The following is a 140,178-nucleotide window of genomic DNA, read 5'->3' on the forward strand; positions in this document are numbered from 1 at the left end:
TGCAAATGCTGCGTATTTAAATAGTGTTAATACCGTGAATGCTAAAATACTATTATTACTATTATGATTGTTGTAGTTATGGGATATATTTAAATGTTGAAATGCCAACATTTGATTTTGTTGGCATTTCAATAAATAGAACAAATAAAATGTAGCACATACATACATATACGTATATTATGTGCTGCATATATATATATATATATATATATATATATATATATATATATATATATATATATATATATATATATATATATGTATATATATATGGATATGATATATATATATATATATATATATATATGTATATGTATGGATATATATGGATATGATATATATATATATATATATATATATATATATATATATATATATATATATATCATGTATTTTATTGTCAAATTTTTATGTGCAAACAGACAGAGGATTGAAAGTCCGTCTCTCTTCTGTCCAACATAAAGTTAATAATAATAAAGTGCAAAACAGTTTAAAAGTTTAAAAAAGAGAACAACATATAAACATATAAACAACATAAATTAGGAAACTATGAAAGACAATGAGTTTGTATTTATAAATATAGAGCGAGTATAAATTATATATATATATATATATATACATATCATGTATATTATGTTTAAGTATATATATAAATATGCATACTAGTCAGTTTATTTTCACCCTGGTGAAACAATGTAACCTGTTCTATTTGGTCATTCATTGATTTCTATATTTATCTGGTTGTACACATGTGGAAACACACACACACACACACACACACACACTCACACACACACTGTACACATATATTGTACTTCCAGCAGACTGAAATACATTGGCATTAATATTAATGGCCGCTGACGGGGCATTTTGCTGAGAGTCAAGTCGTCTATTGTTAGTGAGCCAGGAAGCCGGGACGCTGCTGAGGGTCACTGAGGGTCTCTGCTGAGGGTCTCCGTGGAACACGGACAAAGCCGAGGGTCTCATATCCAGGCAAAACTTTATTAAAGACAGGAAATACACACAAAACACTCACATCCAATCCGTGTGTTTGACGCGCTCCCTTTGGACAGTCAGCTGGTTCAGTCTCACAGAGTGAAGGTCTGGGCTCCGCTCCCTCGTGGTCTGGGATGACCCCTCCAGACCCCGGGCTGTCCTTGAGGAGAGGGTCCAGGTCATGTTCATTCAGCTCTAATGCCCCACCAAGACAATGCATCAGAATGCAGTCGATTCCTCAAATATAAAACACTTCTAGAAGTCATAATACATATTGGATAAATAATCTGATCATAGCTGTTTTGATATGTCAAAATGAAAGTTTACACACGCAAACCCTGATGCAGTGGAGCCGTAAATGATTCCTCCATTGGGAGATTGAGATAAGATACAGGAGCTCATTCATCAAACCCGACCTCCTCTATCTAATAAACCAGGGGAAGAATAAAATGTGTCATGTTGTTGTTATCCTTCAACTGAAGACATAATCAGGGCTTTGTTTCACTCATATCTGGCCACTTATCTGCTTGGCAATACAATAAAAGGGATAGAACGTCTGAAGTAAATAGTCAAAGAATTCAACTAAACAACTGATCTTTCCAAACGCTCCTGGATAATATTGAATCACAGGGAACTAAAGTATTAATACTGAAAACTAGGACTGAAAATGACTTTATTATACAGTAATGATGAAACACTTGCCCTAAAACATATTCTTGAATTGCAAATGTTCACCTTTTTGGGCAAAGATAAAGAAGAAGACTTGAAGCTGAATGATATTTCATGATAAAATAAGATAGAACCGTTTATCTGAAGGGAAACTGCTGTGCAGCTGTTGCAATACAAAGTTTCTTAATGAACAATAACAACAAAGGTGGGCGTGGCCCAATAAAACAGGGCGGGTCTAATGTCCCTGTGCTGTGACGTCTGCCTCAAGATAAGAGCAGATTGGACCATGTGAAGTCCATTTATGACTAAGTCAAGCGAAAATCAAAATGTCTGACTTTCTGTTTCCACATGTGACACTTTTACCATAATTCATACATGAATGTGAAAGTTAAGGTGGGGCCTCTTGTGTATCAAAGTGTAAGGGTGCACTCCTGAGACATTGTGTCATCGAGCTCGAGGCCCTAAAATATCCTTCTAGTGTGCAGAAGGCCCCTTTAAACTATTCATTCATTCTCATGAAATGATCACTTTATTCTACTTTCTTTCACAAAATAATACACCTTTTTTCCCTACATCTTGATATAATATGATTATGATATGATTTACGTGAGCAGACATCTTGCTGAAACACTCGTGTAAAGTAACTGGAATCTGCTTGATTGTGTTAGTTTATATTCTAAATGTAATATGTTTCTATTTCTTTCACCGTGTTGATTGTTGTTGATTGTAATGTTGTGCATCACTCGCCTTCACAAATTCCTTGTACGTGAAACATAAACGGTTCTGATTCTGATTCTCAACAGTTCCCCCTCATGGAGCCCAAATGCATCCTGGACATGAGCAGGTGTCAAGGGGTTCCTTCCCCAAACTAAGGACACGAAGGAGGATGGAGCAGCATGTCCTTCGGTGTTGCTTTATCAGACAGAACGCTAACGGAAAATAGTTGAACATCAGGAGAAGTAATGGCCGCTAATTTATTCCGTTCTAAGATGTATACCTCTTGCCCACCAGAGTTACCACCAGCTCTGCAGTTGTACCCTCAGAGAGTACATTTGAGCTGATATTATTTGTTTGATACAATCTATTTAAGCAAAAGATAAATGTACTAGAAGATGATAGTTTCCTGTCACGTATCAGTCATTGCTATACTTGTTTTAATCTTTTTGTTTTAGTAGTAAACGATAGTAGGAACATTTAAACCCGCTGTACGTAAAAGAAGGGAACCGTGTTAAAGTGGCCCTGCCTCTTTAAAAGCGTGCACACGCATGCCGTCACACTGCCGGCTCAGCAGAAGGAGCGCACAGGGAGATGGCTTCCATCTATCAATCTGTTTCACCCCTGACCTCAGAGTCCCTGCAAGGTCCTGGATTAGCCTATCTAGCCTATATCTGCTCATCTGACTATTAGGGAGCCCTGGCCAGAAAACAAGCCAGGGTGACTGGAGCAGGAGGCCCATGCTGATCCGGGCCCTCTGTCACTGGGGCCAAGAAATATGGCCTATCTGCTGTTTGTCTCTGGCGAGATTTTGTTTTGCAAGTGTGCTGTGGCTACAGGTCAGAGGAGCCCAGCATCAGACAAGCTCTGTCTCTGTCTCCCAGATATATTTGTAAAATAAATAAAGGGGACGGGCTGAGGCCCGCCTTGTGTTTTGACTTCATCATTTATATTTTGTTAATTTCGTACCCCCACACGGCAACCATTTTGTGCTGGAGTGGCAGGATCTTTGTGGATGAAAGAAGATAGCGCTGCAATCACTCTGGGTGAAAGATATACAGGAGGATGGTTTCTCTGCCGCGGAGGATGAGACCAGAATTAGTACGATTTGAGATGCTGGGCTTTTTGATCTGCTGCCCTCTTCTCTTCTTTAACAAGCCCTTAATGACGCCTTTTTTCCCCTTGACCTTTATTTATTAAGGAGGTTTTACTGAGAGGAAGCTTCTCTTTTGCATGAGCACACTGATCCCATTTGCACATACACACCTGGAAGCTGCTCAGTACAATTCAATTCAATTTCTATTTGTATCGCCCAAAATCACAAACTCCCTCAGAGGGCTTTACAGTCTGTACACATAGACATCATCTGTCCTGGGACCTCATAGTGGATCAGGAACAACTCCCAAAAACCTTTTAGGGGAGAAAACCCTTCATAGGAGCAACAGAGGAGGATCCTCTATCAGGATGGACAGAAGCAATAGATGTCATGTGACCAGAATGAACAACGTTACAGAGGTACAGCACTTCACATGAATATGACAGAAATGATTCATATAGTGAGTAGTAGGATGATAAAACAGTTACAACTACCAATACTAACATCAGCAGTGGATATAGTAAAACAATAATGGCAATATTAGCAGTGATGGTTTTGGCAGTACTAATAGCAATGGAACTAATAATAATGATGATAATAGCAGGAGGTGTCAAGCAGGTCTAGATCAAACCTCGATCCACGTGAACCTGTGAGGAGAGGAAGCTCAAAGACTAAAGAAGTAAAGTTAGTAATGTGCATTAATGAGACAGGAGTTCATCAAAAAGGAGAGAAAGAAGAGCTCAGTGTATCCTAAGATAGACCTGAGTCAACCCTAACTATAGACCTGAACCAGTCCTAACTATAGACCTGAACTAGCCCTAACTATAGACCTGAGTCAACCCTAACTATAGACCTGAACCAGTCCTAACTATAGACCTGAACCAGTCCTAACTATAGACCTGAACCAGTCCTAACTATAGACCTGAACCAGTCCTAACCATAGACCTGAACCAGTCCTAACTATAGACCTGAACCAGCCCTAACTATAGACCTGAACCAGTCCTAACTATAGACCTGAACCAGTCCTAACTATAGACCTGAACCAGTCCTAACTATAGACCTGAACCAGTCCTAACTATAGACCTGAACCAGTCCTAACTATAGACCTGAACCAGCCCTAACTATAGACCTGAACCAGTCCTAACTATAGACCTGAACCAGTCCTAACTATAGACCTGAACCAGTCCTAACTATAGACCTGAACCAGTCCTAACTATAGACCTGAACCAGTCCTAGGTTTGTTGGTAACACAAATAATCAACACACTTATTAAGAGATAGCATAATGATTTTTTTTACTCAGAAGCACAGCTTCCATAACAATGTTGAATGAGGGAAAACTGTTTCTTTCCTACTAACAGCTGAGGTACTCTGAAGGGAGAAATATGTCCAAAAATAAGTAAAAGCGTGTTGGACACAGCCATCCAGCATGTGCACTGTTATACCAAAGTCAACAAGAGCCCGGTGGTGAGGAGGAACATCTGGCAGTGAACAGACACAGCATTCCTCCAGGAGCTGGAGACGGACCAGAGCTAAAAGGAAATATTGGACTTGACACTCATCCGTTGACAAGAATGAATGCTGACCTTGACGCTGACCTTGATGCTGACCTTGATGCTGACTTTGACCGCGTCAACGCGTCAGGATGTCACAGCAGTACTTCTTTGGTGGAGATGCGTCAACTCCCCAGAAAAGCAGTCTTGTGGGCATCAGCATCCTGGCAACTGGTTCTGTGTGACGCGATCAGGTGAACGCCTGCGACCTCGCCGTGTTACAGGATGCACAGTAACGCCACACCCGTCTCTCACACAGCGAAGGGGGGGACATCCGGTCTGAGACAAAATTGTCATCTTTTCTAAACTCTGCATATTTGGCCATCGTTAGAACTAATGGTATTTGTCGCGTTGTCTTCCCCCTGCAAGGAGGCTTCATTCAAACATACTTTCATTTAATAATAAGATTTGTTAAATCATATCAGCACACAGCCTAGATTCAGCATAAAACACTTCAAAGACAGAATTTGTTAAAAGATAGTCTTAACAATCAAATTTACCCTGAAATAAAATTAATTCAAAACTGTCTAAAAGCAGTTCGTCTTAAGACTCAAACATCTATTCGGCCTTCCACAGATGTCAGAAAACTCAAAAATGAAAAGCGAGAACAAAATATTTCACATAAAAAGATTTCTGTGACATAATAAAAACACGGCGGTGTAGGTAGATTTGAGCGAGCAGTTTTGTTTCCACATTGTTCGCCTCTGAGATTATAATATAACCTATTTTGAAAAGTCAGGTTTGTGTGTTTTAACGATTGATTAATGTCATTTTGACATAATAATGTTCCCATCGCTGAGAACATTACCAAATACCAATCATCACATTATTGACTTCAGCATTGAAGAAGATATGTTCGTATCCTCAAGAAAGGCTTGTCCAACTACTGATACACAACCACAACCTTTATATTGAACTAATCGGTGAATGTATAGCACCGATGTGAGCTGTATGAGCGGGTGAGAGCGCCAGGGCATCAGGATCCACAATGAGAACACAATAGTGAGATTTAGGGCTAAAGCGCCTGCATTCAGTGTCCTCATGTTCGTCCTTGACCAAGCTGGGGCACAACCACAACAAACCACTTAGAAAAGGGAAATTAAATAGAACAAATACAATGGCATGGAGAGAAAGCAGACATGGCAGGGGTTTTCCTCCGTGTCATCCTGCAAGGTCAAAAAAAACAAAAAAAAAAACCTAATCCATCTCTCCGATCCTCTAACAGCTTGTTAAAATTTACTCAAGAAAATAAGTCCAGACTCCAAAAAAAAAAAAACGGCCTTACATTCACTGGATGCTGTTTGAAGAGGATAATAAATCCTAGCTGTTAACTCGTCTTATTGACTCACGCCCCCTGCTGGAGTAATGTAACCACTGACTGACAGTGGTGTCTTTTCCTGAATGATTGAACCACAGGGTGGTCGAATGCAGGCAGTGTACGTGCCTAAACACGCGCACGCCGTAAAGACAGAAGTCTGCATGCGACTCGTGAATAGTAAGACACACATGGGGACATGAAGCAAGGCTCAACTCCCGATGCTTTCACTTTAACACAAAGGAGAGGATACCAAGACAGTTGACTGACGACAGTATGACCTTATGACCTTCACTGCAGCGTCATCCAGTGGACCGTATCTTAAATAGCAATAATAACATTAATAATCACGGCATAAGCCTCTATTCTAGTCTCTTGGAATAGCATTTCAGCTTCACAATAATCTGACCTACATTGTTTAGCAGATAAAGTGGCTTTTAAACATTTAGGGAGATAAGTTCCTTTGTATGTAGACTAAATAGAGTTAGAGACAAGGAATATAGGCCAACCCATAGCTCTGTGTGTTAGTAGCAGATACATTTGGGCAAAATTACATTGGTGATATGGTAACACATTTTAAATTATTATTATTAGTTTTCTAAGTATAGATTCTCCTTTTTCAGCAATGCTTTACACTCAGACAAATAGATATAGGCCTTCATTGACATATAAAATAAGAATTAACAAGGGATCTTTTATATGGTCAATTCTTCGAGCCGCGTCTTTATAGAACAGCCAGTTACTGAGGAAGAAGGCTGTCTGCTCGGAAAGCCGTCCCTATTGAAACTTACACATGCCACACAATATGCAGTAATGCCGTACAATTGTATTAATTGTTGTACAGGTATGGAGAGGGAGTATCCTGAAAAAGAAAAGGAAAGCAGCAAAATAAGATTATGGGGCTTTCTGTGTTGCCTTCATTTTTAAATCCTGAAGGCTTTCTGCAGCTGTTCATGACATTTTGTGATCGGATGGAAAAGAATAACAAAAGTAATTTCCAGCTACAAAGCTGCATTCTCTCTCCTGACCACCATAGGGCGACTCTTCTGGTTGTATAGAAGTCTATGCTTCATGTGTTAAAGCTGCATTCGCTCTAATGACCACTAGAGGGCGACTCCTCTGGTTGTATAGAAGTCTATGCTTCATGTGTTAAAGCTGCATTGTCTCTCCTGACCACCAGGGTAAGACTCCTCTGGTTGTATAGAAGTCTATATAAATGACTCTACCCTAACCCTCTCTTGATGTATCTCAATCTCTAGTTTCAAGTCTTCTTCAATACAGCATGATGTTCATTTAGTAAATTATGATCATTTAGAGTCAAACAGACCATAAAGCAGGGAAAGCTTTAGGGCGGGGCTACAGGGTGATTGACAGGTGGTACATTCATCTTACGACTATAACCCTTTCAAAGTTTTTTTTATGTCACCAGACTAATCTGGTCGCCTGAAAATATGATTCAGCCTGCGGTTGTACTTAGCCTCGCCCCCTCATGGCCGTCCTGCTCTCACACCGACACACCAAACTGGTAGCTAACTTGTAATTGACAGTTCGCCACACGACTGCAGTCCAAATATGGTCACTTTGATTGAAAGACAGTACAGTGTTTTTCTAATGAACTGACTTTGTACTCAGTATCCAGGTGTAGTGTGTTATGACGTTACGCTACAGGTCCTTGAGGACTGCGACTGCACTGTTAGCACTGTTAGCACCGTTAGCTTGAACAAATCAACATATTCTGTGAGAAGCAATGGAAATGCTCCCAATCGCTGATCGTGCATCTTTAAATACTCGTATTTGTGGACGTAACTTCTTGATATGTACCTTGAACCTTTTCATTGTTTGCTGATTCAGGTGAAAGTTACTTACATCAAATATTCTGTGTACAAATACACACTTACATTCTGTGTGTAAATCAATCAGTGGTAAATCTTAAAGGCATCGCGAAAAACAGATCAAAATGCCTTCGCTGATAGCCAGACTGAAGGCACAGAAGGCTCTGTGATTGGACAGTGAAAATACATTTCTGATTGGATGGTCAAATGATTTGCATCCACATTGGATATTCCGAAAGAAGTGTCTAAAATTGTACACATACTGTACGTTCTGGCTGTGGCTCCAGGGGAGGGTGTTTCTGCCGGGGTCAGTGATGGAGCCCAGGGGCCACCACCCATTTTCTTCTCCTCTTTGGACCTCAGAGCAGTCGTCCTCGTCAGGAATCAAGTTTTTATACATCAAACTCATAATCCATAAGTTTATCCCGCATACATACTAGTTGTGTACAGCTGACTGCACCTGAACAGCGTGAGAGTGAATTAGTCAGCACGTAGAAGCTGAACTTGTCCGGCCTCCGCCACTCCAACTGCATCATGTGAACACTAAGTGGTCAGAAGACGAAAAAGTCCAGTTACCATTGTGTTTTCACAGGAAGTGATCTTTGATAAGCAGAGGGACATATATGAATACAAAAATAACCACACCAGCAAATAAATAAATGTATCATTAAAGGTTTATTATATGCAATGATTTAAGATCATTTCAAGGGTAACATTCGTAGGCAGAGATTTCACTCTAATTTGAATGTGATGTATTTATGTGGGAGGCATTCACAACCTAAAAATACATCGAGCCAGTTTTTGTTTTTTTTGTATTGATAACAAACCACCACTTCTTCTTGCCCTTGACAAGGTTCCTGGTTCTGAACGCTCTATTCTCGACAGTGCTCCTCTTTTGCCTTTTGTGTTGAACAGGAAAACGTTGTTCGTGGGGCGAAACTTAAGCATCTCTCTGTGAAGCATCAGAGGCCAGCAGCTCCCAAATGAAGCCCTTGCTTTGCACACATTCATATACTCATGCTTAAACACATGTTGATTATGAAAGAACTAATGAGTAAATAAATGTACTCTTATTGCCTCGGGCTCACACTTCAGACTGAACCCGTGGACTCTTGTCCAGCTGTTTATCACTAAAACCTCCAGCAGATCAACAGCATGCAGGTTTCAAAACATAAAACAGACTTACAATAAAACAGATCAAATATCTAAATAATGAACATTCACAAAGCACATACCGTAAGTAGGAGGAGCCGTATCGGACATTATTCAAAATGACCTTGCACATGGATATGAAATGCTTCCAACCTTCATAACAAAACTACTTACATACACATGGAACGGTCTGACATACTGCCGTACACTGCCGTACACACACACACACACACACACACACACACACACATACATACATACATACATACATACATACATACATACATACATACATACATACATACATACATATCTGTGAGGGTTTGCTAGAGAGTTGTGGATGTAGCTCTCCAAAGCCTCTCTTTCTGGGTGAGAAAGGTTAAAAAGACGGCTAAGGTAAGGGGGCGCCTGGGAGCAGGTTGATGGCGTAGTCATAGGGTCTATGTGGGGGCAGTGTTTGGGCACGCTGCTTACTGAACACCTCCCCTAGGTTATGGTAAGTGGTTGATGGTGGGAGTGCCAGCAGATTCAGAGGGAACTGGGCCGACTGAAGACAGTGAGAGGTGCTCCAAAAGGTGCTCCAACTAGCTACAGACCCTACAACATCGATTTCACACTTAAAGACATCTCTGTAACCGTCCGGGCTTGTAGGAGTCTAACATAGGTGCCATAATACCCCACTACAAAGCTCATAGTAGCATATTACCCCACTAGAGAGCTTATAGTGCCATATTACCCCACTAGAAAGCTCATAGTACCATATTACCCCACTAGAGAGCTCATAGTACCATTTTACCCCACTAGAGAGCTCATAGTACCATTTTACCCACTAGAGAGCTCATAGTACCATAGTACCCCACTAGAGAGCTCATAGTACCATATTACCCCACTAGAGCGCTCATAGTACCATATTACCCCACTAGAGAGCTCATAGTACCATTTTACCCACTAGAGAGATTATAGTACCATATTACCCCACTAGAGAGCTCATAGTACCATATTACCCCACTAGAGAGCTCATAGCACCATAGTACCCCACTAGAGAGCTCATAGTACCATATTACCCAACTAGAGAGCTCATAGTACCATATTACCCCACTAGAGAGCTCATAGCACCATATTACCCCACTAGAGAGCTCATAGTACCATATTGCCCCACTAGAGAGCTCATAGCACCATAGTACCCCACTAGAGAGCTCATAGTACCATTTTACCCACTAGAGAGATTATAGTACCATATTACCCCACTAGAGAGCTCATAGTACCATATTACCCCACTAGAGAGCTCATAGCACCATATTACTCCACTAGAGAGCTCATAGCACCATATTACCCCACTAGAGAGCTCATAGTACCATAATACCCCAATAGAGAGCTCATAGCACCATACTACCCTACCCTACCCCCCATATACTCGTTCATTATGTATAGCTCAGTATCAAAAGTCCAATATCACATATTTGGCAAATGCTGGATCTGCAATCTATTCAGTTGAATTCGGTTTACATACTACATCCATGCCTGTTCAAATTATGACCAATTCATTGTTGCATTAAAAAGGTTGACAGATTTTTTTCCCAAGTTACTCGGACAGAGTTCATTATATTTATATGTAAATAACAATTTAGTAAATGCAAGTTAATAAAGCAATGTTTAGGTCACGCCTGATGTTGCCTTAAATATAAAACAATGATCCCATCTCTTCCACACAGTGAGGCATACAGTTTATGAATCATAGTCTGATCGCTGAAGCCTGGCTCTCGGTATCGGGACTAAAAACGCCGGATCGATGCATCAACATTTAGAGATCCCGTGAGTACTTCAGGAGGGCAGGGTCCTGACGGGGGTCTGAGTCTGAATGAAGTAGTTCATGGTATTAAGGAACAAGTCCCCCAGTGGGACAGCACGGCTCATCAACGAGATATTCATCATCTTTGAAACTCAAAAGCACAGAGAGAGAGAAGATGTATCAGCCTTTGATACTCTCCCAATAATTGTGAGAATCACTGATGGTTTTGGTCTTTTTGTGAGATTTGTTGTCAAAAAGTAAATTACAGAATATCACGTCATTTTTAAAAAATTATCAATTGAAATAAGAGCAGATTCATTGAGAGTTGCACATCAGGAGACATTTCACAGTGCAAATATGGCCATAAACCATGCCAAGCAATCTATCTAAACCCCTTCAAATAATCCTTGACCCACACTCCCCTCGGAGAATTTGGAGAGAGATCTTAAACATGTTTGAATGCGTTTCATAACAACGGAAAAGGGGGAAATTAAACGAAACCTTTTTGGTTTCGTCAAATCTCTTTTCCTCACCAGATAATTGCCGGTCTTATCAATATTTATGTGGACAACATGAATTTATTGCATTATGAGCATGGTGCCGAGAGATGCTATTATCTGGACAGCAGATGTTGAAGTGCAGCTTCATGCCAGAGTCACATTCATGCTCAAGGCCAGCGGCTGGTTGCTAATTAGCTGTCACAAGAGAGGCTTAAGGAAGACGGAAGAACGAGGAGAGAGTTCTGAATGCATATTTATGTTGACACAACACACGAGAACTGAATCTTAATCAATGGAGTCTCTTTCCTTGCCATCAGGGGGCAGTTTATTCATTTAAAGGGAACCTTATTAGTTGATGTTTTATCATGTAGATAATCCTTTTTTGTCTGAAATCCAGTACATCATATCATCTACATTATGACATGACACGCCCATCTTACCTGGTTCACGCCCATCTTACCTGGTTCACGCCCATCTTACCTGGTCCACGCCCATCTTCCCTGGTTCACGCCCATCTTACCTGGTTCACGCCCATCTTACCTGGTCCACGCCCATCTTACCTGGTCCACGCCCATCTAACCTGGTTCACGCCCATCTTCCCTGGTCCACACTCATCTTACCTGGTCCACACCCATATTGCCTGGTCCACACCCATCTTCCCTGGTTCACGCCCATCTTACCTGGTTCACACCCATCTTACCTGGTCCACACCCATCTTACCTGGTCCACGCCCATATCACCTGGTCCATGCCCATCTTACCTGGTCCACGCCCTTCTTACCTGGTTCACGCCCATTTTACCTGGTTCACACCCATCCTACCTGGTTCACGCCCATTCTCCCTGTTTCACGCCCATCTTACCTGGTCCACGCCCATATTACCTGGTCCACACCCATCTTCCCTGGTTCACGCCCATCTTACCTGGTCCACGTCCATCTTGCCTGGTCCACACCCATCTTACCTGGTCCACGCCCATATTGCCTGGTCCACACCCATATTACCTGATCCACACCCATCTTCCCTGGTTCAGGTCCATCTTACCTGGTTCACGGCCATCCTCCCTGTTTCACGCCCATCTCATCTGGTCCATGCCCATCTTACCTGGTCCACGCCCATCTTACCTGGTCCACGCCCTTCTTACCTGGTTCACGCCCATCTTTCCTGGTTCACGCTCCATCTTATCTGGTTCACGCCCATCTTACCTGGTCCACGCCCATATTGCCTGGTCCACACCCATCTTCCCTGGTTCACGCCCATCTTACCTGGTCCACACCCATCTTACCTGGTCCACGCCCATCTCACCTGGTCCATGCCCATCTAACCTGGTTCACGCCCTTCTTACCTGGTTCACGCCCATCTTACCTGGTCCACACCCATCTTACCGGGTTCACGCCAATCTCACTTGGTCCATGCCCATCTTACCTGGTCCACGCCCATCTCACCTGGTCCATGCCCATCTTACCTGGTCCACGCCATCTTCCCTGGTTCACGCCTATCTTACCTGGTCCATGCCCATCTTATCTGGTCCACACCCATCTTACCGGGTTCACGCCAATCTCACTTGGTCCATGCCCATCTTACCTGATCCACGCCCATCTCACCTGGTCCACGCCATCTTCCCTGGTTCACGCCCATCTTACCTGGTCCACACCCATCTTACCTGGTCCACGCCCATCTTACCTGGTCCACACCCATCTTAGCTGGTTCATGCACATTTTATCTGGTTCACGCCCATCTCACCTGGTCCATGCCCATCTCACCTGGTCCACGCCCATCTTACCTGGTCCACGCCCTCTTACCTGGTTCACACCCATCTTTCCTGGGTCACACTCCATCTTCCCTGGTTCACGCCCATCTTTCCTGGTCCACACCCATCTTACCGGGTTCACGCCCATCTTCCCTGGTTCACGCCCATCTCACCTGGTCCATGCCCATCTCACCTGGTCCACGCCCATCTTACCTGGTCCACGCCCATCTTACCTGGTTCACGCCTGTCTTACCTGGTTCACGCCTGTCTTCCCTGGTCCACGCCCATCTTACCTGGTTCACGCCCATCTTCCCAGGTTCACGCCCATATTACCTGGTTCACGCCCATCTTACTTGGTCCACGCCCATCTTCCCTGGTTCACGCCCATCTTACCTGGTCCACGCCCATCTTCCCTGGTCCACGCCCATCTTACCTGGTTCACGCCCATCTTACCTGGTCCACGCCCATCTTACCTGGTTCACGCCCATCTTACCTGGTTCACGCCCATCTTACCTGGTCCACGCCCATCTTACCTGGTTCATGCCCATCTTACCTGGTTCACGCCCATCTTATCTGGTTCACGCCTATCTTCCCTTGTCCACGCCCATCTTACCTGGTCCACGCCCTTCTTACCTGGTCCACGGCCATCTTACCTGGTTCATTCCCATCTTACCTGGTCCACGTCCTTCCTGCCTGGTTGTTGGTGATAATAAATACACATGAGTATTTATTTAAAATTGATTGAAGGCTTTGATGTTGATATTATCAACAGCTGCTGTCACTACGGCAACCACGGACACCTGAGGCTCACCAGTTAACACTCAATAATCTGAAGCACCTTTTTAACGAACTGACGACTACTGGACTGATAAAATATGGATCTCCATTTCACCTTTTAAAGTCAAACCCCTGAGTTTACGTCGTGGCGTAAATTGAACACAGATCATTCATGTTGTTTCATACCTGATCCACACCCATCTTCCCTGGTTCAGGTCCATCTTACCTGGTTCACGGCCATCCTCCCTGTTTCACGCCCATCTCATCTGGTCCATGCCCATCTTACCTGGTCCACGCCCATCTTACCTGGTCCACGCCCTTCTTACCTGGTTCACGCCCATCTTTCCTGGTTCACGCTCCATCTTATCTGGTTCACGCCCATCTTACCTGGTCCACGCCCATATTGCCTGGTCCACACCCATCTTCCCTGGTTCACACCCATCTTACCTGGTCCACACCCATCTTACCTGGTCCACGCCCATCTCACCTGGTCCATGCCCATCTAACCTGGTTCACGCCCTTCTTACCTGGTTCACGCCCATCTTACCTGGTCCACACCCATCTTACCGGGTTCACGCCAATCTCACTTGGTCCATGCCCATCTTACCTGGTCCACGCCCATCTCACCTGGTCCATGCCCATCTTACCTGGTCCACGCCATCTTCCCTGGTTCACGCCTATCTTACCTGGTCCATGCCCATCTTATCTGGTCCACACCCATCTTACCGGGTTCACGCCAATCTCACTTGGTCCATGCCCATCTTACCTGATCCACGCCCATCTCACCTGGTCCACGCCATCTTCCCTGGTTCACGCCCATCTTACCTGGTCCACACCCATCTTACCTGGTCCACGCCCATCTTACCTGGTCCACACCCATCTTAGCTGGTTCATGCACATTTTATCTGGTTCACGCCCATCTCACCTGGTCCATGCCCATCTCACCTGGTCCACGCCCATCTTACCTGGTCCACGCCCTCTTACCTGGTTCACACCCATCTTTCCTGGGTCACACTCCATCTTCCCTGGTTCACGCCCATCTTTCCTGGTCCACACCCATCTTACCGGGTTCACGCCCATCTTCCCTGGTTCATGCCCATCTCACCTGGTCCATGCCCATCTCACCTGGTCCACGCCCATCTTACCTGGTCCACGCCCTCTTACCTGGTTCACACCCATCTTTCCTGGGTCACACTCCATCTTCCCTGGTTCACGCCCATCTTTCCTGGTCCACACCCATCTTACCGGGTTCACGCCCATCTTCCCTGGTTCACGCCCATTTTACTTGGTTCACGCCCATCTTACCTGGTCCACGCCCATCTTCCCTTGTTCACGCCCATCTTACCTGGTTCACGCCCATCTTACTTGGTCCACGCCCATCTTACCTGGTTCACGCCTGTCTTCCCTGGTTCACGCCCATCTTACCTGGTCCACGCCCATCTTCCCTGGTTCACGCCCATCTTACCTGGTCCACACCCATCTTACCGGGTTCACGCCATTCTCACCTGGTCCACGCCCATCTTACCTGCTCCACGCCCATCTTACCTGGTTCAAGCCCATCTTCCCTGGTTCACGCCCATTTTACTTGGTTCACGCCCATCTTACCTGGTTCACGCCCTCTTACCTAGTCCACGCCCATCTTCCCTTGTTCACGCCCATCTCACCTGGTTCACGCCCATCTCACTTGGTCCACGCCCATCTTACCTGGTTCGCGCCTGTCTTCCCTGGTCCACGCCCATCTTACCTGGTCCACGCCCATCTTCCCTGGTTCACGCCCATCTTCCCTGGTTCACGCCCATCTTCCCTGGTTCACGCCCATCTTCCCTGGTTCACGCCCATATTACCTGGTTCACGCCCATATTACCTGGTTCACGCCCATCTTACTTGGTTCACGCCCATATTACCTGGTTCACGCCCATCTTCCCTGGTTCACGCCCATCTTACCTGGTTCACGCCCATCTTACCTGGTTCACGCCCATCTTACCTGGTCCACTCCCATCTTACCTGGTCTACGCCCATCTTACCTGGTTCACGCCCATCTTACCTGGTTCACGCCCATCTTACCTGGTCCACTCCCATCTTACCTGGTCTACGCCCATCTTACCTGGTTCACGCCCATCTTACCTGGTTCACGCCCATCTTACCTGGTTCACGCCTATCTTGCCTTGTTCACGCCCATCTTACCTAGTCCACGCCCGTCTTACCTGGTCCACGCCCTTCTTACCTGGTCCACGGCCATCTTACCTGGTTCAAGCCCATCTTCCCTGGTTCACGCCCATTTTACTTGGTTCACGCCCATCTTACCTGGTTCACGCCCTCTTACCTGGTCCATGCCCATCTTCCCTTGTTCATGCCCATCTCACCTGGTTCACGCCCATCTTACTTGGTCCACGCCCATCTTACCTGGTTCACGCCTGTCTTCCCTGGTCCACGCCCATCTTACCTGGTCCACGCCTATCTTCCCTTGTTCACGCCCATCTCACCTGGTTCACGCCCATCTTACTTGGTCCACGCCCATCTTACCTGGTTCACGCCTGTCTTACCTGGTTCACGCCTGTCTTCCCTGGTCCACGCCCATCTTACCTGGTTCACGCCCATCTTCCCAGGTTCACGCCCATATTACCTGGTTCACGCCCATCTTACTTGGTCCACGCCCATCTTCCCTGGTTCACGCCCATCTTACCTGGTCCACGCCCATCTTCCCTGGTCCACGCCCATCTTACCTGGTTCACGCCCATCTTACCTGGTCCACGCCCATCTTACCTGGTTCACGCCCATCTTACCTGGTTCACGCCCATCTTACCTGGTCCACGCCCATCTTACCTGGTTCATGCCCATCTTACCTGGTTCACGCCCATCTTATCTGGTTCACGCCTATCTTCCCTTGTCCACGCCCATCTTACCTGGTCCACGCCCTTCTTACCTGGTCCACGGCCATCTTACCTGGTTCATTCCCATCTTACCTGGTCCACGTCCTTCCTGCCTGGTTGTTGGTGATAATAAATACACATGAGTATTTATTTAAAATTGATTGAAGGCTTTGATGTTGATATTATCAACAGCTGCTGTCACTACGGCAACCACGGACACCTGAGGCTCACCAGTTAACACTCAATAATCTGAAGCACCTTTTTAACGAACTGACGACTACTGGACTGATAAAATATGGATCTCCATTTCACCTTTTAAAGTCAAACCCCTGAGTTTACGTCGTGGCGTAAATTGAACACAGATCATTCATGTTGTTTCATACCTGGACAAAATACTTCCGTCCACTTTATTGTTTACAAACTATAAAAGTTTGTAACTCTGAATAATGCTGCTCATCTTAGACCGCATAGCTCATATACAAAGCACATAATAATTATATAATAATAACATCACAACTGTAGTGGCTGTTTGAGATGAAGAAGAGAAAGTATGAATTAAGAGGAATAGTTTAAGTAAAGACAAGATGTATAGTATATCTGAGGTAAAAGTATTGCGGTTATTGTTCTGTACATTTTTAACTGAGTAGAATGATCTGCTCGCTAGGATAAATAAAGTGAAAAGTAGGTCTCTGGCTGGAACACATGGTTGGTAGAGTTATGCTGCCAAACAAAAAAACCACCAGCAGCTTTTGTTCACTTCATTGCTGCTTCACAAAGTTAAAGATCGGTGCAGAAATATCACATTTGCTCTGCCGCTGTATGTTTCTCACCCAGATTGAATGCATGCTCTGCTAGTTCACTATGTAGAAACTACAGAAATAAAAGGTCCAAAAGGAGATTCTCAGTGTTTGAAAGATTAAAAGCTCATCACTATTGTATTTAAACCGCTGCGAATTGCAAAGTGGTCCTTTTATCGTCGTGAAATAGTCATTCAATTAGAGTAGAAGGAGACATAAAGACACCGGGAGAGAGCATCACAGCAATGTGAGGGAACAAGGTTATCCCCCTCTGGAAGTGTGTCAGTTGGCGAGGGGAGAGGAAGGAGGGGAGAGGGGAGGGGGAGGAGGGGGTTGTTCTCCCTTTATCAGCGTCTAGGTCGCCGTAGATCAGGGTCAAGGGGAGCGAGATGAGAGGGAGGAGGGGAGGAGAGCGGAGGGAGGAGGACCACACCTGGAGAAGGCACGCTTCAGGAGAGCGCTGGAGCGCGCGCCCCAGCAGCACCAAGCCAAAGTGGAAGAGTTGAGGCAGCGCTGCTCAGCCAGTCCCAGCCTTGACTTGTCCGGGCTGACGTAAAGACCGGCGGCCATGACGCTGCTTCCTCCTGCAGAGCAATGTGGAGGAATCAGATCTTTCTCTTCCTGCCTTGACACATCTTAACATATGGTATGTAACCAGATTCCAACCAAGGAGGACAAAATGGAAGATTGCACATGTTTGATGTCCGTTGGATAGGACTGTAAATCATCTGCCCCTTCATCTCTGTAAAAACACTAATTAAAAATGTAATATAGTGAAACCATTTGTTTGGAATCTAGGAAAGTTAAATAATTATAATGCCAGGAGAACATCATTATCACTATTTTATTCTCCTATTTTTCCTGGCAGATTTAGCGACAGCCTGATGGACTGGATCCTTGTTTTGCAGCCACAGTGTAAACTCTTCTGCAGAGCACGTAGAGGAAACACACACACTTCTGTTATATTCATGACACACAATATTTAATCAAGTCCACTTTGTACACAGACGTTCAGGAATCCTTCCCAGATATCTCACCTACGTACGAGCTACGTCGTTCTTTCATATCGTTAGTACTCTGCCCCAAACTACCTTTCTGGATAGATATATTCCTTACGTCTCAAACATACTTCATAACCAAAACTAACCCTTAGGACAGTGATCGCCAAAGCTTCCCGTCAGGCTCTAATGAGTTCAGAAAAATTCATTTTGGTCTTTAGGATGTCTGTCTTGCTCTTTCGAAATTGTAAGCAAAACAATTCAGATGGAAATAATTTTGACTGAAGGTCCGTTCACAGCGGGAGAACCAGTTTTAGATGTGGGCTGATGAGAATGACATTAATTTAGTAAGAAAAGTGAAAATATGAAACGCTGATGGACTCCCTGCAGACTCTGGTTTGCAGAATGCACCGACATGGCCGTTCTATCTGAGAGACGTGACTGTAACGCGGTCCCAGTGATGAAGTCTGTCCAGTCTGAATGCACGGCTCTAAAGGAGCAGACGGGTCCTTTGTAGGAACTCAAGGTTAAGGTTCACTCGTTGTCATTGTACGACAGGATTGTGCAACAAAACACAGTTTGTAGAACAATTTATGAAAAATATATAAAGAGAAACACACAGAATCTGTTCTATATGTTTTGTTTCAGGAGTGTTCCCTGGTTGTATTTGTCCTTCAGTATACAATATATGGAGAAGTTGTTTTGACGGCTATGCTTGTTCAGACTCATACGTATGTGTTGACATGCCTCCTTATTGATGCTATAATGATACAAAATATTGAAAAGAAAATGTAATTTAATACACATATGTACTACATGTACTTGTAAATGCAGTTTATTGACATCTTCAGTGCAACAGGTAGTCCTTCAACATCACAGAACTTGATACGCGTCATGCACGGCACGCTGTGCTATTGTCATCATGCGGGACAGAATATTCCCCAAACAACTCGCAGGGATAAACCAGCTCTCTGGCTTTTGGACACAGATCTGATGTCAGAAGAGTGAGGACCGAGTGACGCAGAACTGAACCGAGGTCGTTCACTGGAAGAAGCAGCAATGTGTTGACACAGAGCTGAAAGAACACAGAACATTACCGTCGGCACGTGGCCACGGTTTGCTTCTTGGACAACTCAGTGATGTCGTGTCAGACCAGACCGTCACCGCCTCGTGAAGCCGGATAAATCACACCCAAGACTTCAAATGCTATTGTCATGTCATTTATAGAACGAAAATAAATCAAAGATTAGCTTCCGCGGAAGGAAATGGTGTTCAGTTTACCAAACTAAAGGTAGGAGAGCAAATGTGGTGGAGTTTCAGCCCCAACACAGAGCATGAGGCTCTGCTGAGCTCATGGAGGAGGACCTGAGCGAATCCATCAAACTTTACAAAGACAACTAAATGTGTCTTTTTGTTCCACACCCATCAGTAATCCAAAACGCATCAATTACGTGGAATGCAGATTGGGATTACTACATCAGATAACATTCAACTAGGGCGACTGTGGCTAAGTGGTTAGCACTCCCGTCTCTCAATCAGATGATCGGTGGTTTAAGGCCCGGCTCCGCTAGTCCATGTCGATGTGTCCTTGAGCAAGACACTCAATCCCTAATTGCTTCCCGTTGCTGTGTCGACGGTGTTCAAAGCAAAGATGTAAGCCGCTTTGGATAAAAGCGTCAGATAAATGAAATGTAACCAGCAAATTGCTGTTTTGTGCTAAATCCTTTATTCTTATATTCAATAATCAGGTTGGCAACAGCCGGCAGCGCAGTAGTCTGACCTTTGACCTCTTCTTTCACAGCACTGCTGGTTAATGCGGTGAACATTTGCCTCCTGCTGGCCAAAGTTCAGTGGTTTGGTGACTGTGTACATTAATATTCATATGCTGGTTACACATATGAACTCTGCACCAGGTTTGGTTGCAGTCGTTCGGTCCGGGGATCGTTCTGGAAACTTCTCTGTGGTGGATGATCAGCTGCTGAAGTCCACATGGATGTTGGATAGAAGTCTCAAATATGATTCCACTTTTCATTCATTTGTTTTTATATTTTACTGATTTTGTTAACCGAACAATTGTTTTCTAATTTTAGGTTCAGTTTTATTCATTTATTTATTTATTAATACGTTGATATATCCACCATTTAGTAAACCTTTCCTTCACTGTGGAATTTAAATGCTTCCAAATTACATCAAACTCACCACATATAAATAAAATAAAATACAGGACATGAGCTTAGTATCACAAACGTTTACGTCATAGTTTGTGATTTAGCAAATACAATAAAAGGGCTCTAAGCAGCTGGAGGGTACAGGAAACTCTGACGTAATGTGTTAACAAATAATTATTTATTCATATTGTGAACAACTTCTGTCAGTATTCTGTAGTATTTGCTAGCCGTTACGCACACACACACACACTCACACACGCACACACACACACACCATGAGGTCTGAAGGGTCTGCATTGTGTACTGAGGAGATTTCTGAAAGGAAATAATGTGAACGCGTTATGTGTGCTCGTGAAAATGGAACACAAAGGTGTAACAGAGACACAGAGAACACTCGTTCATTGTAATGCATGCTGGTATGTCTTGTCTTATCATATTCATGGATTTATTATTATTAATAACAATATATTATTATTATTGTAATTATACCTCTTGTATTAACTGGGAACAAACGTGTTTTGATCTTAAATGGACCCTTGAGGTGTTTTGTTGTGTAAACTGGATTATGGAAAGGACTTTGCGGAATAGGTTCTGACGTAGAGAACATTTAACTCACATGAATGATCTTTCATCATGATGATTTATACTGTCTTCATCTCCTGAAGGTCTCTCTCCACTTCCACATGAGGCGACTTGTTCTGTTGGGTTCACACGCTTCTTCTCATTACATTTATATTTTGCAAAGTTTGATGAAAATTTGCCGCACAATTGAATGGAAACGACAAATATGATCCCATTGAAATCTCCAGAGTATAAGAGGACCTTGAGTTGAGACTATGAGCCTCTCTGCTCAGCTATTAAAGTGATATTTGTATTGTCTTGTACAGCAACATCTCTTTTCCTGTGGTGTCTTTTTTTCTTCATTTATTCATCACGAAAGACATCAGGTCATGTAATCGCATCGCGTATCTATAGAGAAAAGTTCAATGGATGGTTTTCAGGCTGCCACTAAATCTTAAAGGCCTTTAAGGAGTCTAGTTATGTTGGGTTATAGGTCATATCTATGCGCCGCGGCCGACTCCTGCAGTGGTCACTGGGGTTGGACTCGGACGGCGTTTTTGAACAGACGCTGCCAGCCTAACTTCCTGATATGGAACGGCATGACACCAACAGTGGAAATCTGCCTTTGAACTTATTTGCATACTTACAAAAACAAGATCCAGGTTGTAAAAAAAAACATCATGGGGGAAAAAAAGGAGAAACCATGAATGAAACCCTTCAATGGATGGTTTTCAGGCTGCCAGTAAATCTTAAAGGCCTTTAAGGATTTGGGTTATGTTGGGTTATGGGTTGTAGCTATGGCTATTATTGTTATGGGTTATGATGAGAGCATGGCTGTAAACCTAATAACAAATAAGTCAGGTTGACTACCTTCCACTGGTTTAGAAACGTCTGCACAACTAGAACACACACGAGAACCTTATTGAAGACTCACAGAGCGGGGAAATGTGGGCCCATGAGCATGCTCATGAATAGCATTGTCGCCAGCTCATGTTCTGTAAGCACAATGAATGCTGATGAACGTGTCAATCCTGCTCCACCCGCCCCCAGCTCTCACGATCCAATGGGAGCCTGGTTGACTGACCATGTTTAACTGTCTTCAAGACAAACTGAACTACTGCAACGCGAGAACGACTGCGACGTCTAAACGATGAACTCAAGTATCTGAGTGGAAAAGAGGGGACTACTGAAGGGTTGAAGGACCTCAAAACCAGAGCGATTCCTTGTTGTTAGCCCGCACAACTTAGCACAGCTAACGTTGCTGCTGTGGCTCCGCAGCTGGTGTGTGTGGACCAGTGAAAGGCCTCCATGCTTTCATATTCTTGATCTTGTGAGCACACTAGCGTCGCTATGTGCGCGATGTGTACGGAAAGCTGCCCGGCGGCTCAGAGGAAAAGAGAGCGGCAGAAGTGCAGTCCTGGTCCAAGTGTGAAGTCTGAGGTCCGGCTCTGGCCTCATCACTGGGTGGGACATCGATGTGTTTTATCAAAGAGAAAGAGGATGTTTGGCTTTAGGTACAGATAACACAATCGCAGCGCTTCGCATTCGTGAAGGGCAGCGTCTGATGCCGTGTGCCAAGGTGAGCCCAGAAACACCAACACATCAGGCAAATAAACACTTCACACTGATACTCATTGCAGGTCCTGCCCTCTTGTATAACCATGTACAAAATGCATCCTCCAAACCCCCCCCCCCCTCCCACTCGCACGGCGAGCCCGTCAGAGTGTTGTTGTGCCCAGGGGGATCCGTAGCCTTGACTGGCTCGAATCTGATCCGAGGCTCGTTACGGGGGTGGAGGGTTAGGACAGCCTGTCAAGATCCCCTCTGTCAGCCTTGAGGAGATGAAGTGATGCCTCCTGGACCTTTGGCCTGCTGCGCACTCATGATGCAATCAGCAGCCCGCCGACAACCATCACTCACTGACACGGTCCTGCGTGCCAGTGAGGGAGGAGAGGGGCATCGTATTAAAAGAACTGTCCGACACTTTAGGAAATATTTATCTGGAGAATGATGTGATGATCAGTGTGTAGCGGCAGACATATTGCCCCTCCTTCAAAATGATGATAACATTGTTTTAATATCTGTTGATCTTACAGCGTTCAATAGAGCTGAACAGATACTTTTGATGGTTGTGAACTGACTTGTGTTTCAGTTTTGTCTGCGATCCTCCGCTCAGGTGTTATAAAGACATGAGTGCTGAGGTGTAAACGGCTCTCCAGACACAGCGGGTCAGGCCGGTCTCATCAGCATCTGTAGCTTTACAGACACAAAATGATCCGGCGTCATTTGGCCCACAAAATATTTCATTTTTTACACAGACTCATAAACAGGAAAAAGGCGGCACAAGGGGGCGGGGTCCAGCGGTGTCATGTGACTTCAGTAGTTTATTAACACAAACAAACTTTTTCCCAAAGGGATTTGTTGAACTTAACTGAGACTGTCTGCATAACGAGCGTAGCTGGCTTTCATTTTTAACAGCCGTACATGCTATGAATGTAAAAAGAACCTTTAATAATCATCTTTTTAACTTCATTTACTGCATTAAAAAGTCTGTTTTGTGAAGAATTATATAGCTCTAATATCCTGTAGCCTCATACTAATTCCTACTAAATTGAGTCCTAATACTTTCATCATTCAATATTTCTATTGCATATTTAATTAAATGATAGCTAACTTGGTTCAGATATTTTAAACAAAGTAAAACTGAAGACAATATGCAGAACAGTGAGTTAAAGGAACAGTTTGTCATTTTATTCATATTCACTCAGCGTCCTAGAGTTAGACGAGGAGGTCGCCGCCCCCTTAAGTCTTTTCACTGAATATAAAGCTACAGCCAGGACGCTTAGCTTAGCATAAAAGGTCTTCGAACATGTGCAAAACGTCCACCAGCAGAGAGGCTGCATGGTGCGAACCAAGATGAATAACGCTCCACCAGTCCTCACTGCCCTAAAGGAAGCAGCAGGTTAGTCCGCTCCGGCCATCAAGCCACCGGATCCTTCTTCAGTCTCATATCGAAGAAAGTTGCGTTGGTTGCGTAATATTCGCAGCAGAGTATTTCACATGTGCGTCGCTCCCCGGGTTGTAAAATCCTTGAAGCTCATCGATTGAGTGAAGACATTGGACGTGGTTAGAGTGTAGAAATGTCCCGCTGCGCTTGTACAGGACAGGCACTTACTTATCGGACACTGAAAGTCTATGAAAGTATCATCCATATTGTCCTCTAACTCAGCAACAACCCAAATAAAGGTCTTTACCAAACTCCTTCTCCAGTAGGGGTCAACGTGGCCATGCGTCACAGCGTCTGTTAGTGTCATCATTAGTCACTTTAAAATAAATAATATTATCTGAAAGCAAAGTGATATTAATTGAATCCCGTGGCTCTGATAGTCCTGGCCTTGACCCAGGGCCGAGTGGAAACCCGACGCCCCTCTTTACTTTGTCCACAGGTTTGTGTGTCCATGCGAGTGCGAATATCTTTCACCAGTGTAGGTCGTTTAGTTTTTGGATGACAGTGGAGCTCTATGGCACGGGGGAAGAAGACGTATCGGGCTTTGAATACGCGTTCATACATTCAGCGTCTGTCTGAAGGACTTGTTGGCAAGAGGAATGAACTATTGACAGTGATTTCCTATCAGGAACACGGCAGCATATTGAAAGAATATGCTCCAGATTTCTTTCGCGAGGTCCTCCGACGTGTAATATGTATTTGTGCAATGTGTACATTGTGTTGAACACAGCAACTTCTTATTCTTGTCGCCAAGTACTCATTTGAATCCTCTCGAGTGGACCTTTCTGCCGCGTGGCCGAGCGGCGGGTCAGGGACGATGGCGTCCACGGTGAGCTCAGCATCGTCACATCACTTTCTATGAACAGCGACCGAGTGTAAAGAACGGAGGCCGGCCCGTGCACACTTGCATAACGTTCACATTTATTTGGTTTCAAGTCCTAACACATTCTAAACATGCTTTAAACACGTAATGATCACATTCTTCACAGGTAGTTAAAGTAACAAGAGCAGACAAGAGATTTGTGAAGAAAACACATTTCAGCATTCAAGCGTCCGTGTACGGCCGACCGCGTGAATCTATTTCTTTTCCTGAGATGAGTCGAGATGTTTCTACTCGTTTTTGCCTCCACCATCTGGTCTCGTGCCGCGGCTTCCCGTGGCGCCGGCTGTGGCGGGATGGCGCAGCACGCGGTTACGGTTAAGAGTGTTTGATCCGAAGCTCAACGACACGTCTGTTGCTGCGCTGCGTTTCAAACTCTCTCCGCGAGCGTGTGCTCCGGATCTCCTCTCTCCGGGGTCCGAGCAGTGACAGGGCTGGGGGCGGGACTCGGAGGCTGCTCGGCCTTTTACAGGCCAGGATGCTGCCGCTGCACGGCCTGCTTAACTCTGGTGTGAGTAATCCATCAGGATCAGGTTCTCGTGTGTGTAGTAGGTGTGTAGACTGTTCTAAACCAGTGGAAGGTAGTCAACCTCATGTATTTGTTCTTAGGTGTACAGCCATGCTCTCATCATAACACATAACAATAATAGCCATAGATATGACCCATAACCCAACATAACCAAATTCCCTAAAGGCCTTTAAGATTTAGTGGCGGCCTGAAAACCATCCACTTAACTTGGTTGAATGGTTTCTCCTTTTTTTTCCCCCCCCATGATGTTTTCTTTTTACAACCTGGATCTTGTTTTTGTAAGTATGCAAATAAGTTCAAAGGCAGATTTCCACTGTTGGTGTCATTGCCGTTCCATATCAGGAAGTAAGGCTGGCAGCGTCTGTTCAAAAACGCCGTCCGAGTCCAACCCCAGTGACCACCGCAGGAGTCGGCCGCGGCGTCACGTTGAACACAAGGAGAGGCCACGCTCACCGCAACGACATCCTCCGGCTGATAATCCATCACGAGGCTGATGTGACAGATGCGCTGTTACCTTCAACCGTCAGGGAGCACAATGGAGAGACGGCGTCATACAACAAAGTGGTGAATGTAGAGAACACGGAAACAGCCATTCACGAGATAACGAGACGGAGTCCCGAAAAGGTCAACAGGGGAAAACAAAGCACTGGTTAACTGCAGCGAGAACGCATCACGTGACTCTGTAATCGGTTCGCTGACTGTCATTGACATTCTTTCATCGTTGTATTGGACTCGTAACAGAGCAGAAGTGAAATAAAAGATAACTCTAGTTTAACTTGAAACAAAGCAACAACAAAAAGGAGGTAGAGGATCCCTGAAGGGAGAGGTACGTGTTCAGTGAGTCACATCCTGGACCACCAGGCGGGTGTGAGGTAGAGCATCATGAGGCACACGGTAAACAAAGAGGAACAAACAAGGTCAATCTGAGGTCACCGAGTCGTAACGGACACAAAATAACAGAACATTGGTGCAATGAAACCAATAAATTAAACAAGAAAAATCTTCTATTGAAAGAAAAGTAACAGGATGACAAATAAAAAGGTAGTTTCGGTACAGAAATTGCAAATGTAAAACATATCCCTTGTCTGCAAAAGGAAATACAAAACACAGAAAAATAAAAAGACTTTCTTCAGCACCTGTATCAAAATGTGACAGGAAGTCAGCGCAGTGGCAGTGAGGTAGCTGGTGGGATGTTGTGTTGCTGCTACATTAAAAAGAAACCCCTCAGATCCTCTTCCACTGTCAGATCTCAGCCGTCTGATGTGCGGTGCATTCCTGCAGTGACTTTGTTGTCGGCCACCCTGAACTCCTCTGCTTCACTTCACAGGAGCGCCGCACGCTTGCTGGACAAACAGGTGAGAAACGTAAACATTGGTCCAAAAATGGCCTTTGCTGAGAATTATTTTGAGAAGAATCCCTGAAACTCGTTTGTAGCCGTTCCTCTGCAGTGGTGGAGGAATTTAAGGGGGTTTCCTTTTAATGATGCATCACATCACTCAGACTTGTGTTGCATAATAGTACATATCCCTGAGATTATGTGGTTTTAAGGGTTTCGTTAAAATGTTAAAAACACACGTCTCACTTACCTGCAGCTCTACCTGGCTGTTCAACGTTTGTGGTTTTATCTGCTTAGATTTTGAGGTCCAAAGCAAAACTGACTAAATTCCTTTCCCCTCCCTGGTTTTGGGGCGGTGGCAGGAATTTTGAAACCTGGACAGATAAAACCAAAAGCTTCACTGCTCGGTAAGTGAGAACTATTGTAACTTAGCTGACGTTTCCCTTTAACCTCAGAAGCCTGTGTGATGAATGATGCATATTTTCAGAAATGAGAGAGACAATATTCTCTGCACACGCTGCTCTCAGAATCTGGTGGTAGAAAATGAGTCATTGCATTCAGCTTGAGAAGCACAAAAGGCTCCAAGGCGTCACATTTGCATTGTAAAATGATTCAAATGATAATACAGAAAGGCTCTGAATTGTCAGTGTTGTCCATATAAAACGTGGCTGACATCACCGGAATAACACAGTTTTCCATAAAACACGGTGGACGAGGGAATGAGTTAATAAAAATCAAGTCCAAAAAAAATATTAATTCAAAGCTTAGAAAAATGATCGGGGTCCTCTTCACCCCCCCACTCCCCAAAAAAAAAGACAATGGATATGTGAAAAAACAAAACATTCACATCATAACTACAAAGGTACATGAAAACGTATAAAAATTAAAAGATGAAAAGTGAAACATTTGAAAGAAGAGCACTGCGTTAAGGCTGCGCACGCAGAGCTGATGGAAACGCCCGCATCTCATCTTCAGACTACATTCCACTGAATGGTTGAGAGAAATAAAGTAGAAAAGAAAAACACTTCTACGGAGGACCTACGATGTCCTGGAACCTACGTCTACTAATACTACGAGTACGTCAGCATGGTCGCCGAGGAACTCCTGAATGCAATACATAACACTCACTTTACCCTGTTTAGATTCAGGTCGGCAGGGACCTGAGAGAGAGGAACACACTGGGTGGGCAGTGGCCGAGGTCAAAGGTCAAGGTCTCTGAACCTCACCGCTGTGTGCAAAAAAGAGAGTCGTTGCGAGGACTGCATTGTGTCTGCATTTCAAATTGTCCGTACGTCATGGAACGGCAAAAAGCCTCGAGGAGCCCAAGAAAGACACTTCGAGCGATCTCATACTTCATCAACAAAGTTTCTATGGCTTCTTCTAAACAATGTGCACATCTGTCACAGAGGGGGGGGGCACAAACCAAGTCTCCTACATCTAAACTCATTGAGACGTGGCCCTGGACGCATCCCTTTATGTGATCCGCACACTCTCCGTTAGCCGGTTCAGGAAAGAAATAATCGTTAGGTCAGTTAGGCCCAGAGCCCAGTGAGGACCAGAGCTGAACCCGGTCTCAGGTCCACACTTTCTAGAGTCCTTTGGATCTGGAACCGGTCCCACTTAAACTGCTACGGGTCTCGGGTCTGTGCAAAGTTTTGATTGGACCTGACAAGACCGGAAAACAGAGTAAGTTCCTCTAAAACTGTCCTGAACTGGCCCAGGAAACGTTTGAAGGGCAAGTTGGTTTTAATCTGGTTTCCCAAACTGCGTTGAAGCCGGACGAGCCAACAGAAGCTCCAATGAACCGGAGCGTGAGCACGGTTTGTGGACTCGGTCTGCAGGAACCGGTTCAGACTGGAATCCGGTGGTTGTCGGTTCCACTTTGGTTCTAGTCGGTCATCTATATCTTTTTGACCCATTAAAATTGTTCAAAAACACCAGGCAATGTCTTTCTGGTTTTCTTCTGAATAAATTGAACAACGCGAGGTGTCATGTCTCATCTTAAACTAAGCAAGGACGCGTGGCGGACCTTGCATGTAGGCGAGTGTGTTGAGAGCAGACTAACGCTGCATCGAGGTCCTGGCACTGAAGGCGGCAGAGCCCAAACAAACAGGAAGCAGAGGGAACATCCATCACCACATCTGCTCCGTGTGTATACGTGTGCACGAGCCTGTGTGCACGTTTAGCAGCATTTACAACGTACTGGTCTGTCCAGCAGGGGTTCCCCCCACCCCCCCGGACTCAGATTGATTCGTTTCTTATCCTGATCCTTCATTGATAAGAAACTTCTTTGGGGAGCTATCAGCCCCTCTTACCCATCAATGGGTGTTTGAAAAAAGCATTGCATAACACTTTGGTCAAAAAAGAAAAGCAATAAAAAGTAAAACACCAAACCTAGCTATCCTCCCTTTCCCCTGCAATTAAGCCTTACATCCCCCAGTCTATGATTGTAAAAAATACCCGTAAGCTCCTTTTTTTTCAATGAAGTTCCCACAAATCCAACAACTGTCGCCTTAACCCCTGGAATGTTTAACTGACAAGACCGCCTCCCGTTAGCAGGACGTCTGAGAGTCATGTACGTGAAGTAGCTGCATTTTGCAATTTCAGTGCAACGAAACACTGATTTTTACACTTTTTTTTTGATTTATGCAGCTTCTTTGAACATTCAGTCTGTGATTGAGGGCCAAGGCAGCCACTGGGATCTGGTTTTATACTGGGCAACTCTTCATTTAACAGAAAGAAAAAAGGTACCTGAAAATAGCAACAACATTTTCCTGAGGTAGTCTCAAAACACTCGTCACGTGTCTCTCCGCCCCCGTCTGAATAAAATAAACTCTTTTAAAGTCTAGCTCTAACAATAGCAACACTGACACATTGAGCAAACTGGATACACACTTGTAAACTCCAAAGACCAATGCATCTACGAGCATTTGTTTTGTACAGAAGCATGTGCACAGTGTAAATCAGCATACATTCAGCTCTGTCGTGTAATAAATATATAAAGAAAAAAGTTACAAAAACAAACTAGCTGCTTGTCACATTCACTAGAGGGGAGACCAGTCCCTCGACTCCGGAGGTCGGGGGGGGGTCTAGTTTCCGGAGGAGGCGGTCACGCAGGGCGACGGGCCGGTCCTGTAGGTGGTCACGCTGGATTTGCAGGAGTGCAAGACTGCTTTGAACAAGAGGGGGAGCTGCTCCAGAGGGACGTTCACCAGCTTCCCTGCAAGCAAGTTAGGGTTAGCTTAGCTTGGACTCCGGGGTTAGCTTTGCCTAGCCGAGCCTCTCTGACGGCCATTTACACATTTACTCCCTTAGTGGTGATGCAGCGATTCATATCATAACTTCACTCAGGTCCCAACTCGGATTACGGAGATGAGTTTTTAACGATGTAACAGCTCGGCTTCATTTCAAGTCAGGATTTATTCATTTGAAACCTAGTCTTGTTCAACTTTGATGAGAACTGAGATTAGTTGAGTCTTTGCTGGCTTCAACTCAGCCTAAGAACAAAGAACAATATCTTACATGCACAGCAGGAATACATGTCTCAAGCCTGCAGCATCACTACACACCACAAACTACACACCACGTAATACTACAAGTCAAACACTTCGCACTACACACAACACGCGCTACACATAACGTAATACACACCGAATACTGCTCCACACGACGTAATACTACATGTCACGCACCACGCACACCACACACTACACTACACACCACTTGGCGGTCTTACCTGCAATGCAGCGGATCTCCGGGAGACACATCATGATCTCAGGGAAGCGTTTGGGCTGGTGCGGGTACTTGTACTCCGTGTAGTCCTGGCACACGTACCAGTAGCGCTTGTTGAGCTGCTCCAGCTGGGAGGTGTTGGACAGTCCTCTGATATCTGCAGGGACACAAGGAGAGCAGGATGAGGGGTGCCACAGGCTTAAGGGTTAGCGTTAGCGTTAGCTCAGGCGGCAGGGCAGGACTCGTTACCTTGGTTGAGGAAGTTGATGGCCTTCATGCAGGCGTACTCCTCATTGCTGATCTTCAACTGGTGGAACTTGCGAAACAGATATATCAACCTCTCCATCACCTCCATACCATCTTCACTGAAGCTGAGGAATCAGACACAGGCAGGTCAAGAACACTGGGAAGATGAAGTGGTGAAAAACTTTGTACAATAATGTGTTCAGAGTGTTGAAGCAGAGTTGGAGTCTGCTGTCCTCATGTTCACATTAAAATCCACTGTCAAAAGATGAAACCCCCTGAAGCCCCATTATCTTAAGCTTCCCTGCTTCAATGAACAAGGCAAACATTCGGGAGGGAATACGTCACGTCTAAAAAGTGCTTAGCAAACGTCTCGCTAATCCCACCGCTTTCTGAAAGATTCACACATTTTAATTCCACTCATCAAAGAGTTCCCCGTCTCTCACGCTTACAATCTCCCTCGCCAACTTCATGCTGTCACTGTAAATCACACGCGCCTCCTAAACTACCGGCACATAGGCCGAAGCAGCAGAACGGCACCGTATATTAGGGGAATGTGTGTCATGAGGTCAGATAATGCCCTCCTGATTTACACTGAGCAGAAGCCCCACGCATCCTTTTCTGCATGCGTGTACTTCACATGGCAGACGGTGCTAGCCACAGCTCCGTCCAGAGGAGGCCTCCTGTTCACGGCCCACCGGCCTGGCCCGGCTCCAACAAGACCCGCTGTGGTGAGGAGAACCATCAAACCTACAGAGGGGAACGTCTCGCATTTCCAAAAGGAGTGTTGTTACAGTGAGGAACATGGAGGATGAGGTAGGATGGCTTCCACAAGAGGGGAGACATTACCAACATGCCTCCAAAATGCAGATGACAGGCATAACTGTGGCTGGCTAACACATTGTTGGTTTTCTGGATTATGTTAGTCCGCTCTTTGTTTTGTGATCCGACAGAAAATCATTTTCAATGAGCATTCAGTGCGCTGCTTTTGTGCGTTTCCTCTTCATCTGCTCGGCGTTCAAGAGCACAGAGCAACATGAGCGTTGCTTCTGGTTTAAGCTGTAACATCCGGTTAATACATTAATGTCAACACCATCATTTATATATCATTATCGTGACCACACTTTCAAACGTATTTGTATTTACGTCACAGTCTGAACATCCCTGTTCCTCTTGTGTAGTTTCCATCACTGTTGCATCTTGGGGCATGAAAGCAAACAAAGAGCTGATGATGCTAACACGCTCCATTGATCTGAGAGTAGCACACATTGCATCAGATAGTGATCCTGAAGGCCCTCCAGTACCGTCACACAGCCGGTCGCTCTGGGAGTCCTCCCACTCACCCCTGCAGCTCGTCGTCAGACGGCGTGTACTTGGCGGTGACGTCGGCCAGGTCTCCGAATATCTGGGCGCTGTAGATGGTGAGGCAGGAGAGCAGGATGAGCTCCTGCCAGGTGGAGCTCAGCAGGCAGGTGTAGTCCTCTATGGAGAGCTCGCAGAAGAACGGCAGCTTCTTGATCCAGGAGATCTGGCGGAAGAGCAGCTCGTCCGCCAGACGACACAGCAGGGCAAAGAGCTCCACCTGGGTCACTTTGTACCTGCAGCACGAGAGCTCCGGTGAGACGGGGTTGTGAGCACAATACCGCCGTGTAACACCACAGCCTGAGCTCAATGGTTGTTATGGTTATTAAGTCACACAGACCTCGCAGCTGCTTCCTCCCTCTGGCAGCGTGACTTCATCCTCCACCATAACAGTAACAATTGGCTACGGACTCACCCGTCTTCTATCAGCATGGGCGTGGCCAGAGGGGCCAGGTCCTCAGCGGCCACCAGCTGCAGCACCAGCGGGTGGGACTGCGGGTAGAGGCTGCGGGGCTGCGGGGCCAGCAGGCCGGACTGCGCGGCGTAGCTGAACAGGTGAGGCAGCAGCTGGTAGTGTGTGGACATGGAGGTGTTGATGTACTGGTCCCTGAGGGCCGCCGTGTAGCCGTTCATCTCCACAGAGCGACTGAGGAACACAAAGTGTCGCCATAGAGGGGACTTAAGTCCTTTACATTTTTTATATTAAGAGAATACTCTGACATCTTGGAAATACACTTACCTTTCATGTCTGTGCGTCCAGTGTCTGTGCTAAGCTAGGCTAAGCCCGTTAGTCCAACACGTCCCAAGCTTTAACCTTTTGGTGGAGCCCGAATGTTTGTTACTATTAACAATATTTGCGATATTTGAGTGTAGACTTTGTGCTTCGTAACCTGCATTGCAGAGCCCACACCGCTCAGGCATCCTGCTGCTGCTCTGATTGCTTTTGATAAAACAAGCATTCCTCTGAATAGCTATCAGGCTGTGTGGTGAGGTGATAATGAGACTAAAATAAATACAGTCTTGCGAGTAGCTAGACAATATTTGTCCTTGATGAGTGCAGATAGACAATGCGCTGGTCTCCATAGCAAGAACAGCAGATAGTGCAGCGCGTTCTTTGTGTTCGCCATCATCCCCGCGCCGGAGGAGCAGCACATTCAGGCATTCTTCTGCTGATGAATACCTTAACTAACGTCTCACTGAGATGGGAACGAGGTGTTAGACTGTCAGGGCCGGCTCATTATCTCAATGATGGCCCGAGTGCCGGCGCTGAGCGCTGAGTGGAGAGATGAACAACTCACTTGGATGACAGCGTGGAGGCGGGCGACGGCTGGTTGCCCTCCGAGGCTCCGTTGCTCGGGGAGCTGTGGTCGCTGTCGCCGTTGGTGCCCCAGGTGTGCTCTGGAGCGTCCTCCTTGAACTCCTGCCCCGACATGATGCGCTCGATCTCCTCCTCTGTGATCTAAACACACACACACACACACACACACAAAGGATGCGGGCTTGTTTTTGGAGCTTACGGCACCTCCTCGTGTGACCAGGAGCACTGTGCCTCTCAGTTCAGTTGATTAGCACCTCGCTGCTTTTCAATGGAACGTTGAGGAGCAAGGACGCAAACACGCAGTGATACAGGGAGTGATACAACGCGCGTGTGCGTGTGCGTGTGTCTCACACACCTAAAATAATAGAATCCGTGGCGGTCCGTGAAGTGAGAGAACACATAAAAGTCATTTTGAAAGGCATTAGCATGCCAGAAGATGTGGTGCCGTGGATCTCTTGTTGGGGTCAACTCACTTTCATTTCTATCAATTCACCACATACTGAAACCGCCATTCATTCCCCATTAATGACAAAGAGGTGCTCCTTTCATTAGGGTTTAGAAATAAAGCAGTCTTTTCATGGAAGCGGACGTTTTCTGAATGCATTCACGGTCAGCGAGCTAACTGTGGAACTGAGCCGCAGTAATATGTATAGAGGGACTCGGAGCTGGCGGAAGGTCAGCGAAGGTCGCCAAAACAACATTTCTGCTATTCTGATGTTCAACATGTCGCCGGTGATTTACCTGAACTGGCCCGATGCTTTTGTTCCTCCCTCCTGGCATGCCATCCTCCCTGATTGCTACATGGCAGAAAAGAAAGATCAGGAATCTCAATTTGCATGTTGTTCATGAGCGCGATTCAGGATTAGTATCAGAGCGCTACCTAGTGGCTGAAACGCGTCAGGTTTTTATGTGAGGATTTTGTTCAAACTGGTCCAGTTTCTGTCTGCAGGCAGATGTTGTTATACTCCCTGGTTGTCATTTGATTAAAGATCCTCACGTGTAAGAAGCAGCTTGCTGTGATGACAGCATGGAGAGCAAACATCTCAACGAGCTGCAGGAGCACTGAGGGGTCATTACATGTGTCGTCCACTGGGAGGCAGCATTGTACCAGTAAGACGAGTGGGACGTTAGGCTGCAGGGTCCTTACACCCTGACATGTATAGTACATGTTTCCATGTAAAAAGAAAAACAGCTGCTGATTTAGTTCAGATTGATGTCAATTAGCAAAAGTCTGACAGGTTAGTAATAGTTTTTCATAGACTTCAATGTGGTAAAATGGTCTATAAATTGTAAATGAGGTATAGCTAACAAATCTTTCTTTATTTAAATGTATATTATACTCAACAAAGACCGATTTAATCCCAATTGTTCCACTTTAGCAGAGCTCTCTGCAGTACGAGGAGACTGACTGCATCATATAAGACGTTGTTGTTGTCTGTGACTCTTTAGTTTAGTAAGTGTATAATATCTGGAAAGGAGTTGAGGACATTGCACATTTAGGTTTCACTAGCTTTTGCATCTGTAGATTTCTCCGAAATTTACCACAAGTTAGCATCAGAAAGGACTCAATTACATATGTAAACATTTAAAAAGACACAAAAAGGATTGTCTCAATGCAAGTAATTAACCGGAAAGGTTTTACGGTGATGTCGATAAACACATTTATTTGGGCCCTCTAGTCTCTGAATGCTCTTCATACAGATGGCCGAACGTGTACTTCAAGAGGTTACTTGTGTGTCAGTTACAGGGTTAAACTCCACGCGACGCGTCCACACTTCACCTTTGCGGTTCATCCCCATCTGCAGACACTTGAGCAGCCGGCAGTACTGGCAGCGGTTGCGCTGCTTGCGCGACATCTCGCAGTTCTTGTCGCGGCTGCAGCGGTACACGCGCTTGTTGCAGATGCTGCGCTTGAAGAAGCCCTTGCAGCCCTCGCAGGAGATGATGCCATAGTGCAGGCCGGTGGCGCGGTCTCCACAGATAAGGCAAGTACGCTGGTCAGCCGGATCATCTGCACAGGAAGGAGAGGGAGGCGTTTAGAAGCAGTTCCACCCACCGCGTCACGCTAACTCTTCTGCTGCGTGGAAACATATGAAGTGGGAGCAAAAAAAAAACCTCGCTGGAGGCAAACATTTTAATTGAGATCATGGGGGCGGCGGGGGCTTAAGCACAGGCGCTGGCTAATCCAAGAGGATTCCTAAGCCCCAACTCTCATTTTGTGAAAGTGGAGGTGTAACAGGCAGCGGACGTCTTCTTTTGTTCAGCAGCAGCAAGTAAAACCACAGCGGCGCTCGCTTCTCTCACAGGAAGAGACCGAGGGGACCGTTTACTCTCACGGAGCATATTCAGGGTGCTTGAAGACGGATGGATCGGCACCTATCAGGTGAACCAGCTACGATTGAAATGAGTCATCTGTAACTAGCAGGTGAAGGCCTACAGCAGCCTCTGCTCACACACACACCTTCTGCTTCCTTGAAGAGCACACACACTTTCTGTTGATCAGCCCAAACTGTGAAAGATTGGTAGGACAGGAATAAATGAGGAGGGCAGCGCTGTGTGGAACAACAATATTACAGTATTATTATTGTAATAAGTAGAAATGACACTGGATGGTTCATCATGCCGACCATGAAAGAACGAGTCATTAAAACAGCAGCAGAAGAAAAAGTCTGCAGTCTGAGAAGCTGATTCCTAAGACGTTTGGATCAGACATGTGACAGCGGAGAGGATCAGAGAGACGACCTCCTCTTGAACACACTTTACTCACCAGGAAGGTGCTCTCAAACCGTACCACACACAACTGAAGAAAAGCTTCTCTTAATCCACGTCTACCTCCAGGCTCCATAACACACATCACCAAACTCACTGAGGACTATCTCTCTCTCTCACACACACACTGTGGCCTGCTGCTAATCAGGGTCCAGGACTGATGGGCATGGAGGGTTCGTCATGTCTCTGAGGACGCAGCGTTTACGTGAAGTAGGAAGAGCTTCAGATCTGAGCTTTGCAAAGTATCTGTTGGCAACAGCCATCCCAGTGAAGCGAAGTCTTTTCTATCGATTACGTCAGCGCTTCTGTTGGTGGATGGAGAGCTGCATCTGGCTGTGACACTGTTAGGATCCATTCAATGATCCCTGCTCCACCATGAAACATGCCGAAGATAACAATCAATACACCAACAATGAGATGGACGATAGAAGAAAGTCAATGTAATCCTTCATTTTAGATATTACATACAGATTAGGATTCTTCAGTTTTTAAGTTTTTTCTTTGTATGAATTCATTCATCAGTTGCATTTCACACCCAGATCACTGGCACAGCTGTCAGCAGTCGGGTTGCATTGTGGGTTATGGAGGAGCCATGCAGGTTTTAACACAGACTAATATAAAAAGATGATATCTTTAGTTCTACTGCATCGATTTTGATTTTTGTTTCCCCTCAAATTGAGTTTGACAATCATGTTTTTTTGTTTCCTTCAACATTCTGACGGATTCAATGCCAGTGAGGACTCCCACAAGGCATTGCAGGATACATCTGAATGGTCATGAGATGATTGACGACATAGAAAAGAAAGAAAGAAATATTGTGATGACTGGACCACTTTGCCCCTTAAGGCCTTAAAAACATTTTCAAATCAAACAAGGAGAAAGTGTTTTGGTTCAGCTGGTCACCACAAGTGAACATATGGGACGACAAAGAGAGGCTCAAGGAGACATGGTGAGGGGTCAGAAGCCACCAATGCTCAGGGTGACAAGGGCCCTAAATGGCCCCATTCCCCTCTGAAGACGTCATTACGGTGGATTCCTCATCAACAGTCCATTTATAATGCAACATCAGCCCCATCGTAACACCACACATGTAGCTTTTAAACCGCCAGAAGTGTTGCTGTGTCGTTGTATACAAGGGATTATGTAAGAGTTGAGCCCAGCAACACCCTCCTGCAGACCAGCTGGGCGCTGGATGTAGAGCTGTAGGCGCGAGGAACACTTCATAGAGAGCATGGAGCCGACATCAGAGGTCTGAGGCTGCTGAGCTGGAGCTTAACCTGGACATCTGCTTCAGTAATGCACCAACCGGCTCACACGGGACCTTTGTCCTGCTGTGGGCTTCTGCGGTTAGGAGTCAATAGTGGAGGCAGACGAGCAGGTTTCCTTCTCAGTGAGTAGAGCGAGGCTGTAGGTGGAGGTACTAGCCGAGGTAGTGCATGGTGGGTAGATTGTGGTGCTGCTTTGATGATTATACTTACATTGAACATGTTATCAGCGGATTTCTCATTAATCCAAACAATGAAAAAACAGTGAAAAAAGGTTGGTACAGTGTTCTTTAATTCAAGACCGTCCAAGTCTTCAAGTCAGCTGTGGCCAGCGCCACGGATGCAACACCTAACACGTCTCCAACTGAGGAAAGAACGTGGGACGAGTGTGTCTGTTGAACTAGTTGAAGCGCCGATGGAGCAGCTGAGGTGGAACCGCTCACCTCACAGGAAGTGAGGGGACCTGATATCCTGCCTGTGCTCGATGGGTTGACCCGGGCACCCATCACTGATTAAGAAGGCTTAATGTTTTACAATAAACAGGCCAAAGTTACAACATGTTCAATATTCAAATGAGCAGGATTAGGGGTTTTGTGTGTGTATGATTTAAAGGGCCAGCTCATCAGCGGCACGTGACTGAGCTGAGAGCTAAGCCCCCCAGAGAGGGGGTTTCATACTGGCCTGCAGGTCTCATGTACTAAAGGTAATGAGAAGGAGGGGGGTTTCGTGGCAGAAAGCCTCTCCCAGATCATCAATGTGAATTGAAGACTTCTAAAGCCCAAAGACAGATTACCATTTAAATAGTGTGAGGTTTAAATGTGCCGCCTGCAGAACTGCAGGGCAGCACAGTGTACGGAGACAATGGGGCGTCCCACAGGGAGCCGTCCTGGGATTAAACTTTAACTATTCTGGTGATTAACTCCATACAGCACAGAGGTTACGGCACTGAGAGGAAGCCCCATCAGTCAGAGAGATCTTTGCTGCTGGGACCTAAACTAACCGCTTTGCAGAGATAAGCAACATTGTTCCAACGTTACAAGAGTAGCACATGCTAATTGTTTGCTAGTTGGGTCTAAAAGATGGTGGGAGATGGTCGTCATTGTTTTCCAAAACCTTGTGGTGGATTAATCGATCAATCTAGACTAGAGCATCTAAATCAAAATGGTTCATTCATGAAGGAGCACACGTTCATAAGTAATATGTGGATTCGTAGTCATCGAAAATAATTCATCTCCAAAGTGTTTTTCCATATACATTACAATTCAGGGTCCACTTCAAAAGCTACCTAAAATGATCCCAAACACGCATCCTCTTAAAAATGAAAACAAGGATGCTTTTCTTAAAAAGAAAGACTTTTCATAAGTGTGGCAGATCGTTGGCGCACGCTGGATCACTTTTTACTTCCACAGATCATTTCTAGCCTTTGAAGAGGGTTTTACTCCAAAAGATAAAACTAAAGGACCATTGTCAATGATTAATCTGGCTTCATCAATCTGTCCACTGAAGGTTGCCGTTGCTTCCACAGCTGTTCGAAAAACGACCAGATGATAAGAGTGGAAGCGGTATATTGTATATTACCGCATATTGCTGTAAAGTTTGACCCATGAGAGTTCACTTCAACCAATAACTTTAACACCACTTTTATTGGTGTCATTGTTTGTAGACCAAATAACTTATATAAATGACTACAGCCCATTCCTATACGTTACATTATTTTTGTAAATGTTCCATTTCCTTACAATGACAGTTTAATATGTGAACAGTCCGTCTTTGAGAAAGACGTATCGGTTAACTGAGAAACCATCATCATCAAAGAAAACAACCTTCGTTCTACGACACACCACCAAGTCCTGGTCTCAGATGGAACACTTTTTAACTGTCTTTCAATATTTATCAGTCACTTTTAAGAATCCACATGTACCGCTCTCTACATCGGAATAAATCAGAGCCCCGGCACAGCATGACGAGAGGCAGGGTGCCGATACTGAGAAACTATCAAGAGTATGGTACGTTTTTCAATGATCCAAATGAAAACCAGCAATCTAAGCAGCTCGCAGCCCTACGCTCCAAAAGTCACCAACTGGACCGACTGCGGTTCAGTGATAGACGATCGGCGGTTCGATCCCGGGCTCCGACAGTCCATGTCGATGTGTCCTTGGACAAGATACTTAACCCCAAATAGCTCTCTTTGCTGGTCCTGCGGTGTTTAAATGTTAGATAGTGGTGATGGTCGCTCCTCCCTTTGACGTGTGAATGTCAGTTAGTCCTGATGGACAGGTGGTACCTGCATGGTAGCTCCTCCCATCAGTGTATGAATGGGTGAATGATGACATGTAGTGTTAGAGAGCTTTGAGGGGTCGGATGACTAGAAAAGAGATGAACATGTACAAGTCCTTTTAGCTTGGAGGGAGTCGGCATCACTGACAGTCGGACCCATCAGGTCGTCTTCTGAAGCCCCTCCCCCTAAAGTATAATGATAAACACAAACAACCAGCATGGCTACTAATACAACTCACAGCTGTTAAGGTAGCAGCTTGTGGACGACTCTGGTGACGACCAATGAGAGCGCAGGTAGCTCAGCCAATCATTGAAAGGAAAGGATTACAGCACTGGGACCGCCACAGATTCCTGACTTCTTAGGGGGGGGTTGTCGCAGTATTTGATTCATGAATGGCCGTCCGGATGGATTGCGAATTTCAATGGAAATATTGAAAAAAGAAATGTTGAACAAAATCACCAACTATGACTTTTAAAAAAAAAAAAAAAAAAAAGGCAATAGAGCATTTAAGAGGAGATAGTTTTGAATACATAAAACGCTACATTCCAGAAGAATGAGGATCTAAACCGAATATTCTCCGGTCTATAAAAAAAAAAAAACTCAATACATTTCCATGTTAGCTGGTCCTTCACGGCTGTTTCAAAGTGTTCCGCTAACATTATCTTCTCTCCGCGTGTCTGTCCTCGCTGCTGCTGCGTTGAAGCACTCGGGGAAACACCAGATCACAGGATACTTGTCATTATGTGAAACGTTAGCAGTGGTGTGCAAACAGATCGCAGAGAATGTTCCCGGCAGGTGAAAGTAGATCTCGCTCCTCTTCTTCTAAGGCAAAAGTGCAATTAGCATAAAGCATCGAGCAGTTACAATACATTACCGTCTTCAGGAGTCGTCTACGCGTTAGCGCTGAATGACAAAGTCGCTTTCAGCTGCTAAGCGTCATGCAGCCTGAGAAGCTTCTCACTCTGCACATGGTACTGTAAGTAGAGCTTAGCATGAGGTCACGTAAAGGACCCTGGCATCATAAAACACGAGGAAGATCAAATAAATGACAGGCATTTCCTCAGCCAGCCATTTGTCAGCTAATTCAGGGAACACATTAAAACCATATATTCCAGTGGCCACCCTATGTGAAACGCCTGACTTCCTTCATTGTGGAAAAACACAATGGCTATTAGCTGCCAGCACTCGGGCTTATTTGCCAAATCTATCACCCTGTCTTTCAAGTGCATGGCCACCATATAAACCGGCCGATTCACACCTTCACACACTTGATCTCAGATCTTCACGTCCTATAACTCCTCCTCCTCCTGCCTGCAGATGACAGTTAAATATTCATGAGCTTTCCTGCAGCGTTTCACTGGGTGAAGCTTTCGTCTGCCGCGTGTTTGACCCGGAGTCTGAGGCAGTCTGCTAACAGCAGCGTGTGACCCGACCCCTTTAGAGACGCAACACGTGCTTACAGAAAACATTACAATAATTAATAACAGCACGCAATAAAAATAGTATTTAGGAGACAAAATGTCACCTCGCAGCAACATTTGTCTTAGAGGAAAGAAGTTTAAATCACTTGAAACGAGACATACGGTTGAGCCGAACCCCACAACAGTCAGCGCATATCTGAATATAATGAGATTGTATTCGAGAGGTTACATGCTGCTTCTGGTCAGACGCCAGCTGAGGATGACCAGGAAACCTGAGAGATGAAGATAGCAGAGCTTTAAAGAGACTCCAGCAGGTTATCAGTCCTGGGGGGTAGTCCGCCTGTGAACAGGAACCTGAAGTCCTCTGTGGCCCTGGACGGGCTTTGTGAAGTCGGAGAACAGAACGATGTCTTGCCCGACATCATCATCGTCGTCATCATCATCTCGTGCATGGACATTTTCAACGACAACCGCGTTACAAACTGGATTCATGGAGTTTGCAAGATGGGGGCAATTACCCCACAGCGAGGGTCTAATAAAGGATGCAGTGAGCTGCATTATGGGAAATCATTCTGTAATGTTGTTGCAATCTTTAAAGAGTTGTAATGAGATAAACCGTTATAAAAGCAGTGCTTCATCTTGAACACCCTCTGTTGCTCTCATTCAGCGTTGGTTCAGAAACCCCCGATGCTCTCTGACTGACACACACACACACACACACACACGCACACACACACAGCTGGGTTTCATTCCAAGCTTCAACACAAAGCAGGAAATGGAGATTGAGCATTTAAGCCCGTCAAAGACAGATGTTGGACCCCAGCGGATGAAGGTGAGATGTCCATCTCTTGTGGAACTGTAAAGGTCACAGAGGAAACGGGGATTGGTTTTTCTAAGGCAAGAAATGGGACGAGTGCCGTCCCGAGACTTGGTCGCGGTTCTCCTGTGGGAAGCAGGGCCCGGCATCCCTTTGGCCCTGTGTGAGCGGCAGCATGCTGAGAACAGAGATGTGTCGTGGCAAAATCTCCCTTTTGTCCGCACCCTGCTCACACAAAGGCCGGTGTAGTGTAAAGCAGCCTTTTGAGTGGCTGACAGGGCAACAAGGCCTGCTGGTGAAGGGCTTCTCTCTTCAGGTTTTGTCTCAGGCTTTCTATCACAATCAGGCCCAGCTGAGACAGGGAGCGGGGGTGGGAGGAATCTGCTGTACTTTTCCGCTCTCGGCAGCCTCCCCCCCCCTTCCTCCTTCCCTCTTTCCCTCCCTCCTCACTCAGCCATTCTTCTCCTCCTGTTACCCTCCTCATCTCTTCTTCTAACTTATCTCTTCTACCTGGGGGGAGGCGGGGAGCCCCCCTCCTCCTCGAAGTATGACTGGTATGTACATGGACGGCACACATCTAACACATTCACAAAGGGTCAGCGGCATCTGAAGACCCTCCATGACTCGGACCAGCATTCCTGCAGCCACACTGTGATGCTAATCTCTAAAGTGACGTGCATGGAGTTGCAGATTGGGCTCATCCACGAGACAATGGAGACCTGTAGACATTGCCGTCTTGATAATATACACCCAGGCTTGGAGGCTAAATCATTAGCATTGAGTAATACCACACCAGAGATAGGCTGCATGTTAATGTTATGCTAATATGAGCCACAGAGTAGTGTGGGAAGACTGTATGAGTCTGCCTCACTGTCTCAGCTGTGTTTGCATCAGAAAAGATTATTCACATATTTAATAACAAACATCATATTATTAAAAAGGGCTGAATATCTCTTACTTATCCTAACGCAGTAATCAGTCCTCATGACCAATACCTTGATTTCTACTCTGAGTAAGATGTGTTTTCCCCCTCAAATTGAATTGTAGAGCAAAAGAAGTTACATCTGAAAGGTTTTCCTCTCAGCATGTCGCCACATGAGCACTTCCTCATGTTGCCCATTAGCTTTAGCCAGCGGGCTATAGGCTTAGGGCCCTGTCTGTTAAGCACAATAAACAATAGCTTTTGAGCAAAATAACATTGTGCTTTTCTATCCAGGAAACTATCAAAAAAAAAGTAGAACGGCATGAAACTGTTTTATGACTAAAGTCAGTTTATTTCCATCTGTTATTTAATGAGGTAATGAATATTATCCAGTTATTTATTGTAAATTTGGTGCGTGGAACCAGATGAATATTCATGAGAACAAAGATTGTTCCCCTCTGTTAGTGGTCTACTTTAAGTTTCTTAGGTTCCTTGTGTTTAATGCTGTGCCGCAACATTTGTGATATTACTTTTGTGTTGCTCACACAGAAGGAGATGACCCTGTTGAAATGGTGCATGTCAGACATCATGGTTCTCGTTCCCTCTTTGCAGAACATGAAACAACGGTTTCAGAGGACAGCAGAAACCGCTTCAGGCCCGGAGCTGCTTTTTAAAGTTGGCTCAGCACAAGCTGATATGAACCATGTGGGGACTTTTACAGCCCAGGCTCTGTGATACAGTCCTATAAAAGTGCTGTTAATGAATGCTGAGTCTCCCCTTCAATTGTGCTGGGGGGCTTCACACAGACCGCAAGCAGCAGGGTCAACTCCCACGGATATTGCCCAACGTGCTGAAACTTTTCCACCATTTCAAACGCGACGCAGAGCGTTAGAGACAGACCTGTGCTCCCTTAAAATGACTCAGCAAGAAGAAAAACACATTTGCAATCATGAGTTCCCTCCTCTGTGTGTGTGTGTGTGTGTGTGTGTGTGTGTGTGTGTGTGTGTGTGTGTGTGTGTGTGTGTTGGGGGAGGGTGAAGGGCTAACACACCCTTAAAGACAAAGATCTGCAACATGATGGCTTCTGTGTGCTGTTGGTTGGACGAGGCTGTGCTGGCAGAAGAGACGTTTGAGTGAAACGAGGAAAGCGGAGCATGCGTGGCTGGAACCAGGAGCCTGTCATTGGCTATTTATAGCCAGCGTTAGAGTCACAGGAGTCCCTGACCTCCCCCACCGTTACTATTGATCTTCACACAGCTCCCCTGCACATACAGCCACATAAACAACCTCTTTTCTCTGGATTACGAAGCCCTTTTCAAAACGCACAGCCATTTTGAAAACAGAGGCATCCTGCTAAATGAAGGGATGTAGTGTTACAGGACAAGTGTGGAATGTACCTCCTTCAGCTGGAGCACGACCAACATGGCTGCTTGCTGAGGATTACATGAGGGGGAGGGGACCATACAGTAAGATGGTTCCTCCACATGCTCCACTAAAGTCCTTTGTGAAAAATATCAAATAGGAAGGACTACCAGAAATGATTGTATTGTCTTTAAACTCACAAAGTAGCAAAAAGGAATGAACTGTAAAATCAATAAACCAAGAGATAAGTAGCAGTGATGAGCAGTCCAGGACACCATGTGGACTATATCTTGTACATCTTAAGAGTGAAAAAGGATCACATTCCTGCAATACAAGGGATGTAGTGTACAAACTGGAAGGAAGGTTATTCTGTTCCAGCACTTAGGATGATTCCCGTTATCAGCAGAATGAAGGACGCCGAGCTGAAGGGGATTTGGGGAGAGCGTCATCAACAAAGATCACTGCAGTCACACACCAGGGACGGACCCGTGTTAAACTACACCGAGGCTCAAAAGAGCAAAACTAGCTAAATATGAAGGTCCTCTGAGTTTTGGGCTGCTGATCTCCCATCGCATCAAACACACACAGAGCAACACACATGCAGGCGCACTGACACACATAAACAAAGCTCTTGAAGGCAGCGCTGCTGTGGACAGCTACATCGTCTCAGCTCATTATCCCGGCCTGAGAATCATTAACTCCCCTCAGCATAAAGGACTAAACCCATCAAATGGAGCACATCTGAAAGCAAAGGCACAGCTGTCTGCTCAAACTGCACAGGATCCTGAAAGCAGCACAACGGGAACTGAATGGCCTGTTTCTTAAATAACTATTGTAGTCATTCATTGTAATTACAAGACTTAACCTGTGTTGTACTGTTGGCGACACAATCTAAAACATATGAAAAGAAAAGAAGCCTGCACTATCTAATCAAAAGGTGTTTGGATCTCGCCATAGCAGTAGCCCTCTTCCTCCATTCACACACAGCCTGATTAGGATGAATTAAGTATGGCCTCCCTTACCTTCCCATGTATCCATTTCATGCTTCTCCCAGTCTGCCTGGACCCCATTCAAGCACACACTTGGCATAAAAAAGCCACCGGTTGCCTCATGACTCCTCTGTTCTCTCGCAGCAACCTCTTTCTTCCTCGACAGCCTGTCCCTCTCTGACCACAGCCGGAGCCCAGCAACGCCACTGGTCACTTTACAGCCTGGTCACATGACCACAGAGTTCAAGCCCCGGGGTCACGGCTTGGCTTGAGGTCCAATGACAGCCAGGGGTTATCTGAGTGGAACTGATAGTCCTATTTTCGCTGCCGTTCAACAATACTGCTCCCCTCCCAGCCCTCATCCAAATTAGCCTCCCCCGCCTGGAGCAGGCCTCTGGCCCTCCTGAGGAGGACCAAAGTGCACCACAAACATAAACACGGGTTCAAGCTGACAAAACACACAGACATTAGCAAATTGAAGCACTTGGTGCAACCGAATGGTAACGCTGGAGTTTCACATGTCGATGTGTTACGGACTGAGCAGAGGGCCAATGAGGCCAGACCGGGATCCTCAGTACATTCCTCATGCGGAGGTCAGGTATTCCCAGCTGATCCTGCTTGTGCTCTCGTGGACGCTCACAATGGTTTCACTCCCAACATTAAGTACTGAAAGACTTGTAGACACCTCCTAACTATCTGTTAATATGTTAATGCGTCATAACACGTCTGGAACCGAAGACATTGACAGGAATATAAATACAAGCTAAACATGTAGGAGCCCTGTTTCATAATAGTACCATGGGCATTTTATGATCAGTCATTTCCTGATTATTTTAATTCATTTGGGAATCCTGGTGGCCGAGTACGCAACTGCATTGTCGCTGGTATCACGTCACCCCCATGTTGTGTGTCCATTGACCCGCAGAATAGTAAATGAATATAAATACTTCTCTCAAGTCTAAAAAGTCTAATAATAAATGTAAATAAACTCTTGTAAGTCATTTAAACGGGAAGCAGAAACATCAGGTGAATTTAAATAATATATATTGCTAGGTTATCCAATAATAAGAATAAATACTTCTACATGCTGATCACATTCAATCAAGACCTTGTAATCTAGACTGGCTGCTTCATTTGGCGCTTTCTTTTCTTACATAGTTTTATGTTTTGTTTACCTATATTGCCCGGATTAATATAACAAGCTACCATATTGCCAATAATTGGAAGATTTGGAGAAAAACAAACAAACATCCAAACAAAACCCAACCGTGACAAACAAAGTTGTAGACCCCTCCAGGCTCCTCCTGCACCGTGGACCCAATCACAAATCACCTGGTAGGAAAGCTGAATCCCCCGTTCTGGGCCTCGATTCCTCTCATATATGTTCTGTATCACAGCTAGAGGCGTCTTACCCTCCAGTGGGTTCTCTTCCTTCATCCTCTCCTGGTCAGGGGGCCATCGTTGCCTCACCCTAAACTCTGCTGCTGCTGCGTGAACCCAGCAGCCTCTCCTCCACCGGATCCTCTCCTGCAGTGGACAAGCCGGTCTTGATCTCCCCCCCACCCCCCCAGGCAGTCTCCCAACCCACCCTCTCCACAGCTCCACCCTGCTAATACCACTTGTTCACTCTCCCAGCAGCAGCACCCCACCCCGAGCTCCCGGGACCCAACCCCCCATGAGAATGCTAATGACCCCGGCTGCATTAAGTCACGTATAAGAAGCTTTCCACATTCAAAACGCACCAGAGAGAGATAGACCGTAGGAATGCATCCGGGCTGAGCCGAGGAGCTGTCATTCCAGCTAGGTCGCTGAGCAGGTAGAAACATGAGAACACGTGGAACCTGTTGGGGGTGATCAGAGGCCGTCCAACCGTCTCAGAGGTTACTTTACACTAATACCATACCACTTTACCACCATATGTCCCGGTGTCAAAGCAGGGCTTAAGGGACGGCCGCGCTGGTGCCGTTGGAAATGTGTTTCTATGCAGACTTGAGAATTAATACTCTTTACAGTTCACGGCTCACAAGTCCAGAAGAGTGAACTCAAAGGAAGCTACAACGCACAAGCTGACAGAGTTTACTCACATTGTGTTGACCATTACCTTCCTGGTTAACAAAGTGGGTTGTTTTAAGTCTTTGGGAGACACTAAAACCCAGAACCCAGGGGGAAATACAATTCATTGACACTTATTTAAATGCCATATGTCAACCCCTTGACCTCAGCACCTTTCCTCCCATGTGGCGAAGATGAACGGCATAATCAGCCATGTTGCCTTTAACCTTGAAGTCAATTGGAGCTGCGCCTCACTGGGCATCCAGTCGTGTGGCGAGAGGCGCCCCGCGAGGCCGGGGGCCCCCGACGCTGGGGGCCCCTGGTCAGGACGTGTAGCGCATAGTGCCGCCACACCCATCAGACACAGTGCTACAATACCTCCTCTTTGGCTGGAGTGACACGTGGTCATCCGTGTGTACGCGCAACCATTGAGTGCATGATATTTAATTGCATCACCCGACACTAAAATATATGTAATGTGGTGATTTGAAATCAGGAAAAACACAACTGTTGGAGAGTTATAAAAATCCGACATTGAGGATCACACGGTGATCAACATGAAATGTAAAGGTGACAGTCAACAACAACTACAATTCTGTTGCCGCTGACATGAAAAGAATGAAAGCATGTTGTTGTATCTCTGACATGAAACGTATGTAAAGTAAAAATGTGATATTAAATTAGCCTCCAGTACACGACGTGCTCGGCTTCGCTGCTCCCGACAGACATGGAGCCCTTTAAAAACGAGCGAGAATGCTAATTAGATTCAATGTCCGTTCGGATAAGCCATTTTTTTGTGGCTTGTTTTCTGCATTTCCCTAAACATTAGAGTAACAAAGGGCATTTCTTTTGTTTGTTTGAGCTCCCCTCCCCCTCCACACTGTCACAGAGGCCAAACCTCTCCACTCTCCAAACAAAGAGCTTCAAGAAAAACAGGAATCGGCCCAACAGTTTCTTCCCCTCCAATATGGACAGATGCAAACACACATTCTGATTTACAAGCAAGTTACTGCATCAACCCATTCCATCGAGTACCGACATATAACAAGCAGGGTTTCTTGTCAAACGCCTTCCCAAAACGCTTTCAGACCTTCAGCCGGCCGTCCTGAACCCTGTGAGTGACAGAGTCGCTTTAGAGTGAAGCTAGGAGTTACTGTAGCGGCCTCCTTCTGTTGGATCAGGGGCCTTTGGGTCTGGAGGCCAACCTGAAACCCTGTAGGCCAGCAGACCCTCGTCAAGAGGCTCTGGGATGGTCGTGCTCTTGGGTTTGTGCTGACCTCAGCGTTTGGGTCTTGTACACTCCTGCAGATTAGATTTGCAATGATCCACCTCACATTCCCCGGATGCATTTGCTTTTTCGGAGCTGATGACCAGCAGATCAATGCAGCTGTTCCCTGCCTGAACTTTCAAAGGGCATATAAAACTGAGGTGACCTGGCCACCATCTTGGAGTTAATGAGCACTAAAACAGGATCCATCCTCAACAGCCATTCATCATGCTTTCAACCGTCCCGACGGAGGAATCATCAATATATTCCCCTCTTCTGTTTCCAATCCTTTGAGTTGCTTGAATATAAGCATTGAGGAGGTGCCTCCATTTGTTCTCACACAAGAGGACGCTAACCTCTTCTCACTCTGGATGCTCCAAATTAAATTGTCGATTTCACCATGTATTAGAATGATATGAAATAGTCAGTGCGTTTACATGCTGGTATTAATTCGAATCTTGCTTTAGTCGGACTATGCTCTCTTTCGGGGCAACTGCTGTTATCCGAATATACATGGCAGTGAATAAATCGAATCATTGGCCGAATGCATGTCATATCCGATACGATAGGTGGCGCTGTTTTCATTACATGTAGTGGTGATACAGCCATCTCCGCTTGACCTCTTCACTCTTCATAATGGAGAGAACCCCGCTAGCTCCGCTGGTTGTCGGGGAGCTAGCGGAGAGCAAACGGGGAGCTACCAGTAGCGCTAGCAGGCTACACCAGGGAGCTAGTAGAGACACCCACCGAAGGTAGTATCGGCTCGTAACCCGACTTTTACGTTTGTTTGTTTCTGCCGGCCGTGACAACTTATCGTCTCTTTCGACTTCCGGGTCACGAGTTGGGAGGGAGGGAGGGAGGAGGCGGCGGGATCTTGAGCATGCGCACAAACGCATTGTCCAGTTCCGATCCGATTCAGCGTTTACATGCAGCGTTATTCGAATTATCAATCGAGTCGAATCGAGTTATCCAGGGGTGTTAATCGGATCGTAGTCGGACCGCAGTTATTCGAATAAAGGTGTTTACATGAACGGGATAATTCGATTTTAGTCGGACTAAGCCAGTTATTCGAATCCATGTAACCGCACTGAGTGTGCTCGCATACTGAATGTGAAGGTGAAACCTTGCTGTGGATCGCCTGCTGAGAAATATGATAATTCCTTTCCATGGCAAGAGTGCAAAGGTAAACAGATGAAATACTGTAATGTTGTGCTTTCCATAATGTGACCGCATTCAGTTCTGACAATGTGACCTTTACGAAAAAAAAACTGACTTCAAACCATCAACATTGCCGGCATATTTACATGATGCAGTGCGCTTTTAAAAGAGCTGAAGTTTACAAATGTTCTGCCGGCGGGAACATCACGAAGAGCCGCACGGCGCAAAGGAAGTGGACAGACCCTCAGCCTGCTGCGTCTGGCCTTCACATACTGGACGTCCTGCAACGCAGAAGGAAAAGGACACATCTTCTGGTACACTCACCAGACTTGTGTTTCCTGCAGCTCTAATGTGCTGTTTTAAATCTTGCCCCTGGGTTAAACTGACTCATTTTGAGACTTCAATTCAATCCATTCAAACTATTTAATTTGAGGGGAAAAACACATCGTACTCAAAGTGAGGTATACATTCTTTGTGCATTTTTTTTTGCATTAAAACAAATCATAGACATTGTGAAATTAACATTCCCAGAATTGATCTAATCTGAGTGACAGTGAACAGTGAGCCACACAGGCGAGGTCAAAGGTTAAACCACGCCTTTGTCACCAGGCTGAAGAAAGGAGGCGGGACTTCTCCTTCTTTACAGTTTTTGTGACAATGGGTTTCTGCATACTGACCTCATTGTTTTACAACTACAGCAACATGCGGTTTGACCACATAGTCCACCTTCAGACTGAACCAGCAGGGTCACCAGGTGGATTTAGGATTCTGCACCATGGAAGCACAGTACATACATACATACATACATACACAAAGAGTCCTTAAAGTTCTGGATCAGGTTAACAAGTCCTTTTATTATCTTTCTATTACCACACACTGCACCTGGAGCCTTCAGGGAGTTGAAAAATGGTACTAGCGCCACATTAAAACTGATTTTAGTCATTTAAAGACTTCAATGCAGTGAGAAAAACATAATTGCTGCCTAGTTGCATTCAAGTGCTGTTGGAAAGAAAGTACATATTTTCTGAATTCATGAAAAAACACAAAATGTATTGAAAACAATTGTTGAGTCTTCTAAGCGTTAAACGAGTTTGACTTTTAAGCCGCCATTCATTGATTCACTTGTGACAGGGCGTCATGAATCACATGATCCTCCCCACCAGAGGGCGCTACCGCACAGACATGGGAGCTTTCCGTCAGCAGACAAAGAGACAGACTCTGTCACTTTGATCAAAGAGCAGCACTGAGCGGCCTGAGAGGAGCGAGCAGCAGTTATGACGAGCAGGAGAGGCCAGCAGCTTTAATGGCGCCTCCTCATCGTCGCGACAGAAGGTCTTTCGGTGGCTGTTCGGGCTCAAACTAAGAATTCTGCTCCAGCTCTCTGGGTTCATGGCTATTGTCACAAAACATACTACGTGCATTTCGAAAACAGGAAATGATGGTCACGGCTCTTTATTTTGTAAGAGAGGTTGAGCTTCGTAAAGATTCGCTGTAGGCCTACAATTATTTAAGAACTCCTCAGAGGGATCAAACCAAAACCGGTACGATCAGGTTTTAACGTCACGTAGGGAACTTGCCTGAAGCCTCCACAGCGTCTGTCTCATGTGTCACATTAAAGCTAACAGTAATGATAACTGACTGTTATTAAGTTATTCATTCGTGAAAGTTACAATGCTGGAGCTTAAAATTCAGATTCTGGATGAGCCCGGTCGTGATAAAGAATCTATTGTTTCCTGCTCGAAATATTCCTCACAGCTGCTAAACTTTTGGCTTCGGACACTAAATTAAACACTATTGAGTAGCAGCTGTACTTTTACACTGCTTATAAAAGACCAGTGTTGAGCTTTGTGGGCTTCTATGAGCAGAAATGGAATATACTATTTTTACTTTGTGGATAATCACCTGAAACTAGGAATCATTGGGTTTTCGTTAGCTTAGAATTAGCACATACGTACATGGAGAGAGTGTTTCTACAGACAGGACAAACCAAACAGAGACTTTGAGCCAGTGAGGTGTTTGTATCATGAGGAACTGCAGAAACCCGAGCAGCCATCTTTTGACTTCTGTTGGTGGTTTTATGGTACGCATGACCTCTGAACGTTTCGCCCTCAGCGGCTCATGTTACCGCAGAAAGGGGTTTTCTGTCGGTTGTAATCTGCAGCCGCACCACATGATGGCATCAGACCCTACACACCGTCTTTAAGGAGGGGAAACTGCAGCATTGAACGACTTCAATCGGGCAATACATGTTAAACATAACATGAAAAAGCTTGATATAATATCTAAACCATAAGATTGTGCTCGATACAATTTCTAAAGCATTAAATTTGTGTATGTGTGTGTGTCTATATATATATATATATATATATATATATATATATATATATATATATATATATAAATAAATAATATTCATGCTCATCTTTACACATGACAGTGTTCCCTTCAAATGCCATGAAGCCGCAACCAGACATAAATCTCTGAATGTTCGATGTAAAGGAGGACGAGACCAAGAGAGCTTGTGGGTAATCACGGGTTGGGGAGGCAACTGTCTGCTGCGCATCCTTCAAGAGAACTGCTGCTGAAGCCTGGGTGGGACGAGAGCCCGTCAAATTACAGTGAGATCCCACCATACTTCCCACTCCCTCCATCCGTGTATCTCTTCACCGCCACTCCTCCTTCGCCATCTGAAGTCTGTTGGCGTTAAAGCAGCGCGACTCGTTTTCACGGCTGAGACGCACAAAAAGGAAATGTTCTTACATCAACATGTCCGGCCCTGCCCGAGCGCCCACAAACCTCAGAGACGTTGGACAGAAATGTGTGCGTGTGATGCTTTGAGAGAATTTCTGGAATTCCCTCAAGGCATATTTTCAAAATGGCGGGTGAGTGGATCCGTCGCACAGTGCCGACACACGGGGGAGTTTGAGAAGTATCTCATAGAACATCTCGGACTAAAAGACTGCCGGCCTTCAGCTGCTTCGGGAGGTGCAGACCTCATCTGCGGATTTCGAGAGAAAACGTTGGAATATTCAGACTTTTAATATGACACGCTGATAAAAAGCGATGGCTCTCAGAGGCCATTTTCTACAGCGGGTAACAATAGAGGTCCCCACAGTATCGCCTCTTTAGCCCTTCCCCTCCCATATCCCTCATCCCTGCTTTGTCCATATCTAGCTCATCCCCTATTTCTCTCTCATCCAACACCCCCCTCATATATTGCCTCCCTCTCTATCTCTTAACACCCCCCCCCCCCGCTCTCTTCTCTCTCTCTCCTCCTTTTCTGTCCAGCCCTCCTCTTCTTGCTCCAGAACTGTCAGATGGCATTAGCTCCTTTCACGCTCATGGCCTGTAGGAATAACAGCCGTGAACCTCGCCGAACAGCCATTCTCCTGCTCCAGTTAGCTCTCCACTCGGCACCGGCTGTTGCGCAAATACCAATGTTATTCACGTTGTGCCCCCTTCACTTACACAACATGCCCCACTAAAGGGCAAAGTGAGGCAGACGCAAATCTCAGCGGAGAAGGTCATGGCAGCGAGTAAAGATGCGCGGGTGTTGTATAACATGGTCACGCTCGCTCAGAATTATCAAGGATCGACCCACAGCTTTGCTGAGATCTGGCTCACGTGGATCAAAAACGGATCCACTTCTTATCTTCTTATGGAGCCACAGGCCTGAAAATGTGTTAAATATATCGTGCTCAGCTTATTTCCCATGAAGTTTCCGCCGCAGGGCAAGTTGTGGTTGGTATTAAAAGCCCACTGTGACCAATAAGCTGTGAAATGTGCAGAACTTTTTATTGTGCGGAGAAACAGGGTAAAATTATTCTGATATGGCATGCATACACGGCACAGATGCTTCATACAGGCTGCTGCTTTCCATGCCGAAGCCTGACCAGTAGCAACTATTCCACTCACTATACATGTACACTAAATATACACACTATATAAATATATATATACGTTTCAGATTCTATAGGTAAAGCAGCACAAAGCGGAGGAGCCGGAAGGAGCCGGGCCACGGCACTAATCTCACCCAGTGGGAGAGGGGACGTCTCCTTAGCCGTTATCACCGCGGCCAGACGGATTATCTGTGCATTGCATCTCATAGTCGTGTGGGTCGACACTGTGCAGCATGCATAATTACGTTTAGTTTGAAGATGAGCTGGTCGGGGTGGCAATCTTTCGGGATCTCGTGATTTAGATTCTTGGGGGTCACGATTCCTTTCAATACTGATTCTCAATTCAAACCCTCCAAGTGTTTTCCGTGGTGAAGGCAGCAGCAGGAGGAACGTGTGAGGAAACAAAAAGGAAATATTGATACGTGTTGCACAATCAACACTTTTTCAAAACATTGTATTTCTTATCTAAGTTATATTAAAAAATAAAATGCTGTCTGTTGCATGAATAAAATTTTTTTAAAAATTGTACATAACATTGTTGAAAAAAAGAGAAAAATACAGATTTGTTTCGACATATAACACATTAATGCTCGACCCAACGCCGACTTGGTCTGTAGGATTACTGCCATCAGAATCTACATCAAGGCTCATTTGTAGAAACAAATGTACATGTTTTGGAAGTATAGAATAAATTTAAAATCAGATTGTTACATGAATAAAATATAACGTGCTACCATGTGATATGAGACTATGAACGTCATCACAGAGACGAAATATCTCCAATAATTCATCATTACATTGTCACTAGTGTAAAGGAATGTTTGCGTGTGTGAGGTTAGAAAAACACTGCAGAAATGTTGTTGTGTGAGCGACGCAGTTATCAGCTTGACAAGTAAGCACAGATAGATTAATACAAATATGAAGAGTATAATTTCTCATCACTCTGTACTCGACAAGCCCAGCATGGAAGGAAGGCTTAGAGGCTAATAATCAAAGCAGATTAGCCCGAGCTCTGATAGATGCTACGCAAGCCTGCTAATCATGCGAGTGATAACCATGAATCATCCAATCGCAGTGAGAAATGAGCAGTGTGTTTCAAATTACAGTTTTGATGGAATGATCTCTGTATCGGAGACCCATCACAGGGCCTCTTTGGCTTCCACTCGCTTCCTCGAGCCCGCGTCGCAGTAATTCCTCCATGTTAATATAGTATGTGTAAGTCGGTGCATATTAAGTGAGGAAGGGTGGGTGGAGGCACTGCAGCTTCAGAGCACCGGTGTGACTGATCTCCGGCCTGCCAGCCCTATGATTTAGCCTTGAAATGACAGACCTGCCCCTCATTGGGCTCCGGGTGGAGCGCTAATGACATGCTGCGCGGGCTAACATGACTATTAGCCCACTCTGAGCAGCAGGAACTGACAGGAACACAATTCTGTCATTACGCCCCGAGGAGACCTCTAATCAGGGAGGCAGGAACGCCAGGACAGGCCGGTCGCACTGGTTTCAGTGTGGAGGCCAAGAGGTAACTCGCTCCGTCATACATCACCTGTGGGAGAGCCTGCGGGCTCAGGAATTCATTTCTAAAGATTTTAACAGTGTAGCCATTTTTTTTTCTTCTCCAAACAGCAACAATAAGATTCATGAAGATTTGACCTAGTTACTGCTCCTTGCACTGACTTGTTCTCTTTTCCAAGGCATTGTCACAGTTGTCTGACGATGGTGTCTTTCAATGTCTCGTCTCACCATTTCTATTTACGAGAACCCCAGTCGTTGAGTCCATTGCTGTGTGCACTGCCATTTGGACATGGAGATTTTGACAGTCGCCATCTTGGTTTTTGGTCGTCACCATTTAGTGTTTTTGAAACTGGAAGTGACACAAGTGGGTGGGGCTAAGTACAGCCGAACACTGAAGACTCATTTAAAAAAGGCGGCCAAAATGACAATTAATTAACTTTTCATGTATGAAGAACACACTGTGACTGTGAAGCCTCAGATTTAAGAACCTGAAGGCATGAAATTATTTGTTTTTTTCTAATAAAAAAATAAAATTAACAAATAATAATGAATAATGCACATTTTGTAGTAGATAAATGAAGTTAACCAACCACAACATTTTCTTTTTGTATTCTATACATAATTGGGCAATGTCCTGCTGCCTTCTTGAGCTAGTTATATGTTGGTCTATGATCAATATAAATGTTTGTAGCAATAGTACAGCAGTTTGACCTTAAAGCTTGCAAAATAGAGACACCATCACTTATAGAACAACATCTATAGAGCACATGACAGGAAAAAACCTACGTAAGCCACCTAAAAAACATTACTTTTTTTTACTTGATGTCTGTAAGTGTGGGACGCTACTATGACAAAAAATTAATAAAGATTAATAAAGATTAATAAGGATTAATAAAGTAAGTCTTCAGGAAGTAAGTCAACATATTCAAATTAGGGAAAATAAATGAAAATAGCAGTTTCAGAGAGGCAGACAGAAGGGTTTGAAGGATGTATGCAGGATGTCAAACTGATTCAGCAGATAACGACAGAAGCACATCACCTGGTGATCGAGACAGAAGACAATGAAATCAAGGAACGACACTGTTCCTCTTTGTTGTCCGTTACAATAAACCACATTTAGTTTACCTTCAGCAGCTAGCATAGCATAGAAGTGCTAACGCTAGTTAATTATGTGCCAACATAATCTGCGAATGGTAAATGGCTTGTCTATCTCTAGGCCTCCAACCACTCAAAGCCTTTTTAACACGACATGTCATCATTCACCCATTCATACAGTGATGGGAGGAGCTAAAGTGCCACCTGTCCATTAGGAGTGACAGTCACACGTAGTAGTTATGAGAGCAATTTCAGCTTAGGTGTCATGTAACATCTGAAACCGTTGAGTCCATGACCCCAGTCGGAGCTGGTCAATGCACGCTCTGATTGGCCAGTCTGTGTTTGAGGATGGTCCTTAGCAATCCATCAATCTTTATGACCACAATAAGTCTTCAGGAAGTAAAACAAAGACAGGAGTCCTGGTAGATTTCTTCCTGGTAGATTTCGGCCTGGAGAATGTTAATGAATGTCTTGAATCAGAGGTAAATGGCCACATCCACAGAGCTGGTGGTGAATGTCACCATGACCAACCCAGTCAACGGAGGGCAAGGAGCATGGTTAATGTGTCACTGGGCAGCTCACACGCCAAGGGCGAATTATTCAAGATATCCAGTTCATAATCATGTACGTTTTATAATTAGAATGGAAAGTAAGACCAAAAAGACTGAAAGTGACACGCTCGGTACACAAACTGTTTACCAACCACTGGCCTAGCCCACTAGTAGCAATAATAGCCGCAATAGCATTAAAGCTCTGGTCACGGCCGGCTGTGATCGTTCACTGACAACACACTAGTTCATGTCGAAGGGTGATTAGACAAAGTAGCCCAATTAGTTTTGAGATGCTTTAGAAACAGGAAGTCTTCAGATTCTTCTCATGAGTAAATGTTTTGCAGTCTACGGGTTACACTCGTTGCCTTCTTGACTCTTCACAGGTCATTTTGGTGTTTTGGAGAATACTGCAGCGCAGACGCCATGAACCCTAACCCTCCTTCATACTCGGAGCTTGCACGCCGTCTGTGGAGGCTCGCGCTACGGCGCCTAGCATAAGCAAAGCTCGACGCTGGAAGTAGTAGTAAAAAACATCACACTACAGCATTTCAATCCATTCACTATTTAGTGGATGTCTTAAAAGAACTTCCATCAAACAGAATGGCACTTATCAATATTACTTTCATTGATTGCATCTGTCAAAACCAAACCCTCATCAATACACATGATGCATGGGTGGAATGTCAGGACATACCTTCCCTGCTTATGTTATGTCTGTGTGCTGCGTCGAGGCATTCAGCCTGACTTGCTGAGGCTTGTCCTGCAGTAGTGATGCGAGAAAATCTGTCAGGCAAGTGCTTCCAGTATAACGATGTTCAGAGTTCATTTACAACATTCTGAAATTGTTTGACAAATATCAGGTGTTTGTAGAAAGCGAACATGTCCTAAACCACAAATAACCAGACTCAGTTAAGCATAATCTCTCGGAGTAGATCTGTGTGGATGGATGAGAAGCTTTCAACCGCACTCTAGTCTTCCTCAGTGATGGCCTTTGCTACAAAAAAATACTTTTCATTGGGTTTTGCTTTCCTTTTTTGTTCTTTTTTTGCGCTACCAATAACAAAGAAATAAATGGAAGGGTGTTCTGGTGCTTGAAGCATTGAAATGTACGTTCAATAAGTCAACAGTATCCTTTCCCACAGTTACTCAGGACAATCTACACGCAGTCAACAGCTGTCATACCTCATTAACCAGGCAAATAAAAACAGCCTCGCTCGATACCAGTGAGGTAAGTGAGAACATGCGTGTCTTTGTCTTTCGGGTTATAATAAACAGAGTGGAGCACAATGAGGGACAATGCTACCCCACCCCCAAAAGATCATCACACAACGCTCGTTAAAACATTAATTATGTCTGAAAAGTCATGTCAAATATAACAACAGGGCATGTGTGAATATTTAACACTGTTTAATAGATGTCTTGAAACTGCACATAACCGCCCCGGCTGACTTATCTGATTATTTTAAAGGCTACACAACCCCTGCCCTCCTCGTCAGCAGCTTAGCCAAATGCTCCTGACATCCTCACACCGAGTGCCGAGAGCGAGGCAGCCTTACGAGGCAGAAATGGTGACATCACCCGAACAACAGCTAAACAAAATAGGCCACAGCTGTTTGGTTCTTTAGGCTACAAATTAGACTCAATATGTCACACAGCATCACATCACACGGCCTGCTGTAGGAGGAAGCAGCGAGCCGTCTCCGTTGGACTGAGCTGCCGCTATCTCTTTCTGCTTGCTTACTTTCTCTGTTCTGTTTTCAGACACAGACACACAGCTCATGCTAATTTGCACTAGATGAGGAATGAGCAAAGGAGGGTGTATTGGTGGGGAATGGATGAATTATAGAAGGATTTAAATAATAAATAGACCCTCTTCAACCAGACGAGAGACTTGAAAGAGGGGGGTATTCTGGGAGGTGGTGGGACACTTTGTGGAAGCCATAGACTCTCGACAGAGATCTGGGGCATATGAATTATACCTTACCGGGTCCATTATTGCTTATCAAAGCATCAAATGAATTATTCTGTGCGGCCCTTGAGACCGCGCATACAGCGCCGCTATAGTTACACTTCAACAAGCAACTGGAAGGATGGAGCAATGCTTCCATGTGCACACAGAAACACCTGGGAGGAACCCGTGAGCTGTCAGCATGAAGACATTAAGCCGTCGTATATAAAAAGTTCATGAAGCCTTCAATGATGCAAACACCGTATTTAGGCCACATGACTGAGGAAACACAAGACATCATTCTTACATTTATCCTCGGAGATAAACGTTAAGCACTCCTTGAAGGGATGGGCCCGAGCCAACCTGGAGACAGATGAAGCACCAGGAGAGACATGGGAAGAAAGGGAAGGGAAAGGGTGGAGGACCAGGAGTAAAGAGGGAGCGTCCCCCACCAAGGGTTGTTTCTCAGACCTCCACTTTGAGACCGTAGTCTAAAAATACCCCAGCCAAGCTCGGAGGGAAGGCTTCCCCAAAAAAAACAACTCAATATTTCACCAGCAGTACGTATTCGACCGAAGAACCAATGAGCTGACAGCCCCCTGCTACACTAAGCAGGCCGACACACCGTCTCCCCCTGAAACACAATTATTTAGTTCAAGGCAGCTGCTGTCACAACATACAGTAGTGTTCAGATGACCAGTTAACCAGGGATCTGAACCCAGTTATCACCTGACTGCAAAGATGGCCTGGCCCTGTTCACTCTTCTGTTGGTTTGAGTTCTGAGAGACAAAAAAATATGCGCTTTTCATGCAGAGCAAGACTACTGCTGTCTTGTTGTGAGAGTTGTGGAGTTACTTTCTGGCTCTCAGTATAGTCTTTTACAGTGAAGCAGACTGTGCTACCGACCCTCACTGAGCAATAACAGCATTATAAGCCGTGACCATGGCTAATGGACGCCACCTCTTAGCAGGTGACGTTTCTGATACTGGCCTTTTATTTACGCTACATGTAGAGCCTGATGAAGTCTTGGTTGTTTTTTCCAAATTCTCACATTTACATTTATTTTCACGAAAAGCACCCGTCATCAGAAAGAGTCCAATCACGTGACGGACAAATACAACTGTAGGCAGTGTCCTTATAAAAAGGATGACAGTGACTTGACAGTGACAGTGCCTGCTGTAAGAAAGATATTCTCGCCTTAAGATGTAGATATTCTCCCCACAATGTAGATACTTAATGGCATGCTATAAGCAGAAAATATACTGAATTGTTTCTCAATGGAATGATGTTTTCCACCATTACAGGAATGGAAATTGATAAGATGAGTGCACAACATTTCTGCATCAGTGCAAAGCGATGCGCTCACCTACAGATGTAAAGCTCCCTTGTAATCACAAATCCACAAGACAAAACAACAGTTTCAGGAAAACTAATTTAACAATGAACCTTTTGACCCAGACAGCAATGCTCTTTGATGTCAAAGATGAATAAGACACCGTGGGCCAGCTGCAGGAGCAGCGCGTCCCCGCGGCGTGTCCAGACACCTCCAGCAGCTCCGCTGCTTGTGTTGGGTCTGACGCTGCAACAGGATCCGAGGCCCGGGCCCAGGATGTCACTCCTCAGCTGGTCCCCTGGGATGTCCTCCCACCATGCAGCTCGCCGAGGCCCGCCCACCCCCCCTCCCGAGGGGTCCCGAGACGGGGCTGGGCGTGGTGGGGTCACTTCAGTGACGCTCCCGCTCACCCTCGCACAACCCCCTTTTGGCCCCGTCCTGACACCCAACCCGAGGAGCCCCAGCACTCAAAGTGAAGGTCAAAGAGCCGAGGAGGACTCCAGATCAAAGACCAGCAGCACCTTTGTGTCTGCTCTGGAAATCTGAACCCGACGAACGTTTTCAACTCGTTGCTCTGTCAAAATAAATCCTGTGTCGTCCACTGCGAACTGAAGCGGTTACTGAATTCAATGGATGAGAATCTGAGGAAGAGAAAGGACCCATTGGAGTCAGAGCTGGATTAAACGCTGCAGATTGGGAGAACAAGTATGAAAATGTTGAGAAAATGGCTCCTGTAGTCAAAAAGGTCAATACCCCATCATTTACATCAAGTATAATCCATATCCATATATTTTGACATTTATCCAAGCCAGCCAATGCGCCTGGTTATTTTAGTACATGTGGCTTTTCCACAACACGTTTGTGAATGACAGAGCTGAAATGAGGAGAAATATTTTTCATTTAGCAGGAGTTTGCGAGTGTTTCATCTTATTGCTCAAATGACGGCTTTTAATGCCGCAGCATTCATAACCCTGTGCTTCTTATCACGGCTCCCTCCAACACTTGATGGAATTTGCCATCACACAATGGTTGGAAAATACACTTCAAAGGCAAGACGCATCTAATCTCCTCCACTCTGCACATTGCAAATTTGCTGTGATAATAAGATCCTGCCTTCCCAAGCGTTCTCAGGGATCTGAACCAAGGATGAGAATTTTCTCTCTCTCTCTCCCAGTGTGTGTGTGTTGCAGTTTCAGAGAATCTTCGCAACAGCAATGCTGCATATCTTTGGTAGCCATCCCGTCCTTATGTAAAAGCCCTATTTTACACTTTTATTCCGCACACACACAAGAAGAGAGACACGACTGACAGCACAGCACAGTGACCTAGATTTCATGTGGCCCAGAAAGATCAAGCATGACTCCCTCAGAACTGCTTTGGGCACAAAAACCTGGTTCAGTGCTTTCAGTTAGGCCAGTGCACATCGGCGAGCAGCCAGCCGGCCAATCACGCAACAACAGAGAGTTGCTGCTCCGACTCCAGCTGGGGACGAACCGGCGAGATCCCAAAACCACTCGGCATCGTGCCAAAGTCAGAAGACAAGTGGAAGTGCAAAAGGGAAGGCAGGAAGCCCTGCAGGTAGAGAGTGTTGTGTTTAGTCTGGCGGAGGGCAGGTTGAGGACAGGCTTGTCATCGCCGGCACAGCTGCAGGACTCGCTGCTGCAACAACACCCGACTGCCAGCGCCCCACATACACCCCCCCCCCCCCAGGTTATCGAGACACATGGAAAAGGTTATGGATGGAGATGCTATCACTGAGAGCACATTAGCACAACAAAGAGGTGTTTCAGAGAGAGGCCCGCCAGGAGAATGAGCTGATCTCGTACCGAGATGCCGTGTTCGATACGCAACAACATGCTAATGTGAAGACGGTGTTGAGTGTTGAGGGAGGAGATGCAATTTGAGCCATGGCCTTACAGAAAACAAGAAAATCACCGTGAAATTGTGGCTTTCTTCAACTAACTGATAACTTGGAAACTTTCATTCCTTAAAGCGGCAGTCGGACGTTCAAGGAACCCGTCAGTCCGTAAAGCAGAAGCAGGCGAGGAGATCAGAGTCCAGCACATAGACAGGTCCAGGATGGTTTTAGCCTAGCTTAGCACAGAGACTGGACTAAAAATAGCTTCAACAGCTGCAAAGCTACCTGAAAGCACCGGGAATGACGGGTGCATGTGGATGAAGAGAAAATCTAGTTTAATTATCATTTCATTTTATTCATCTTTAAAACTATAAGCAAACCTTCATGTATTTGATCAAAGACAAAACATTTGAAACATCCAGACATGCTTCCCACACACAAACACACACACACACACACACACAGACACACTATAATGTATGTTGAAAGATTGGCCATCTCTTTTTTTTTAAAAATGTTTACCAGCAATGCTCAAACATGTTTAAAAAAACTCTTGCACAAATATGAAAGTTAGCGCTACAGACATGAAGGATACGCTAATACACAGCACCTCATGTCATTAAGACCACCAATCAAAAACGGACACGACATTCCCGTGATATATGAATGCAGCTGAGGTCTGAATCCAACCGCTGTGAACCTCTTGTTCATCACATCCACAGACTCTACACTGCGTCACTCTTCTTCCTGTCTCAACGTCTCGAGCAGAGACACGAAGAGACGCCGTCATCAACGGCTCTTCGTGTCGCGATGGGCTGTAAACAACAGGTCAAGATGGAGTCACGAGTGTTTACATGTAGCGAGTGGTGACGCGCTTCACGGCGAGTGAACCACAAGTTGTTGGTGATGGAAGTGATTCGGTCCCGACGTGCTCCGGGGCCACGGCGCTCCGGGCCCACGGCGCTCCGGGCCCACGGCGCTCCGGGCCCACGGCGCTCCGGGCCCACGGCGCTCCGGGCCCACGGCGCTCCGGGGCCACGGTGGTCTGGGAGCCGCCAAACAAAAGGCTTGTGCGGCGGCGTGATGCTCAGCTGCGTGTATCCAGGTCACAGTGATCTAATCAGGTGTGAATGAAAGCACTTGGCAGCGCTCCAGGCCCCGCGATGCCGTCATCACTCAGGAGGAAGGAACACACACACACACACACACACACACACACACACACACACACACACACAGTTTGACTAGAGTTGTGAGGACACCTCAACAAAACAGTATTCCATAACTCTGAAGCAACTCGGGATGCTTTTGACGGACCCTTAAGAGAACCAGAGCGCTCGTGTCACGCTCACACTAATTCTGGGGTTCCACTTGTCTCGTCAAAGAGACTTCTGTCGTCCATCATTCCAGGACGCTTTAACTGTCAAGTCTGGACGGGATCTGATCAGGACCACGGCCCGAGGTGGCCCGGCTCACATTGAGTTCAGATCTCAGTGAGGTGTGGACAGCATGTGGACACAAGCCAGTTTCTCAGTAGGTCTCCACCGTCTCCCCACAGGAGGGAGGAGCCCTGCTGGCTGAGTCCTGGTACTGCTGATGGAACGCGACATTCGGGATTCAGCGGCTTCAAAATAAATGATTTTATTAACAGAATATCTGGGACTTCAAGTGAAGAAGTTATAGGAAGATGTGTTTTATCAGCAAGCTCGCAGAGCTTTGTTTAGCAGATATCCTGCAATAAACCAGTCGACTATGTATATATATATATATATATATATATATATATATATATATATATATATATATATATATATATATATATATATATATATATATATATATATATATATATATAAAAAGATTCTAAAAGGGAGGGTCTAATAAAATATCGTTGCGCAAACAGCATATGTCATTTTTATGTAGATTGTACTGCGGTTCTTGAATAACGGGTCCAGGCTAAACCTTGGTGTGGTTCACATTATCCAGCATACTTTTTCAGTACCAACAGTGTATTACATCGTATTTTCCTTCTCCGTCGTTGATACATCAAGAATCTATGAATATGCAAATATTGTTTGACATATGAAAGTTTGGAGGTGAACATTGAGGCACTTTAACCTTCAACAGCTGTGTGTGAACCGGCGGCCGACTGATGGCACCGAGGCGCTTTGGGACGAGGAAGCAGGAAAGAGTTTGTACACTTTCACCTTCGTATAAATGACAAGCGACAGCAGGGACGCTACCAACAATTCATTTCATCATCATCCGTCCACCTAGTATTGTTCTGGTCTGTAAAATGTCAGAAAACTAACTTAAATATTATGCTATAGAACAATAATAAAAAAAAAAAGGTAGAACCAATGAGAATAAAGCATTTTGCAAATATCAAAATTTCCTGTCAGTTGACTTCTTATCTATTCAGCATCATCCAAAATTCACATGAGAACTGATACAAATACAGAGATATATTTATCAGTTCGGACTAAGCCATAAATTGTTTCTGCATATCTAAACGTGAGACGTATACGTCTCCATATCGTCTCCATACTACTACATACTCAATAAAAAGGCGCAAAACTCTCAGCGTGATGGTTTTTCTGAGCAGCGTTACCAAACTGCAGAGCGGCAGCCATTCAATAGAGACGCCTTCTCCTTCAATGGTCTGATTCGACCAATCACAGCGGCTCTGTCAAACCCCCCCCCTTCTCAGCTCGCGGGTCTTCAGCCAATCACAGCAGCCCACCCCCCCCTCCCCTCCCTCTCCCCCTTCACACATGACTCTGTGCACTGCTGTCCATCAGCTGCCTCGTATAAAGTGCATGCATGGAAATGTGGAGCAGTTCAATATAACTTGAGTCGTAGCCAGGCGTGTGTGTTTGAGTGTGTGTGTGTGTGTGTGTGTTTTTGTGTGTGTGCGTGTGCACGCTTGTTTACCTATGTAGAAGCACAGAAGGAGAGGGAGGGAGATTTGTAAGGCACTTGTATTTGCAAACTCCTGGCTGAGTTCCCACTAGAGGCAGCGAGACCAGACAGACTGTGTCAGCAGAGAGGGAGAGAGAGAGAGAGAGAGAGAGAGAGAGGGGGAGCGAAAGAGAGAGAGAGAGACGGACAGAGAGGGACAGAGAGCGAGAGACACAGGCAGACAGACGAACCGTTTCAGCAGCAACTTTCCAGCCGTGTCCATGATCTTTCTCCCTGCATATGGAGGCTTTTTGCTCCCGCGTTTGATTTTTTTTTTCCCTACCATCCAGTCACCAGACTCACGCTGCCGAACTTTGAGGTAAGTATTTGAACTGCTCGTCCTTCTTTTTACAGCTTCACTGATTAAACACTTGCCGTTGCCACTTTTCCACTGGTTCTGGTTTGGTTTCATAATAATGCATAACAGAAAAAAAAAAGGAAGCCGGAACTACATTCAACAATATCACTGGAAACACTGCTACGTTTCCACAACGCTAAGGTCAAAAAAGTTTTCCTATTTTCACTCATAGCCGGCCACACAGATGTGTGTATTTGTTCCTGATGTGTGACTATTTGTCTGAAACAATGTGTGTGTGTGTGTGTCAAACCAGACAGGGGCTCTGTGTGTGGGAGAGTTTTAAAAAGGATAGATGTATATATAGATTTATATACATAAATAAATACGAGAGAGCGAGAGCGCGCCGGACAAAGTGTACCAAGCGTGTGTACGTGTGTGTGTGTGTGTGTGTGTGTGTGTGTGTGTGTAGCTTGCTCTGTGGGAATGCAGACTGAGGACTGCTAGCCAGTAGCGGTGTTTGACTGGAGGAACTGAGCCAGACAGCAGACAAAGCGAGTCGGGCTCCAGACAGGCAGGTCAGCCATTAGAGGCGGCGGGACAGGTCAGCCAGCTGCTGCCCCGCTCCGGAGGGGAGGGGACACCCCGCCCTCAGCGCGGGGCGAGGGTTAGGGTTGCAGTGGAGGTTAGGGGTGACCATGCTTCACTTCCCCAGCGCCTCTCAGAGTGCTCACCTTCACCTCGCCGGTCCAGAAGCCCGACTTAATGTGCCAAGTAGAATTATGAATTATGCAAATCGCAAAAATGTAAAAGGTACCGAATGAAAAATGTAAAAAAAAAAAAAAAGCTGCCGTCAATGACTTGCTACTTGAGTCAAATGCTCGGTGGAGGGGAAGTGCTGTAGGAGGAGGTTAAATATAGACGCGCTGAAAGAGGAAGACTGTCATTTTCACAGAGCTGCTTTTTTTTTCCCTCTTCCCTTTTTTCGTTGGTTTTCCCCGCCGGCTTGCGTGGGGGTCGCTGGGTTTGGAATGTATTTAGTGACAGGAAATACTCGCCCCCTATATATTTTTTTGCACCCGGTCTGCTTTTGTCCAAAGCTCTTAATCCACCTCAAAAGCTGTGTGTGTGTGTGTGTGAAGGAGTAGCAACAAGCAAGAAAAACATCACAGATGTACCGCACACACACACACTCACACGCACACACACACACACTCACTCACACGCACGCACACACACACACGCGCAGAGGAAGTGAAAAACAAGTGTCATCACTTAAGGTAACGCATTCAGATTAGAAGCAGTCCTGACGGCGGTCTGGAGGACGTGCGTCTCTCCGACCGAGAGTACGACTCATCCTCCGAGATGCCTGTACATGTAGAGTCTTGTTACCCAGATACACATCTCAGCCCTCAAGTCCTACGCTCCATGAGCCCAACCAGCAGCCTTTGTGTGAAGCTTCACTGAACCCTCGTGTCTCCACCCGGCAAACAGCCTTTAATTTGTGTCTCCAGATGAGGAACAAAACAACCTGTTATTACCGACCGGCATCTAGAGGGATGACAGGGCGCCAAAGTCCTTTTGTGGACAGAACCACGGCGCTCCAAGTGTGTGGAGGTGAACTTGAAGGCTCAGATTGTTGGTCCCTATAATGTTTACGCAACATGTTGGAAACCTTGACGGCTCGGCGAGGTCCAGTGTCACTTGTTGATCAGCCAGCAGGGTCCGGGTTCAGAGGAGGCCGCTGTTGTGTAAGTGGCTCCTGTGACCCCGCACAGACTTTGATCCCAGGCTCGGCGCTCTATAAGCCCCCCCTCCCACCCGCCTCCATCCCACCCCACCTCTGCACCCCTTGCTCCCTCCCAGGCCTGTGTGTACCTGGATTTGAATAGAAACCAGACAGCGATGCCCCCACCTCCCCTCCCCCACCTCCGTCACCACTCCCGCGCGGGACAATGAGGATTTGTTAGCGCTCAGCCGCAAGCCCGCTGACACAAAGCGTAGCGCCTCCCCGGCCCTGAGTGTAGCGCGCTGAAGCACAGGCGGGCAGGACACCAGCAGGGGGGCCGGAGTGGGGGGTTGGGGGAGCGGGGCAGTTTGCAGGGGTGGGATTAGCAGACAAGAGCTCTGGGTTGGGGGATGGGGCCCTGAAATGAACAGGAAATTACTGCCTTTGATGAGGCAGAGGCAGATTCGCACAGGCTGAACTCCTGCGGGCCTCTTCCCCCGGCCGTAAAAAAAAAACCTGTTTGAGCAGAAAATGTCAAACACTTCAAGACCCTCATGTGTCACTTCCCTCTGGCGGCGAAGCCGTTGTTAAGTCCGTACGCAGGTGCTGAGCAAACACTCGCAAAAGTTTGAGCTCTTTTTTCCCCCCCTCCCTGCCTCCTTCCCTCCCTCCTTCCCTCCCGACCCCTTCCTCCGCCCCGGACCATGTCATGGGAATCCTATTAAGCTCTGCCTCCATCACAGCCTCCTCTACATCTCACTGCTGCCAAGCCGCGCACACACACACACACACACACACACACACACACACATTCATATCTAGCCGTCTGTAGAAATATTTAAGAAACCATGAGGGCGTGGAAAACATTAGCTGGGCCTCACTTCAAAAAGGTAGAGGAGCAGAGATGGGAAGATACACGGGAAATATGGATTTCTTATGCTTCCAATGAAGTGTGATCTTCCTGGGTTAAGCAGGAAAATGAGGAAGGTAAATAATCTGCTGCGCGAGTCCAACGAGTCCTCTCTTTACGATTGGCTACCAAATAATGATTCGACGTCTTTTCACCGAAGAGAACGCCCTTCCTTGGTGTGTGTGCGTTCGTGCGCGCGTGTATAGAGATGGTAATGCGTGTTCAGTGAATATCGGGGTCGATTAGAGAGTCTCGTCTGGCCGGCCGCACAGATTAGACAGGCGGAGCGGATCCCGGCCGCGGGCCGGTCATCTGGCGCTGTGACCCACATTGCTGTGATGTGCACGTCACTTCCCATTACGCTGACATTCGGCCCTCCGCGTCAGCTGATCTGCATACCCTCCCCGCGGGCGAGGTCTCGCTCGCCGTACCCCTCGCGCTGTCAGACTCCATCGCCGGCCGGCCCGGTCGACGGGAAGTGTCGGGTGAGTCACAACGAGGCATCGCCGGCGCGGCTCTCGGCCCAAACCGCGTGGGTGGTGGATTTGGCACGCGGGCAGAACGCTGACCTTGATGCTAATATGCTAAAAATCCAAGCTTCGGGATGTCAGGTCAAATCACAGTAACTTGTGACAGCAGCTCTGCTGAGCTTGATTTTAGCCAAAAGCGGCACGCGTCTAAATTAATATCAGGTCTGCGCATTAAGGCCGGGACGAGTATTCCAGTCAACGGCTCACCGACTCAGCGGTTCACTTCTCGTGGTGTGAGGAGAGCCACCACACCGATGCAGAGAGCAGGGCACACTCAACACAATCAACTTATTTGATCTCCCAATCCGACATTTCAACAAGCACTCGGCCCAAAAATACATGTGCCCTGCCGCCCGTCACTGGAAGCACTCTCAGGCCGAGGAGGAGGAAGAGGAAGAGGCCTCGTGGCGCTCCTGCAGCTGGCTGACAGAGACAGGTCTGTTTCTGGCTGCCTGAGAGATAATTGGCAGCTCCGGAGTGAAAAGCAGGCTCAGCAACAGATAAGGGGCCGTGTGGAAAGCTCCATAATCATCACGGATTAGCAAATGATAAATCATGGGTTCACACAAGTATGCTGTCACTGCCGGAAGAGAGGGAGAGAGCGGATGTGGGGAGATACGGAAAGAGAGAAAGAGAGTGAATCGTAGCGAAGATGTGGATGTTTTTGCTGTAATTCAAAAGGGAAAAACACAATAATACCATCTAGCAGGTCAGCAGGAGAGGCAGGCTGAGAGGGGGAAATGAAAAGAGGAGAAATTAAAAGCTCTGCCAACACTCCAGCTAATACAATCTTCTGCCTGTCAGATTACCTTCTTTAATCCAGAAAGGTTTAACGCCTCTTAGAAATCTGAAAGGAGACATGAATTCAGCAGAGATTTTCCTCTGCTAGCGAGGAGGAAGGTGCCGAAGAGGAGGGTTAAGTCTCTGAGCAACTCTCCAAAAGCACTGGCCTCAACAACTCTGCTGCAGAGGATCAGGCAATGCAACCGCCGCAGTGCTCCACTTATACCGCAGCCCTACACTTATGCATCTCTAACAACATCATGCATGAGCTCCGTGTGTTTGATCCCCGGTGGACTGAACGAGAGCGGGGGCGGGGAGGAGGAGGGGGGGGGGGGGGGGCGCATACAGTCAGACAGAAAGATGAGCTTAACGTTGGCTTAGGCGGTGCTGATGAGGTCAACAGAGCACAAAGCACGAGGACGGAGCGTCCCTGCTGGCGGGGCGCCATGCTTTGTGATATTTGTCACGCAAAACCATGAACTGGTAATGTGGGAATAAAATGCCGGAGAGGACGAAGACCATGTTTGGTCTGGAAGGTGAAAGTAATAGAGGGAGGTGCTCCGGGTAATCACACCGGACAAATGGAAAAAATAAATAAATACATAAAGCAATCGGAGGAATTACATTTTGCACTTTCCGTATCTCCCATCGTCTCGCGCGCGTGTATGTGTGCCGCTGCATTGGCGGCTGTCGAGTTTGCCTGAATGCAAACTGAAATGAGATGTTTTGCCATCGACCTGCCGGTGAGGCTTCTCTTTCCGCTCACTTATTTGAGCTTTACCTCCAGCGGGCAGCACCCCGGCCCGTCGGTATCCAGGTCATCCCTGCTGGCTCCCACTGATAACACAAATGTGAAATCAGTATTGCCGCCTGTGATTTCCACTCCTCTGCTACCCAGCCAGCTCTGTGCCATTTCTAAATCTGGCAGTGTGAGGCTTCCCTGCTTTGCGGATGGGGGGGGTTTAAGAGGACAATGATCCCGGCGGCGGCCCGGTTCTCTGCTTACTGCTGCATTGCGGGAGCAGCGGGTTCGAGGAAAAACGTTGATCCACCACTGCACTGCGTCGACGCCACAGATTAAAAACATGGATTATGCGCCATAAGCGAGCGTTGTATAACCTTTCGCTCGGTTACGGCAACACATTTCTGCCGTGCTTTAATGACTCAATTAAGGCCCACAGACTCAAACAGACCGCGAGCACCCGAAGAACAAAGTCTGATAGTGAGAGCTTGGATTTCGGGTGCAGGCTTTGACAATGCCAGATTTCAAAGCGGGCCGCGAGTCTGACCTGGGGATAAAGTCTGTTGAAGATAAGAAAGTGGCAGCAGGCTCCAGAGAAATGTCACGGTTAAATCCAGAAGACAACCACAAAGGGCTCTCTCATCCCGCTTTGTTAGAGATCCTCAAAACTGCTGCGAAAAGAGCCCAGGATACATATTCATCAGCCTCCGCTCACGACTGAAATGAGCCGACAAAGCTTTGGAGAAGAGGAGCGTGACGCGCGGTGCACTTCTCCGCATGCTGCGGGAGTGGAGGAGTCAACGAGAGCCACGCCGGCTGATCGAGTGCATCAACGCCGGGTTGGAAAGGTGCAGCGGAGGGAACAGACAGACGGGCCTGTCAATCGGCGCAGGGTAGGGTGAGGACACTAGCTGCTGCTAGGCGGGGGTCAGGAACCAGTACGCTACCGTTAAGACAGAGTGCCGGGTTAATGCTGGCGGCAGAGACACGAGCTGCTCGGCCACGCTTAAAAGGACCCCCGCAGCCTTGGCAGGAGGCTCCATGGCACGTGGAGGCGGGGGTTTCTGGAAAGGCTTGGCGCTCCGCCTGATGGAGTCCCGACACCGGCCTGGACTCGGCTGCCTGTCTCCAGGTTCAGCCAGTCTGGCTCCATCACGAACGCCCCCCTCAAGACCAGAAGAAAAGCCCCAAGGCTCGCCACATCGGGCTGGACTGAAGGTTCTGTAAATGTTCCTTAGGGTTCATTTTACTTGGGGTTTGAAGCTGTCGGGGCTGCCATTTGGTGCCAGCTTTAGTCTTTAAAGACGGCGAGAGGTTCTAGCACTTTGACGTATCAATGACTGCTACAACGCCAGTTAGAGACCGGCGACACATGTCACTTACTTTTCCGAAGCATGACTTCTTACAGTGCCAAGGAATGGCTAACATAATATACATAATTTGAAAAACCTGATCATTTGCAAGAATTGGATTCATGGGACTCACCACTGAAACTCCCAGAATCATTTCCATCTGTGCAAAGACCAATATTAATGATGACATAATGCAACCTATTCATTTAAACCAGGGTCGCCGAGAACTAAGTGTTTCAGGTAGTCGATAAACAGTTATTGCATTTTAAATATGCATTTATAGATCATATGTGGTGAATATTACTGAAAGGCCATATGATCTCTCACCGCCATTTCATTTATTGACTCAGACCATTCCACTTTACAAATGTGTGAGTGTTCAATGTGATACTTCACAAACCAGCGCACCATTTAATCTCATTAGAAACTTCTTCAAACCAGCAGATATTAAAATGTCAATCCGACTTGAAGCCTATTTTGTGACTGACACCTCAATTAAGGCATATTTGTTGAAGTTGATTGAGTTTGCCCACGAGGAGGATTTACTCTCTACCCACTGGCACTTCGTAGTGGGTTGTAGAATAAGAGCTGCTGAGGCATGACGGGATGGGAAAGTGTTTAAGAGTCTTTTTGAAGAGACATCCGAGCCTCTCTTCCACTTCCCAGCATCTCCCAGGCGATGGTGAGATGGGCCCAGAGACCCTGGTCCTGCCAGCACAGAGGAGAGGTTCTGCTCCTGACCACAGGAGGCACCGTTTGCTTATGGAGTTCATTTAAAAAGGCGTCAGTATTACACTCAGACAGTTTCATAGGCAGTGAAAATAAAATCTCGCCTCAACAGGATGTCAGTTCCAACATTCAGGTCCTGTATCCTGTCCAAAAAAAACCACAGCGCCACGGTTACATGTGACGGTTTACTTTTTTTTGGGGCCGTGTCTAATCTTATCCTCGACCTCAAGTTCACCTTTGACACAAGACGCAGGTCAGATGCGCGTCAAATCCATGCAGTCCGAACATAACCCGCGTGTACGATACGAGACTTCGGCTGAATTTTACGCGAGCGCTGCGTCGGCCTCGTTTCAGGCGGCTGGAGTCCTGGCTGCGGACCAGCTGCGGACCGGCACCGCTATCCAGGCAGCGCCACAGAGAACACTGTGTGCTTCTCATTGTCCAGCCCAGGAATGTGCTGACGACGCAGGGTTCACACTGCTTCAGTCACACTGTTGCACTCCTCTGCCCGGCGCATGCCCGCCCAGCTATTTTTACATACTTCTGCAAGTTTGTCAGTTATGCAAAGCTTCTGGTGACCACACCAGCAGTACCATCAAGAACCCTCATAGAAAAGCAGAGCCACGCCTCAAGCCAACCAATACGTTCGGCTGAGAGCAGGGAGAGCGGAAGTCAAGTCGGATAGAAAAAGAGGGGGGGAAAGAGAGGGGGAGATATTTGAGAATGAAAAAGCCTCTGTGTGTCTCGGCACGCAGCCAGAGAGGGAAGCCATTGAAGCTCGAGCCAGAGGGACTGAAACAACATCGGTTCCCACCTCGCCCGTCAGCGGGAACAGAGACAAATTAGGAAACTGTGGAAGGATTTATTGAAAATAAAAGCAGACGAGTGGGCATTAAGCTAGTCAGAGCGATAAGACATATTGGGGATAAAAGACTCATTTCTGGCATACAAATATAATATATATTATATCAGTATAATACAGAAGCCATTGTCCAAAAAAAAAGCACTTACCAATTATGTACCCATTATGTTATTTATCAAAAAACCTTTGCATAACATTAGGTTGGTTATTACGATTCAAGTTGACAATGATTTTCAAGGCCTTTTGGGCTTTTGTCTGGGTGGAAGGGGCTAGGTGGGAACAATGAAAATAATTCATGTCGCACAGAAATTGAGAAATATTTAGTATCATATTGTCGTAAGAATGATGTCTCCACTAAAGGTCAGTGAACCGTGTCAAAGCTGCAGAAAGAAAATTGTGCCTTTCTTCCCAAAGTGATCATTCATTATGCAGAGAGAGAGTAACACACAACATCTGGAGATCTCTCCTTCTCCATCACATTCATCCGACCAGAACACAAATCATGCAGAGCTGCAACAAATCTCTCTACAATGAGTTGCGTCATATATCCACGACTTCCCCAGTATGTTTTAGTCGGTCTTCAAATCAAAAACGCACAACTTGCATGGAATGCCACAATGCGACGTAAAAAATACATGCAGAACGAACTGCAAATAAATACAGCGTTCCCAATCTTGTCTTCTGTGTCGAGGGAAGCAGGCGAAACAAGGGAGCGAGAGCGCAGACAGACAGACAGAGAGAGCATTAATAAAACATGACTGCATGATTTTCCAACCTCAAAGAGGCAAACACAAGAAGGCAGACTCCCCGAGCAGAAGCTGAGGTTCAGCGCAGGGTGAAGGGAACAGTAATCTCTAACTAGCTCAACACTGCAGTGCACTAGTTTAAACTGCAGCGTTCTCTGATCTCACCAGCCAGACTGACCTCCTCTTCTTTCCTTTTATTCTTGCAGGTCGCCCTTCTGATCGCCCGCCCCACACTGGTTTTGCTCTGCATCTCGCTGCAGGCGGAAGGTGAAAGAACTAAGGGCTCGACGGAGAAAGATGAGTCGTTAGTAGTTTGCAGAGGGCGAGGACGATGACAACGGCGGTGGAGTTCATCACGTCGGCGGGCTATTTAAGGAAACCCAACCCTTTGCATCACCGCCTCACCTCACTCAGTGTTATTTAAACCTCCACGCCGACATGGGGGCAACACACCTTGGCATGGTGCCGCTCCACGAGGGCCAAGAGAAACACACACACGGGCGTGCGATACTCAGCTATATCTAGTTTGTCTTTCTTGTTGACAGTTCCCATTTTCCATTGTTTCACCATCTGTAGAGAGCTGAGGTCTGACATCATAGAAGGCTCACAAAAAAACTAAATACATGTTGCGATTTGAATTGCAGACATTTTGAAATGCTGTGGTTTGAATGGGAACCAGCCAGTGAGGGACAGGAAACTGATTTTCCACTCCGTCTAAGTACAACTGCAGCGACAGAGAAAGATTAAGAATAAATTGGGTAGCGTGATTTACAGCATTCATACATTACATATGTTGATTTGCCAAATGGCTGCCATCAATCAAACCGACGGAGGCAGCGATCCTTCCTGGTGCCCACGGTGAACATTCAACGCTGTCGGTGAGTTTGAGCTCTGTCCAAAACCATCGACCGTTGACTGTACCCTGAGGGATGCCACAACATGCCCACACCCCTCTGGAAAGCAGATATTTCAGTTCAGTTCTCATGTAGCGCAAATTGAGAACTACGGGCTGGACTACGGGTCAAGCCGTCGACCTTCAGTTTGCAGGAATCTCCGGGACACGAGCCACCAGGCACCAGATCAGCTGTGACCCAGGAGGTGTCACTCTTAAGGCTGCAATAAACATTCATTGCTGTCGGTGGGTTTACATGAAAATAACTCACTGATCAATGAATGCAGACTGCGGTTCAAACACCTCAGTAACCAGTTGGCCACGGGCTTCAACGGGAGCAAACCTGACACAACATGGCAATGGTAAATTAGTCACAATGCTTATGGTCCTTCCAACATTTACACTTTTACAGTGTTGCTTTGGTCTTTAAGGGCCAGTTCCCCCAAATAAGATACACATTTTCTCTTCTTGCTATGTAGAAACACGCTTGTGGTTTATGTCCTCCAGGTTACGAGAGATTTGGTTCTGATAGTTTCAGTATAACCTAAGGGATTTCATTAGTCCCACTCCCACCATTGACAAACTTGATACTGGATATTTGATACCGTCTCCCTAAGAATCCAATGAGCAACTGTTTTTAGAGATACTCAAACTAGTAGTTGGAAATGGAAACGGTTCACAGTACATTTGTCTCTGGTAGAAAAGCTTTGTTAAATGTCATTCTTTGATGCTGAGAGGATGACAAACAAGATTCCCTTAACCTCCATTGTACAACTTAAAATCTGGATAAATGAAACCAGAACATTCTGCATGACTAGATACCACTAGTTGATCATTTTGTAATTTAAAAAAAAACATTTTTAACCTTACGTCACAGTAGGTTTTCGGTCAGGATTGTCCACGTGTCCAGGAAGACTTCAGACAAATGGCAGAAATTTCAGTCAAATATTATCTGAGTTCATTGAGCTTAAGAACGATTGAAAGCTAAGTTGCATAAGGAATGAGGCGGACTCACCAGGCCTGAGCATCTGATTTAGAATACCTTTTTTCTCCTTTTTTTCAAACTAATGTTATACAAATAGCAAACTCCTGTGAGGAATCACTAGGATGATTGTGTTGGTAATGTAAGCGAGTGTCTGGTCAAGAGACAGATCGTGTGTGTGTGTGAGGATGAGTATGAAACAGTAACGTTACAGCTGTGAACTTAGCAGTTCAGTGTTTGTACAGTTTCTGTCAGTGAATAAATGTTACAACTCAACACCAAAGCCAAATTCCCTGCGTCTTCTTGCCACCAGCAGATTTAAGTGAAGGCGGTTAGCTATGAAGTTAGCAACAACTATGGCCTTCTCATTTCTGGTTGATTTTCAAACCATTAAAATTTATATTGGAATTTAAATTAGTAAAACCTACAAAACAATGTTCTCATTTGAGTAAAGTCAATATTCTCTAATGTTAAATGTCTAAACATTTATATTGCCTGACCGGCTCCACACAGACAACGAATGTAACAGAGCTAACGATGTAAACGGCAGGAACAGTGCCGACAGTTAATGGTGTAAACAATGCTAACAGAGCTAACGGTGTAAACAGTGCTGACAGCTAACTGTGTAAACAGCGCTGACAGAGCTAACGGTGTAAACAGTGCTGACAGAGCTAATGGTGTAAATGATGCTGACAGAGCTAACGCTGTAAACAGTGCTGACAGAGCTAACGGTGTAAACAGTGCTGACAGAGCTAACGGTGTAAACAGTGCTGACAGAGCTAACGGTGTAAACAGTGCTGACAGAGCTAACGGTGTAAATGATGCTGACAGAGCTAACGGTGTAAATGATGCTGACAGAGCTAACGGTGTAAACAGTGCTGACAGAGCTAACGCTGTAAATGATGCTGACAGAGCTAACGCTGTAAACAGTGCTGACAGAGCTAACGCTGTAAACAGTGCTGACAGAGCTAACGCTGTAAACAGTGCTGACAGAGCTAACGGTGTAAACAGTGCTGACAGAGCTAACGGTGTAAACAGTGCTGTCAGAGCTAACGGTGTAAACAGTGCTGGCAGAGCTAACAGTGTAAATGATGCTGACAGAGCTAACGATGTAAACAGTGCTGACAGAGCTAACGGTGTAAACAGTGCTGACAGAGCTAACGGTGTAAACAGTGCTGACAGAGCTAACGGTGTAAACAGTGCTGACAGAGCTAACAGTGTAAACAGTGCTGACAGAGCTAACGGTGTAAACAGTGCTGACAGAGCTAACGGTGTAAATGATGCTGACAGAGCTAACGATGTAAACAGTGCTGACAGAGCTAACGGTGTAAATGATGCTGACAGAGCTAACAGTGTAAACAGTGCTGACAGAGCTAACGGTGTAAACAGTGCTGACAGAGCTAACGGTGTAAATGATGCTGACAGAGCTAAAAGGTGTAAACAGTGCTGACAGAGCTAACAGTGTAAACAGTGCTGACAGAGCTAACAGTGTAAACAGTGCTGACAGAGCTAACGGTGTAAATGGCAGTAACAGTACTGACTGAGCCAACTGTGCTTACCTGAGGTGCTATGCTTTCATGAAGCTTTGTGTATACTTGCACCAACCCTCTGCAAATGATGTGCACGCTCCGAGCATGCATGAAGGCGTTTGCTGTGCATTGCATCATTCCCCCGAAACGCTAGAGGGTATACAAACAAAATGTGGAGAAGCAACGAGACAGCGAGTGTAACTGGCAAAACGTCAGAAACCAATTTCACATAATTAAGGAATTCACTCACGCACCTCGTGTCGGCTTCACTACGGGTATGGAAGGCCATGATCAGCTGTAGCCACTGTAGAAGAGCCGCATAGAGCCGTGGCCTGGAGCTAACTAATGGGCGTGCACACGCACACCCACACCAACAATATCTTTACATAGATGATAGCCGTTTGCTGCTTTGATAACATATCAAATTTTAGGACCTTCAAAAATCAGCAAATATGTTTAAAAACAGACTAAAGATGCACAACATTCTTGAATTTGTATGATATTTGGTTTTTCTGTGTAACCAATGGGATTAAACCTACAAAACAGCTGCCCAAAGGAACGCATTGTTCTCATTGAACCGATATTGATTAGACACGTCATCATTTCTTAAGAATGAAACCTAGATATCTGGATCAATTCAACAAAAGTATTGACGATAAAATGTGGGTTTCTCACCACATAACTGTGTGGAATGTGGACTGGGTGCAGACATAATCAGCTGACAGGTAGGAGGTTCAGCATGTTGCCTCAAGCAGGCTCTCCACCATGACCCATGACTTCATTACCAAGTGGAAGCGCTTCCATAAACTTAAAATGGTATTCTGTTCTGTGCATTGACCTTTCTTAACTAAAATAAACAAACTTTTCCATGGACACTGTGGGGGTTTTATCTGAGACTTGTATAATTACTAAACTGAATGTAACAAAGACAAGGAACCGAGAAACAAACTAAATTCTGCTTTAGTTTGAATAAACCCAAGTATTATTTTAGAACATGCAACCAGCTGTGCCAGCGATTCTTGGAGAGTTCACCAGTCTTGCAACCTATTTCAGTAATCGGAGGTGGTATCAGCAGATGGAAATAATCTTGCAGTAATTGCCCTGTTAGGTTACACTAATATGCAGGGAAACTTTAAACACATTGACGTTTTCCAGCTAGAGCAGACGCCTGTTTTACAGTGGAAACGTGTCAGAGTGGACAATGAGAGCTTCTCGTCTTCAGCACTCAACTTGCAAAACAACCTTTTTTCTCCACACAGATAAAGAACAAAAAGCCAAGCGGTCTTTTTAAAAAATGTATAACAGTTAGTGCAATTACATAAAAGCCTCACTTTGATCTTCTCTAGTGTAATTCATTGGAAAAGTGCACGTTAGCACTAAACAATTAAAGCCAAATGTACACTTTCGCTTTCATTTCTTTTGAATCTTATTCAGTGCAGAATTGTAGTCTGCAGGATTTTAAAGCTATGTGAACGTGTGATACAGTACAGACTTTAAAAGACGGATTAATCTACTAAAAAATAAGTGAATGACTTCATAAAATGTGAGAGTGGCTGCAGCTTTGAGCAGAGCAGTACAGAGGCCTGTTGGTGCGGATGGATGTGTTTGCTACATGTATACTAGGGCCACACTGAAGTCTGCTTGTTTATCCCTGTGGAGTTGGGCTTTGTCATCACACACTGTGAAGTTATAGGCAGTGACACTGGGAACAGCGTGACCCACTTCTCCCTGACCTGGAAACACTCCGCAGGCTGACCCCGAGTCCAACGCCGTAGCCAGTTGCATCAAGCAAGAAAGAAAAAAGGGACGGTGAATCAAATCTAGGCTGATCGTGAATTATTAAAGGCTAAAATGATAAGAAGCACGGAGGTCAGCAGCTCCTGAACACTCTGCAGCACTCACGCAATGTTCCGAGTGCAAACAGGTCGCATACCCATGGGAGAAGAAAGGGAAAATCAAGTGAAAGAAAATGGCTGCTGGTAGCCCTCCATTCTTCACCCGCTTATCTATGCATTAAATTGAGGGAAACGCAGTGAAATCCACTTCAAAAAAGGAGAAAAACACCACAAAAAGGAACAAAGGGGATCTGAAGAGTTTGACTGCTCCGTGTTTGTGCGACGCATAGCAGAATGAAAACCTGCTGATCTGAATTGACTTTTGAACACAGGCGTATGAAGTTAGCCCGGTTATGCGGGGACAAAGGAAAAGCATGTGCTGGGCTCCAGCCAAGTAGTTCCATATGGGTGTTGAGTTCACTGGGTCCAGGTGGCACGTGGACGCATACGTAACACGGCGGTGCGGCATGGCTCTACTGCCCCCTGATGGCCGGGAACTAGCAGTGCTGCAGGAGGCCGGGCGGCTTGTGCAGATTTTCTGGGGGGTGTTCTACACATTTATCTGGAGGTTAACAATGTGTATTTAACCTATTATTCTAAGCCTACTGTGTACATATCCCAAGAGATGCTTGTTAAAAAGCTTACTGTAAAGAACTGATATTGCATGTATAGGTTTAATCAGTGCAACCACTACGGGGCAAAGTTGAGAGAAAGTTCCATCCCCAGCTGGTAATGATTAACCCGGGAACAGAGGCAGTCGCCAAACAACCTTGTAACCTCACCGGCGACCTGCTCGGCAGCCATTGGTCAGTAATGTTGCTGGATTTAAGGGAGGGTGAGAGAGGGGGGGGGGTGAGATGGTCAGCCCAGAGCTGAGCAGCCACAGAAGCAAAACATGTCCTGCTACAGGTCACAGGAAGTAATTCCTCAGGAAAAAAAAGCCAAACTGCAAGCCCAAACACTTATTCGGTGTAAGAAAGTGGTAATGGGAACAATCGCTCCAAATAGGTGTGTGAGAAGAAGTGTGCAGCTACCATCATCTCGCAACATTGTTGCCACAGACACGGCTCTCATAGGTTTATCACCCGATGAACCACAAGCCAATCCCCATGAAATGACCATTTGCGGGTCTATGGAGACCAAGATGGATGCTCCGAGTTGGAGGAGAAGGATTCAGATGAAAAAAAAAAAAACTTTCTCATTTGAGATATCAAAGTTGACGTTGGGACTTCCTCTGCAGGGCTTGTGTTGAAAACAGCTGTTGCCAACTCAGCTATTTGGCCCCTGACCTGGCTTGTTTTGGTCACTGAATGGGGGTCTCTCAATTCCCACCCCTGTCAGAGCATTTACAAGCCTGAGCCCTGCCTCAGCCCCCCTTGACCCCAGCATCACCCTTGCCCAGTGCGTGCACCGAGGCATCCTGGGAGGAGAACGGGGCCAACAGAGAGAGCGAGTGGCCGCGAGCCCACATCGTCAAGTTTACAACCCAATCAGGCTCGGCCTCATAAATCCACGCCTCCTCCTGCGGCATGCAACAATGCAGGCCATTCACTGTGTGTGCAGGTTTAATAGTTCCTCTCCGGCTTCCATCACTTCTTCGCCAGCAGCCCAGCCCCCGTTCTCCTCTCGCAAGTTTATAATGGGAGCGACGAGAAAGCCCCGGCCGGAGGAGAGCTGCACACAATCAGGTCAGCACAGTCATGGCGAGGTCAGCATTTTCTGAACTGTGTCTGACCTCTGACCCCCCCACGGTGCCACCTGGCACTGCAATGGCAGCCAAGGGAGTCCCGAGTGAACTTCCCCTGAACCTGGAACTTAACATTGGACCATTGCCTCACCCCTGGCCCTTTGCTTCCAGTTTCCTTTGGACCAAGAGTCACACATGTCTGATATGTGTCACATCTGCAGTTTAGGTTTGCATGTAAACCTCGATGCAGCGCTGCGTCCACTTGGAGGTTATGATCTCTGACCACTCACGTCTACAGAATGAGGCTACCCAAAGAGCAGATATAGGACACAGAAATCGTCCTGATATACATATGAAACTTGAGATTTTCCTTTTTACCATCTTGTTTTTAGTTCACACCGTTTCTCTGCTACAGCTGAGGAGCCAGCTGATCCATTCTTGTGGAAGCTTCTCCATCTTTACTGAGTTTATGCTCCCCTCTTGTGGATATGACGTGGAGTTAAAAGCCACTCCATTAAATGACAGCCCTCTACTTCACCACTAGATGGAGCTACTATCTCATGATGGTTTGTATTACCAGCAAGTTAAAGTGGCCCAGGCGGTGGTAAGAACAGGGACAGATGTCTGGCATGACTGTCATATAGTGAGAAGGGAATCCGTGCTAATTCTCAAGTGAAGTCAGTTGAAATGTGCGTCAACGATATCCCTCATTAGCCGGATCCTTCTTTACTTCCTGTCTGAGAATAAATGAGTTTGTGAACTCACCCATGCTGTCGTTCTGTTCAGACTCCAGTGGAAGGTCACTGAAGAAGCCTGGAAAAAAAAGACCGGTCAGCGGTTGGACCTTTTTTTTCCAGAGAAAGACCACTGCAGACAACACTTCAGAGGTCTAAGACGCACATTGTGTGCAACCACGTCTTTTTATTTCAATACAAGAATGCAGACATTTGTCTTTGTAACATTGGATCAGGAACATAAAGAAGCAATGCAGCTGTAAAATAAGTATAAAAGATCTTTTCAACCCAGTAGATGGGGAACCAAAAGAAGTCCTCTTGTTGATTCCAGTTTACATTTCCAGCACATCTGAAGCTACTGTGAAGATTAGGCAGGTTTGTCCGCTCCATGTTAGCGCTGCATTTCTCCGACGTGTCAGTGGGTGAAATGAACAAGAACAAAGGATCCTTACAGAGGCCTGAGACCCACTGGAACCGGGGTTTGGATGCATGTTGGGCTTTGACCAGACAAGAGAATGGAAAGAGGATTTTAGAAACTAGAATAGAGATTGAACTCATATTCTGGTTTGTACCTCACAGCACATGTGGCCTCGTCTCCTGCCGTGTGAGCAAAACATTCTGTCCAACACATGAACTGGACCTACAGCGCAGAATAAACGTGGACCCACATTATTCAGAAAGTAAGTGGACCGTGCTTGTATAGTGCCGTTCAGGTCTTCCGACCACAAAGCGCTTTAACACTGTCATCATTCACCCATTCATACATCAGGCCTTAACCTACCCTTTCATCCATTAATCCAACCATACACTGTAGGCCCGGGAGCAGTCTGGGGTTAAGTGTCCTGCTTAAGGACATTAACTAGTGGGACCCAGGGATCAAACCACCGGTCCTCTGATTGAAAGAGGACTCTGCTCTACCCCTGATCCACAGTGGCCCCTACGAAGCACTGAGTAATTAGTAACGGGACTCAGTTGGACAGGAGAGGAATGTGCCTTACTGCTTAGTGCTCACTAATTGAAGCACTAACTTGGACTACTTTGGACTAAAGTAAAAACTAAAATTCATGGTTAAGGGCGATATACACTCTTGCAACTACAACTCCAGGTGGCCGCGCAGTTGCATCAACGGACTCGTTTTGGTTTATAGTTCCCGCCTTTCCCATACGCCAGGAAAGTAGGCAGCGCAACGACCGTTCGGAGTCGACCTGCACACCGACGTTCACCAATATCTCCCTGCAGTGGAATATTTATCCACTGTGCAGTACAAACTGAATCAATCACAGCATCATACATAAGAGAGGAGGACCACACTGACGGAACCAAATTAGATCTTAAATACAAGGCCTGATATCACGTGACTACGCACGGGGTCCGAGCGTAGCCCCAGAACAATCTGTTGGCTTCATATTGGTTACTTTTCCCCCCCGTCTCGCCTCCATCAGCAGCCTGGCCATCTGTGCGGCCGGCGTCTGGAGACACGGCGTCTACTTCTCACTTACACGGCGCCCGGCCAGCTCCATCACTCATATCCAGACGGGCGCATCAGATCCCCCTATCTGTGTCAGAGTACCACCCTGCCATCAGCAGCTGTAGACCCCTGACCCGACACACGCCAGCTGCCCCCCCTCCCTCCTGCCCCGCAGTCAACAGCAGCATATGTTCTCCCTGGAGCATACACGACACACAGGCTCTGTTCAACACACACGTGCCTCAGTGGCCCTCCCTCCACAGACACACACTTACACCGACGTGTAACACACATCACGCATGCAGACAAGGACGAATGACTGAGACGTCAAAGCTTTTCAAAAGGCCCCAATGAACACATCACTTTTCTTTTACTGATGTAGAAGTAAAGAAGACTTTAAAGCAATGATATAGTCAGTCTTCATAGTGCTTTAATGCTACAGTATGTTCCCCAACTGTCCACTTAGAACAACTCATAGTCTGGCATTATTTGACCAATTTTAAGATGTACATCTCCTCAACAATGGAGGGGAGAGGAATTGAATTTGCATTTAGCGATGAACAAGACTAACGCTGCATTTCCACTCCACTCGGTCCTCTTGTGACGGCTCAGTCCAGCTTCTAAGAGAGCGGTTTTTAATTATCCACGCTAACATTTTGATTAAATCGTGTGAATAATATTCTTTCATCAGTAACCAATCAGAGCATCCCACTGAAGACAAAGTCCCAGCAGTGGGGCCCGAGCAGAGGAAGAGGACGTGGCGGTGTGTAGCGACACGAGCGACTCTATTTGTGCGCTACATGCTAACATGCTGCTGTTTAGCAACTTTGATACAAAAAAATACATTATTAAAAAGGTAAAGCTCTGTGTTTAAAGCCATGTTAGGTCTGTGCTGCAGGCTTACGTTTGTTACATTTCCATTTCCACATGTGTTCTCAGGTTTATACATTCACTTTCTTATATTCCACCTTCGGTGCACTTTTAAATCTCATTAAATCTCATGTGATCTAAGGGCACACATTCATAGATTACAGGTTGAAGTGTTCTTAAGTCATCTGACTTGGTTCCTAGAGGACATTATGAGTCCATCTCTTCTGTCTGACTCACTACAGCAGCTCAAAGTGATGCATTTAATGTCTCCCTCTTGTGAGTCCTTTTTTCCTATCCATGTAATAAACTGCAAGGTTAATGCACAAAATGACACATCCCATAATGTATAGGCAGAGACCTGAAAGTCAAGACTAAACATACACGTTTAAACATTCCCTTTACAGGTACAACACTTCCTGAATGAAACAGTATCCCATAATGTTTCCTGTGTTCATTATCTTGGTTTTTGCTTTTCCCCTCGCAGCTCATTCATGTACTTCATGGTCCCCGTGGTGGAGCCGACGTACGACTGCCACAATCAGATGGAAGAAGAGACGAGGACTAAGTGCCACTTGTTACACGCACACAGCCAAACAAAAGACTTCCATCGGTTTACTTTGCTTTTTAGGTTTAGGCAAGAACAACTTGCATCAGGAGTAGATTGTGGTTTGGCTTCGTACCGGCCCTTTAAATGTTAGTGCCCTCCAGTCTTCCAAGTGTGTGAACTATTTGTAAAGACTTTAAACAAGCGTGACATAATTCATCGCGGTGAACGTTAGGTTTGCTTCTACTTTTATCAAAGCGATGTCTGGGCTGTGTGCTGATGCTCCAACAAGACAAGTTTATAGTGATTGGAACGGCTTTGGAAAGTGCTCAGCTTCCTATTTAAAATGACGCTTCAACAGAAAGCCACGCGGAAGTTAGCGGTCATTCACTCCTCCCGCATATCATTTTCCAATTTTCTCTCCGCTGCTTTCTTGGTCAGCTGGTAATAGTGGCCTTCTGGGATCAGGATTAGGCCTTGTTTTGGTCCCGCTGATAATGGAGCAGCACGAAGAGAAGAATGGAGCTCTCCAGTGTGTGGTCTCTGCTGCTAATCCTCATGACGGTTTATTGACCATTACAGCCCGAGGCCGGGAGGCTCCGGCAGCAGCCCATGCAGCCGGAGCCTGCTCCGTGCGGCCCATTGTGTGCCGACAAAGAAAGGCTGCATCTTTAACCTTTCACCTCAAAAAACCTCCAACGCAATCAGCTCACCATCAGAACAACATCCCAGCTCGTGTCCCCTCTGCCTCCCTCCCTGTGGATGGAAGCGTTGAGCTCCAGCGTTGAGCTCCAGCGTTGAGCTCCAGCGTTGAGCTCCAGCGTTGAGCTCCAGCGTTGAGCTCCAGCGGCTCGCTGCGTCCGAGCCTTGAGCTGCAGTTCCTCTGCTGCTGCTGCTGCCTCAAGGCCGCAGCCAGCCAGGCTGGAGTAGGTAGGCTCTGGAGTCAATGAGGCCGTAAGAAAATATCCACACCAGAGTATCCCAAGCTTTTGTGATAGTGTATTGATTCGCAAAAACACCATTGATTTTTTTATTTATAATCTGCACCGTTTGCAAAGATTGGCGGCAGACAGAGATTGCACAAAACATTACTGGATGAAGTTACAGGGACAATCACAGCAGACACGCAACTAGCTTATTTTGCTTCATTGATTCATTTTATGCTAATTATATATTTTTATTTTCAAATCACAATACATTGAAATGTAATCTTTGTAATTTTTGATAATCACTTCATTTCAGTTTTAAAGCAAATTCCAATAACGAGGATCTGATGCTTTACTTTGTCAGACCGATAGTAAAATAAATATCTTAATTACTTTTGATTGACAGTCGCCTCAGGCCATCGCAGTGAGCTCCGCCCGGCCGCTCGGCTCCAGTGAGAAGACAGACAAGTCAAATAAAGTGTCTGCAACTATTGATTATCAATCAGCAATTTAGCCATTGATTAGGTTTTTGTTTTCAGTTATTGATGTAGTGCAAAGTCACAATTTTGTGCGAAGGCTCGACAGCATGCAGCGCATTCTATTTATAGATCATCAACTTGGATTTGGAATAAATAACCCGGGGAAAAAAAAATCTAAAATATTAACAGTGGCTAAATCTGAAATGATTAGTTGATAATATTGTAAGTTACAGTGTGTGTGTGTGTGTGTGTGTGTGTGTGTGTGTGTGTGTGTGTGTGTGTAGTTCACAGAGTTTGTCATATTTTATTCTGGTTGAGTTAAAACAAGTAAATTAAATCGGAAAATTGTATAAGACTTTTTTTTTTTTACTCCAAGATTTGAAACTAACAGCTGATGTCCCTAAGATGACAGACTGTAAATGTCTCCATATCTCTTACAACACCTTCTCCGTGCTCCCAGTCTCTCCACAAGGCTGTGAGCCACATTCCTACTAGCGGTCCATATGGCCGCACCACCAAGTATTGAAGCGGCTTCATCGCTCATGTACATGCAACAGATACTGAAGTCCCCCAGCCCCTGAAAGCCTCCGACCTGAAGCCATTAGCGCTGCAGGAATGCCGCCCCAAAAACGCAAGCAGCCCTCCATCATCGTCCACCCACGGTCCTGCTCGCCGGTCCCAGATGGCCGGGGTTCTGCACGGCCGACGGAGGCCAACGCCGGCCTGTTATCCGAGTAGCTTGGCCTCTACCTGCAGCCGGCCGGCCCTCATCTCTACAAACCACATCCATCACGTGTCCCTGCTGCGAACAGCGAGGGGACACAGTGACGGAGCCAGAGTCAGTGAACGAGCGCTGGCCAGAGGAAGAACCTGGTTCTTTGAACCTCTGATGCCCCACCGAGTCCCTCACCGAGTCTTCCACCGAGTCCTCCACCGACTCCCCCACCGAGTCCCCCACCGTGTCCTCCACCGTGTCCTCCACCGAGTCCCCCACCGTGTCCCCCACCGTGTCCCCCACCGTGTCCCCCACCGTGTCCCCCACCGTGTCCCCCACCGTGTCCTTCACCGAGTCCCCCACCGAGTCCCGGTTTCTGTGACTAAACCCGTTAACGGCATATTTTATCCCACTTTGACTGAGCTGTCGGAGCTTCAAAATGAGTTTATGAGTTAAGAATTCAATATTAAATTAAATTGTTTAATGTGTTCAAAACTTGGCAGCCTGACTTCAACCTTCTGAACACACTTTATAACTCTTTGACTCCCAGACTGCTTCATGGCAGAGCCGCACATCATTATGAAACTCCTGCTTCATCATCTAGTGCCTCTTTTTCCTGGTTTTTATTTTGGTCTAGTCGTTTGTCAAGTTTTGTGTTGATTATATATTTTTATAATCTTTTTTTTTTAAATGTAGTTTGTCTGTATGTCTAAATATGTTTGCCTAGTATTTTTTTTGTAATGCTGTTTTTGACCTGTGTGATTTCTTCCTCCACCCAAATGGAGGCGAGTGGAATTATGATTGCGTTTCGATTTGCAGAGACAAATGGGAGGAGCTACCATGCAGGTACCACCTGACCATCAGGACTAACTAACATTAGTACACTGATGGGAGGAGCTACATATCAACAATGAGCCTGAACGGTTTGTCTTACAGAAAGCTCTGTGTCGGTGACTCTCATGAACAGTGAAGAAAATGAAAATCAGGGTTCAACATCAATCTTCTCTCCCTACACGTCCCGTCTGTGAAAGCAGACTGGCTGATGCAGTGAGTGACAGCCCAGACGGGAAATGTTCTGTAAGATTACAGTTGTGTGCTACGTGACGTCAGCTTTGCACTCACTCGGCCCTCCCGACTGTAAGATGGATGAGAGGAAGCAGCAGCCACAAGATACATCATTGTGTCCGCTCTCTCTCTCTCTCTCTCTCTCTCTCTCTCTCTCTCTCTGGGAGGTCAGAGCAGAGTTACACCCACCCACTTCCCTCCCGCCTCCCCCATCCAGCAGAGACACCCAAGCATGACAGTAAGGAGTTTCAGTTTGCCTCCGACAGCCTTAAAGGAGCAGATGGGGATATAACCAAGTGGAGTGGGGACCACCTGGCTTTGGGCGGCTGCTGGATAGCCATCTAATGGCTGCTATCGAAGCCTTACTGCTGCTTTATGGGTCAATGTTGCTTCCAGTCGTGGTGTGAATGGCCCGCTGAATGGGAGAGGGGTGCTCCCTCACACTGGCTCTCCAGGTGAACCTTAAAAAAAAAATCAACCACTTGCATGAGCCTCCTCTTCAACAAGTCTGGGTCCTGGTTGGCAGTCTGTCTTGGGCTCCCCGTGGCGGACCGACCTTAAGACGACGCCACCAAAAGCGTTTACATTTGTTCTCATCTCTTTTTCCATCGCTGTAAAGCCAGCGGTCGGATTGCTCTCTAGCAATAGTCCCATCAGCTGGACGCCGTCTTGCGTTCTGACCCTCGCATGTGGGAGCACAGCTGGAGCAACAGCTGCTTTGCTTCGAGCGGGCACAACATGTGGAAACCCTCAGACTGAGCTCCACCAAAGCTAGAGGAGCTCCTCAGGGAGAGTACCCTCTGCTGCCCCTCACGGCCGAACAGATACACAATCTATAGCTATTAAATTACATGCATGTTGACGCCATCACGCTGCATGTTATGCTACAGGCCTACACATGCCAACGAGCCAACAAGCAGGTCTCACACTAACAAAAACCTACTCGACAGCTAACGAGAGTTATTAGGGAACAATCAGTGAGGTTATGGAGGCGCTATACACCTTCATTCAGAAATAGTTCAACAAATTACCCTGGACATTAATGTCTACTTCCCGTCATTTTCCAGAAGATGTGAACCGGTGTTGTGTTAGAAGACTCTCTAAATGCTGGATATTGCGTCTGAAAGCTTGTGAAGGAACTCGAGTGTCTCCCTCTGACCTCTACACCTGACCCTTGACCTCGGTGTGTAACACAGCTCAGCGCCCCGTCTGCTCCGTCCTCCCCGAGGTGCCGCTGAGCAGCGCCGCTCAAGTTCACGGATCTCCGGCAGCTTCACACGGATCACCAGGAAGTGATGGAGACTGGAGCACGTGGTAGAGAGAAGGGTTTTAGACTCGCCAGCACTAAAGTCAACACAATCACATTCAATATATTTATACTGAGATTCAGGTATGTTAAAGCTTTTCTAAGACGCCCTGTGTATGTCTGTGCGTGTCTTTTTGGAGGAATAGAACTCAAAATAAACCCCCAAAGTGTTTGCACATGCAGAACAGACGAAACCAGCCCCACAGCAGGAATAAGATGGACCAATAAACCTAATTTAACCCTTTGAGCTCTGATAGATCCACCTTCAGCAACACATGTTGCTCAGATGTTTTTCAATCCACAGACTGCATCTCTAAAGGAAAAGAGTTCTTCTAGATTTAGGGCAACATAAGATGAGAGGGTCGTATCTCATGCCTGTGGGACGCAGACGTCTCCGACTCAGGATGAAAGAAGGTGTTCATTAGAGCGCTAGAGGGGCTGACACGCAGACACTTCACCGTTTGAGTTTGGAGTATTTCTAGAGGAACAACCAGTCTTCTGGCCACCAAAACGATCAACTGCACACTCTCCACTGAAGGCTACCCACTGGAGTCTGCCAGCAGTACACTGCCCACAGCACACTGCCCACTGAAGGCTGCCTACTGCCGGCTATCCACTGCCCACTGGAGTCTGCCCACAGCACACTGCCCACTGAAGGCTGCCTACTGCCGGCTATCCACCGCACACTGGAGGCTGCACACTGCCCACTGGAGGCTGCACACTGCCCACTGGAGGCTGCACACCGCACACTGGAGGCTGCACACTGCCCACTGAAGGCTGCCTACTGCCAGCTATCCACTGCCCACTGAAGGCTGCCTACTGCCGGCTATCCACTGCCCACTGTAGGCTGCACACCGCACACTGGAGGCTGCACACCGCACACTGGAGGCTACACACCGGACACTGGAGGCTGCACACCGCACACTGGAGGCTGCACACCGCACACTGGAGGCTGCACACCGCACACTGGACACTAGAGGCTGCACACCGCACACTGCCGGCTGTACACTGCCCACTGCCAGCTGCCTACTGCCCACTGGAGGTTGCACACTGCCCACTACCGACTTCCCACTGCCCACTAGAGGTTGCCCACCGCACACTGAAGGCTGCCCACTGCACGCTGCCCAGTGGAGGCTGCTCACTGGACGCAGCAGGCTGCAGCGTGCAGGCAAAGGCTCAGCAGATGGAGGAGCTCCCCCTGGACCTACAAATAGTTCTTTTGAGATTTCTGTCAATAAACAGATTTAACAGCGTGTTAGGAGGATTGTTCCCGTTGGATAGAACCAGACGGACATGAGATTCATTACAGATCACTCTTCAAGTCTCACTCTCAAAGAGAAAGCTAATGTGTACTTCACGGATTCCAACGATAACAAAGTCAAACTGCACTTTGAAAATTTAAAAAAAAAGAAAAAATACAAAAAGTGAGTAACTGATACAGAAGAATATTTGACTTGTTTTGTAGTGACAAAGAGGCCACCATGGGCCAACATACAACCGTCCAATGGAAGTAATGTAACCCTTCCATTTACTAGATATTGGGAAAATACATAGAAAATAATGCACACGATTTAGCATTGGCTTTTTTAAAATCATATTGAAAATCATAAATGTCTCTTTTACTGAAAATATGGTTAATCATTGATGGATGTCTTCAGGGTTATAGCTCAGCCATCTTTTGATTCATGCTACATTGGTGGCCGTGACGCTGCCGTCGGGATCAAACAACGTGCTGAAGGCCACTTTTTACAGCCTCACACTTTCTCAGAGTGTGTTGTGTTAAGCTAATGAATGTATGGCTTTATCTGTGCTAATCCGGGCGGCCGGTCGGGCTGAGGGTCACGCTGTGGTCAGAGGGGCGGGGGCTGCGTCACCGCCACTTGACACGCTCAAAGGAGCAACTTCCCTTTCATCATACCAGGGGTCAGAGTTTTACTGCCTCACAGAGCCGGCCAGCGCACTGCACTGTGCAAGCGGAGGCGTAAAGCAGCCATCTGATAATCATCATCTTACAAAAACTGAAAAACAAAAAGCAGGGCTCGCCACGCTGCCATCATTCAGCCGCATCTCACTGCTCGTTCGTCTCTGACGGGGAGACGAACACCCAAGTCAGACCTGGGTGAAGATTCGTCCAAAAGCGATCGGATCCCTTATAAAATCGAGTGGAAAAACAATGATAAAAGGCTGGAGTAGAGGTACCAACACTTGAACTCATCTGTGATATGTTGGGTAACTATTGCTGACTTTTAAATTCAATCTATAATTTTTAAACATTCGCTGCAAACTGAGAGTCTCTCTTTCCTGTTATTCACCAGCTTAGAAGCCCTCCCTCCCAGTGGACAATGGAGTCCCAGTAAATGTCACCAGTTTACTATGGGGCAGGAGGTTCAACGTGTTTTCTCCCCTGCTCTCACACTACACCAACCATCTCACCATTCTCCATCACCATTGTCAGCACTGTTTTCTCGCTTTTGTTTGTGAGTAGTTGGCGTACTTGTACTCGACTAGCGAACTGTACCACGTCTCTAAAACCCTTTTTATAAGGAACCATGAGCGGCACCATGGTGTCGTTAAACATCATCGACCATGTGCTGATCAACTACTACCGCAGCAGTCCCTTCCCTCCAGCTGGCTGCCCAGTCCGCTCCACACTACAGCGTCAACAGTATTCTCAAGTCAACTGGTCCGAGACCAGTGAAATAAACGTCATCTGATCTCAGTTCCTCTGAACGTCTGCACTCAGACCGACACCAACAACTAGTTGGCCAAACTGAAGATATGGAAGCCATTTTAAGTCACTTTACATTGGCGAGTAATTAAGATACTATGCAGTTTATCAGCTGAATAATAAAAATATAACAAAAAGGAAAAGCTTCATTACAGAAACATACTAATTCTCTGTAGTTTGTGTTGTGGCTCTTGGTGTAAACAGCCGAGCAGCGTGACGCTCCTCACTGAGCTCCCTCCTTTGTGCCGATTCCCTCCACAGATAAATTAGTCATGGACTGTCGGTGAATCATCTCTACTTTCAGAGATCCCCGTTGTTTACAGGTTAAAAAAACAATTCCTCAACATGGCCGCCACCCGGCAACCCTACCTGTCGAGCGCCGCTGGAACCATTATTCATTTCATCAATTGTCAGAAAATCCTAAATGTTACGTGCGTGCAGCTTCTCTTGTGTGCGGGTTTGCTGATTTACATCATCGTAAACTGAACGTCAAACATCCGACTATTTTCCAACATTAAATCAACCGCAGGCGCTCATAGCGAGATGCCCACGACGCCCACAGGCCGACACACACCAACAGAAGTGAGCGAAGGGGAATGTTGGCTCATAACTGCTTGTTTGTGTTTAGCTAATGAGAACAGTAACTCTTTAGCAGATTCCTGTTAAAATGTGCAGCTCTGTGTGTCTTTTCGGTTGACTGCCAAATGACTGCGGTGCCTGCTGATGAGGATGACTGTGCTCCATCTTCAACAGATTCCAATCCAATCAGCGTGGAAGGACCTTTGAATCCATACACCAGGCAAATCACTCAGGAGTTTCATCAAATCCTCCAATACGGTGAATCCTAACAGTGAGGCCTGCGAACAGAAGCTCTGAAATGGAGATAAAGCGTCCCGACTCTTCACACCAAGTTCAGTGTTTTACAGAAGAGCTCGTCCTGCACCCAAATTCAAACTCAGATTGAAGATGTTTAAGGTTTCTGGCTGTGCTACGTGTTGAATATCACAGAGTCGTGATAATCACCAGTGTCACTGTACCAATTGTCCCCAGTGCTTACTGTAACGTCTTTCCTCTTTCAAAATATGCTTTATGGCCGCTCCTCCCCCATCCTGCCTGCAGCTCATTAGCAGCTGTTAGATCCTCCGCTGAGCCAGAGGACATGTCAGAGCCGCCTCACCGCCCGGCCTGTAGCTCATGGATCAAGTGGAGGCTGTAAATACTTTGCTGGGTTACGTGGAGGTCAGCGGAGAGCGGCCATTAATGCTTCAAGAGCAGCATCCCACTGACCTGGTCACCGTTCCCATAGCGCTCACGGCCACCTCCCCCACCTGTCCGTCACAGCCCATGCAACAACAACACCACCACCACCACAAGCACCGCCTCGGGGGAAGAGCGGCGCTCAGTGTAAGAGGGTGGACCTTTAGGGTTTTATCTTTAACAAATATCAACTTAAAAAAAGGTAAATAAAAAGGTCCCGAACACAACACGGCGAACTGCTGAGTTGCCGCAGAGCGTGTCCAGAATCACTCACTACGGACAGGAGAACGTAGAGTGAGCGTCACTGATCGCTCGATAGGTTCATGGGATCCCACAGCGAAGTCTGAGTGTCTGTGTGACAGTGTGCTGGGCCTGGTTGTGGTCTCATAAGACCGGAGGAAGACCTGAAGCTGCTTGTGGGTGCTGCTGTTCTGCCGCTCATCACCTGACCCTCTTTCATTCAGAGCACACGCACGTTGCCTGGAAACGGCAGCATCAGGATGAAGGACACTCAGCCTGTAGACCTCTCAGAGGAGGAGGAGCTTCTGTGGAAATGTCCAGCGTGAACAAGATGAATGCCACCGTGTCCCAATAACAGCAAACAATAAAGACAGCCCCGTACAGAAGTCCTGCTTCAGAGTGAACAGCGCCAGCAGCAGAATTAAGACCCGCTGAAGACACAACAGAGCCGTTCATGTTACCTGCACAGCCCCGTTATGAGGCTCCAGCTGTCCGGGAAATTAAGAAGAAATGCTCCCATGTGACAAAGTGATGGATGACTGGAACAAGAGGAGGTCAAACCATTGAAGACGTTCACATTAAACAGCATCCAGAGACAATTTAAAGGAATGTGATGTGTCTTTAGGCTCCATGCGGACATTTAGTAAGACATTAAAGTGGAATGTGTATTTTATACACGACCTCACAGTGACATGTACGATCTGTTAGACAAACACTGATAGTGCATGACTCTTACCATCACTTTCTGATCGCGCGTGTTCCTTCTTAATATGAGAAAGTTGGTGAAAGCACGAGCCCCTTCACCGTCAGGTCCTCTCACGGTGAAACATAAACTTCAATAACATGTAGTCAACTGGCAAATTTACATAAATAAATTGCCTGAACACCAACAACAGTCACTGAGAACAACTCCAACCTGAACTCATAAACAGCTCTTATATGAAAAGAATACTATTATTCCTTGTTTTATGCACATGTTTAAAGGTATGTGACCTTTAGAGGAGAGGAAACAAAACTAGCTAACCATTTATGGTCAAATGTACACAACCACATATTTTATATTCATAAATATGTTGAAATATTTTTAATAAATGTGTTATCTTGTGAATGTGGGGGGCATATTTCTCTTTATTGGTTAATGTATGCAATAAGGTGAGTCCATGAATCAATCGACTTCAGTAAAACAAATCAAAGTGTGTTTTATTAACATAGAACTCTGAATAGTTTTAAACAAAACCGTCACGTGGAGGTTTTTGGTCATGCGTCATTAGAAGGAAACCTGGGTGATCAATACAGATTAAAATGAGTGCAAATGATCAGAGTGAAGTTGCAGCACAGAGAACACACTTCCAGATCCTCATTCATCAAAAAGCTCTGATGCTGAAACCATCTGCTGCCAGATAAATCACTCTGTTTGAAATGCTAATCAGCTGAGAGGAATGTTCTTCAATCTGCTCTGATTATCTTGGAATAGGTGGAGACCCAACATTCACACCCCTGTTTCACAATCCAGATTATTTCCTTCAGTTTCCAATTGATTTTATTGAGGAAAAGAGTCCGGCCACTCACTGCCGATCACTGAATCAAAGAAACACAAACTGTTGCCAAATGGCTTTTACGAATGCAACATTCATATTCAGTGTTATTAAACGAAACCCTCGTCGAGATATTCTACACTCGGCTGGAATTACTGGATCACTCAGACCTTCAGCCGCCTTTTTCTCACTTTCACTTCGTATAAACGGGAATCCAAACACTGGATGAAAATGACTGAAAGCAGCAGTTAGTTAGTGTGTCTGTTGAAGAGTTCAACCAGAAGAAGACCAACACCTCAACACCTCCCTGCTTTAAACACAAAGAGTTTGATTTGATAGTTTTCTGTAAATCATTTCTGCTCCAGCTATCTGTGTGTGTGTATGTGTGTGTGTGTAAGTATATGTGTATGTTGACACAGATCTAGTGATAGTAGAGGGAGTCAAGTTAAAGAAAACAGGACATGATGGATCACATCTGCCTGCAGGGCCCCTCCTCCTCCTCTACTGTACTCCTCCGGGCTCATCATTCAGGCGTCACGGCGGGGGGTTTGGCATCCTGTCCCTGCCCCGCCCACCGCCAGCCGTCCCCGTCGCCCCGAGGGAGAGGACAGACCCCCGGCCGGCGCGGGGCTGACAAAGCCCTTTCTTTCAGCCGGTCGGCCTGCAAACCCCCGAGGCCCAACCGAGGAGCCACACATGCAGGACTCCTCCAGCCAACATGGCTCCTTCTTCCTGCACCTTCTTCTCACTTCAATTACATTCAGGCACACTTCACTGAGCACAGAGTGGAGGTGGGTGGGGGAGAAGTGGGGGGGGGTTCCTCGTCAATTCAAAGATCAATCCAAATTGAGTTCTTTAAATGTGTTTCATCGGAGAGCTGGAAGGAGGGAGGAAAGGAGGGAAGGAGGGAGGCTGCTTTGTTTCCCCTGGAACAATGTGAGCCGACAGCTTTAACAGTCAACACTTCTCCCCAGTCAGTGATGGGTTAACCAGCTGGGTTCAACATCTGCAGCATCTGTTGTTCCTGCGCGGCTGCAGCGAACGCTTTTATTCGTCATCGTCAGCGGCAGACGACTTCTCAGCTGGAATGTTCTCTGCATCTCAACTGGAATCGCCTCCACTATCGTGTTTGTGAAGGGAATCTTGCTTTTGACAAGAGAGATCCTGCTGACGCCACTATGAGCAGCAGGACGACTCGAGGCGCTTTGAAATCAATTCATCAGTTTGATTTGTTGTTTTTTTTAAGGTATGATGTGAATGTTTGCTATTTTACCTCCTGTGACACAAAACTACACGTGTTTGAGGTTTAATTGAGACATTTTCAGACCAAACCACAAGCTGATAATCTAGAAAATGTTGCACAGATTAATAGACAGTGAAAGTTTAGCTGCCTTTTTGTTTTAATCCAAAACCAAACAACGTGCAGTTTACAGTCACACAAACACAAAACCTCATGTGATGCAGAACATCTCAACTTAATTTAATAAATTATGATGAGATTATGATAATGAATTGATTATGAGAACTGCTGACATACTTCTGATTTAAATGACTCTTCAGCTCTACTTTTCTAAAAGGCCTTCCTCAGGCTCATTTGACTGTTCATTATTACATTGTGAGAGTCTCTATTTTTTTTTTTTTACAATAAATGTATTCATAACAATGTTTTAATGAAAAAGCCAAAAAAAAAATGCTCAGTTTGCAAATTACTCTAAAATAAACTAAAAATGTAATCCCATCAAGATGACAAAACATTTTCAAAACACATTCACGTTCATACCATTAGGATATTCGTTATGTATCAAGTTACTTATGCTTTTATTTAGTATTATTTTTATTACATTCTGAGATGACAGAAAGATAAATGAATGAATAAAGATTTTGGAAACAATGTCAAGCTTTTTATTTAAGTGTTCTTCTTTCCCCCCTTAAATGATGTAATAGTTAGAATTTGCTTCTGAATTACCAGATCAGACTAATCCATCACATGTTGATGCAGCCAATCTCTTATAATTAGGCCCATGACGTCACCATCAGTGTGCTCAGAGCATGCAGAGTTAAAGGAATTTTAATGCTGGAAATGTCAATAAATCTTCGAGTGGGGGGGTGGGGGGGGGGGGGTGAACTGGCGCCTGTGACCACATGCTGCAAGGCATTGTGGGCCTTAGTTTGGGCAACATTGAACATATGCAAACTGAAAGGGAAGAGGGCTTTATCCCTCCAGTGCCATGTCCAGAGGAATCTGAGCCCTAACCAGCACCCCTCACCTCCCATCCCTCCATCCCGTGAAGCAGCACCGGGTCCCGGGGACTGAAGCCTCGCGGCTCCAGCAACTTCGCCAAGTTCAAAAGTTCACCTTTTACGACCTCCGAGCCTCGCTGCCACCTCCAAATAAAAACATTCCGACCTCTGTTCCCAGCGAGCCACGCACACACGCACACGCACACGCACACACACACACACACACACACACACACACACATACACACACAGCTCAAGAAGCAAGCAAACAATCCATCTTCCCTGAAGCAAAGCTCGGGAACAAGCCCCCTTTTCCCACCTGGTCGCAGACCGTCCCCGCGTGCCCTCCACCTGCGGAGGTCCAGCCTTCCTCCCCGCAGGTAAGGCAGGGACAGGTCCCCGCTGAGTCACCTCCAGGTCCCCGTCTCCGGCTTCATCCCCCACCCCCCACCCCCCTCCACACACACTCCCCGGCTTCATTCCCCGCACGCTGCCCGTCAGGGCTCGGAGAGTCAGGAGGCGGGTCTGAAGTGCTCCTGCAGCGGCTGCGAAGTGCTCGTGCAGCGGGGATGGATGCGCTGCCGGGCGCTGCTCCCCGTGGAGGTGAGGGAGGTGCGCGGTGTGTGCGTGTGGACATGCACGAGCATGCTCAGGGTCGTGTTTGCTTACCGTTAACGGACTTGGTGTTGTTTCTCTCCGGGAAGTCGAACCCATTCGCCCTCTTCTCAATCTCCATCCCCCTGCATGGGCTGATCCCGAGTCAGCCCGGCGAAGAGACCTGGGGATGTGGATGTGAGCTGACAGCCGCGGCGGTGATGGGGTCTGAACGAGGGAGCTGGCTTTGTCCGCGTCACTGCTCGGACCTCCGTCCCATGATTGAGCCTCCTGCTTCCAGTCAGCGGGGAATAACTGGATCCACACCCCCAGGGGTGGTGCGTTCAGGAACCGTGCAAAGTGTGGAGGATAATGGTCTCCTTCCATCCGAGGAGAAGAAGTAACCAGACCAAATAATAATAATAATAATGCATTTGATTTGTATTGCGTTTTGAAAGGTACTCAGAGACACTTTACAGAAACCATAAAAGCAATAGCAATATAAACAAGATGAGATGATCAGAATCAGCACTGATTGTTGTTATTATATTTATACAAAACACCGACTAACAATAAACACAATTATGGGAAATAAACAAACAACAGTCATGAACAAAACACACATAGCCAGCATCACAGGTTAAAAACTGATTTAAATCTGATTGTGTAACTTCTGAATGAAGAAATGAGACCACTGTGGAAAGCACAAATTACATGAAAAGTTTAATTCTAAAGCAATTAGTATTCCAATATGATCTATAATCCAAAAGACTGAGCCTAATCTACATAAAAGTACATACTAAATCATGTTCCGTTCCCTACTCTAAAGTGGTGTCGTTTAACCTGATAATGTGGGATTACTCCCAGAGGCCCTGAAGGCAGCACGGACACACGATGGAGAGGCGTTTCTCCAGCGAACGACTGGAGGAACTGCACAGGTGTTACTAATAACAAGTGACGTGACGTGTACCGGTGACGTTTACCGGTGACGTGTACCGGTGACGTTTACCGAGTGATCAGCGTGCACAAGACAGGAGCTCAGGGAACTCAGTTAAAGGGAACCCAGCAAAATGAATGCAGCCAAAGGAACCCAGCTACAGGAAACGCAGATTAAGGAACCCAGCTACAGGAAACGCAGATTAAGGAACCCAGCTACAGGGAACCCAGCTAAAAGAACCCAGCTAAAAGAACCCAGCTATAGGGAACCCAGCTACAGGGAACCCAGCTGAAAGAACCCAGCTAAAAGAACCCAGCTATAGGGAACCCAGCTACAGGGAACCCAGCTGAAAGAACCCAGCTAAAAGAACCCAGGGAGGTGCTCCAGGGAACCCAGCTAAAGGGAACCCAGCTAAAGGGAACCCAGCGACAGGGAACCCAGCTAAAGGAACCCAGCTACAGGGAACCCAGCTAAAGGAACCCAGCTAGAGGAAACAAGCTACATGAAACTCAGCTAAAGGAGCCCAGCCAAAGGAACCCAACTACAGGGAACTCAGTTACAGGAACCAAGCTAAAGGAACCCAGCTAAAGGAACCAAGCTACAGGGAACTCAATTACAGGAACCAAGCTACATGGAACCCAGCTGAAGGAACCAAGCTAAAGGAACCCAGCTGAAGGAACCAAGCTACAGGGTAGCCAGCTAAAGGGAATCCAGCTAGAGGAAACTAGCTACATGAAACTCAGCTAAAGGAGCCCAGCCAAAGGAACCCAGCTACAGGGAACTCAGTTACAGGAACCAAGCTACAGGAACCCAGCTAAAGGAACCAAGCTACAGGGTAGCCAGCTAAAGGGAATCCAGCTAGAGGAAACTAGCAACATGAAACTCAGCTAAAGGAGCCCAGCCAAAGGAACCCAGCTACATGGAACTCAGTTACAGGAACCAAGCTACATGGAACCAAGCTACAGGGAACCAAGCTACAGGGTAGAGAGCTAAAGGGAATCCAGCTAGAGGAAACAAGCTACATGAAACTCAGCTAAAGGAGCCCAGCCAAAGGAACCCAGCTACATGGAACTCAGCTAAAGGAACCCAGCTAAAGGAACCAAGCTACAGGGAACTCAATTACAGGAACCAAGCTACATGGAACCCAGCTGAAGGAACCCAGTTAAAGGAACCCAGCAAAAAGGAACCAGCTCGCCCTCATCAGTTGTATTATTTACACCAAGTCAAGCCAAAAGCTACCCGGCCAATACTGATACTATCATTAGCTTCTGGTAGTCTAGCATTCAACCTCAGCAGCACCTTACATTTCTATTTAACATTTCTTGGGAAAGACATGGGGAATTTGAGTCTTTACCGTCTTTCTGATTTATGACCAACAGAAATATGCAGTTTATATATCGACTATTTTTTATTATTATTTGTGTTGTCATCTTAAATACCTCAAAGCTGCTTAAATAGCTCGGCTGACCGGCCTGACAGTAGGAAACAGCATGAGAAGACTCCACACAGACACCACAGGTTCAGTCTGCGGTTCTGTTGGTTCTCAACGTGTCCACCACCTATAAAGACATGATGTGGAGATGACCTGCGTAAACAAACAATGATCTTAGAACAAAAAACACTTATAAGGTCCAGTGTGTGAGAGTTAGTGACATCTAGTGGTGAGCTTTCAGATCACAATCAGTTGTCAATGCTAATACGAAAATGTAACAACTGAAACACAGAGGGCTCCTCATGAACACACACACACACACACACACACACACACACACACACACACACACACACACTAGTAATATTAGTAATTGGTGTGGCGATGCATTGCAAGTCTCAATAGAGACTCCTGCAGGCTTATCAAGATAAACTACTTGGTTTTAAATATTCATCAAGTATGTGAATATTTGCTGTGACCAGTAATTGTTCTTCTCAAATACCACCAACTGAGTTCTTAAAAGCAGGTCAGGACTTCCGATCAAGCTCTTTTAAACTAACGAAAAAAACAATTAGTTTCAGTTGATTATGTAAACACAGTTATGAATGTTAAATTCCATTTCTGCCCATGAATCCACCTGAACCCCTCACACTAGTTCTTTAAAGCTGTTGTATGTCACATGGCAGCTTTTACCTGAATTTCTTGTAAATCTGAGAAAACTGCTAAACTTACGTGGTGGGTATAAGATTCTGAATTGCTGAAAAAAAAATATCCTAGATTATTAGAAAAAAAAGGCTCAGTGTCCCAGCTGGTTTGGGTCCGTTTGATTGAAAATGTTTGGTAATTCTGAAGAAAAAATATAATATGGCATAATTTGGGTATTGTTTTAAGCTTAGTTGTATCTTATTAACTGACATTGAGGCCCTCTCTTGAAGAGGGCCTCTGTGTCAACATCTCATTTGTTTGGTAATATTCAGTTTTGTGGCGAGGTTATATGTTGCCTAAATTAGTCTGTATCATGTTAGTACACAGCAAACCAGGAGCTTTGTATTCCAGCATTGACAAACAGACTCTCAGCAGCTGTATCTCATGGGAGGAGATCATAATTGGCCAGCAGATGGCGCCAAAGGGCCTTCAAACTTCTAAAGCGTGCTGCACATCCACATAGTGACCCTTTAATGTCAGATAAATACAAAATAATTTAACATTTTACTACAGAATTGTTTTTGTTATCATTATGTAAATGATTATATATTATTATCTTACTACGCTCGCATTATTATTATAATCAGTATCATTATTATTGTTGTTATAATTCGAGATATGATTATATCTTTTTGTATTATTACGCTCGTATTATGATTTGTATCATTGTTACTATTGTTGATATGATTATGGTTATTATTCCATACAGACAGGGTGCTGCTGGTGGTGTAAACCCCGCCCATCAGCGGTGACAGACGGAGCGCGCGGAGCAGCAGCGCGCGCGGACATCCATCCAGTCTACAGACAGACGGCTGCCGGACGGACACATTCCGTATCATCCTCCCTGTGAGAGGGACATGGAGATAAAAGAAGCGCTCCTTCACCTCATGGACTGAACGCAGGAGCGTCGCTTCGGATCTCTGAACTTCACGCGCAGACTCAGGAGAGACAATGTGGAGATACAGCAACCTGTTGGCCTGCCTGCTGCTGCTGTGTGAGGACGCGTCTTCACAGAGCAAGGTAGGCACGAGAGGAGTTTCATTTAGCTTCCAGGAGACAGACAGTGCATGTGAAGAACGGCTGTTCAGAGTCTCTGATGGAGAACAGTTCATCTCTGATGGGGAACAGTTCATCTCTCATGGGGAACAGTTCATCTCTGATGGAGAATAGTTCATCTCTGATGGGGAACAGTTCATGTCTGATGGAGAACAGTTCATCTTTGATGGAGAATAGTTCATCTCTGATGGGGAACAGTTCATCTCTGATGGAGAATAGTTCATCTCTGATGGGGAACAGTTCATGTCTGATGGGGAATAGTTCATCTCTGATGGGGAATAGTTCATCTCTGATGGGGAACAGTTCATCTCTGATGGAGAACAGTTCATCTCTGATGGGGAATAGTTAATCTTTGATGGGGAATAGTTAATCTCCGATAGAGAATAGTTAATCTTTGATGGGGAATAGTTCATCTCTAAGTTTCCTCTCATACCACTCACCATTCTGCGTCATGGTGCCTCTGCCAAACAAGGGGCTTAAAATTTCCCCAAAGCCAAACCTTCAAAGTTTATTTCTAAAACTGGCAGATGGTTGGGGCTATTGTGTGTGTGCGTGCGTGTGTATGTGTGTGTGTGTGTGTGTGTGTGTGTGATGATACCTCCGCTGCGTGACCAGCAGAGTGTGGGAGAGATGGCACCCGGTGGGGTAACAGTAATATGTGGCTGCCCTTGTTTGTGCAGCTGCTGGACTGCAGTAAACCCCTCACTCTCCCTCAGCCTAATCCCACTCTATACACACACACAGACACACACACACACACACACACACACACACACACACGCACGCAGACACTGCCAGAAGATAACATGCATGTACAGCACATATACAGGACCAGAGGCTACATGTAGAGCCTAGTATGGTGTGTGACTAAACAACCGTCTGCTCTGGAAACCATCAGAGGACACTGATCTCAGATCAGTGAGTGCAGAGTAAACCCCCACAGTCGTTGTGATAGGAATAGTTTTATTCATAGCAGGAGTAGCAGCAGTACTACGAATTACAACAGTGATAGAAGCAGCACATGGTAGAGTTAGTAGTAAAGTATTTGTAGTGTGTCTGGTTCTGTGGTGACCAGTATAGGACTCCTGAATGTGCACAGCGAGCATTGAGACAACCCTCAGACGCTTTAGTTTCAACGTGACGATGCTCTACGTAAGCACACACTCGGCTCCTTACAGAGAGGATAAGGAACCGGATTGGATCCTATTCCAACACCTTTGGGATAAACAGGAACACGGACTCTGAGCCAGATGTGACCCAGTGTTGGACCTCACTGACGCTGCATCTCAATGGGGCGACCCCTGCAGCCAGGTCTCAACATCTGGTGGATAACCCGAAACCAAAAGCTCAGTGCCCTGCGTCCATCGTTTAGCGCCCAGGGCTCACCGTCCATTGTCCATTGGCCAGCATCCATCGGCCAGTGTCTAACGCCCAGCGTCCATCGTCCAGCGCTCAGCATCCAGCGTGCATTGTTTCAGCACGCATTGTCCAGCGTCCGTCACCCAGCGTCCATCACCCAGCGTCCATTGTCCAGAACTCAGCATCAAGCGTCCAGCGCGCATCGTCCAGCGCGCATCGTCCAGCGTCCATCGCCCAGCCTCCAGCTCCTTCACCAGACACCTGGTTGCATGTCTCTTAGAGAGTTTTCACTTCAGATACCTGAACATGCACATCCTCCAGTATCACTGATTCGATACCTGGGCATTCTCTGCGTGCACCTGGCTGATCGTACTGCACACACAGAGAGTTCAATCATCGATTTCTGCCGAGCGAGTATTTTTCTGAAGCTGATGATAGAAGCAGCTGAAGAGTGAGCCATCCTGTTCTCTCTCTTCACTGTGGAGAGTTGTACATGATGTTGTTCCTGTGTGGCATTAATAACCTGATAAACAAAATCCCCATGTGGTTCCAGGTCAGTGTATAGACTCATACTCACGATACCTGGTCCAGTATTTTAGGCTGTGTCCGATGTATCTCTGAAGATTGAAGGTTTTATAATCAATCCATGCCTACATATTTCTCCTTACGACACCATTCCCCATCATGCAGCAGTGGCACAGCTCCACTGATGTCTCCACTGAGACAAAGCCTGCTTACAAGAGCGCATGGAGGGTGGCGTGGGAAACATTGTGTGCACCTGCTCCGTGTTCTGGTTGTAAACAAGCCGAGGACAATTGCTGCAGGGTCAACTGGGGGCTGGAGAGGAGGAAACGGCACACTGGGGATGCTCAGTCGGCCTTAATGAAACAGCCCACAGCAGCAGAGACGGGGCTCCATGTTACAGGTGCTGCAAGGGGCCTGGTCGAGGACTGCCACAGTGTACGCAAGCCGACGCTTTGTCGTGCCGTGTTACGCCAACATGGCTTTATTTAATTGGGAGTGTCTTATGGGGCTTGATGAGGAGTCAACATGATCAGTCAGAGTCGAGTCATCGTGTTTGTTTGTTGGAAATGAGAGAGAATAAAACCTCATTCACACTGGACCCATGAGCCAGCTGTCAGTGTGACAGGTCATCACTCACCATACGCCTCACAATGTAGTTCTTGTTGTAATTCAGGCTGTTAACTAATTCAAAGTTCTCCCTTTAAATCAATCTGCATGGATACTAAAACAACCATGAGTGTGCTGAGCAACAATTCAAATTAAATCAGTGTAAAAAAAAAGGTTATATTTGCTGGTCCAACAATCTTACCACAAGCCGTTACAACACGACCGAGTTTTGATTACAGACTCATTCAATAATGGATTTATATAATTACCATGAACATTAAAATAAACGGAGCGAGACTGTGAGGCACAACACAGCTACGAGGCTGTTTACACCCAGCCAAGTAGAATATGCTACATCATTTAGCAAGAGTTAGCTAGACTGATGTTTGAGAACATTTAGTGCTAACGTTACTTATTATTTTTACATTTTGTATTTTTATTATTTTCAGTTTGGGCAGCAAAATAAGTAATGTAAAAGGTTAGTTTAGCCGCCAGCTAGCTGCTACACACACACAAGAGCCAATGTGTGCCAGCTGCAAACAGCATAGCAGCTAGCTTGTCTTTGCCATGCTATACACACCCTGGTGTAAATAGCAGCATTGGCTGTTCCATGTGGTTGCAAATTGTGTTGTTGGCTTCTGACACCTGGATGCTGATAGCATCAGCCTTAAATTAATTACTGTGAAAGTATTGAAAAGCTCAATCGAGAGAGAGATGCACACTGGTTGTATTAACAAACTGAGCCTTTAAACAAGGCATCTGGATTGTGACGTCGCAACTAGACAGCGCGTTTGAACTCTGCATAGTTGTAAGACAAGTTGGCCACAACGCAGAGCGCAAAACATCCACTGATCACAGTTTAAAGAGACCGCCGCTGTACTGGAGCGTCTCAGGCAGGAGGGGAGACAGGTATAAATATGTCGGAGTACATTCAGACAGACGGAAGGAGAAACACTTCTTGTAGCATGTTCCATGGATGAACCTGAAAATGAGCATGCTATGTCGCCTCTAATCAACATTTCAGTTTCCATCTCTCTGTGATGATGTGCCAGAGTTATTAGCTCATACGCTATATTTATGTGACACTGCACATGTTCTGAAATTGGCCGTTCTTGGTCTCCAGCTCCGATGGTTTCACATGCTTTTCTCTCCGTGCAGATGTAATCCTTGAGAGCAGGATTTATGAACACAGAGACGTTTCAAATAGAGTTGGTCTCTTATCCGCAGTGTATGTCCTGGTTCTTGTGTACAGTATTTGTAAAGCCTCTCAGGCACCATCTCTCTGGGAAACTTAATCTTTCACAGACCGCGGGTCCCTTCTGTTCTGTGGATTTATAAATGAATGTCATGACTCTCAGCCTCAAATACCTTTATGCACATCCAGTGAGCAGCTATAAACTCATGCAGAAAACAAGATATCTTCGATTCCAAATAGCAGCTAAACTAAAATGAAAGAACAAACAACATATTCAATTCAATTTCACAAATGCCAAACTCCCTCAGAGGGCTTTACAGTCTGAGCACACATACATCTTCTGTCCCGGGACCTCACATCGGATCAAGAACAACTTTAAAAACCCTTTTAAAGGGAGAAAAACCTTCATCAGAGCAACAGAGGAGGATCCTCTATCAGGATGGACGGAAGCAATAGATGTCATGTGACCAGAATGAACAACAACAATGTGTTTGTTTTTTATTATTACACTTGTCGTTGCGGTCACCAGACACACACTAACAATCAGTGTGTGCTTGTGCCTGTCAATGGGTTCTCATTGTATCGCATGTGGATCTCATTTCTTTCTGTTGTCAGAGGATTTACACCCTGGAGGGAGACTGATGACTTAGTTGTTGGGAAATAAAGCAAATGTGAGTAAATCCTGTTTACTTTTTCCAGAGGTCTGTCATCTCACTGTGGCTAGACAAGAACTTTCACACAAGTAATCCATTAATTCATGTAGTAGAGCAGGAACTTCATGAAGGTCGATATGTTTTAGTCTTTTGGTCATTTTCGTGTACTGATGTGCTGAAGACTGGAAGGACACACAAACTGACTCAGCAGGAATGTAGATGTGGACCTGCAGAAGCAGCAAGTGCTTGATACCCTTTGTGTTCAGCTAATTAGCATCCCTGTGCTAATGCCAGTGTTGTTGTTTATGGTCCTCATGGTTCATCTCCAGACTGACGGCTCCGATAGAATCCAAGTTAATCTTTACAGTGGCACAGTAAGATGTTTATCATAAGTGCGGCTAATTAGATAAAACATCCAGCAGACTCTTTGGACTGGAATGTGAACCCTGGTGTTGTTCCTGAGTACCTTTGACAGGAGTTGATGTGGATTTTAAAGGGATAGTCCATCCTCTAAAATCACGAGCTGAAGGGAAGACTGGATACAGCTTCCTGCTGGTGCATTTGTGGTCCGCAGGTCATAACAGCACTTGGACTGCAACAGGATACCTGCACCGCTTGCCTCTTTTATACAGTGTCCCAGCTAGCTAAAGCACTCAAAGGGGAGAATCCTTGTTTTCATGAAAGGTACTGCAACAGTGAGCGTCGTGCATACCAACACGTTCATTCTGAGGGGCTTGTTGGTGACGAACATGAACAGCTCTGTTATTCTTTACATTACATTTCCTTTAGCTGACACTTTCATCCAAAGCGACTTACAGTAAGTGCATTCAACCGTGAGAACAAACTCAGAACAACAAAAATCAGGAAAGTACAATTTCTTCAATGAAGTCAAACTACAAAGTGCTAATAGTAAGAGACATTTGCGCTACCTTATTCTCAGCATTCATGTCCCTAGTATGTCTTAATTCTGCTGCAGACGCTGTTCACACTGACAGACCTTCGTCATGAAGCTCTGAAGCAGGACTTCTGTACGGGGATGTCTTCTAGAGCCTCAGATGCTGTTATTGGGACACGTAAAATATTCATCATGTCCACGCTGCACATGTCCACATAGATCTGATGTTAGGAGAGTTTGTACGAAGAAAAAGGAAGAGAAAGTTCCAATAAGAATAGCACCTTGTTGCCTGAGGGCCAGTGACTTTAACTAACGCACTAATGCAGCAGCCATTGTGGAGCAATCTTGTGTTTTTAGCAATCCTGAGCACAATAGGGGTTTCACTTCCTCACTGTCAGGGAGAGTTAGCTGCTTAAAGCTGCGGCGGCTGATCTAATAGAGCTGCTTTCTTCCCATTGTGCAGACATAAGTTCATGTTTGAGTCCTGTTCTTTTTGACCTGAAACTTGACTGCACTTGAGAGGTCAAAGCCAAAGACTCAAAGCTGTACGCATGCATTAAATACCCTGTGCTCTTAATTATTAGCACTCTTAATTGTGTTGCCTGTTCTCATGCTGGTAGGTCAGCTTGGCATGAGATGCTGGACGGTCAGTTAGTCCAACACATGTGATTTGAGGCAGCTGCTCTCATTGGCAGAATGATTCAAATAGTTGATGATAAGATGCAGTAAAGCCTGCCAAGTCATGATTTAGTCCTTCTTGACGAGACAAAACATGAAGTACCAAAGTAAATCTGGCTGGAATTTCTCTGACTTCTCCAACTTAAAGCAACCTAAGCTGACGCTGCTATGCATCAGTTGGGTTTGGCTGGTTGAACAATGCAGCTCAGCAGGGCCGTAGGAAGAGCCTCTACTGAAGAAGTTTAATCTGCTAATCCACTCTGTTTTCATGTGGCTGGAGGATTTGTCAACCCGCTGCCTTTTCGCTTGACATGGGTCAAGATGTGCCCGGCTCTGCACACAGGAGTCCTGCCCCACATTAGACCCCCTCCCAGTATATCTGCAGTAAGGGAGGGAAAGCCCCTCCCAACCCCCCCCCCCCCCTCCCCTCACACACACACACACACACACACACACACACACACACACACTCAGCCTGCATTCTTTCACTAATGAGCCCCCACCACCTCCACCTCGTCCACCGTACCTTCAGCCTGCTGCTGTCCTGCTGAAAGACTTCCTACATGACTAGAATTGTAAGGACGGAAAGACATTGAATAACAGAGCAAGAGCTCTTACTCTCTACTTCACCATTTGTTTCTGCACAGTAAATTACTGCATATGTACATAATATTCCCGGTCATGTCTTATTACTTTGTCCTTCATCTTTAAAGGGATACCTCAGAACTGATCATTTCACTTCTAGAGTTTTGAATGACTGAACAGTCAGAATTGATGCAGTCGAGGTCGAGATATCCTGACTATTACAGAGTTTAAAGCTCAAAAGACGCTGGATCCTCCATTTCCCATAACATACACCATCATAAAGAGATTTGTTTTGTTTCAGGCTTAATAATAAAGCTCCTCCAGAGCCTCAGAAGACCGGCCTTCAGACCGAGTGGCACTCGCCATAACTCGTATGCTGTATGAATGACAGGCCACTTCGCCTGCTGTCACAATGCCGCTCATGGTCTTGGCGTTCAGTCTGTACTGACTGCAATGAAAACCAATCCGCATGAATATACGCAGAGAGACGGTGACGTAGAATAATGAGCGCCGCTCGTATCCTGTGCGGGACAAAAAGTCTTGCTGACTTATTTGATGTTACGTTTGTGAGCTGTTACAAGTTCCGATGTTGTTTACACAAGTATTTAATGTAGTTTTTGTACACATTTAAAGCCAAACCTAAGTAGTTGTGTAGCCTAAGCTGGATTGCTAGTTTCTCATGAACCCAGTGTCATGAACTGACATCCATGATCACAAACAACACGCATCACAACTCGTGGAATGTCGTTAAAATTAGCATCCTATTTTTACACCTTCCCATGAGATCACATTGTACTATTGTAAAAGTCAAAGAGAAATGTTAACTCATACTGGGATAATATGATACCTCATACTGTGTTAGTTCTACCTCCTACCTTCAGCCACACGAGGACAGGACTCTGCTCATTAATGTTGCAGCGCTACCACTAATCTCACCATGAGAGATGCCGGTCCTCCACCGCATGGCCCGACAGTCATGAATCCAGATGAGCACACTGAACACTTGAGTGATATTAAACCAGTGCAACCGTTAGTACAATGCTACTAGAAAAGCTGCATGGATAAGCACATGTACAAAACCAACCCGACCAATACCGAATGGTCTGTGCACATGAACAGGCCCTCTTTAGAGTCTGTAGGAGACACACAGGGCTTTACAATACTTTCCCAGAATCACAAATCACAAACTCCCCTCAGAGGGCTTTACGATGTGTACACATACGACATTTGACCAATGACGGGTAAATCCTTCTGTTCTTATTCAACTGTTGCTCAACTGTTGCTCTTTTTCTCTTTCTGCCCTTTCACTCCTGAGTCTGCTCTAACCGTTGTACAGCGTTTTGTTCTGCATGTACAGAACACAACTTTTTTTTTTTGCAAAGCCTTTCATACAAAATAACATATGTTTGTGAAGAGGACTTTCTACAACCTAAAAGCATGACAAATACAGACAAATATAGAAAAAATACAGAGCAGTCCTCTCAGCCGTCCTGGGGCTGAGAGCGGAGTCAAACCTTTGTGGAGGGTGACGCCAAACTTTTGACCGCTCGTGTATTGTGCTGAAACCTTTGTGCATCCTTTCATTACCCACAACTACATCTTCTCCTACATGTCTTTTAGTAAATCCTATTGTAAATGACAAATGGTCTACACTTGTAAAGATCTTTTCTAGTCTTCTGACCAATCAAAGCTCTTTAACTCTATGTCATCATCACCCATTAATGCACTGATGGGAGGAGCTTCCATGAAGGTCCCACCTGTTTATCAGGACTATACATTATGAACATGGTTAAATATGCAGTGAAGCTGGGTTAGTTCATGTTTTGTGTTTGTTTCAAGTCGGGTAAGTGTGGAACGTCAGCTCAGGACGCCAGAGCTCTGTCATCACACATGGTTATGCATCCTTATGAGTTATGCTTGTGTCTGAGGCTATCAGCAAAGTCACATCTGTTAACATTCATAAGGGAAGTATGTGGATATTTTTCAGGATCCTTCCCTTTCTTTTGTTTGCCTTTCATAATTGTTTTCATGTATATTCCATGAAAGTCCACCAGGGGTTAGACTAATGGAATGGATGACCTGTTATGGGTTTGGCTAAATAAACAGTGCAGCCAGGTCATTAATATCTGAGTTTGATGTGTTATATTAGTTCTCCCTTCGTCCAAGAGTTTCTTATGAGTTAAAGGAAAGAAGATAATTGTGACAACGCACAAAAAGAGGCTCAAAATATGTTTTCCTTTGGATTTGAAAGTGCGACAATTCACTTTCTGTCTTCCAGATCTTTGGGGAGACTGAGCCGGTCCGGATGACATCAGAGGGCTCAGACTGCCGCTGTAAGTGCATCATGCGTCCTCTGAGCAAGGACGCTTGCCTGCGTCTGCGCAGCGGCAGCGTACGCGTGGAGGACTTCTACACGGTGGAGACGGTGAGCTCCGGGTCCGACTGTAAGTGCTCGTGCACGGCGCCGCCGTCCTCCCTCAACCCCTGTGAGAACGAGTGGAAGATGGAGAAGCTGAAGAAACAGGCCCCCGAGCTACTGAAGGTGAGGAGATGAGGAATATGTATGTGGGCATAGCATCTTCCAAGTTTGTACAAAAATGACACATCCTATATGAATTTGCATAGTTTGTTAGTACTCATTGTCAGAATTTATAAATCAATGCAAAAACAAAATGTTAATTTTGACATTATAATATGCTAAGAATCTCTTGTGATCAAAGCATATGACTGTCTATGAATGCTAAAACTATAACTAAAATTAATTATAACACAATTATAAAATGAGTATAATATTAAAGTCCGGGCGTCGGGATCCGGCTCATGCGGCCAAGATAATCTAAGAAAATCCATGTTAAGATGAGAGAATTTAAATACACGTAGAATGTATGCTAACTTAGAGAATATATTTATTTTTATAGAAATAAAATAAGCTGTAAAATAGTAACAAATCTTACATGTTTCACTAAATAGAAGTAAAATAGAACTAAATGAAAATCCATGAATGAAAGGAAGAGGCCCTTCAGGTCAGGAGGTCATTCATCCTCCAGCTCTGTGTGACCTGACTATCGCTTGTATGTCATCTTCCATGAGCAGTCAGCACATACCTAAAGCACACTCTCACAGGCAGGAGAATATGGACCATATGAAACACAGTTCACTTCCAGATGTCTGACTCACTTTAGGGTTCAGGCTAAGCCACATCTCTGAAGCAAATTATTACACTAAAAAAGGAAAGATCTCAAATCATTAGGACGGACTCTGAATGAAGCCCAGACTGAGAGCAATCAGTGCGGTGTCATAGTGCTAATCAGAGAAGTGTTTTTGGAGGGCACTTTAAACTCGGACTGAACAGAGGCCCGTAAAGCTGTCAGGTGTGTGTTCAGGAGATGGTGAGTAATGCTCCTTTTTTTTTTTTTTTTTTTCATGGCACGAATGACCAGCTCCACTCCATGGTGGACCTCCTGGAGGGAACCCTCTACAGCATGGACCTCATGAAGGTCCACTCCTACATCAACAAAGTCATGTCTCAAATGAACACCCTGGAAGAGGTAGGCCAACATACCATGCAGTTCCTCATAGCACTGTCGTTATGGAGGCACCGATCCGACCGGGTCGTACCCGATACCGACGCCTGATCCACTGACCAACCTTGTTGGAACAATGTTTTAATAACGTTGTGAAACAAAGTAGAGGGTAAATACATAGATATGAATGTATGCAATTGTTTTTTTTTTATCAGTGCCAACAACTTGGCATCAAATCTTGAAATCTTGAACATGAATTCAAATGTAAGTATATCGTGTTTATAGTAAATACACAATTAACTTCATTAAATAGATGGGCTCTGTTGTCACTGATATAATCTAAAGATTTGAGTCAGTATCACTGGATCCTTCGTTCTAATCAAAGGCTTGTTGGGAGACATGTGATTGAAAGGTGCTTTGCTTATTTAATTGATCGTGATCGCTGCAATCAATCATGTTTTCTTGCAGACAATCAAGACGAACCTTACGCGAGATAATGAATTTGTTCGGGACAGCATGATGAGCCTCACCAACCAGTTTAAGAGATACGAGAACTACTCCAACGTTATGATGAGCATCAAGAAGGAGATCTCCAGCCTCAGCCTGCAGCTGCTGCAGAAGGACTCCGCTGAGAACAAAGCACAGGTTCAGAGAAACACTTCCTGCACTGTTGTACACACATGATAGCATGAGAGACATTGTACTACTACTAGTAGCACTACTCGTTACGCCAGTGGTATTAGTAGTTGTAAGATTAGCAGTACATTACAAGTGTTTTATATTATCTCAGACATGTCTCTGTGTTGTGTGTGTGTCTTAAATCACCAGAACTACAGTTGTAGTCTTAGCTCGTAGCAGTATGCAAGAATATTTTTATTACAACTTTTGCAAAAAATAAAGGTAATTCAGAAACATTTGAGCTGTTTTCTGATAACCTTCTGCTGTGAGATCACAGTTGCAACACATCTCCACACAGTTGGACTTGGTTGGTTGCAACACGTTCTCACGGTAAACTCGTCAAATACCAACGCTGTATACCAAATATATACCAATATATATCTACCAATTATGATGCTTTAGGTTTCCCTCTTGTGTCCCTTTTGGAGGTGTGGAAAAAAAATGTCACACCTCCAAATTAAGTTGAAGTTTACTTCTGCAACAAAACGACTTGGTTAGGTTGAGGCAACAAAAGCTCTGATTATGAATGTTGATATTGTGTTTCCATGGGCCGATGTGTCTCATACAGACACCGAGGTGTATTTGACGAGTTTCGAGCAGTGAGAACAGGTTCTGTTAGTACAGCTGCAACAGAGATGCATTTGGTCCAGTCGTAATATTATCCGCAGCGGTGCTAGTAATTCTGGCAACATTATTAGCACTCCTTGTAATGCCAATAGTGTGTGTCATGTTTACAGGCCACCAAGGATGAGAAAACAAAAGAGACTGTAAAAGTACCCAACAAAAAGACTCCTACTGCCAAACTTTCGCCCAAACCGCCGAAAGAAAAGGTCGTAAAGCCCAAGAAGGAGGTCAATAAACCTGGGAAGCCGGCCAAGCCTGACCCTACCGCCAAAGCCAAGGTGGTTGGCCACCAGCCCGGCGTGGTGAGAGGCATCACATACTACAAGGCTGCCAAGACCGACGAGGATGAGCACAGAGGAGGTGAGCGTGTCGAGCTCGGCTGGGACTCTGTATACTCGAGTGGTGTGTTCATAGAGCGCCACGCACCCTGAGCTAAAGCAAACATTGTGCTTGTACTTTAGCTGAGTTTGCACTCCCATCTGTGTGCGATCATCTGTGAGCAATCCACTGTGGGTGTTGAAAACGATCCAAACGTGTTTCTTCAGCAATCTAATCTAACCCCACACGACACTTTGCTGGATCAGGATCAGCCAGCTGAGCCCGAGTTTAGATCTCTATTAGCTGGATTTTGATTGAGGACAATATAAAGCTTTCTTTTGAATGTTGTTTTACACAAGAGTAAGATAAGGCTCCGATTGTGTTGCAAATTTGATACTCACAATAAAACAGGGAATCCATCGCCGCGTGGCAAACACGATCCCCTCAATAAAAGATTGATTTCACTGTTGTTTTAAGCAAAGCTGATGTTGTCAGCGCAGGATTGGATTGCTGGTGCACATTCAGCAGGCACGGAAATCTAAATCTTTCATTGACAAAATGGATGGAGCTGATGGAATGCTGTCTCAATGGTGCGCTGCCATGTCCATGCCATGCCTCAGCTCCACTCCTCACAACAATGTGTGGGGACCCTCACTAATGCAGAGAAAACATTTCCTGACTCCTTCCAATCCTCTTTAAGTCTAGTTGAGTGAATAGGTATGCTGCGTTTGCACAGGGCACACGCACATAAGGCTGTCAGGCCGTGTGTTCTGCCACCTGTCTGAACCTCAGCCAGCCCAGCCGGCCTTGTCACATCACTGCGACCAGTCGGCTGCATTTCCATAATCTGGCAAAGAGCAGGATGCAGGAACTTGTATTCATCCGGGCGAGGTTGATACAGTTTAATGCTTTTTCCTGAAATGCCTCTCTTCCGATTTCGTGACACACATTGAACTGGGAGTTGCCCAGTGGAACCACAGGCCTTTACTAATGGCCACTGAGGAGCTGAGTGGGAGTTATGTGAGGAAATGCTAAACACTCAAGACAGCTGTGAGATTGAGACTGAAGCATTTGTAGCCAATGAGGATCCTTTGGAAAAGTGTTAGCAGTAATGTCAAGAGCCTCTGTACATTTGAACTATAAAAAAAACTAGCATATTCCTTTAAAAACTACTTTAATGTCTTCTTCATAGCAACATGTTAAAGGGGTCATTGAGTGGTATAATAATAAGGTAACTAAAGTAGTATAATGTGCATCCCATCTACTTACAGATCAGATAGATGACACTGGTCTGATCTGTCCTCTTTCATGTGTCCTCCACACGGAGACATTAGCATTTAACAGATTTCTTCCTTCAGTTTGGTTTGGCAATAAGTATTACATTGATTTACACTTACAGTTGAAAACTCCTTATTTTTTCTTAAGAGACTTAAAGGCTCTTGTTAATTGTTTAAAAAAGAGAAGAAAAAGGTCTTAGACTCTATCAGGTCCAGGTGTTCAGTGAGATGCTGTGATGTGTTCACATCTGTCTGGCAGCACAGGACATCACAGTCTGAACACACGGAGAGCAGACTTTCCCTCTGCGAAGATTGTATTTGATTAAGTCTGCTGTCTCTTTTACAGCACACCACAAGTGACTGTAAATGCCTGAAACAAAAAACAAAGAACCGCTTTGTACTGTGTCACATGCAACCTTGGTAACACCATCAGGGACACCAACGGCTTCAGTGTGATTAACCCGGTGAACATTTTCCCATTGAGAAGACGTGTAAAGGTTCACATTTAGTGACAGTTTTTATCTTCTACATTTGCTAACAATAACATGTTGTTGTTTTAGACCCTAACTAAGAAACCACATCCATGTTTCTCAGTTGAAACACAGTTGTACAACCCAGTGAAATATAGTCTTACTTTGAATATAAACGTCTTCAAATAGTTGTTGAGAAAACTTTTCAGTTTGACCCAGTTTGATCATCTTTTCAATATAACCGTTTTTTAAACGCCATTTAATAGTTTAATGGTAGTCATTGTAACACATCAACAGTTTCCACTTACAGGACAAAGAAAACCATGTGACACAGGCAATAATTCATGTGTATTTGTTGAGCTGCAATTTAGATTTGACATAGTATGTAATGTTATTTTTTTTAATTACAATGAAATAGAAAATTACATTTTTTTGCCAGTGCAAAATCTCCTTTTCCTCCATCAAATGTTTTTGTCAAAGCCAATCAGGAGCTGGTTTCAGATGGTCTGCCACATTATAGGTGGACTTCTGTAAAAAAAAAAAAATCAAAAATACACGAGGAAACAATTATGGTCCATCAAGGGTAATTTGAGCATAATTGCAATTTGGCATTCACAACTAACTTTATTTTATAGTATCACACTCTACATGATTTGTATGTTGGTGAATGCAAAAACACCAATGTCTTGACCCTCTGCTTGTCTGCACATTACTGTGTTGTGTTCACTCCCTTCACTCGTTATGTTGTCTCAGCGATACGTAGCCCATAAAACTAGCCGCACTAGCAAGACAAACAAACACCTTACACGCACACATACGGTGGAAACAGTCTGTCAGCTTGTTTATGTTTACTGTTGGTTCACGATGCAGTACCCTACAAGCTAACGTGCTAATGCTACAAACGTATGTCTTCATGTAGACCATGTTTTGCTAACTAACCGGTGCGATGTAATCTTGGAGAATAACATTCATTGTAATCAAAACCGTCTCTCTGTCAACCTACAGCTGAATAAATAATCAACATTGTCAAACTGATTTGTAACGCATTAATGTTGTAACTGCATTTTAGCTGATTTGACATGAGGTCACATCTATCACGGTCGATAAGGCCTAGCCTTTTTTTAAAGCTGTAACCTAAAATGATTGCATTATATCGAAGGCCTTCAATGGAAAGTGGTACGGTCTCAGTATGTTTGAAATGAAGGGCTTGTCAGCAATGTTATATTTTAGTAATGTTAGTTAATGTCAATTCAGTTCTTCACAGGAAAGACGTTATAGATTCTTAGACTAAATGCATCTACAATCCATCTGAAAAGTTGCGACAAAACAGGGTTTTCTGTTTAAGAAGCATCTAAAGATCTTACTCACATATCTGTTGGACAAAATGAGGCCTCAGTATTCTCTTTCAATACACCAGTTGTGGCTAATAGACAGTAGAAAAGGCCAGGTTAGGAAAGAGAGAGGAGAAAGACGCTTAGGGGAGAGGAAGGAAGTCACTGTTCTCTGTGTCCTGCACACAGCACACTGTAATATGCCTCCTGCTGTTCAGGAGCCACTCTGTATGTACCCTACAGTGAATAAAGGTTTTAAAAAACTCTATTAAAACACAGCTGAAAGACAATTTGGAAACAATTTCCCCACACACTACTCGATCCTACTGCGACTACTACTACATCATACTGCCCCAATGTCAGCTATCAAGAACAAGAAGTATCTTGTCTAGTATTACTCCCTGTCACAGTTCAGCCTCAGGCAACACATCACTTTCACTCACAACATGTCAACTCAGCTTTGGTCCGTGGCTCTGAGCTTCAAACCATGACGCTCTAGGCTCCCCCTCAAGTGTCAGTTTAGGATTCAGGGACTGTCAAGGTTCTGCTTTATATGTGCATACGGTTTATTTTCAAAATAAACTTGTAGCTAGTTTTTAGCTTTAATCAAATTTTGAAGGAAATCTGCCAAAAGCCATCTAGGGTATTTTAAATGAAATCAAAAGTTGTATAATCTTAGAGTTCATCTCTATCCCACCCCTTCCCCTCAGACCATGTCAGGACGTACACAGTCCATCACATCACGGAAAACCAGTCAGAAGATGGAGGCGCTGAAATGGTCTTGGAAACCGTGGAGGCCACCGTGGCTGAACCCACTGCCACCACTGCCGTTCCCACCACTACCACCACCACCACCACGACTAGAGCCACCACAACCACACCCACCACCACCACCACACGGACCGCACCAGCATCTGATAGACCAGCGCCGACCATTGTGCTGGAGCTGGACAACTCCAACAACAACAGTCGGCCCACTCTCCACAGAGCAGGTGGGTGCAAAAAGCCCCTCTGTGATAAAGGCTACATCCACCCGTTTTAAAATGGGAAAGGTTTTCCGTCCGACACCATTTGGAAAACACGCCGGAAAACGGATTTCACCTGACTATTCATGTACAATGTAAACAGGAAGTAGATTGGTTGCTTATTTACAGAAAATACGACAAGAGTATTATTGTACTCTTAAGACCGTCCTTTATATTTCCCACACAAGCTCTCAAGACAGACTCATTTTGTGTCAGAACTTTTCTTTTTTAAACGTGTTTTCAAGGCTGCAGGGTTTATTGATCTCCTCAAAGGTCCTCGTTTCTTGCTTGTCCACACTACAATGCAACCCCAGAGTATTCAAGCTACCGTGTTAGTATTGTGTCGCAGGCTGTGACTGCAGTGGCAGAGGACAATTTACAAGCAAAAAGCCTGCCAATTCACTCAGAAATATATGAGTGTGAAATCAATTCAAACGCATGGTAATGCAAGTTATTCTCTAACATGTGTACATGTTGAATGTTCTGCTTGTTTCTTCCAGGGAAGATCCTAAACTGTGAAGGGACTCTAGCATCCATTGACCAGCCAGAGAAGCAGCACAGTTATGGGCGCAACGAAGGGGCCTGGATGAAGGACCCCCTGGCGAAAGACTCCAAAATCTATGTCACCAACTATTATTATGGCAACAACTTGGTGGAGTTCCGCAACCTGGACAACTTCAAGCAAGGTGTGCTTGAAATGCCTCAAACCTTTTCAGTCTATGGTTAATACAGCCAGCTTCACGCCTACTGTCTTATACCTTTCTGCGTTTGGCCCTTTGCCTTTTCACTTGAAGGACGGTCAGACGTTACAACCCTTGTGTAAAGGGGTTACTAATCAATCAAACGCCTTGTTGCTATCGGTAGGTACCCCAGAGGGCCTGAGAGTACCTTCCACTGGGGCTGTGGTCACTTCGTTGGCATCAAGGCTTCACAGTAGAGAAAGGGTGTGCTGCTGCGTCTTGGCCCACCACTCAAACACCAAGGGGAGATGTTATCGCCTTGATAAGAGAGAGTCTGCAGTTGCTCATTTATTTTGGGTAGAATGGCTTTATTCACTAGATCCTGCTTGAGACACAGCACGAGGCATTAGTCAGAATTCTGTCTCATTTGGTAAACTAAGGGTTTTCGCACAACCCAAATGTTTTTAAATCCAAGAGCATTGCAGCTTGAAACCACGGGAGCAGAAGAGGAGCAGAGTTGTTGCCCCTCAGCAACACAACACCCAGCACCGTAGGCCATGACTAAATGATGTAACATTTGCTGTCCAATCAAAAATAACCGTATTTGTCCTTAACTGGAGACTTACTGAAAGCTTGTGTTAATAAATATAAAGGTACATGACATAACAATAGCTGTGGCTTAGCTATCCCAAGATTTAAGGCTCAGAAATTAAGTTTTGAAATGCCATGATAATACATGAAGCAATATAAGTTGTTTCACACCAATATATACCTATTAAATGTGAGATTTAATATTGTGAATATTCAAATATGTTGTGGTTTTGGCTAGCAATTACATTTGTGGTCTTTACAGATTGACACGTATCTCACTGTTACATCTTTTTCATCATTTGTCTCAAAGATCATTATGATCCCAACACATAGATCTAACTACAGTATAACTAGAGTTAGAATGTGTAGCTGTGTTTCCTTTAATAACATGATGACATTGATTCCTGTTGATAGTCCAATGAGCTCTGTGAGACTGATGAGATCTCTGGAATGTGGGTCTCCGTTGTTTCATGGCTCCAGTGGGTGGGAAAGTCAACTTCTTCCACATCCAAATCAGCTGAGGAATTGGATTACACTCTCTAAGAGATTTAAGATGATCTCTTCTCATAGGACTTGGCTTGTTGATCTAGATGTGTTTAGACAATGGGCTTTCTAAATGCACTTACATGCGCGGTGTCCAGCAGGGCGGTGAGCTCACAGCTGTGTGCGGATGACTAGGTATTTGGAGTGGCGGTGATGCCTGCTGTTCTCTGGCCTTTCCTTTGAACTGGGCCCAGTGGAGAGGGATTAAGAGCGTGGACTGGCTCTATGGGTGGAGATGGGTTGAGGGGCGGGGGTCTCCTGCACGTTGTTTTTGTCCTTCACTGGGCTTTCCATTTAGTATCATTATCTAAATCAGACTTCCTGAGGTTGGAAGGTTAGGATAGCAGATAGGATGTGATTAGAAAATTGCACCGTTTGTTCAGGAGTGGGCTCCTGAACAAACGGTGTCATTGTCACATGAAGCCTGTGTGTACTCAGGTATTGTAAAAACATTGTCATTGGACCATGCTCTATCAATGCACGGGTCTGATCCTGGCTCCTCGATGGTGCAATGAGCTGCCCATTGACATCGGGACAGCAGGAAGTGTCTACATCTTCCGCCGCAAACTAAAAACTCATCTCTTTCGACTGTACCTTGAATAAAGACAATGACAGCAGCACTTAGGCAGCACTTGGATGGCTCTTACTGATAGCACTTAGCAGTGTGACTTTATTTGAGAAGTTGTTCTGTCTTGATTCTTGTTGTTCCTACTTCGCACTTACGGTTGAATGCACTTATTGCAAGTCGCTTTGGATAAAAGTGTCAGCTAAATGACATGTAATGTAATGTAATGTAATGATAATTGTCTGGCTATGTAATGCTTACCTCCGGGTGTCCAAAATATATGACGTGTCAAGTCCAGTCTTAAGAATGTCCAGTTTGACGTAAGTTGTTAGGTCGTAGCTTGGTTCCAGTCCTCTAAATCGCATCGCATATCTCCGATTTGTTCAAGTAATCAAAATATTCGTGTGTTGTCCACATTGATACAATCTGTCGACCAATCAAAGCTTTCACAATCAGATTCAGAAACGGTTTATTGCCAAGTACGTTGCAATAAATTTGTCTTGGTTGTATAACAATAAACACAGTGCAATAGTATTAGACATAAAGGATGACATCGCAGGCAGGATTTAAAAATGAAACATTATCTTTCCACACAAAACTACATGCATGAACTAAAGTGTGGATGAGGATTATGAAGCAGTACAGGATTTATTTAAAAGACCTATACACCTAATTTTCCATGACAACAAGAGTGACTTCATTGCATTTGATTAATCATTCCACTTCTGGCTGAGAGGGATCCAGCGTGCAGAAGAAAATCACTGACATCTTCAATGTCAAGTATAACAAAATTATGATAAAGAGGAGGGAGCAATCACAACAACAATGTTAAGACCATAAAGGGAGGAGGTCGGAGTGTTGTGGGGCTTTTTAAAACCTGTATCCACCTCCTAAAGATAAGGAGCACCGTCTGCAGACGGTAAACCTCAAGAAGCTACCTGAGCACCTGTGTGTGCTCTTTCTATTTGATGGACAGGTTCACCCTTACCCCAAGTAATGCTGGGCTGCAATACTCGTATCGAGTGTTGAGGAGTTCAATTGCTTGTTAGCTAATGTTAGTGAGATCCGTGCTCTGAATACATTCATTATTTTTCAGTCAGTTGAATTTACTTTACAATGGTCAATCATTATTAACTTCATTTTAAACAGTTACGGGATTCACAGGGTCAGAGGTTTAGACATGTTCACTCACTCTCCCATTCTCATCCAGTGGCCTCTTTGTGGCCCAAATTTTGGCGAGAAAGAGGTCCTCACAGTTGTCAACAATTAGAAATGTATACAAAAAAGTACTCTTTTAAATTTCTCTAATGAATGCCGATTGTAAAACTGTAGACACTTGACTGATCAATAACTATATTCAAAGCACAGATGTCACTAGGTCGCTAGGTCCCAAGCTATTGAACATCTGGCTCGCTAACTTACTTGTATCTGGCAACCTTAACAGAGCGACTCTCATTTCTCCAAGTAAGGGTCTTCATCTGTTCTTAAGTTAACAATAAAAATGAATGAATGAATGAAAATGAAAAGTACTTTATTAATCTCCAAGGAGAATTTTTTTTGTCATACTAGCAGCATCCCAATGCCATAAGCTAAGCTAAACACACAGATAAAGTAAAATAAAATAAATAATAACAGGAACAGGGGTAACAGATATATACATAAGTAAGAAATAAGTATAAATATATACATATACATGCAAGCAAGCGAAATGAATACATACATATATATACACATATACATACACACATACGTACACATATACATACACATCTACATACATATATATACACGCATACATACATATACATACATATACACATACATATATATATATATCCATACGTATACACATACACACATACATACACATACACACACACACCCGTGGCCCACACACATACATATACACATATATACATATATATATACACACATATACATATATATATATATATATATATATATATATATATATATACACCCGTACACACATACATACACATACACACACACGTATACACATAAATAAAGCTGATGAAGCTGAGTTTGATGTGGAAATGTTCTGGCTAAACAACTAGCTAGGTACCTGAAGTGACAGGACAGTGTTGCAGAAGTGGGATGTCAAAGGTGGAGAAAGGGAACTATAGAGTGCTGTCACCAAAAAGTCTGCCATGGTTATAATAATTGATTATTAAGATAATGAAATATTCTTGTTTTTCATAGGCCGATGGAGCAACCTATTCAAGTTGCCTTACAACTGGATAGGCACAGGCCATGTGGTTTATAATGGAGCTTTCTACTACAACCGAGCCTTCACCAAGAACATCATCAAGTATGATCTGAGGATGCGATACGTGGCGGCCTGGACACTGCTGCATGACGTGGTCTACGAGGACACCACCCCCTGGAAATGGAGGGGTCACTCGGACATTGACTTTGCAGTAGACGAAAGCGGCCTGTGGGTGATCTACCCTTCCATGGACTACGACTACAACCAGCAAGAGGTGATCGTCATCAGTAAACTGGATCCTGGAGACCTGTCGTTGAAAAAGGAAACAACCTGGAGGACGGGTCTCAAGCGAAACTCTTATGGAAACTGCTTCATCATCTGTGGTGTCTTGTATGCCGTCAATGTGTACAACCAAAAGGAAGGTGAGGTGAACTTTGCTTACGACACCCACACCAACACTGAAGCCATCCCACACCTGCCCTTCACCAATGAGTACTCCTTCACCACCCAGATTGACTACAACCCCAAGGAAAAGGTCTTGTATGCCTGGGACAATGGCCATCAGCTCACTTATCGGGTAAACTTTGTTGAGCAGTGAGCTCAGCTAGTTTCTGCTGCAGCTCACTGTGGTGCTGTCAGTGTGGCACTTAAATAGAAAGATGCAGCCATATTGGACTCAGGAGAAAGGATGAACCTATACAAGCCTTCCAGTACCAGTGCATGCTATTCAAACACCTGACCTCACAGTGTACCAAACATTCATCATGTCTCCAGGCGTTACTGTACAATATACAATAGAATGGACAACGAACAGTGAAAACAATCTCACAGGTTGAGGTAAAGCTCATCGGGCAGGTCTTAGAAAAGCATAGAGACTTCCTTAAATGTTCATTCATGACATGTCAGCAGGCTGACGAACTAGCAGACAGATGGAGGATAGCTATTCGGGATAGTTTGAAAAAGGCATATCATGTTAACACATAACTCGATAATGTACGTTTGGGCACCTGAGTGATGGATTGAAATAGACATCAACATGTCAGAACTAATCCAACTACTACTAATGACTTACTCTAGATAAAATATTTGACATGCCACATACAGGTGGAATTGGGCTTTAATAGAGTAAAGTGTCAGATTATTATGGCACGACCATTATAATCTGCATGATTGTGATAGAAGCTTCAAGTCAGCTGGTAGACGAGCAACTGATGAATGAACCAGTGATGGAGAAGCATTAATGAAACAGCTGATGCTGACCAGCTCGTGCAAGTGTGACTTCAGTTCCCGACTTGAACGTGGTGCTCTACCTTTTCAGTCAATAATTTTCTTTAATCTAGAAAAAGTAGCGTAAGAAATGTGCATTTACCTTCAGTATTACCTTCAGCCACGATTGCTGTCTCTTGGTTTGAAGTTTTGGGTTGTAAATTAAGATAACCATTAACTCGCTAACCTGATAGCTAATAAACCATGGCCAGATTAAGCAACCATCATCAGGATTCCTAATGTTCGATATCCTGCAGGTTTTTTTTTTTTGCCTTTTGAGTGGGCTGCAAATATTTCTACGCAGCTTGTGTTATTTGGCTCCACCCCCAACATTTAACTCAACCAATGACACTTGCTCTGCCTCCACAGTATTTCTCCTTCTGAGAAATGTTTGTAACACTAAACCATCACCTGTTGTTTCACTTCCCTATCTACTCCATCCTATCACCAAGCACTTTGATCCTGAATCTGCTTTGATCATTATTCCGGCCTCATGATGCTTCCTGTCTCTTTACCTCCTTACGTTGTTTAAAGGGATGTGTTAAATATAGTATGAACTCCAAAAAACAAAACCATGTACACACATTTTTTTCTATATTTCCATGAATTAATTTGACAATATGATACAACCTTTTCTTTGTCATTTCCATGCATCTTGTTGAATTTATATGTTGTATTAAAAGATTCAGTTTTCATTATTGTTAATGTCATTAGCATAACCGCTACATTTGTTGTAAGTATTAAGTATTTGAACATTTTGTGAGTTCAGACGGTGCACTGTACCATTTGCTGTGCCATCTTCAATAATGGAAACCATGAACCATGAAGGTTTTTGTTTTTCTGACAATGACTGGCAGTACTGTGTGAGGTCAGCACATCCTCACTTCCAACTCTGCTCTACTCGTCACATGCATACACTGTCTTCTGGAATAGACACAGGAAACAACTTGGTTAGCTAAAGGCAACAAAACCAGGAAAAGATAGTCGTTTGGGTTAAAATAAGAATGTTTGTTTGATAATTAAACCGGCTACGTCCACATAGAGCGCCCACTAACCAAGCTGCTGTATCTGACTGCACTTTATCGTGTTGTTTTGGTCTTCTCCAGTATTATTGATTGACAACCACATAATTGGGCTTGTTCTTGAACTACCAGGACTGTTTTATACGATTATTCATAAAAAGGCATGTTGATCGCAATAAAGTAATTTGTCCAATTGCAAGGTCTTTATGCATAAATAATAATGTCATGAAAGGTAACACAACACATGCAACTAACCGTGTGTGTGTGCGTGTGCGTGTGTGTGTGTGTGTGTGTGTGTGTGTGTGTGTGTGTGTGTGTGTGTGTGCTATTAGAACACAGTTCTGAGCCTTACAGTCACTTGCCTTGCCCACTTCGTGCTGAAGGGATGATGACTCAGATCTTCTGACTTCTGGATTACAAAACTCTCATGAGCGAGTTCTGAGTAAAGGTCAACATTCTTTGCTTGATCTCAATCCCAAAATACAGTGAAAGGAGCAGCACTGGGGGCACGGCTGCCTGATTTCTTGGCTGGGAATTTTAAAATCTTGAACCTTTAAGTCATGCAATTCTGGAGGGAAAATATATATCAAGAGCCGAATAGTGGGCGTGTTAGGTCCATGCATGTGGTCCTCATTTAAAAAGATCTCTGTGCATTGTGTTCTTTTTTTTACACCCACATAATGAGGTTCATTAATGAGTGCAAGGCAAGGCCATAGGTTTGATGAGCTCAGCTCTAATGGTGTGTCCAATCGTGAACTATGTCACGAAATGTTGACATGTTGTTGTAATGGAACAAAGATGTCCATGCTAGTCGAGGTGATGAACACTGACAACTCACATGACCTATGCTTCTTCAGTCCTGCACCTCATGGCGAACACAAAGGCTCTCCTGTTGCTAAATCAGGACTCAACATGATCCGGTTCACATCAGTAGGGCCTCTTGTTCATCGCCATCACATGCTCATCATGTACCCTCATAGACTCACAGTGGCTGGGATGTAAAGCCTTTGTCACCATGTTATATGCCACTGTGAAGCCGGAAACTGCACTATTGAGCCACATATCATTCATGTTCAAGAAGTAATTGGGTTAATAAAAGGCTCTCTTTGACCCCCTCGACTTCTTCCCTATAAAGGGACCTTCCATTGCACGATCAGCCCACACAACACACACAACACTGCAACAATTCATCAGGACCTCCGAGTATTAGTCTCATACTAAACATAAAGAAAAGCTTACATCTAGCCAAGAATATGCCAGAGTTTTAGATTAGATATTCCTTTGTTAGTCCCACAATGCAGAATTGGTAGAGTTGTGTGAGATGACACATGCATTTGATGACTTTAGACTCAACTTTGACTTATCATCAATGGCTGGTGACTTCTCCCTTTTGACTTGGAAATGACCCAAAACGCCAAAACGTGTATTAAAAAAGTGATTTTATTGCGAATCAACCCCTGGCAATAGATCACTTGAATCAAATACTATCAATCTGACAGCAGCTAATCAAGTAGCGCAAAGAAAGAGATGGTCTGTTTGTCAGCACAGGCCTTACCTTGCACGGCAATCAGCGTCCCCTGGGCTTGTGGAGTGCCATTTTGAATCCTCAAGTTCAGCATTTTGTCCATCATCATCTTGGGTATGGGTCACCATCATCTTTTTTGGTGTCACCATCTTTTTTTTTGGCCACCAGAAAGTGCTAAACAGGAAAAAGCTAAGCACAATCAAATGCTGAATAAGGGTTCAAATCCGTGCATGCCGTCCCCTCTCTCTCTCACACACTCTTTTCTGAGCATTACTATCCGATAATGGCAAAAAGCCACACAAAAGGAGATGACAAAAATGTCACAATTAACGTTCATGTGCTACTTAAACCTTGTGTAAGTTAAAGAAAATGTGTAAAGCATGTCAGTGTTGTGCTAAACAGAATAGAGAGAACGTCAACATGACTTTAATTAAGACCCTTCGGGCTATTCCTGTAGCAGTCACTTAAGAGAAAGGATTGTCTGAACAGGATGTAAGAACATGCAGCACCATCTTTGTCAAAGCCGCTTGGTCAACCTTCTGTCAATCCCCTAATCTTCATGGAATCTCATGTGTAAAATGAAGCCCGGGGGTCCAATTCTCAATAACAATCCAATTATGAAGTGCTTTTCTCTGAGCGTGTCTATGTTCTTTGCAGAGGGGCTTTCCTGAGGTTTGGGCTAGCAACCAAGGAGCACACCAAAGAAGGCCATTGTACGAGATACAATGGAGGCCTTTGGAAAATGATGGGGGAGGAGAGGTTGTGTCGGGACCTCACATCAACATGTTGTGTCAGAGGCGCAGACAAAACAGACGAACATTTTTGCATATGATTGAGGAAAAAACACTGAAAGGAATAAACAAATCTTGGCAAAGGTTGTTTTATGAAGGTGAAATTTTCTTCCAAATACATCGTTAAGTCATCTTGATTAATTATTGAACACTTGCTCCCGTTTCACTTTGATGTGAATGTGTTATTTCGTCATCTCACCTTTAAGACGAGATGACACGATAAAACCAAATGTAATCTGATTTGAAATTTAAAATCAATAATGATTTACAATAAATTTGTCAAGGTAGCAACCTCATAGGTCTATTACATCCATCCTGACCGCCAGACGCAGGCCGAGTCTTAGGAACAACAAAGTCACCCATGACCTCGGATGAGTTCCTGAGATAAGTCCTTTTTCATCTTCTCCCTTACGCAGGCTAACTACCACGGTGGCACTAGATGAAGCTGAACTTAAACCAGTCAGAGTTGCTTGTCTCTCGCCCTCCAAAGGCTGCAACAAACAGTCCTTCTTAGGAGGAAATGGTGTGTTTTACATTAGAACCATCGAGCTGGACCGGCAGAGGCACCTTACTTCGGTCATCACCATGGTGGGATGGACGGTTGGCAGCGCACTCCCGCTAATTGAGTGGCGTGCTCGCGACAGCGTGCTAGATTGCTACTCTGTCACGCCCGGCTGCAGTGTGAATAAGTCGACGCTGACACTGAAAGCTTTTACTTTGCTAGCGAAGACAGTAGTACTGTTATTGTGGTGGTGTATATATAATGTATTTTGTCAAAGCCCCAGGGGAGCAGCAACAGAGGGGCTAAAGAGCCGCATGCAGCTCCGGAGCCGCGGGTTTGCCGATCCCGGTTTTAGGTCAACAACAATGTACAGAAGGGTTCAGAGACACAGTGCCCACCAATAGACCAAATGCCAACCACACAGCCACACATTGCGGTCCTCGGCTGGAACTGCACCAGAGGGACTACAGCTTCAGTCAACCCTGCCATCCGTCATATTGCCCCACCCAATACCAGACACCCCTTCAACACCTCTTTGCAGCTGTTGGGGAGCGGGAGGGACTTTTCTAAATGTCAGAAAATTCGTCACAGCTGTTGAAGAACTGACTTTGGTGAACGGAGGGATCGCAGGAACAAGGCATGACAATAATACAATAATAGCTGGCCTCATTGTGGAAAACATTACTTCCATTAACAGCCAGTTCAGGTTCAATCCATTTCACAAAAACCACTCAATCCTGATACGATCCGCCTAATGAAGGCCTGTTTTGCTTTAAATCACATTTGTTTCACATTAATTCACAGAGGAGATGACTAAAAGAGTGAGCTGACATGTTCACAGCCAGCCTCCACCCTGCTGCTGCTGCTGGAGACATGATATTGAGGGTTTCATGGAGAAGCACCACATTACATTTCATTTAGCTGACTCTTTTCTCCAAATCAACTTAAGTGTTTGCTCTATACACCGTAGACACAGCAACGGGGAGCAATTCGTGGTTAGGTGTCTTGCTCAAGGACACAGCGATGTGGATTGGCAGAGCCAGAGTTTGAAACACCGACTCTCTGATTGAAAGAGTCGAACGCTAACCACTGAACCACAGTCGCCCCATGTCCTAGTGACTGGCCACGTTGTGCAGACAATGCCGGCCACCAACATCCCATCAGGGTCTTCAACTATGGTGCTAAAACTGCTATGTAGAAAAGAGAGGCTGTGGTCCGGATTCTTCTGCAAAGCTACAGAGGAAGGTGGAGCTCCAGTCCCCATTGTCTCAGCTAAGCCCATTAGCCTTGTCTCTGTTTCTGTACCGAGCCAGAAGCAGGTCTTGTACACTGCCACCTGCACATTGATCTCATCCACGCCAGCCTTGTGCAGCACTACATCCGGGCCAGTCCAGAGCCACCTGTGAAACAGCCACCAAGCACAATGGTCAGAGACTAACAGGCTGGAGCAGACCAGCAGGAGCTTCAGGGGAGACTGTACCGAGACCAATGGTCCATCCACCAGGGACACAACCTCCAGAATGCAGACACACTGTCCTGCCAGAGGTCGTGTCCATCCACGATGACAGAGCCCAACTTCAGTGGCAACCAGCGTTAACATAACTGCCAACCGTCCAGCTGAAACCGGTCTCCAGTGGGGTAGTGGACACCCCCGCTCACATCAGCTGTGATTGGGCTCTGTGAGTGAACCCCCTCACAGCAACCTGCTCTATTACTGAACCCAGCAGCAGTTGAACAGCGGCCAAATAACTGACCCAGACAGACACTGTGGAAGTGGATGGATGAAAGGAGACGCTGGCTGACATGGACTGACAGAGCCTGCAGCAGCCCTGACACCCTACTGGGCACAGTGGGGAAGATGGAGTCTTACGGAGTAAATTGTATTTCACCAAAAAAAAAGAATACCCGCAAATGTGCATGTACCACACCTTGGTGGAACAGATACATTGCGGTCGAGCAGGTGGCCATTGTGGGGTGGAGAGGGCCCTTGGGTGTCTTTAGACCAGATAATATTGGTACCAGTTGTGCAGCAAAGGCTCATCCTGAGAAATCCCTCAAGCTGCGATGGCACAATGCAACCTCACACCCCTTGAAATGCATCAAATGAATGTTACAACTCTACTAGTACTGCCACAACTAGTGCAGTTACTACTGTACACCTTCACTATTTGAGGGTGACTTATTTGGCCTGCTACCACAGTTGTGGTGGTTTTAATGCATCTTTCTTACACCTTCTGCCTCATTCAGTTTCTTTTAAAATGTTCGACTCACATCACGTCTCGTGATTGTGTAGAAATCCAGACTATTACTCCTGATTTTTCAGCACCACTTTAGGAAAGCAGGTTCCTCTGAGTTGTGTGCATAGCTGTGCAGAAAGTGAATGTCATTTAGCAAAGGCTTTGATCTTGGCTTCTGTTGATGGTTCCACGCAATCCCAGACATACTTGACATTCAGCACAAAGCCAGTTTCTCCCCGAGCCTTGAGGAATGCTGGCTGGGTGACAGCAGCCTGAATCTGGGCTAATAAAGAATCTGACCATTGTGGTGACGGTCAGATCTTCCTCCACCACTACAAGCAGCACAGACAGCTGTTGTTTGGAGACTGAGGGCTGCGACATATTTCTCCTACATTCACACATGCGCACACAGGCTTTATTCATCGGACAATATCAGAGGGGACTTCTGGAAGGGATCTGGGCAGCATTTGAATCATTAAGATGACGGGTAATCTCTGCAAAGATAAAAGAGTTTCCCCTCGAAGTCTTTGGTGCTTACAGCGTGTTCTGTCTGCACCAGCAGGGTCAAATCATCAAAGTGTGCGCACTGTAACAGGCAGGTGTCCTGTCAAAGCTTCCTGCGACCTGTACTGTGCTCTAGTATGAGTATGGCCTGGTGATCCTGTGCCACATTTGTACAATGGAGGTGAAGCAAGTTATTATCCTGTGTGTCATCAGAGAGAGAGCAGCATGACAGGAGTGAAGTGTCAATGCAGCGCATCAGAGTTTCATCATATCGCAATGTCAACTTCTGTTGACTTCATCTAGTCCCCGCATTTAACCCATCTTAGTATCTGGAGCAGGGGGCTGCTACTGTAACAGTTGGAGGGTTTGTGCCTTGCTCAAGGGCACATCAGCAATGTCCAGGAGACAAACTGGTGCCTCTCCAGAAACCAGTCCACGCTCTGTACTGGTTTGAAGTCAAGTCCCTAGACTGAGCCACTGCTGCCCCCCTCACCCTCCACACTCATCTCATCGTATGCATAGTGGGAAAACAGGCTGTCCTCCCTATAAAGATGTACTTCTATAGTGATACATGTCAACTTTTTTCCAAAAGGGTTTCAGTGTGTCTTCTCCAAACAACATTCATATTAGTGACGCGTTGAAACTCTAATTCATACTTTTACAGGGTTGCAATCCATTACAAAGCTAACACACATACAAACACCAAACACATTCTCAACTACAAAAGTGTACTCGAGAGTGAAGATCTGTGCCAGGTGTGTCTGCAACGGCTGAAGCAAACCACAATCACCCGCCATGTAGAGCGCTCAGTTCAGCTTGTCATTTATTGAGTGATAGTTTCTACATGCATACATATGCAATGTTTTACATACAATTGTCTTATCTAGACATGCAAATCAATAGAGGGCAAATTTGTAATCTGCATGGAAAACTGAAGCAGTCATTGATCACTTGTGGCGCCTCCTGCACGGTTACAGGTAAAGAGACGTCAGCAGTCCATTACAGCACAACACAATCAAAATGCCCAGATGCCCTGTTTCTTTTTCTTCCTTTCACTTACTTTGAAAGCATCACAATGGTCAAGGAACAAGAAAAAACAAAGTAAGGTGGCAGCCGGCTGGTGTAGCCTTATCAAGGTAAATGACCATCGCCAATAACAACCTTCTCCTGGCTTTATAGTGGCTCATTTCCAAAGACAGAACCCTTCCAGCCGGCTAACGATAACTGTGTTTGAAATGACCCAAATTTGAAGACACGGTCACACTCTCGACTACAAATGTGAACAACTGTTGCTGAAATCAATTTCACACTGACGTCAGAGGGGGAAAACCCTGTGTAATCCCCTCTGGCTGGTTCACGCTGACACCCATCCAGCAGTGCAGATCGGTTTCAACTCTGTATGAGGTTTGGCATTTTTAATGCCTCCACATCCATAGGGACGTGTCAGGTATTCAACACCTAATGCTGCTTCTCACAGATGTCAAATTACCAGACCTCAAACTGTGGAGCTGATAAAGACAGCTCAGGGCAGTGACCTTGGTTTAAAACACGAGGGGAGGTACATTGCAGCCTGATAATGACTCGCTTAAACTTTGTTTAAGGGTGGCTGATGTATCTCGTAGCCACTATTGCATCATGTTTCAAAATGAAACACTGTTTACATCTATCATCATCTGTGCTCAAGATGTGGTTAATCTAATTAGCGTGGAATGTGTTTTACACCCCGCCGTCACATACGGAGCGATACGAAAAACCAAAGGGAATCATATCATATCACCTAAGAGAACAAAAGAAAACAGTCAGGTCATCTTAGAGGCCTTAAAGCGTCCCTAACGTTTACACACCACAGCACATATTCCCCTGTACATATGCAGGGCTCCAGATCTCTGGATAAAAGTGAGAACAGAGACTTCCGGCACGGCACAGATTTCCGTCATTAGGTTGGTCATGCCAAGCATATCAGGGAAAGGAATCCGGTTTCTGCATGCTGCTGTCCCCTGAGACAAGAATGCTGCGGCGGATCCCAGCATGCTGAATGATAAAGAGTCAAATATGAAAGTAGATTTACTGCCAGATGTTGGCAGAGGATGCTTCATTTCACTTGTAAAACAGAGAGGAAAACAGAGTGAGCATGAAAGCATGAATAATTCCAAGACATTCTTTTGGAAATCGTCTGACTTGCCTTGTGGAGAAAATGGCAGCAGCAGTGGATACCAAGGTGTCTGCAGAGGACTGAGTTCTGAAATACTAAAAATGAGAGTGCACAGTGCACAGATACTCAATAATTTCCTCTCCAGGCCATACAGGAGAACATGCAGTTCTTCAACCTGCTGTCAGCTTGTGTCCGACATCTTGTTTACACAGGAAAGAAAGTTCTCAAGAAATGAAGTGTCCTCTTTTTCATCCTGCAAATATGTACATTTACTTTAGGATGCATACAGTAAATACATAAATTTACTTTAGGATGCATACAGTGCCACTGCCCTTCCCCCCCTCGGCAGGTCCGATCATGACCTGGTCCTGTTGACACCCAGGTATGGTCTTCTGATGTCTGATGCAGAGGCTGCCTGTGACCACCAGGACTGTGAGGAGGTTGTCACAGGAGGTTAAAGACGCCCTGCAGGACTGCTTTGAGTCGACGGACTAGGATGTGCTGTTTGGACCACATGGGGAGGACATCAACAGCACGACGGACTGCATCACATAATATATAAAGTTCTGTGAACACACCACCATCTCGGACTGTGCGCTGCTTCCCCAACAACGAGCCCTGGATCACCAGGGACCTGAAGGCTCTTCTTTACAAGAAGAAAGCAGCTTTCAGGTCTGGAGTCAGGGTTGAGCTCAGTAGAGTCCAGTGCAACCTGAAGGTGAAGCTCATAGAGGGTAAGGACTCCTAACAATGTGAGGGAGGTGTGGACCGGGATGAAGCAGATAATGTTGTAGCAAAATGACGAGAAGAGACATTTATTTGGAGTTGCAACCTAGCAGGAAGTCTTTTAATAACCACAATCCACATTCAACAAGACCAGAGTTTCGACCTTTCAGCATAAGCTTCATAGTGTAATTCTGCACCCAGATCACTCCACCAAGGCAAAGCTGAAGGACTTGATGGCATCATCCCCAGGGTCCTAAAGACCTGCGCCACCCAGCTGCCTGGTGTCCTGCAGCACCTCTACAACCTGAGCCTGAGGCAGGAGGAAGCCCTGCTGTGGAAGACGTCATGCCTGGTCCCTGTCCCGAAGAAGTCAACTCCATCTGGCCTCAACGACTGCCGACCAGTTGCCCTCACATCCCATGTGATGAAGGTGCTGGAGAGGCTGGTTTTAGCCCACCTCCAACCGCAGGTGACATCATCGCTGGACCCCCTGCAATTTGCTTACCAGCCTCATGTGGGAGTGGACAACGCCATCATCTACCTGCTGCAACGAGCTCAGTCGCACCTGGAAGGAACCGGAGTCTCTGTGAGAGTCACTTTCTTGGACTTTCTTGCATTTAACACCATCCACCCACTGCTGCTGAGCGAGGAGCTGTGGGTGGTGGGGGTAGACTCGTCCAAAGTAAATATATGTATATATACATTTTTGTTGCTGTTACTGCGTTAAATTCTGTCCTCGTGCAGATTAAGTGTCTCGAGACAGTGTGATTGAATACAGCCCTGTGAGACCTTTTACTTGACCTAACATGGCTTTTGGGTGCAATCTTGTGACTCTAAAATGGAGGCTTGTAGGAGCTCAGGGTTCTGGCTCCAGCAAAGACGTGAGGATACGTCCTACCTGAGCTCATCATCTGTACTGGTGAATTTACCAACCCCACTTATTTCTCCGCTCAGCCAAGAGCTCATTGAGAGTCACACACGTGTGGGATACGTTTGAAGTTGTCTTTAATCCACAAGTTGGGGGAAATGAGCAAAAAGAAGACCCACAAGGCTGCCGCTCGCTCTCTTGCGAGCAATGGTAATGCGTGTGTCGTGCTTCGACTGCTATCCTCTGAGATATCAAAACTGAAGACCCAATCTGACGAGAAGGCAGAGTGTCAAACTGTTTTGATTAGTGCTCAGTGGACCGGCTGATGAAGTGATGATCTCCAGCGTGGAAAGCAGGTGGCTTCTTGGAAACGTCCGCCAGCAAACCATTTCATACTGTAGAACTGTGAGGGTGGGATGCAGATGTTGACATATCGTGCAATGTACAATGAGAAAATGTCTGAAAACAATTTAAAAAAAATAATAATTGCTTAGATTACTTGCATTACTACAGTACAGGGCATTTACAGTACTTAATCCAAAGGGGGTTCAAATGGATTTATTAATAACCAACTGATGCTGGATTCAACCAGAAAACATATGAAACCCTTCAAGGAAGTACATACCATGAGTTACAGGCTTTAACGTGACAACAGAAGTCTGCTGGGAGGAGTCTGAGCCAAACAATGAGCATGTGCGACAAAGATGTCTATGTTCTCATTATATTGGACAACACCAACTGGAACGTTTCTCAGAAATGTCACACAGCCAGTACTGCAATAAAGGACTTGCTCAGTGTAGGTTTTTTACACACATCTGAACCTTGTTGAGATGTTCTAATGAGGACTCAGACCCCTTGCAGCTTTCTGCACATCCTGCCTCATCTGGTACGTACACCAGTATATGTCGGATGTATTTGCCTTGGAACTAAATATCACTGCACTTTCGCAAGAACATTGGACCTCATAAGAACATTTTGGTATTCTTACTGAACTATATTCTACTTTCTATTTGTTTAAAGGAACAGAATATGAGTATGTAATATGAGCCATGTCAGACTCAGCAAACGCTCCTAACTTCAGATAACTGTTTGACCAGTTTTAACGTGTCAGATCAGTCTCAGTATTAATGAATGGGATTCAATGATATATATATATATATATATATATATATATATATATATATATATATATATATATATATATATATATATATATATATATATATATTGTTTGTGTGTGATTTATGTTAATTACTTTTCTCCAAAGTAGTTTGCTCGGCTGTCATATTACTAATATATCAAACTTATAAAGGCTGGTCACGTCTCCTCTGACAAAATAACAAGCTGAGCACTGAGTCGCTGCTTGTACCCAGCGTAGGTAACTGTTAGTTTAGCGGTTAGCGTTAGCTCAGCTATGAATTGGTCCAGCTGATGTGTGTCAGCCAGCTGAATGAGACTCAGAGCTGGCGCATCAGTTGCAAGATCGTTGCTTCCTCCTTGAAAAGCTTGACATGGAAACACGTTATCATGTGAAATTGATCTGGGATTAGAGCAGACAAGGGGTTTTATAACACACCCACTGTTCACTAAGAATGTGTGGACATACCTGTTGTGGTGCTCACAGGAGAAATGTCTTTCCCCACTGATAACAACTTCAATCTGTCCTCAGCGTGTGCAGGTAACACCAACAGGGATTCCCACAACTTCTATCAACAGGCCTCAACCCAAAAGTTAGATCCTCCAGCCAAGTAACGAAGCCAAAACACAGTCACGTTCATATAAGACGCTGAGAGCAAACATGCTGTTGAAGCCTAAGTACAGGATTCAGTGTGCTCCTTAAACTTTCTGGAGTCAAGTTCATGACACATGCATCTTATTAAACGCCATACACATTGTGTAATGAGAAGAGTTGAGGAGTGACATTACTAAATGTAATTAGCTGAATATAATCTGGCAATAATGACCTTAATAATGTGTTGTATATATTACAGTACAAGTTACCGTAGGGAACTTTTTTGCTGGTTATAACCGTCTCATATTCAATACTGACTTACATAAGTAAACCATCAGTGAAAATATATTTTTGTACAGTTATTTCTAACTGTCCCACGTCGTAAAAAGGGATATTTTCAAGTCTTTTTTATAATAAAGCAGGTGTGAGGCTATGAAGACACTGCTTGCTGTAGCAAACAGAGCGTTTCAGACAGAAGGTGAATACAGCGAGAGTCAGACCACTGGACCCTAAAGCATGTAATCATGTTCTCGTGGAAACCCATACGAACCCAGAAATGACCATATGCCTCCGCTAATGCATGCCGTCGGTGCCACCGGGTTGGACAAAATGATGCAGGTTCACAAGAAGAGAAGCACCACTCACGCAGCGAAATGAGTCAGGAGCTCCGAAACACAACTTTGAAATTAATTCAAAATGAAAGTTCCTTGTCGTGTGTCATTATAACACTTACAAAATAATGCTGCGAAATGTTTTCACTCCAATGCTTGGCCCGAAGTGGACTCTGCCATCGCTGCAGCAGATCATGTGTCTTACATGTTTAAACTGCCTCACGCCGCTGCTTCATTGCCTTCAAAGCAGCAGCAGACAGGGTGTAACAATGACAACGTTTCTCCCAGCTGAAGTCATACGAGCCCACAAGATATGTAATGAAACACCTCATCGGCGTTGTGTAGTTCCAAGAGGAATGAGTGGGAGATTTAACCTATGAAGCTTCATTACCCCCCACCCACAGAGAACAACACGGCCAATATGCTGAGTCTGAGAAAAGCCCGATGATATCATTGCTGCCACCAGGAAACCCCCCAACTTATGTTGAGAGGGTGATGGCATGAAGATCATTTGGACAAGGGCAACAGTGTGGTGAAACATTTCCACATTCACTGTCTTTTCACAAAGGGGACCCCGGAGGAAGAGGTTGGAGAGAATTGGTCAATAGGACTTGTGTCAAAAATGAGATAAGTGGAGATTCCAGTTTCCACTGGATCAATGGTGTACGGGACGCAGCAGTAGTGTGTGCAAAATGGGTCTAATCCAATCGAATCGACATCAAAACAGCTAGAAAACAGGTCAAAGTTGCTTCACTGGAAGTGTCTCTGACAGGGAGCTCTGTTGCATCACGGATCTGCTGTTGTGGGGAAAGCTTTGTTGGAACACTTTGCAGACATTTTCCAAAGTCTAGACAAGTAAAGAGGGAGGCAACAGTCATGGTCTTCCACTGGTGCCCTCTGACTGTCCACATAGAAGGATTGGCCATATAAAATATGAAACCTGTGAATTCTCTGTGTTCATTTGCGGTTATATGCTCAAAGCTGTCACATGCTTGCAGTGTGTTTGAAGCCAGCTGTAAGTACTTCATCAATCAAAGTGACAACATGCCATGTTTTAATCTCTACAATGCATCCATATGAGCTACGAACCGGCTTCTGTCAGTGTGACAGTGTCGTATAAAGTCACAGTGTAAGCAGATGCTGACTTCCTGTTATTCCTGACTTCTCATTGCTGACAGAGGAAAGAGGTTTTTCCTTTTGTCTTCGTAATGGTGAATGGACTTGAATGTGTACAGCACCTTTGTAGTCTTCCCACCACTCAACGCGCTTCACACTCACATTCGTACACTGACGTCATGCGAGGTGCCGCCTGCCCATCAGGGATTAACTTGGAGTGAGGTGTCTTGCTCAAGGGCACTAAGATATGGACTGCAGCAGCCAGGGATTGTTCCGCCAATCTGCCGATTGGAAGACGACTCTACATCTGAGCCCTAAAGTTTTCACAGTAAAAAGTCAGGGCGTCTCCATTTGACATTGCTGTAAGACTCAGGGGGAGTGTCTGTGTCCAGATCCTGAAGACAGCGTCTTCACAGCAGAGCACAGCATGTGGAAGCTGGACCGGATGAGTTTGCCCTTCCCTGTCGCTCTCCAGGTTCGTTGGTGGCGGTTATGCACCCAAAAGCTGTGGCTTGAAGCTAGGATGGACGGTGCGGAGGGGCAGCTGACTCGTTGGGTGTGCCGACCCAGCATGCCAGCCAGGGAAAGCTAGCTCACGTAGACTCAAGAGACCGTTGTCAGTAATAACCCCATCATGGAAGGAGGAATAGCAGTAAAATAAACTCTGTTTATTTTAAATAATCACTGCAGGGTGTGTGGAATGCGTCACAAGAAGCATGTTAGTACAACAAGGTGTGAGCAGAGTGCATGCACCGTAGTCTCGCAAACTTCTGCCGTACACAAAGCAGGAAAACCATGCAGCGAGGCGGCGTCGGCAGAGCGCATGGCTTCTCCTTCCGGCTCAACTCCCTCTTCACCAGGAGGTCCGGTGCAGCGTCTGTTCTACTGCTGCAGCCGCACCGATCCGCCCGTCCATCCCCCGCTCCACCTGACCCTCACTCCTGAACAAGACCCCGAGACACTTGAACTCCTTCGCTTGGGGCGGTCACTCCGTCCCCACCTGGAGGGAGCAATCCAGCGCTTTCCAGCAGAGCACCACGGCCTCGGATGTGAAGCTGCTGACTCTCATCCCCGCCGCCGCACACTTTGAGGGAGGAGGTTAACAAGTATATTGCTCATGTATTTATTGAAATCAAAATGGAACTACACACTTTTAAACTGTGAAGATAAAGCAAATGAGCGGTGATGGTGATGTTCAAACTCGTTACTTTGACGTGGAACTTTACTGCTTCAACAAACGTGGAGACTCCTGGACCTTCTTGGGGTCTGTAGGTAAACATCTGGAGGGAGGGGACATTTATAGTTGTGGAAGTAATGAAATGTAGTTTTGAAAATGGTTTGAGTGAACAGAGAGCTCGTGGGTGACAAGAGGTTTTAAAAGGTTGTTAACAGACAGACGTGGAAGAGAGGAGCTTTAGCCGGCATACGAGAGACTTAAGAGTTTTTTTCAGATGTGGACATTTAATAATTGAATAAAAAGCAGTGTGTATGTGGGGGATTGAGTGGGTTGTAGGGGAGGGGTGAAAGAGGAAGGAAAAAAGGAGTAGGTGGACTGTTTGTTGATCTAGTTTATTACTGCAGCAACCCAATTTTCCCACAAGGATCCTTTAAGTGTCCTTTTACAGTAATAGATCAAACTGGGCTACATGAAAACGCAGAAGATTGATGGTTGTAAAACCAGTATGTGACGTCATCACATCCCTCAATAACTATTATTGAGCTGTCTTACTCAGAGTACTTTTCTCAGTTGTTGCTGTTTAACATCCAACTGTCAGATCTAATAGCAGGTAGAGACCATGCAGAGGGCTCGTGGCAGCAGTGGTGAAAGGTCATGTGAAACATTGTCCCCAAAGGCAAAAGCACACACACACACACATGCTTTCTATCAAACTCTGAGATCAGGCTGATTTTCCAATGTGCTAAACACAAACATCCTTATTGAATCAGTTCCAACGGTGCATGCCCTCTATTTTAAAATAAGATTCAAGAGGCTACAATGCCTCTTACATCCCACTGTGCTGAACCTTGAAGGAATTATACATTAACATCATTTACATACGGCTGTGAAAATGCATACATTTGTATACGTTGATGTTGTGTATTTGTAAAAATGCCATCCCCAAAGTAGTAACTCGAATGAATGTAGTGGAGTAAATAGCACAGTATTTTCTTCTGAAATCTTGTGGTATTACAACCAGAAGTGACAGGCGGGGGTGGAGCTAAGTCCAGTCAAACTGAACAATACGCTATTAGTCGACCAACATGTGGCAATAAGCTTTCATGAAGTGAAAACACACTGTGAAAGGATCAAAGTTGTAAGACGACGCAGAGACCCAAGCTGCTCGTCATGTGTGAACCCCACGAGAGAGAGAGAGAGGCCAAGTCAAGCGAGAAGGAGTGAAATACTTCTTTAAAGAAGGGAGTGGGAAGAATGTCTGGTGCACAAGAGGCTGATTTCCTTTAGTAATGACATTAGTTTGATGCTTGAAAGTGATTTAAATACTAGCAGGGTGTTGCGTGTATTAAAGCAAAGGTCAGGGAGAGTTTGAAAGGGTGGAATGATATATATATATATATATATATATATATATATATATATATATATATATATATATATATTCCTAAATGTTTCAAAAAAATGATAACCTAGAAGGCTTATATACTAAAATACAAAGATGTGTTTTCTTATCCTTATATTCTTAGGTACTGCCTGTTGTTTCTGGGTTCATTCAGCCTGGTGGAGAGAGCATTCAACAACAGGAAAGTTGTCGGCATCAGACGGCCACGATTCTGTTAGTAGGAAAAAAAATATTACAAGCCATAACAAGATCATTAGATATAAAAGATTTCTTAGCCAGTGACCTCGTATCGGGCGAAGCTGATGTGCTCTAATTGATTGTGAGAGTGAACGAGGGAGAGGTTACGCAGGCTGTTGTTGAG

The 140,178-nt window shown here is 45.4% G+C and overlaps 2 protein-coding genes across 2 annotated transcripts; one reads left to right on the plus strand and one right to left on the minus strand.

Annotated features, from left to right (window-relative positions):
- Positions 1 to 25,483: 25,483 nt before the first annotated feature.
- On the minus strand, positions 25,484 to 97,846 carry nr6a1a (nuclear receptor subfamily 6, group A, member 1a). The gene is made up of 10 exons (XM_068566710.1): positions 97,780 to 97,846; positions 81,768 to 81,815; positions 35,720 to 35,950; positions 34,681 to 34,736; positions 33,920 to 34,080; positions 33,037 to 33,267; positions 32,603 to 32,857; positions 31,266 to 31,387; positions 31,021 to 31,173; positions 25,484 to 30,504 (listed from the first exon to the last, which is right to left on the minus strand). The coding sequence occupies exons 1-10, from the start codon at positions 97,844 to 97,846 to the stop codon at positions 30,374 to 30,376; spliced, it is 1,455 nt and encodes a 484-aa protein (XP_068422811.1). The 3' UTR covers positions 25,484 to 30,373.
- A 3,767-nt stretch (positions 97,847 to 101,613) lies between these two features.
- On the plus strand, positions 101,614 to 123,522 carry LOC137779290 (olfactomedin-like protein 2A). The gene is made up of 8 exons (XM_068566915.1): positions 101,614 to 101,798; positions 110,609 to 110,872; positions 111,771 to 111,878; positions 112,323 to 112,499; positions 113,270 to 113,516; positions 117,263 to 117,544; positions 118,078 to 118,263; positions 122,180 to 123,522. The coding sequence occupies exons 1-8, from the start codon at positions 101,730 to 101,732 to the stop codon at positions 122,782 to 122,784; spliced, it is 1,938 nt and encodes a 645-aa protein (XP_068423016.1). The 5' UTR covers positions 101,614 to 101,729; the 3' UTR covers positions 122,785 to 123,522.
- Positions 123,523 to 140,178: the final 16,656 nt, after the last annotated feature.

The sequence above is a fragment of the Clinocottus analis genome, unplaced genomic scaffold (assembly GCF_023055335.1).
Source record: "Clinocottus analis isolate CAN_PGR_092001 unplaced genomic scaffold, fCliAna1.0.p SCAF_7, whole genome shotgun sequence".
In the NCBI taxonomy this organism is placed as follows: domain Eukaryota; kingdom Metazoa; phylum Chordata; class Actinopteri; order Perciformes; family Cottidae; genus Clinocottus; species Clinocottus analis.

Coding starts and splice junctions, on each gene's coding strand:
- nr6a1a (XM_068566710.1), bottom strand. CDS start 97,846: ATGGAGATTGAGAAGAGGGCGAATGGGTTCGACTTCCCGGAGAGAAAC. Junction 34,737..35,719: donor GATGGGGATGAACCGCAAAG/GTGAAGTGTGGA, acceptor TCTGCCATGTAG/CAATCAGGGAGGATGGCATG. Junction 30,505..31,020: donor GGAGATCCGCTGCATTGCAG/GTAAGACCGCCA, acceptor ACTTGCTTGCAG/GGAAGCTGGTGAACGTCCCT.
- LOC137779290 (XM_068566915.1), top strand. CDS start 101,730: ATGTGGAGATACAGCAACCTGTTGGCCTGCCTGCTGCTGCTGTGTGAG. Junction 113,517..117,262: donor CGAGGATGAGCACAGAGGAG/GTGAGCGTGTCG, acceptor CCTTCCCCTCAG/ACCATGTCAGGACGTACACA. Junction 117,545..118,077: donor GCCCACTCTCCACAGAGCAG/GTGGGTGCAAAA, acceptor TGTTTCTTCCAG/GGAAGATCCTAAACTGTGAA.